The 144,179-nt window shown below is 39.1% G+C and overlaps 1 long non-coding RNA gene across 2 annotated transcripts; it reads left to right on the forward strand.

The window, feature by feature from the left end:
• Positions 1-8,716: 8,716 nt before the first annotated feature.
• Positions 8,717-101,052, forward strand: LOC127023028 (uncharacterized). 2 transcript variants are annotated; one of them, XR_007767390.1, is made up of 3 exons: positions 8,717-8,760; positions 96,922-97,053; positions 100,631-101,052. It is a non-coding gene; the product is annotated as an uncharacterized LOC127023028 (long non-coding RNA). The 2 variants fall into 2 exon arrangements; XR_007767391.1 differs by having other exon boundaries at positions 96,922-97,042.
• Positions 101,053-144,179: the final 43,127 nt, after the last annotated feature.

Here is a 144,179-nt window from a genome sequence, read left to right on the forward strand (position 1 = left end):
CAAAATGTTTTGCTGCAGTGCCAGTGAGATCTGTTGAAGTTTTTGCTGGCAGCCTCAGGGATCTCCAGCCACAGGACTGTTGCTGGAGACTCTCTGGGAGGCAACAGTCCAAGTTGCACCAAGTCTTCATTCTGAAGAATGCAGTTTTCAGCTCAAATAGAGGCCAGCAATCACTAATTTAGATTCAGAAGAAGTGTAACCTGGGATTTCCATTCATATAAAACCTTCAGGACTTTACAGCATATGTTCAAGTAGTCTTGTTACATGGCCGCACATAATGTAGTAATGAAAATCTGAATTTTTAAAAGCTGTACTTTCAAGGTTCATTTCAAAGCTATAGTGAAGTATGTTCAAATAGAGCTGGATGAACAGTGCATTTTTCAGTTTGTCTGAATTGAAAAATTGTATTAAAATAAATTGGCTTGTGTTAATCCAAAATAGAAAAGATTTTGGTTTATTGGTGAAGTATAAATCCCACAGATTTAATTTTGAGTCAACCTGAAATATTTATTTTATACAATTAGCATTTTTTATTCTTGCTTTATATTAACCTTTTCTTAGCCTCTTCTTATAATCCCTCCATCCTCTGTCACATAATCCCATTTAAAAAAATGCATTATTGAAACCTAATGCTGAAAAATTGCATTCTAAAAATTGTTAAAATGAAATATTTTAACTATTTCCTAAATAAAACATTTAATTCTGAAAATGTCAGAATACCGTTTTCCCTTCTCAGTGTTTCACTTACTAACAAAATACATAAATAACTTCTGTTGCCCTGTTACTAAATTGTTTTTGTTCTTTTATTCTAAAGAAATGCCCAGGTCTAATTATAACTATTGTGAAGAAATATTCTGAAATGCTAAACTATATTCTCCCGATAGATTCTTCAGAGTCTATTTCTCCTGAAGTTTATTGCACAAAATGTTTTTTTCTTAAGTGCTGCTTATTATAACTCTACAAATTAAATACAAGGTGAAGCAGAAGTGAACCACTGAATGAAAAATTATTTTCATTGCCAGATTAGTCTCTAATACCAAATCAATAAAATAAAAGGAAATGCCTTTTCATACATAAAACAATTAATCTGCGGACTTCTTACTACTTTCATAGTAAACCAAGCTGTTTCCCTATAGGGAGAGGAATACTTCTGTGAATAATAAGAACATGCAAAGTTATCGGGGGGGAAGTAACAAATTGAGGATCTTGAAAAGGAAACCCATCAGCTCCTAAGACAGCTAGTGAGGAATTCCCATATGACAGATCATTTCATATTTTTCCCTTTCAGGATTTTTTTCAATACTCCTCTCAACTGGGTGGTAGATGGAAGGACATGATTACACGAATTGGGTGCCGCTGGCATAAATTCCAGACAGGATGTCAATGTCAAAGTTGCATCCTTTGTTTCCATTCTTTACCTGATAAGGCCCAACCAAGAGCTCAGGAAGTCAACGGGAGCTGACTGACCTTTATTAGTCTAGTTTTGAGTTATCACAGAACTCGATAGCCTATTGCAATTGCTTACAAAAGCTTCTCTTGATGATGTGTAAATTAGTTGAATTTATTTAAAATAGTACTAGAACATGTGTTATAGAAAATGAATGTGCATAATCTATCTTACATCTGAGGACAAGAGTGCCATGAGGTACTGACCTTGAAAATATCTCTTGCTCATCAAGAACCTTTCATTTAATCTCACCTGCAAGCAAAATACAACTGCAAAGTAATAAAAATCGTTCCCATGTCAATCATCATACGAGGTTAGACCTAAAAGACAGCGATATTCACTTGTACCTATGGACTAGCAGAAGCCATCAGGCAAGTTATTTAATAAGAAATCCATGATTTCTTGTTTTGCAGAGAAGTCATAAAGTTTGGCTCTTTTAGACTTCCTTGGAGAATATTAAGCTATTGTACTAGAGTGCCTTACTCCATCAAACTCTTCTGCACTTATTTTTATAGCTGTTTGCCTTTATTTTTTGTGTAATGCACCTTTAAACTCTGAAAGGCTCTGCTGTCTGCAGAGATGCATGGGTGTTTCAGTTCAGCGTAGACTGGGGCAGAGACATCCACCTGGAGGCAATGCTTTCAGGAAAATCTCATTTTTGTTCCATCTTTTTTTCTCTTGTTGTTCACGTCAAAGTCATTCAAACTGAAAATAGCTGTTGATCTTTGATTCTGTAGAAATCTAGCACAGAGAAATCAGCAGAGACTTTTTCACATTTTACTGAATTGTTTCCTTCCAACACTACGATATTCAGGAGTAGTATTCTGTATATAATAAATTTGATGGCATTAGCTAAATTTATCCCATCATAATGGAATTCATTATTGAGCCATTGTGTTTTCTTTATGATAGTTAGTGGTGATTAATACCTGGATTTTCTTCTCCATTCTACCTAAGAATCAATTGTGACATTGGTTTAATGGATTAGTGTGTATTTATCAGACACATGCCAATAAAGCAATCAGTTCGCTACCAAGTACTATCAATCTCTACTGTAATTGCCAAGCCCAGTAAGTAGCTGCAGTGGTGATAACAGCATTGTGAGCTAATTCTTTTTCATATCACAAGCCATTCAGCAAAACTGCCTCTTTATTATTCTTTCTCCATGTGTTGAGCCTATTGACTGTTAATCTGGATTAACAATGCTGAGTGGTGACAATAAATGCTAATAATTTTCGCTTTTTAACACTCCATTAGATGACAACGATTGCCTGAGCACCTTCCCCCTTCACAATACAATGCTGAAGTTACTATTGCTCTGCTCCTTTTACAAATTACATTCTCTAGGGCAAAAAGAAAATTATTTGTATATAGGTAGTTTGTGCTACTAGCTAAGGAATGTTGAAATCATAGAAAAGAAGAGAGTTTTTAAAGAGCGTGGTTGCTGGGTTTATTTCTAAATAGGCTGTTCCATATGTAAGCATCTCTTCTAAGAAACTGGAAGGAGAGGGAGACAAATGGGAAAACCAAACAAAACACAAATATATATAAAATTCAGATTTATTTATTTGGAATACCAAAACAGTACACAGGGAAGTAGTAGGTAATTCAAAGGCATTTAGAGGAGGAAATTCAAATTTTGTAAGCCCTGACCTGGAGAGCAAATCAAAACCAAGAACAAGAAGAAGATGGAAAAACAACCTTCTGAACATATACAGGGGGCCAAATTTAGAAACAATGAGATGTCTTCTTATGTACCAGTAAATAAAGACAATATGTTTTGATTGTGTTCATTTGGCATAGGCTAGATGAAAAGTTCAAATGCTGGCTAAGGAGAGAGCATAAAAATGTATTTTTATGAATCAGAAATGCAGAAACCTTATTATAATTCATAACTCCATGCTGGTTTTATTGTTTTCAAATCACACACCAGTGCTTGTGCAACAGAATTCTCAGTTTAATATATAATGAGTATGCTATTCAGTAGCATATTTTATTAGGCATTAGAAAGAGTTATGGAGCCATCCATATGATGTGCATTACAGAACCTGTCAAGAAATCAAGGATGATTTTTGCTCCTCTACTAAACAAAATATACTTTAAGTAATTACTATTAACTGATATTACTTACCAGGAGGCCTATTTTTATATAATAGAACAAAATGGAAAAGAAAAGGAGGGGAAAAAAAAGTAAACACAGAGTTGGATTTCATAGAAAAAGGTTTAGTTTTATTTATTTTGACTAACATGCAGTTTTAGATTTGATCTTATGTAGAGAAATCAAAAGATGGAGCTTTAATGTTATTTAACACTTAGTTTTTGTGGAAGAAAACTAAATGTCCTCTAAATGTTTTTGAATGACTTCTATGGTTAGAAAAAATTCTTGTAGTTTAAAGTAGTAAAGTTGGGCAGAACAAAAAAGTAACAGACTGGTAAAATTTTTTTTGCGTTTTTTTAAGGACTGAGATAATAGGACTACAGAGCTCTGAATTTAAATGCTGGTTCCAGTTGAAAACTTTCTGAATGTCCTTGGATAAATCAGCTGATAAATCATAAAGGCCTACCCCCCTTCCCCCCCCCCCCCCCCCCCCCCCCCATGTGATTTCCTTGTTTGGTTGCTTTTATTAGTATTGACTACTTACTTGATCTTTGTGCAGCACCTAGCACAGCAAGAGTTGCTTTAAATTTTAGTGGATGACAATTGGAGCCTCTATGCCCTGCTATAGTAATAAAAACTACTTGTTAAATTTTGCAAACGTTTGGCATAACCCTCGTTCAGTGTAAATAGGAGAAACCACTGAAGCTTCTGCGCGTTACAATTTAGTTGCCTGCTGTATTTTTTCATTACATTTGAAACACTGTGCACCAGAACCCACTCGCTTCTCAAACACAGTTTTAATGTCTATTTTCTTACCCTAGAAAGAAAAAGCATCTTCAAAATGAAATGAGTCACAGTGAGAAAGGAAACCAAGATAATTTAAAAAAAATTTTTAATACTTTCTCAGCTTATTCTATACTGAGTTACAGTACTTCAACCAAAACACAGCTTTCCCATTGTTCTTGCTGGCATATGAGAAAGAGAGTACATTCTGTGGTACTATGTCTCCTACCATACCCACAATTTCAGGGAGTGCCATCCTTTCATACATGGTGCAACCAATCATTTTCAGAAAGCATGTTAAAAGGTGCTCACCGGCATTTCCATGGGGCATTACCTTTCTAGAAACAGTACGTATTTAGCCGAGGATTCAATATGATGTTCTATGTGATACTAGTTAAATCAGAATTTCTGTTCTGCAAGGTTTTGAAGACTCCTGCAAAGGACCTGTGTATATCTGAACTGTAAGGGCATGCAAGAGTTCAAATAAAGGGTTCAAATTTAGAATACAGCCAAGAAACACTCTATTTAGCTTCTTTATATAAAATAAAACAGTATCTTCATAACTTTAAAAAAATCAATCTCATCCTGCAAGTTTTCCACTGATAGAATAGATATTAGGGAAGTGGATTTGTGTATTGAAAACAAATGGAACTTAACCCACATTATTCTTCCTCAAGCAAAAAAACCCTTCAACAAAGTAGTCTGCTCCATGTAGTGTAAACTAGTGAGCAAGTTCTTTAACTACCAAAGTGCTTTATTTTATCACTTCCATCATATCCACAAAGAGAGTCATAATTAACGTACAAGTTCTTTAAAGCTATAAGCACCAATTCTTTTAATTGGTTAAATGTTAGAAACTTACATTATGTAAATGCAAGGAGAGTTTACTGAAATTTGTTCTAGTGATAATCCATCTGTCTTGGATAAAGGCCAATGTACAAGCAATTGTGCCACTTTCAAAGAGCAGTAGAAGAAAGATTTCTTTTCCTTGTTCCACATGACTCAACATGATCTCTGTATACTTTTATATTCCTAGCAACAGTCACAATAGATTTTCTGAATAGGATGCCAGATAGTCTTTAACATGAACAGCTTACATTCACGTTGCTATACCATACTTTAGCAAGAATGTTTATCACTGCTTGGAAATGGCACTATAAAAATAAATATGCTTTATTCTTTTAAAACATGCATAGTATCAACTCTTTGTAGCAGCTAACAATTTTCAAGCAGAGAAAGCTCTACGCAGTTACTCTAAAAACAGCATGACAGAAATATGTATTTTCCACCAGCATTCAAATGTTAAAGTAGCCAAGATAGAAAGACAAATCACTTACTGCTGCCCTGCAGCAAGAGAATAGACTTAAGTTTTTTTTAATTGCTCTGCTCGCTGCTTACATCTAATGTGTTTTAAAATGGCATGATAATATCTTAAATTAGATGGGTACATGCACAATTTCATTTCATTGGAAACATACATGCAATACACTTTCTCAGTCCTTTATATATATTTCTATAGCACACTTTAAGTATTAGGAAGCTACAATGATAATTTCATTTATTCTGCTTTAGAAGACAAATAAATGTTGCTGTGTGCGGAGCCTGGCTTTTGTATGGCATTTGTATTGCATTTTATATGAGCTGTGTCCTAAGAGATACTGTAAAGCGCTCAACAGTTGTACGGAGCCTTCCTGGCCAGAGAGCCTCACTGACAGCACTGGGATTCTCAACACCTACTCTTTCAGTGTTAGCTCAGGCCTCTGAATCTGCAAACCGCAGTCGTGTAAAATATCTTGAGTTTCGTGAACAACTCCTTACAGTTCTAAATAGCAAGCACCACATGAATTAAGTTTAATCTTGTAAGAGCTGAAGAATCCAGTGTTTCCATGCAGGAAAGAAGCACTTTAACCCAAAGCATGGTTGGCTTTGGGGGCTGGAGGAGCAGTGCAGTGGTTCACACAGTCATATCATATATGTGTTTCCATTCCAGGTGGCAGAGTGATTGAGAATGAGTAAAATCACACATTGGAGTGTCCCAGTTTGTTATTAGAAACACTGAAAGTGCAGAAGATTGTTTTCTAAATTGTTTCTGAGATGTTATTACCTTTCTCCTTTTCGAGTGAATCTTGCAGCAGCCAAATGCTCTGTGCTGTTAAAATGCTTCAGATGCTGCCTGTAGTTTATTGTTCCCTTGAAGCAATTTATTTCATTATAATGTACTCATGAAAGAACATTAGTGTTTAATTATCAGGAGAACTGTTCTTAGCAAGGCTCAGACTGAAGCATGAAGTCCTTGACTGTTAGTTGATGCTCATCTACAAACTGATGGTTGACAGAGCAAATGTCATGCAGGTTAGTTCAATGATCTCATGCAAATAATATCTGTTGTGAACTTTATAATTTTTCTATTAAAAATCTTTTTGAGAATAAATCTTGCCAATTCGACATACTCTGACTAAGAGAGTGAAAACTCACATGGAAGTAGCTTCGCACCACTGCAAGGAAAAGCGCAACGTGGTAATACCCCTGTGCAGCAGTGAGGTGGTACCAACAGTGTGCGAAGGAGGGATAGAGGTGATCGCAGAACTGGTTTTGCCCTCTGCACTGGGAGGGGAATTCCATTCTAGTTCACAATGTCGGTTACTAATGCTGATTCCCTAGGTATAAGCAACAGATTCAAAGTAATAAGCATAATGATAGACCTGAGGTAGTAGAAGGAAACCTTGATGGGATCGCTGGTCTTTCTGCTCTAATGCTGTAGCTTAATACCGCTTCAGTTAAGGAATTATTTTATTTATTTACCCTTAGTCATTCAGAGGCAGTATCTCCATTTTTGCAGTCCGTATATTCTGGCTCCAAGTTTTGACCTGAATAGCAAGGATTCCTCTGCAACGGCTGTACTCAGGAGTGTAAATCACACATTGGTATTTGGTTATATAGCACTTTGGATGCAAAGGTCTGGCAAAGCATAACAGAATGACTCAGCAGTAAGACAGGGAAATAATCAAAAGCGTGGCAGAAGGTATCAGGCTTGCTCAAAGAGGTGAGGCAGCAAATCGTTTGGGGAGAAGCACTAGGGAAGGAAAATTACAGAATGTGATTGAATATGAGTATGCACACCTACTGCAGATGGGCTTCCTCCAAAGCCCAGCAAGGTCCACTGGAGTCTTTCTATTTCTGGCCTATTTCTTGTCCATAAATCAATATAAACAGTTTGTTCAAAAATCAGAGAGCCATGATAATAAAAAAGTGATAAATGTCATCACAAGCAAGTACTGAGTAATGCAAGATGATTTTTATTCATTGCTTCCATATATAGTACCTGAATATGCATGGTATTCTCTGGATACACTGGGATCAATACTACAGTGCATAATCTCCTTAAACTTGAAAAATAGCAAAGCACTCTGTTTTCCTGTCACTATGATTTCTGCATTTCAGTTTTAATCTTGCCCTATGTTCTCCCTCTTCCCTCCTCTGCTAATAAAATACTATGCCCCGTATGCAGCACTGTGATGGTAGAGACAAATCTTCATTGAATTTAAAATGCTCCTGGGTTTCATAATCACTGGAAAAAAGCAAAACACCTAATTTCTTTTTACAAAATCTAATTCTGTGAAAAATCCTGCCTTTATCAGCAACATCAAAGCTGAAGTTTATTCTTCAGGACCTCAGAACTTGGCCTTTAATCATAGATTGGCTAAATACCATGCACAGTGCAAAACAAAATGAACCTCAAGTGTCAGTACGTCATTTGCAATCCCAGCTGATTAATCATTTCATTGTTCTTATAAATGAATGTTAATTGCCATGTGTGTATCTACATGCCGAATGTATTAAAACGTTAGGTGGGAATTTTTCATCTTCACTGGCTGAAGGTACCCCAAGGGCAGGACAATGTCACTTAGCAACTCTGAGTGCTGTTACCGTCTCATGGGGCAGCACACCCGCCAGCGTGCCAGCGGTGTGCCTCACGTGCCAGCCTGCCCCACGCGCCAGCAGTACGCTGCACTTGCGAGCGTGCCCTGCGCGAGCTGTGCACCCCACGTATGAGCATGCCCCACATGTGAGCAGTGTACCCCGCATGTGAGCGTGCCCCATGTGCAAGCCATGCAGCTCATGCAAACGTGCCTTGCATGCAAGCACACTCCATGTGAGTGCAGCCCATGTGCAAGTGTGCCCCACATTTTAGCAGTGCACCCCACATGCAAGCAAGCCCCACACGTGAGCTGTGCACCTGTACAGGGCTGACTGGGCTCCAGGGCATCGCAGGCAGTGCAGCCCTGCCCACACAGAGCTAACGAGAGGCTTGTTATTGGCCCCACATGTGCTGGGGAGGGATGCTGGAACATGCTAGAACATTCCCTCATCACCTGCTGCAGTAGGAGGGCTCCTGCTCTGCTTGTGCTGTGCTCCTGTTGTGCCTCCAAAGGTAAGGGAAGGCTTAAACAACACAACCTTGCATAGATCCCTCAAAATATGTATTGTTGATAGAAATTATTCTTGTCCTTGTTCTCCTTGTGCTTTGTAGTTGCTTTTGGTCTCCTCAGTGGTACTTTTTGCGTCATGCTGGGCTAATGGGAGAGCCCTGCCTCGCACAGCTTGCTCTGGCGTGCTGCTTTGTGCCAATGTGGTGCTTTTGGAGGATTGCATACGGCCTGTTTCTCTTCGAATATCTGTGTATAGTTGCACAGTTATGGTGGTGGTTGTTCTGCGTGTCAGGAAGAAGTAACAGCGTTTTCCCACAGCAGCTCAGCTGAGCAGCAGGTTTTGTGAAGAAAGCTGTTGTTGTGTTTCAGGTTGGTTTTGTTTCTTTCAGAGGAGGTGAAAAAAGGAGCTTAGCACATAAGTGTCTTTGCAACCGTAGCTATAGTGCTTGCTATACCATGAATGCTATAATATGTATTGATTTGTTTGCTTTCCACAGTGAAGTGTTTAATGTTGCTGCTTGAAAGATGATTTTTTAAAAGTATGGTGTTATACTGAGTTGGTTCTGACATCAAAAAATCAAGAGAAAATGAGCAGGGGAGAGAGCGAGGATATCAAAATGATTAATTGCTGCATTAGCATTCAGGCACTGAGTGTATTTTGCTTTACGGATTGCTTGTTTCTAAGCGTATGATTGTGGCTTCTGGATTGTATTAAAAATGTGTGTCTTAAGCATTGATGCTTAATTTTGGAGGGATTACATTCCTGTAGAATGAAGGAAGGAGGGGGAAGAGAAGGGAAGAGGGAGAAAAAAGTTCCACAATTAAATACCAGCCCCAAACAATGCAGAATGTGGAGCCTAAGACAAGCTTGATCCGCCAGCATTTGTGAAACCAAACTACTACCTCAAAACCATTTTTTAAGTTATTTAGAAATGCATGAAAATTGTTGCTGCCATGTCTGACATATGAAAAGTGGGTAAAAAAAGTTATCGCTATGCAGTCTCCTGGACTTTTGATGGGGTTTGTGGTGATCTGTATCTGTTTACTTGATCTGAGTTGAGATTGGTTATTAGGTCAATTCCCTGATGATATTGTAGAGTTTGGAGCATTGTTCAGGAATCTTTAATTTAGTGATATATCTTTTGTTGTTATTGTTTTTAAAAATACCATTATGAATTGCTCCATTGTGATCAGGACTTCAGTGTTAATATCAAACACAGATACTGTCTCTGTTTTGGCGTGGTAGCTAAACCTACATCTAATTTTATATATAAAGCTAGTTCCACTGTGACTACTCGTATGTTTAAAAGTAGCCACATGCTTATGCATTTTTTTATATAAGGACCACAAAAATCTACAAGTGTTCCCAGGTGGATTTTGATGGTGTTGCAACAGCACGGAAATAATCAGGTGTCAGACCATTGAGCTGACCAAGTCTTGAGAAGGGCTAACTACAAAAACAAACCCATGGCTATAGCTTGGCTGCGTGTTGACAAATCCCAAGTAATTTGTGATTTCGTTCCCAGGCCATCCAAGTGTATTTTTAATGACCCTTTCAGGAGCTATGTTCCAAAGAACTTTGCATGAGAGATGTACTGCCTTCAGTGGCATCCCAGTCCTAAAGGATGCATCAGGAAATTCTGAGATTCAATGCAGTTAAAGCCAGAAATGACCACTGGAATCAGCAGGCCTGACTGAAGCCTCTCTCAATGCATGTTTTCAGATTAGGCATGGATTTTGGCAACAGCGTTGGTGAATTCACTATTGCAGTTGAGAACAAAAGACTGTTAAGCAGCATGCCAGAGATGTAGCTCAAGGTCTGTTTGTTAAAAGGCAAGTTGTTTTTTATACATTCTCATCTTGTAGAACCGGCCATGCATGATTGTAATGAGTGATGGCCTGATTAAATCAAAAGCAGACGTGGAAGAAACACTATTAATCTGTAAGCATATGTGATGCTAACAGCCATCAAAACGTAATGTTGCAATTATCCTAGGTGGACAAGAATAATTCTCTCTAATTAAATTCTGAGGATATATATTTGGATGCATGCTTTGGATCCTCTATGTTCTGTGTCATTTCTGTACTGCTAGAAAGAAAGGTACCAGAATTATTCCCAGTTAGCCTGACCGCATGCCTCTTGATTCCAAATTCATTTTAGCACAGCCTGCCTGGGGACAGGCTTTGTAAATACAATGTGCTATCAAAACAGATCATGTGTTCTCGAACATGTCAGTGGCATCAGTCTCTCCTTTTTTTTTTTTTCCTGTGGCAAAAAAAAGCTGTAATTTTGTATCAGATTATACAGCTTCACAATCATATTTTTAGAAACATCAAAGCAATAGTAAAGAATGTGTAATATACTGTAGCAAGTTGATTTAGATAAAAGTCTCACTGTATGCATAAGTTGCATAAGTTGCAGCCCCAAAGACTCCCTCTGGCAATTCTCAGAAGGTGGAGAGAGAAATACAATTTTGTTCTCTTCATTTCTGTCTTTTTTTTTTTTCTTTCCCTCCATACCCAACCTAGAAAATCTACAGACTGCTTGTCATTCTTATTTTGATGAACAAATGCAGCAATTCTGTATGAATCCTGCCACCATACTCCAAAAGTAATTCTGGGCAGAAGTGTCACCTGCTGCACCTTGTGGCCTTATCCTGGGGTCACCGAGGGCCATACTGTAGACTTAGGACCTGGTTTTGAGAAGTGTAGCACCCTGAGGAGTTACGCTGACAGTTTCGGTTGCTCATTATTTTGCTCCTTTTTACCCAATACTGTGACCTTTCAAGGAAGCTCTCTGGATCCCTTCATTCGAAGGTCTGCTCCAAACACAGTGTGGGTATGGACTGCACCAAGTCTTGCTCCGTTCCTACCCTGGATGGTCTCCTGACACTAACCCACCAGTTCAAGTCTTGGGTGAAGCAAGTTCCTACACAAATAATGTTGCAGGGCAGAGGGAGGCGTGGGGAAGTGGGGCTGGATGCCTCAGAACTGATAAAAAGCAATGGAGAATGCTCAGGTCAGGGGTGCATGGAGTCCCAGCCTCTGGGACACGGCAGTGCTTCCCATATAAAATGCACTGTCTCAAATCTTCCTGAGCAATGACCACTCGCTCCTCCTGTGGGTAGCTTCTTGAAGTTGCTCAACACTGTTAGTTTTGCTCCTGTTGTGACTGATGTGAAAATGGTGGCTGAAATCTACCCTGATGCAAAATGCCAACAAAACACACTTAATCTGTATGGGTCTGATCTTCTGCAGGTGCAAATAAAGTTCTAACAACAGTCAGAAGATACTTAATTTGCCTTCAAAGGCTTCCTGTATAATTGAGGCCCAGGCACACACACAATATTTTGAAAGCTTTCCCCAGTCACATCTCCTTTTCAGTGTCCAGATAGTCTAATTTGCTGCTGGGATGATTTGGAGTTTGAATGAAAAGCTTGCAATTGCATTAGCCTTTATCACTTTTGAAAATTAAAAACAAAACTAAAATGGTGGCTAATAAGGATATTTGATGATTTGTGGTGACTTTGATATAATAATTGACTTCTAATATATGGCTTCAAAGCAGTCTGATGAGATTCACCCTCATGACTTCTGTATCTATTCTGTTCCTATCTTGAATGTCTATTACAAAGAAATTGAGAGGTTTCTTTTTACTAAAATTCCTTTTATCATTTGAAGATTCTTGAAAAGTGTAATAGGAGAAAGAAATTACCAGGAACACACCTGCTTAATTCAAAAATTAATTGAGGCTAATTTAGATGACATTAGATCATGATGACTTTCATTAATAAATAAAACTATTATCAAAAGGAACAAGCATTTTTTCTTAACTTTGAGTATACCTGTTCAGTTCCCATAATTTAAGTAATCAAACAGTTTCTCGCTTCCCAATGATCACCAAGGGTGCAATTCATTGTGGTGGAATAGACCTGCTCACAGCTCAAATATTCAAAATAGTAGGAGATATCTGGTGCATAAAGCTTTGTCCTAGATCTCTGCATGAGTGTGAATATTTTAACTGTTCACATTACAGCTGCAGCTTTTGCCCCAGATGTATATTCTGAAAAATATTCAGGCAAATATTGCTCCTGATGGCTTAGAAGTGTAGTTATGTTGTAGAGCTATTATAGGAACTAAGGCAGACTCCCCTATAGAGAATTACTGATGAATTGGCTTGGGATGCTATGTAATTTCTCATTTGCTGTAAAATCAATAGTATTAGCCATCTGCCACCATTTCCGTTTGTATGATGGTAGTTCCTAGAAGTTCCTCTTGAGCTTGATTGTCCAATTGTATTTGGTGCTGTGCAAAGTGCAGAGTAAAAGAAAAGCCTCATTCTAAGTTGTGGTCTTACAGGTGAAAGCGTGGAAAGGGGCAGATGAAACTTCACCTAGAATTGCACGAATCATTGGTAGAACTGTTACCTGAACCTGCCTGGGTGTTGAACCTGAACATGTATGCCTATGAGAGGAAAGGTCTTTCTTCTAACTTCCATAAAAGCAGGATAGGACTCAGGCAGGTCAAGGGTATGGCAGCAATTTTGGTGGGAAATGCTAAACAATGATACTTTGCCTGGATGTTTTCGTTATTTTAACTGTCTTGGAGATTGCTGTATCTTGATTGCCATTCCTTCAAGCCCTGTGTGTAGTGACGTTAATTGCTGAAGGAGTTGCAACATTGGCAGGCAGGTGATAATTTTGAGTGTTGTGTCCCATAGAAGGAGGAGTTCAAGACAATGCCATGCATGCAGATAAGCTTGTCCAAATGATCTCCTTTGCCAATCAACCTGCGAACCCCGATACAGAATTGATACGTTTTCTGAGTGGGCCTATAATGTGCACTAATGCTAATCGGAGGCGGTTTCTACAGCCCTGCTCTCCCCCTCCACCCAGGCTGTATCTGACAACAGCCTCTGCCCCGCTGCTGTTATTGTTATGCCAGATGATAACAGTTCAGAGAAGAACCAGCTGGAGGTGGCGTTATTTTTAGATATTCTAAATACTTCAGAATCTTACATAACTGGATTTGAGCAATAGTTGATGCCAGACAATCTCACATAATCAGTTTCAGAGCTCTATCAGTTCTCTCCTTATATTCACAGAACGGTTTGCGCCCCAGAGAGGGGGTTAGGCAACAAGCATCACATCTAGAGCTGCAAAAACTGCAAGAAAAAAGCAATGGGTTGAAGACTCCTGCATAGTGAGCACATACATAAGAAAGTCAAAATCTTTGGATAATTTCCAAATGGGAAGAACTGCACTGGTAAATATACTCAGGTTGAAGTCCTAAGGTTCAGTATTGAACATTTTCTAACAAGCATCTGCTGAATCAGTTGATACCTTCTTCTGCGATGCTTTAGACAAACTGTCCTGGTAGAGTTCCAGGCCTTGTGTTACGAAACAGGAAGACTGCTTTTCCACTGTAGAAATGAATACTAGGAAACCCACTCACAGTCTTGGTGTCTGGTTGTGTTTGGCATGACTTTCATTTGTACAATGGCTTATTTATGGCACTTTGCTTAGTTCAAGGTCTTTGTAAATGTTTCTGTGTTTAAACAAATAAATAAGTTGTGCTCTATCCATGTGGGGTACATGAGATCCAGCCTGAGGACTGCTGGTAAATTCTTACATTGCTCAGTTATTCTCAGTGTTTACCGAAGTCCACTGCTGTTTGTTCCTCTCTATTCAGTTGTATGGTGTATCATCTACTCAAACATTTTGTGCTCTCTGGAGGAATTGTAGAAATGGCCAGGAAAGATAAAAGCAGAAGGTCAAACAACAAACTGCACTGTGCAATTAACCTGGCTGCTGTTCCTAAATCACAAATGGAGGCTATTTTCCAAAAAAGGGATCAATATACAGTTTGTTATTGTTACACATGAAGGAAAAATAAATGCTGTCTTGAGCTTCTTTTCATGCTGAATTGCTTATCACTCCTTAGCAGCTTGGTATAGTATAGAAGGCAAACAAGCCTTCAAAGGTCCCCCTTTCGGAGACCGTGGCTGGAGCATTCAAATGATGTTGGTTCAATTCCAAGTTCAGATGATGTTGACTTTTAAACCTCAGGAACACAGGTGTTAGGCTATGGGAAAAGCATTACTCCAACCCAAATGCCGAGGAAGGTTGAGCATGACTGAGACCAGTCTCACATCTGTGCAGGTGAGTATCCAACCCCTGCATGCTGCATTCACAGTATGACTAGTAAGCCTGATGTGCAGACAAGACAGATTTCAGCTTCCTTGCCCATATATTGCCTCCTAGAGGGAATCGGAGACTCAGGTGTTATACCAACTTTGCAGTGTCTTTGAAGAGAGAGGACAGTTTGTATCTGTAGTACAGGAAAATGTTGCACGTTTTCCTAACAGTCTTCAGGTGAAATAACAGAAGTTGCAGGTATTGATGAAATATGTAGCTGTTTAACATATCAGAAGTAATTCAGGGGCAGTTCTGTTCTAATCTTTTAGCACCCTGTGAAGCTGCCTTTCTGGATAAATTCTTGTCTCTGAAGACCCACTGCTCATAGGCTTTACGTGATACAGTGATGGAGATAGTTACCCTTGAGAAACTGTAGAACATCAGAGTAGGCAGGGGACTACTTGAAATTCTCCTGCCAGAAGTAGATTTAGTGCATTAAAGTAGTACATAAGCAGAAAAGAAATGGGAAAAAAAAAATATAATTCCAGTTCTATTCTGAAATGAGAGGCATCTGATGTCACGAAGGAAATACTAGCTTTTTTAAAAAATCTGTTTGCCTTGTTTTTATCAGGGAAGGCCGTTTTTCTTTTTGCAGCATCTATTTTTAAACAGTTGAATTAATTTTAATTCATGTCTGATAACCCTTTTTGCACAGAGACCTGTCTGAAAGAGTCATTGATTTCCCAGCTCGCAGCATGTTCACCAGCCGCAGTATGAGTGCTTCATCTTTTAATCTCCAATATGAAAGGAACAACAGAGGTCACTGTGGACTTGTGTTGTTGAAAGTGATTACTGGCAGAGCTGAGATAGCTTGCAACAAGGCCAGCCTGCTCTTCATTTAAGTTTATATATATTTATTTCTCTCTGCTTCCCCCCCACCTGGGACCCACATGTTCATGAGTCCAGGGAGAGCTAATTAAAATGACTTGTTCCTTTTAAATAAGTCTGCTAGCAGCTTGGTACAAAGCCAAAGCAGGTATAATTTTAATATACCTGCTTTAAAAATGATGGTATTGTCCTTTCCTTTCTCTCGAGCAAAATGTCTCCTGTTTCTGTTCCTCCTTACCCCTACCTTTAATTACTGTTTATTAGAGACATTGAACTCGCTGCCTTGGAGACCTGAGAAACAAGAAAAGTGCAGGATCTGTTGGAGAGCCTGCTATAGCAAATGTCATGCTTTTTCTACCTCTGGTATTTTACAGTAGATCCCATGATAAGAAACAGTCCATGTCTGAAAGAGCTTCCAATAACAGGCAGGAGACACAGACATAAAGAAGAAAAATTATACTGCAAATTATTTCCACACCATTTAACCATTCAAATCTGCTGTTTTGAAAGCGAATGCCTTCCTTTTTTGGACTTTCACATTCACTTGTACTTTCAAAGATCCTGAAGCAAATGGACTAAATGAAAGAAAATAAATATTCTTTCCCTGTAATGGAAAATACATAGAGGCAGCAGTTTCTAAGTCTGCTTGTAACCACAAAGATTATTGTGTTCCAGTGTATTCCAGAGCTAGCAGTGAAATAATAGACAATACACTGAATCTTTAAGGTGAAGATGAATACATAGCTTTATCATTAGAATAATGATAGGCATACCAAGCTGAACCTTGTGCTAGTAAATTTTATAGAAGATTTACCTTCCTGAGTCTCTCTTTCAGTAGCTTTTACTGCAACCAAGACAAAGCAAAACCAACTTTACTATATGAATATATTTTTAACTTAGCCTTTCAACCAACCTGTCCCCTAATAATGAATGGAATATTACACTGACTGTGTGGAGCAGTCTCAAGTGCATACACGACTTTTTTGAAGAGTGTAACAGGTATCTAGAAATTCTGTATAATTATTTTAACAACAAGCTGAAGGGGAAATTTCTTATTCTGCTTTTTCTGACGGAGGGTTAAGGGGTTTTTTACATCAAAAAGGATTTCTTTGTGTGCAAACTGAACTGCAAGGTATTTTTCCTTCTTGAGGTGCAGGGTAATATTCAAATGCTAGCTCAGTTTTAGTCTATGTTATTGTCTTTTGAGATGTGATATGGGTCTGATAATTAACTTTTTTATTTAAAAAACCAAAGTCTTTTAAATATTACCTATTTAAAAATTCCATGGTAATTCTTAGAAACTAAGTGCCTAAATAGGACTTACAGGTGTTCTTGAGAATGTAAAACAAGGATTTGCTTTCTATACATCAAGGTAGCAAAGTGTGACAAAGATTAGACACTTCGGGTCAGCTCTGTAATGGTAGTTAGGTACCTGGTGGGTTTCCCACCCTAGCAATACAAATTTGCAAGAGCTGAAGATTTGGCCATCAGTGTTTTACCAGCTCTGTGATTGCTGTAGGATTTTTGGCTTCCTTTATACTTACTTCTAATCATCCAGTCGCAGGGGGGGCCACTTGGTCTGATAGCTGCAAACATAACCAAACATTGTGCTTTACATGTATGTTTCAGGCAAATGTTTAAACTGGCATTTGCAAAACTTGGCTGGCTGCCGCTAGCAATGAGAGATAAATATCACTTATCAGATTATATTACACATTCGATAAATGCTAAAGTCATCCCTTTCTGCTGCTCCAATACAGTAAAGAACTGGGATGAATCTGAAACCAATAAACTTATTCTGTTTCTTTACATAATATAATATATTGCTGTCTTACCCACAGTTACAGTGCTTACTCATGGACTTGATGTTTCCATTACAATAGAACCATAACAAACATTGTAACTGTCCATTGTGGTGGCAGATACTACTCCTCTTTTTTTCCTTCTCCATTCAATTACATGGGAAATTGTAGCTAGACCTAGTATTAAAAATGCCTTCACACATTAACTTAACACATTGCAGCTTCACTAATAGGATACATTGGAAGCTAATTCTAACTTTTAAAATAGTAAACTCTATTAAATCATAAATATGGCATCTTTGAATGATACATATTGTATATAAATTATATAGCAATACTCTGTTGGACTTCAGCTATTTCTTTGCTCTTCTTGTTTTCACTATGCTTCCTGACATTTTTTACAGCAGTTTGTTTTGCAGTGGCTACAATAAATAGCTCGTCCACCTTCTACTGGATGTGAAGAACCAGGTTCTTTGGTTTAAAATGGGACGGTCATTAATGGTTATGTGTGAGATGTCATTCCTATGGGTCATCATGCTGACTTCACCAAATCTACTCACAGCTGGTTGGTAAATACGGATGGCTCCAATTCTGTGCAGAAGAGGAGCACAAGATCTCATTTCTCACTACTCAGAATAGGGCTTAAATGCTGCAAAGGAATCCTTTGCCCAGGGTGAACTTCATCCTAACACTAGGATGACAACAACCTAGTCTTAACTAGCTAGCTTTTTTTCACTCCTAATTCTGTGATTCAAATCCAGGGAAGTGAGTGAGGTACAATTGATTGCTCAGTGAAACACCCAATTAGAGTAGATTATCTGAAATAAAAGAATGGCAAACAAGAATTTATTTTTCTTTGTCGTTAGAGAAGGTTGATAACAGAATCACTGTAGAGCCAAAGAGGAAATCATCAACAGAGAAGAGAATTTTTTTTATTTTAAAACATGCATTATTTTTCTTGTTAGCGGCTTGTTTTTTGGGGAGGTTGTTGGGTATTTTTGTTTGTTTGTTTGGGGTTTTTTGGCTGCTCATTCTATGTACGTGGCTTTGGCCTTCCTTTGCCTGCTGATGTCCCTCATCTTTACATCTTTATAGTCTTTGCTAGTCATTTACATAAGCAATGACAGTAGTCAATCATTTCTCTTCCATTGACTGCTCAAGCGAGATGAATATTGCTCCCCACTGAAACAAAGTATAAATGCAAACTCTGCCATCAGTGCTGAGCTTAGACATTGAAGTTCATTATTTTAAGCATTTTCTTCTGCAAAATAACACTGACAGATTTATTTTGCTTGCTGTGCCATGAATGGGTTTATGCTTGTTTGTTGAGATTGGTCTTACCATGCTGGCAAAGGGCAATGATGGGCCACTCATCAAAATCCTGTGTCTCCTAGCACTCATTAGTGTTCTGGGATGATTTCTCCCCCTGCCTTTTCTCCTGTGAATTAAACTGTCAAATTGTTGAGCCAACAGTTCATGACCAGTCTAAAAATACTGAAGAAAATAAGTTCTACATGGTTTATAAACAGAGCTATGGGTCATCTTGGATGACAGCAGTAGGCATTAGATTATGGGGTTTTTTACTGCTACCTCTTTCTCCTGAGTATTCGGAAGGGGTCTGCTTTTGCTTAAGCTCCTCGTCCTCCCAGGCTGCCTTCTGTTGCTCTCCCCACATACTGCCGAGCTGTTATTTGTAAAAGACAGCTGACATCTGTGCGGGTGGGACGAGTGGTCTGCCATACAGACCCTCACCAGCACTCGTGTGCCAGCCTGTAAGAGGACCCATTGCAGCAGCTATAGACAGTCCTTTTTAACTGTAGAATAATGTCTGCTGGGGATGTGTGAGCATTAGGCTAGTAATGTTGTTTCCAGTAATAAACAGAAAGCAAAGTCCTATTCACTTGCTCCTGAGAGCCCCACCATCTGTCATCATGTATAGATTTTCAGACTCACTGGTTTGCTAATTAATCATATTGGGTGCGAGGGTAACTTGCATTTGGCATTTCTGCAGGGAAATAAGGTAGAAGAGAAAAGTCACTCCAGCATCCCTGCCCTGATGAGCTTCGTTACAAGGGACAGCTCATCAGAGACGGCGAGTTCCTCATGGCTGCTATGTCCCCTATCAAGCGAGCAGGTGGCGAGTGGGAAGGCAAGGACAGGCTGTGTATGAAGTTTCTACTCTGCCTGCCCCAAAAACATGAGTCGGTGGTTATGACAGGGAAAATGATCTGTGCCAGATAACGGGCTGGTGGAGATAACATCTCTCAGTATAACTTTGTGCTGATCTTCCAAAGATTTTGCTGTAGCTCCACAGATACACCATGTCTGGGCTGAAAGACATGCTTAAAGAACTGAATACCTGACACAATGTCATTGGTAAATGACATTGCAGTAAATGCAGAGGGAGAAGCTCTGTATTCCCAATATGTGTTGTATATGGTACAACGAGCACACGCTGAAGAATGAAAAGCACATATTGCAGAATATAAAATGTCTCTGGCTGCACATAAACTGTATTTCAAGTGTTCTGTGAAACTGGCCTATTTTTATGAATCTCAGATATATTGACAGACAATATATAGGCAAAATGTGATTGCAGCAGTTCTAAAAATCATTTTAATGGTGTAAAGTAGCAATATTTTTCACCAGTTATAAAATTATATTGGCTTCCTATAATTCATTTAATGGCAATTATACTAAAAATACTTCCACTTGAAGTAAGTATCTGTAAGAGCTTCAGAGGAGTGGGAATGTTTGCCAGATATTTGCTTACACAAGCTACACCTTCACAATGTAATCAAAGAAGCTGTTTTGCTATTAGTTCTGCTTGAATTTATAGCGTCCAAGCTACTGGCAAGATGTGGATGAATAATGCCAGTGTCAAGGCACTGTGAAGGCTCAGAAGGAACCTAAAATTCCTTATATTTCAAATTATTCTCCAAAGCTTTCAAAATTAGATTCAATTGAATGAATTCTTGGAAAGAGAAAGTAATAGCTTGTCTCCATTTGTAACTGGGCCAGGCATAAACTACAAGCTTTACTGCTGCTTCCTACACTGCTCAGGAATTCAAAAATATATCTGAATGTTGAGCAGCTGAAGAGGTTTTGCCAGTACTGAAACTGCGTTATCTCTGCCTTGAATCATTTTTAATGTTTGACTCTGCAGAGATTCAGACGAGGAATCAAAGGGCTGGATTCCTCAGTCTGCTAAATTGAACCGGCTGTTGAATTGGCTGTTTCCCTGTAAATGGAATATATTTGGCCAGAAATGCCTTTGTAAGCTTCACGTTTCTGTTAGTTGCGGTGCTTGTCATTGCTTTTCTATAACTCCTCCTCTCCCAAGTCCCACCAAATCTGGGCTGCCCAGAGCTGAGCAGGAAGGATGCACGAGGAAGCAGATGGGAGGGGGAGACCATGGAAAATGTTCAGGATGGGAGGCTCAACCACACCTCCTTATCAGCTGGTATCTGGTTGTGTCGCTTGAATCTGTCTGCCCAAAGCTTCGGTGCAGGCCAGGAGAACCAGAAGTGAGGTGGGAACAGCCTTCTTCAGCTCTGAAACTTGTGCTTTACCTGGTGTTTAGTCTCGTGTAGTGGAGAACAAAGTCAAACTTCTGCTGCTCTGTTGTGGACAGGCTGGCTGTGCTGGTGAAATACGTGGTGCTGGGCGCTCAGTGGGTATTGCAGCTTGGAGCTGCTGGTGCCTGCGGAACTGTTGAAGGAGGGCACTTAGCTGTAGGGGTGTAAACTCATAGTACCAATGTCTAATGTACAAACAGGTGGCAGTCAATCCAGGAACTTTGCTTTAAAGTTTTGTTCTGTTACTGCCTTTGCCTGTGTGATTTGTTGCGTGAGCTCTGGCAGTGGTTAAACCATTTCATGCTACCATAATCTGTCCCTTTTTGAACTTTATCCTCTCTTGCTCTTGCAGGTCTCTTCTTTGTCCTGGGTTAGAGAAGTAAAAAGTGGTTTTCACTTAGCATGATGAGTCACTCCATTGTAATATCAAAATCTGGGCATTTATTTGGAATTGGAGCAAAATCATTTATAAAACCCTGCAGAAACTATCTTGACTCAGATGATAAAAAGACATCATTATAATTATTAGAAAAAAGTACCTTCTATTTTAATACTTTCCCAGCCTGTTCAACTAAAGAATAGAAATACAGCTGTAAGAAAAATTATTTAAAAGAATTCTAACACTATTTAAAGGGCAATTTCATATCAGTCTGGATTAACAAGGCTGCCTCGTTTATACCTACCACATGAAATTCTCTGACTATAACTATTTAATTAATTGCACTAAATCATAGAAAAGTGTTTCTGACTTTCTAGGAAGCCATAGCTAAAATATCTGACACCAAACTTTCTCACTTCACTCATTCTACTTAGCATTAGTTCCCAATTTAGAGCAGTAGAGAAATGTTCTTTGCAGTTTAAAAAAAAAAAAAAAAAGCTTCCTAAAATAAGCAAAGTTAAAATTAATAACTTGTGGTAATCTTTGTGTTTCTTTTTCTCAGGGGTCTCTAACTCTGTGTCAGGCTACTTTCATGCAGTGCAATGCAGCCCTCTGTAGAGCTGTCAAAGCAGAAAGCAGCCACTCTGACTCAATCGGCCGTGTCATGTTAGCTCAGACTGAGCACCTTGCTCCGCAGCTTCTGCGGCTCAAGCTAGCGCATCTGTATGGCACCATGGTGTGCTGTGTAGACACTGCACGGCTCATTCAGAGCTAGCCCTGAGTATCTCCACGCCATACTGTCTCTGCTGTTTAGAGATGCAAACTCATGGCCAAGTGCCTACAGGCAAATGCATTGCCAACTGCCAACCTGGGTGTTGGAGCAGATATATAGGTAGCTTGCACGTGTGGTTCTGAAGCTGTTTTCAGAAGAAAACTCCAGCCCAATTCTGCATCAGCCTCTGAATCCATCTTGATTCAGAGCCTTCTGGCGAATAGATCTGTGGAATGATTAATCACATTAGAGGACAGTGCTCCATCCTCTGCTCGCCTTGCTTACAAAATTTTTGTCGCTCTAAGTTTGCTTTCCCTTGAGGGCGGTTCAGCTTCTAGTTGCCAGCTACCATCCACTTGTGTAGCAAAACATAGCTTCAACCCTTCCACTCTCATGGCTCTCCTAGAACTATTACGAGAATGCTAGAATTGCTCCTTAATTCACTTTCCAAGGTTGAAGCTACCCCCATTTTCTCATGCAGGAATGATGCGGCCGGTTTTTGGCAGCCGCAGTAACAATGCTCATAGTTACATTTTGTGTTAATGATACTGGGTAACATTGTGGTAGACCAATAAACGAGTCCTTCAAAAGACAAAAGGACACTTTCAGACTCTTCATCTTGTTTCTCTTTGCTGTGATTCCCTACCATATAACATAATTAATTACTAATAGATGGTCATATTTGTCTGGAAAGTATATGGGGAATCATATAGGTTGGAAAACACCAACGGTAAACCTAACACTGGCAAGTCCTTAATTCACTGTGAAATCCCTAATAATAGGCTTGGTCATAAATATTAGTTGCTGGTTTTACAATAAAGGCTGTTGCAGGCCCTTTAATTTCATAGATTGTGTCAGCATTCGGAAGAAATCCCAGTTTACCAAATAATATAAATAGAGGGCAGGATTTGGCATTCTGTGTAAAGCTTTCTGTATTGGTTCTGCATCATAAATGATTTGTGTGGCTCCTGTAACCTAGGAATATGCTACCATAAGGGAAACTCTTGGCAGCACAGAGCTAATATTTGCTATTCTATGACTTGAAAGCATAAGGGGCATGCTGAAGGGGCATGCTGAAGGTGCACGTCTGTACTGCCTCTGCTGGCTGCCAGAACAGCCTCAGGGACTTGTTCCTAACTTCTGTTGAGGCTGATCACCAAACATGAAAAGGTGGAAAGATAATGAAAGTCTGCTGCTACAGCAGTTACCAGGGACAAAGAATTGAGTTCTGAATTTCTGGTTGTGCTTGATAAGACAGAATAAAAAATCTGACTTGGTTTGGAGGGTGACTTGAAAACTTATTTTATCCTAAATGCAGTGGGTTAAGTAAGTTGGGCTCCTTGTCCAGAGTGTTTGTCAAACTGTGTTTAAACTTGGTTTAGACAGTGTTCCTTTGTCGGTAGACAGTTGTATTCTTCATATCTAACCTTGTGATGTCACCCAAACTTTGATCTTGATTGAAACTTCCTTAATTCCTCCACAGTGATTTCTGAAGATGCTTGTCTATACCTCATAAAACCATGTGGTTTATATTGTAAAAACATAAATTTTTTTCTTGTGGACTAACTTTCACTGTGGAATAAATTCTCTTCCAGCCACTAGTACTATTGGGTTGCACTGATAGTGGGATTCTTTTATTGTGGGGTTGTTGAAATTATTTTATAGATCACCTATTATTGCTTTCAATAGCAGACAGCTTTAGCTAGTGTGGTGGAACTAGAATTTTTCCCCTTGATGTCTGCACTTTCTAGCCTTTTGTTCAGTGTGTAATAGATGGAAAGTAATAGAGAAGCATGCATCGACCATCAGAATATTACAGTCAGCTATGGCTTCAAACGTATAGTTCACAGAATAAACAAGAATGTCAGCTAATTTAATATCTGCCAATTTCCCCTGAATTCTATGGGGTAGTTTCTTAGGAATGATATAATGCCTACAGTAAGGTCTCTTATCATTACTGAACTTGGTGTATGGGAGTACAGGGCTATTAACAAAAGGGAATAAAGGCAAGGCTCTTACCCTGCCAAACAAGTTGTGTTACTGAGTTGAATTAGAGTCAGTTCAGCTATATCTAGCCATGCTAGCTCACTTGTCTCGTTCCAAATGCAGCATACGTGCTGGGAGTTTGCTACTGGGGATGAAATGTGATGCTGGGAGAGATTCTTTAAAGCAGGAGGGAGAAAGACCTATTAGGAGTTAATGCAGGTGAGGAAGTGAGGTGGTTAGAGCTGTGCGCAAGTGCCAATAGCAAAGCCACATGGCATATATTTTGTGATGTCTGGATTTAAATTAAGGAACAATGGTATTCAATATGATGTGTTTATTGAAATAAATTTGCTAGCATAATTATGTATGATGTTGATAAAAAGCAGCTCTTGCCAACCAACAGCTTAGGTGTAAGTGGGCAGAGCTACTCGTTCCAAAGAAGGTGGGTCGTCTTTGGCTGTGCAGATCACTATGCCTTTCAGATGCTTCCAACGTCACAGACTTTTAGGAATCCTGCACCTGGAGCAAGGACCATGAGAGGCTGCTGGGGAATCTACATTTATCCAGCTGTCTAATTCTGTCAGTGAAATAATTTTTTCTCATAAAGGTTTATGGTGTTTGGCAGATCTCTACTCAAAGTGGAAGCTGTATGGCATGGGAGCTACAAAATAGATGAATATACAAAAGGAGACAAAAGAGATGAGAACTGCTTTTAATTTTCTCATGCCGAAGTAAATTACCAACTGACTCAAATGCTGTTTTGATCTACTTTAGTCTCGTGTAATGCTGTATGAGATGGGTGAGCTTTTTGAATGGAAATTCTTTAGTAAAGACAACATAGAGACACAAATGCCACTGCTGTTGGAAAGGCAAAGGACTGGAACTTGAGTAGACCAAAATTCTTAAATTTGGGTTTTATTCTTAAATTGGGGTTTTAAAGAGAGCTAAGATCTGTCATGAGATAACTTATTTTCCATCTCTTTCACCCCATCCTCAGAATTATGTCTCTTGGATTTGTAAATTTTGGAATTTTGTTGTTGGAAAAAAATTGTTTTACGTATGTCAGCACATTCTATAAGCTCTAATGTGCCAGAAAGCAGCAAGTGCTGTACATATACAGGAGGGATGAGAGAAACTGGGAGACCTCAGGCATGGCTGCATGTGGGGGAAGTGGGGTTGCTCTTGACGGCAGCAGCCTGTTGGGTTCTTACTTGGCTCTACCCCTAGTACTCACCTAAAATGTTCATGTACCTTGTTTCAAAGCAGTTTCTGATCATGTTACAAATTTCCCACCGTGTCTGTTGTAGCTTCTGTAGCTGGCCTGGATGTAGTTTCTGAGATATTTCAAGACTGCACTACTTGCAGGAAATAGTGTGGGAACTGTTTCCCAGGGAGAAGTTAAACACTGCTTTTTCTAAGGCAAAATGTGTCTACTTACAGTACAGAAGTACTCACTGGATGGGACTTCGTTCAGCTTCTGCAGCTGTGGCTGAAACTCATCTGCTGCCCAGCACCTTGAGGTTTATAAGCCAGCCACAATGGCAGACATACAGCAACCATATGTGGACTATCAGGCATGTCATTGGCTAGATATGTTACGTCTTAAAGCCAGAATACTTGATTAATATAAAATACTGAAAGGAGAATACCTGGAGCTGGCTCAGAGTTATTTAGTGTTGCAGGCAAAGCATGTTTTTGGTGCTCCAAGGACAAGAAGAAAATAATCTGCAGAGGCAAACTGTCAGATTTTTGGGTCCTCCCCATTCCATGCTTGTCCACCTCCCATCTGCTCTCCATCTTTTCCCTGTAGCAAATGCAGTCTCTACCTCTGTAGAGGGACTGAGCAAAGACGACAGCCTTGCTAGGGTCCTTTTGCATCACAGGAATCGGCAGGAGATGGGTACTTGCTGCTTACAAATACCTTGCAAATCGTTCAATCCCACTGCACTTCAGTGCCAACATACTACTTCACTGCACCTACTTGTTGCACTAGCAAGAGAGGATGGGGAGGCAGAGGTAGGCTGGGTGCACAGTAAAGGGACACGGTAAAATGCCTGCATCTTAGAGACAGGCCTCCCCTTTTGCATCACCATCAGAACAGCATTGAAAAGACAACTGGGAAATAAGCACAGTTCCTCAAATACCCAAAGTTACACGGACTTATACCACTGCTTTTTCTGTAAGGATGAGCTTTACTTGTTCAGAGAGGAACAGATGACTTGATCCACTCTAGAAGTAGCCTGCTTAAAAGATAGATAAATGTTTTGCTTGGTTTTTTTATACTCCAGTGGGTTACCAGATGAGATGTCAGATGATTTTCACGATTGTCGTGGTTTAACCCCAGTCAGCAACTCAGCACCACACAGCCGCTTCCCCCTCCCCCCTCCCAGTGGGGTGAGGAGGAGTAAAGGGAAAAAAAAAAAAAAAGTAAAACTCATGGGCTGAGATAAGAACAGTTGAAAAACTAAAGTAAAATATAATACTAACAATAGTAATAATGAAATATAATAATAATAATATTAATGAAAAGGAATATAACAAAAAAAAGGAAGGGGGGGAAGGAAAAAAAAGTGTGATGCACAATGCAGTTGCTCACCACCCACTGACCGATGCCAGAGCCGCGATCCGCGCCTCCCGGCCAACTCCCCCCTGTTTATATACTGGGCATGACGTTCCATGGTATGGAATACGCCTTTGGCTAGTTCAGGTCAGCTGCCCCGGCTCTGCTCCCTCCCAGCTTCTTGCACACCTGCTTGCTGGCAGAGCATGGGAAACTGGAAAGTCCTTGGCTTAAGATAAGCGCTACTTAGCAACAACTAAAACATCAGCGTGTTATCAACATTATTCTCACACTAAATCCAAAACCCAGCACTGTACCAGCTGCTAAGAAGAGAGTTAACTCTGTCCCGGCCGAAACCAGGACAATGGTACAACACCGTACAAAACAATGAAATTTCAATATTTAACATTGCCTGCAATAAAAGTATGTTTGGTTCCTGTCCTTTTCTGAATGTCTTGCTGACTTTGATGTGATTATGTACTCTGTGCATTTCAGTGCTCAGATATAATTTGTTCCATTAATCTGTCATGAATTTCAACTGATGAGTGTGTATGTCGATTCTTGAGCCAGCCCTAGAGAACCTGTGAAAACCAATAAGAGATTTGCATTGTAAACTATATTCTTATAATTGTCAGCTTCTTAGTAGTCCCGTCAAGATCATGCAAGTTAAGCCTTGCAAGGTTGGAATGACAGAGATCAGCGAAGAGAGATCGGTCACATTGATATAACAAACCAAATGAGATTGTTTGATACAAACAATAGTTTTGTTAGGGTTCTCATTTTTAAAAAATGTTATCTGCTACATCTCCAGTGGTTTTCTGAAGAAAACCCCTTTTTTTGTCCTTCATCCTATACAAAGTACTTCATCCTTTAAAAAAAAAAATCTCTTTTTTTCAGTGGAGCTTTGGTTCCATAAGGCTAGTTTGTATCAAGAAAGCAGAGCTCTGTATGAGTCCGAAGATGAACTGCCCTATGCTGTTTCAGGTTTATATGTGATATTTTAAAAGTGAACTGCTGCTGGAAATAATGAGTGGATTGTTGTTATTATTAACCCTTTTATAAGAAGCAAAAATATCTAAGTTTCTCCAGCAACAAAAAGCCTGATTCTGACCTTATGCAAACTTAACATCAGCATAAACTCAGTGGATTTCTGTTTTGTACATCAGGAATAACTTCAATGTTAGGTAAAGTCCACAGCATTGCATTCTGGATAGCAATTTCCCCCTGTGTAAAATGTGAATGAACCAGAATAACACTTTAATGTCTCTCCAAATTCCCTTTGTTGAAATCACTATAGCAGACAGAAATATCCTAGGAGAAAATCAAGCTTAATAAAATTGTGCTTGTGTAAATATCGTGCAAGTGTGGAAATAATTAAGTTTAAAGCTAAATAATTTTCCTTTTGTGCCTGTTTGGCTATTACGCAGATTCTTTTTTTTATTGTTAGTAACGAATACGTTTTGCTGGAAAGGAAAGTATTATAGAGCGCTCAGCCTGACTGTGACAAGCCACACAAGCAACCTATTTACCTACTGACAGGAAGACATAATTTTCTATTGTGAATATCCATTAAGGATAGAAAAAACATTACCCAAAGTAGGTGCCTGACCATTGAAATCATGCAGACTAAAGCACTCTGGATGAAGACGTATATACCAAAAGAATTTGACTGTCTTCTTTCTGAAAAGAAAATGAATGGTATTAGACAGACACCCAATATCTTCAGTGCACCCAACTTCTGTTGCTGCTTTCAACTGATTGAAGAGGAACTGGTTGAGAAACACTGTTCATGTTGGGGATTGATGGGGTTTTTTTTGTTTGGGGTTTGGTTTTTGGTGTGTGGGTCTTTTTGTGGTTTGGTTTTTTGGGTTTGGTGGTGGTGTGTTTGATGCAGGACAGCGGTATCCTTGAGACTATTTTCTACCACCTTGAACTTTTAATAGTTGCTCTCTCTAAATGATGCTTGACTACTGTAGCAGCCAACTGGGATGTAGAGATGTCTCAGCTATGAATCCTTGCTGCTAGGTCTGTCCCTCTCCTTCCATGAGAGGGAAAGGATACTTGTGTGTTACCCCCGGGGAATCTTCAGTGAGCTGGTTAAGTCAACTTTTCAGCTGCTATTTAAGGTGCAAAGCTGACCCATGCTTTCTAACAAAGACTGCAACAGCTCAACATGTGGCACTCTGAAATCAAGTCATAAGCTAAACAAATTGACAGACGTTTTTATCTGCTCCATTGACTGGTAGTGGGAGGCAATTCCCTTTCTAAAGAGCTTTTGGTTAGATCACAGAAAGGTAAATATCACTCTGCCTATTCCAGAGGTTTGGGACTAAAGTGCAAAGAAATTCATTTATTTGTCCAAGGGTTTACAAAGAAGGTTGTTACAGAGGTGGGAATTAAACCTATTGTCTTCCGCATCTGTCCAAAATGCCAACTATGCAAGCATTTTCCAATTTATATATATTTTTTTTAACATCATAACAGTTATTACTCTCCTGAATGCTGGCTGCATTGTCACAAGTCCCCAAGTTGGAACTCTCTGACATTGTCTGTTATCCAGCATCTCTCCTACTTTTTTCTCTGGCAAGTTATCTACTTTTTACCAGACAGGTCGAGAGCCATTCTGAAATTGTCACATCCCATATTCAGTCAAGAGGCTGGTATTTTTCTTTTTCTTTCCAGGAGAGAGGGAGAGCACATCTGGCATTTTCTTGTCCAGACAAACTTACAATTACTTCATGTGTCTACCTTTAAAAATCAGTTACTCTCATTCCTCTCTCATCTCTGAAAGCTTAATGTATCTTTGAGCCAGTGAGAATCTTAAGGAGCCTCCTGTGATGAAAGTGGGGATAAGTAAATTCTGTGCTAACCTCACCTTTTGTGACCTCACTTTTTTGACTCTGAGTAACGGAACTTCATTTTCACTGCTAGTATAGCTTCAGGGCTACTTTTCCAGAGCTGCTTACACATTTCCTTCCAGTCCAGTGCATGCCTCTTTTAATTATCATCCTGTGTAGCAGTAACACTGAGCACAAAAATAGCTTCTCTAAGCCTTGGCACAATATTGCCATGAAATATGGGAGGTTTTGTGATGGCAGCTGTTGTATTGGGTTAATGATGCACACTGTAAGCCATATCTCCACTGGTCAGTTTGGTTTCACAGTTGGTCATTAAGCAAATGATAGCAAAACTTTATTGATCGCCTTTACAAATGGCATCAGGAGAGCTCTCTTAGGGAGTATTTGTGAACCGTACTACATGTGCCCAAGAAATCTTCCTATCCACCTCCATTGGATCTTACATGGACTATCCAGACTGGGGGTGCTTTGGGATACAGTATGATTCAATGGTTACTTGAGGGAAAAAAGGCATCTCACATGGGTTCTCTAGACTTTGACTGCAGACCTGCAGGACCCAAAGCATCCTGTGAACCCATTTGTTTCCTCAAAGTGGGTAGCCAGGGACTGAAGGAGCAGTGAACGTAGCTTATGAGTGAATAAAATATAGCTAGAGAGAGGGTATGATAATCTGCTGCTAGCATAGACATGGAGTAATTAATGAACCAGAGGGAAAACAGGAAGAAAACCGTACTTCACGGAAGTCTGTAAGTCACAATGGCTGTGTAATCAACTGCACCAGGAGAGACAGCTCCAGGGGACCCTTGGTAGGAGGGCAGCCAGAACCCTTGCATTCTCTTTCTCCTGGAGAGCCTGAACTAGCCCAGAGTTCAGAGTGTCCAAGTAGTTGTCTTTGTCCTGTACCAGGTGATGTTGGGTTGGGTTTTTAAAAAAAAAAAAAAAAAAAAGCCTCTCTGTTTGTCTGCCTGACATTAAAAATTCTAAGGCAAATGGAGCAGTCAGAGGCTGCACAGAGTGCTGGTGCCTGCCCCAACAGCAGGTATACTCCAAAAGGTCCTCTAAGAACCAGTGCACTCAGATATACTATGAGTCCTTTGAGAAACCAGCTGCTGTTGTACCACTCTGAGAGTGCTCTCACTGGCAGGAATGGCAGCAGGCAGCTATTTTGTCCTTGGCGCTAATTCCCCCACATTGCTTTCCGTAGTATTGTAGACCCAGCGCCCCTTGGTGTGGATTGGTCTTGGGCTATGTCACACCCTGCACCTCTCCCTACAGACCTTCCTTTCTTTATATCCTCAGACAAAGGCAGTTATACCAATGCTGCAGCTATGTTGAGTACCCTAGAGTAATAGCAAATGCTTTAATTAGTCAGGTGGAATCAGGCCATCTTCTAAAAGATTTGTTGAAAAATAAGTGACAGCATAATTTGACCCTGCATTCCAATATAAAATAAATATCAATTCTGTAGAATAGTATCTAGTTTTCAGTGGGAGACAGGTATTTAACATGGGGAAATGGGAAACTTTTTCATGCTCTGAGGAATTAGTTTAACAGGAAACAATCTCAGTCTGGCTCTGACCTCTCTGAGGTAGCTTATAGCCCCTCTTGCTGCCTACGGCTAAACCACTTTTAGGATGCTCCAGGCAGCTCACAACACTTATACTTCATCTTACTGTCACTGCCTGAAATATTTAAACTCTGTCTCAAATACTGGCATGCTGTTTAACTCCTGTTTGGTAACTACCCAAGAATTCCTACTGAAAAAAGAGCACTCAGAATCTGAGTGTTTGGTTTCAAAGCTCAGTAATATTGTGCAAAGGTTTCCTTGCTGCAATGCAGTTACCAGCATGTAACACAGTGATGTTTGATTCAAGGATCAATGCCTACCAATAGCTATTAGATAAAACATTTTATTGAATAAGACATGATGACTCAAAAATATCAGTAGACACTACCTGATGAAAAAAGACTGGATGCTGCTGTGGCCAATCTAGGTTCACAATAGCAGGAGCTTTCACCTCCGCCTTCTCTTCATCTGTCTAAAGACAAGGGAGATAATAACTTTGCACTCACAAGCCATGATACTGGTAAGTGCCAGCTATGTTTCTGGTGTCCCAAGAGGACTGGAGCAAAGAAGGACCATGGCCCCTCTTTTGGACTGATGACTTGCTATATATTATCCAGGCACAAGATGTCTCTGTGGGCTCTCCAGAAATTCTAGATTTAAAAAAAAAGACAAATCTGTAGCTCAAGCTGTGTGGGAAGCCTGTCAGCTTGTGTTTATGGTTTTGTTTGTTTTCTTTAACAAATGCTTCCTGTGTTAAACAGGCTGATACATTGTATTTTATAACATCCTGCTGCCCCAGTCCGTGGCAAAGGAGAGACATCCATGAAGTGAGTGTAGTAAAGGACCTGCATGTGGTATAGATTGTGATGGCAGACAGCTTAGGAAGGAGGTCCTCAGAGTTTAGGTAGCATGGTTAGATACTAAAGCAATTCATCCTCTAATTTCTATATTGAGAAAGACATTCAAATTGCTTAATACTAAGTGTTTAGGACATCAATAAATATGGTGCTCCTTGTAGTTGAGTTAATACAACTGAAGAAAACTCAAGGTTTGAAATTTCCTAGAGTCTGAATGCTTGATTTGGGACCAGAAATGTTTACTGAAGAATTAGTTCTGGTATTTAATATTCTTTAGAAATGTATTTGTTTTAAATAATAAATCAGTAGGACTTCTTTTTAACCTTAAAAAAATTGCTACAAGTATGTGTTATACCAAAGCATTTAGTAATTTCCAAGAAAAGATTGTAAAAGAGTAACTTGTGAACTGGTGTTTCACCTCTTTGATCTCAGATAAATATCTTTGCTTTCTAGGCTTGATGATGACCCCTTTGGTCTTCCTGGTTATTAAAACTCTTGTTAACTAAAGCTGTGTTCAGTCATGCTCAATGGAGCAAGTCATAGTTTCACACTGGGCACAGAGTGGCTTGATAAGTCACTGACTCTTATTTAGACTAACTTCCACCTCAAAGTCTCTGGCTTGCCAAAAATGTAACAGACACATGGATGCTAACACCCACATCTTTTCAGCACAAATGGAGGAAGCCCATCAAATCTTGCTAAAGTAATACCATTACATCATGCACAACGAAAGTCAGTATCTCTGCAAGGCTCTCCCTTAACTCCTTGAGATAAAGTTACATTTGATTGAAAAATATGGATTTCTAGTTGCTTGAAAATTCACCAAAGTTGGAGAAAATGCATCTTCATGTGAAGCTTATTCAGACTGATTGCAGGTTCTCTTGCAAGATGATTGTTTTTAGAGCATAGCAGTAAATTTTTATACAGTAGGCAAACTATAGCAATGATTATGTGGAGTAATTGTGTTAGACTGTGCTGGAAAAATAATCTCCTTATGAACAATGCATGTGATTACTAAAAGATGAACATTTTTAATTCAGTTGTCCATTGCCATCCTGATACTGCTTACTTAGCCTTGCTTTACAGGCAATACATTTTTATTTTTGTAATCATAGTGTTAGTAAATCTGCAAACAGTGGTTGGACTCCTACTTCCATACTGGAACTGGGACAGTTCTCTTTAAAATGACTTTCTCAAGTGGAATCTGTAGATGTACAATATCATACTGATACAAATTGCTCCCTCTGGGGCTGAAGAAAGTAAATAAGATACAGGAAAAATGACCTCATGGCATTAAATACTTAATCTTTTATCTTTGCTCAGGATTTGACTTAATACTGTTGAAATTAAGAGATTCTCTCTCATTGACTTCATTGGATCTCATGTCTCTAATCTTGTTTTGCAACCTTCTTGTTAATAGTGTTGATAACATTTCCATTCGAGGCATTGTGTGGTAGGACTTGAAGCCAATCAGCAAAAAACCTGTGATGAAGTAACCCTAAAAATCTAACTTGTTATAAATTGCAAATATATTGTTAGAACTGTATAGGGAGCGCAAATTTTTCTTCCCCACCCCCAAAAAAGTTGTTAGTTAGACTTTTGACATGTAGTTTGAGTAGATAGGTGAAAATAGGGGATACATTTGTTAAAGAACTGGCCCTAGATGTTCTCAAGGCATCAGCAGCAAAGCAGACATACAGAGGAGCAGGAATGTCTCCCTTTCCTACTTAGACTAGTTGAAACTAATGGGGGGGTGTGTGTGCGTGGAATCTGAACAAATTAATTTGGGAAATCAGCTGAAAAAATCCCAAATTTGTGAGGAGAGAGCAGCTAATGTGGTAGAAGTATCAACTGGTGTTTAACCAGGGATTTCTGTCAATCCGAGAGGTCCTGGTAATCGGGAAAAATACCCGCAGGAAAGCTTAAATGACAGTGGCCAACCTTCTCCCTTCTGCAGATGTCCCAGAGACTTATTACAACATCTGTTAGGCTCTTGTAGTGTTGTATAATAGGTTAGGAACTGATTTACTTGCTTGTAAATTAAGAAATGCAGTGTTTTACTATTAATCAATAGAGTTTAGAGTAATAAACCTTTCAGAGTCAAACATTCACGTTCTATTTCCTGATTTAATGAGACAGAGGAAGTTTCTTATTTGAACTTTCTATAGAAAGAGAAGGCTTTGTACAACACTTACCATGCATTCTGTTACAGACCCGTTCTTGAATTTGTATAAATTTCTAAGGTTTTACAGCAGACATATATTTCCTTTGTGATGGTTTAGAGAGTTAGGAACAGAGGATGAATGCAGGTATAACACACTGTAGAAGTTCAAGAGAGTACGTATGTCATGGGCTTAAGGATGACTACATCTTATTTTTGGGCATTGTAGCCCAAAGTGTGTGCTTATGTTGTTCGGGAATATCATGTGTGAAATGTCTGTGTTCTATACAAAATGCTTTTATAGATAAGTAAAACAAGATTTCAGCAGTCTGAATGGTGTTAATCATGTTGGTTACTTAGTGGATAACTTTTTGGATGAAACAAAGTTTGAACTATCAGATTGAATGTAGATTTTTCATTAAGTATGTTTCCCTTTGCAGTTTATGCCCTAGTGAGAAATGTAGCAAAGCTACATTTTTCCTAATTTCAAATAAAATCTAAGAATTTTATAAACATTCTAAGGGCTGTTGAATTGAAAGTATCATTGGGACTAAAATAATCAAAGCCAGAAAATGGTGAGGTTTTTACCACACTTGTATTTAAAGTTTGAGTTATGAAAGGAAAATCAATGGGTTGTAGTCAGACTTTAAAAATTAACCATTGATTAAAACTCTTGGTTTTGGGTTGCTGATGTGCTTGTGACTATCTGTGAATGAATCCTAATTAATGCCTGTAACATGCTCATAACATCTGTATGCCTTGGAACGCAGTACCTAAAGAGACCTTCTTGCTAAATCTAGTTCCTACTGTCTCTGGAAACTTTTTATTAACCTTAATAATAATACACTGATCATTCACTAAACCTTTATAAATGGCAGCTTAACTGAAAGTGTGCTGCAGTTCTGTGCAGCTTCAGGGTCTTTTGAAAACTCCACTAGGCTTCTGCAGCACAATTACCTTCTGCCTTTCTGCAAAGCCTTTATTTTCCTTTGGTCGAGTAATACTGATGATTAATTCTGTGTGGCACTAATAGACAGGACAAGTGTTTTATCACTCAAAATAAATTAGCATGGAAGTAAATACCAGCTGTAATGTGTCCTGACATTCTTGTAAATCACACACGACTACAATGATGTTTCCTCCTATGGCTTACCCCTTAAAGTACTTCTCATTTTGACAGGATAGAGTCAGAGGAAGGGAATTAGCTGGGCTCCCAAGGTTCTTTTCAGTGATGTAAGGTCTGTTCCAGCCCTTATCTACAACAATTACAACAATGTTTGTGAGAAATTCAGAATCTTTAGCAAAAAGACTCATCAAGACTGTGCCACAAAAGTATCTGTGAAACAGGCAAAGTGCAAAATTAGGTTGAAAAGTAAAATTGATCAAGACAAAGTATTCTTCATTAAATGTCAACACCAGTAAACTTCTAAAAATACACACACATGCACGCAGAATTAGTCAATCAAGTCATGACTTTCACAAGGAAGCTAACCCACTGATAGTCTGATGCATGAACAGAGCTGAAAGTGTATTTTCATTTATGCTGTTAACATGTTATTTGATATATGTAGTCCATAGGTTGATCCCCATATAGAATAATTGTTTAGTTATTAAAACGCTATAAATTCAAAACAGGAGAATTACTTTGGTCATACCTGATTATTGTTCTATTTATTGTTGGTGAAAGCTTACCCTGACATTTTGCTATGCAGAATTCCTGGGGCTTCTTTTATCCTTTCCTCCTGGCATTCTTTGGGATCAGCTCTGTGCTATTTGGAAATTAGGTGGTTTAACTTCTGGTTTAGCATTCTACAATCTGCAAAGAACAATGGCTTTTTAAGTCATCATTAACAAAAACGTCTCTGAACTGGAAAGTGAAAAAGCTGCAGGAAAATAAAGATGACAACTGTCTCACCCCACCACCCCCTTCACATCTTTTGTTTCTGTTTTTGTTGCCTAAGGGCATTTGTGCAGAAGTGTAGTGTCCCCAGCGCTTCAAGGGCAAATCTGAACGCTGAACTTTTGTTGTTGTAGTAATGTTCATTTGCTCTGAATGCCTTTATTACACTGAACTCAAGGCTGATGTTTATTTCTTTTTAATAACAAATTTAATAATTACACAGAATCAAAATATATTTCTGTTTTAGGCAAAATAAAATACCATCTTTCTCTTCCTTCTCCCGCCCCCCCCCCCCCCCCCCCAGAAAAGCACCTGATAAAAACAATAAAACCACAGAGTTTGCACAATATTCTGATTCTGGAAGAGCTGTATGACACTCCCTTGTGAAAATTTCAGGCTTTTTTGTCAGATTTAAGTGGCTAAATTCAGTGCTGATTAAAATAAAAAAAAATATCCTCCATCTGATATTTGATTGATATTTCACAAATGCAGCCCTCTATAGGATATCTGCTTTCCTTATTACAGCCCAGTGAATGAGGTTTTTTGCAAGAAATTCTCAAGATTGCAGGTTTATTTAGTCTTGAATTCGAACAAAATAGATTTTATGAATATATATAATATGAAATTATGAAATAACTGTGTTGAACTATTTCAGCTCAGCTACTTTAAAGAATGTTTAAAAAGTATTCAAGAATCATCAAAATAGCAAAATACTGTAAAATATACATTACTGTAAAATGTTTGCATTTCATTGGGCCTATTTTTAACCTTTGTGAGTGATACAAAATATATTGGAGAGCTTTCATCTAAATTACTGACTTATTTCTGCACCAGTGTGGCGCTGGGCTGTTTGTAAATGCCATGTCTCATGCTAGAAGGAGAAGTGGAGCCTGCAGAAGCTAAGTTATGTTGTACAAGGCAGGGATTGGAATGGGTTCCTGAATCTACCTGAACCATCCTTTCTAGAGCTGATCTCGTTAGGAATGAAACAAATTTAAGCCTGTACATCTTCACCTCTTCCCTTTTAAATCTCCAAGGAAGTTCAGGTTGGAAGCAAGACTTTCCTGCTGAAACCTTTGTCAATCAGTGCAAATGACTCGTAGTGAACTAAATCACAAGGAAGCACTTGGAGCTACCTGTCTGGGATTTGATTTAGCATTGTCGTTAATTTGCTGTGTATTTCTGGTGTTCCAAAGTATCCTGGTTTTACATCTTCCCGTGGCAAGTATTCAGTTCAGTGAACCTGATGCTCAGGGAGGACAGCTGTTTCCTAAGCCTTAGATGTCTCTCTGTGGCTGGTTACGGATATTCATTCATAGCGAGTTTTTCCACATACCATCATAATTTCACGATATAGCAAGACGAATCTCATAAAACATTTTCAAGAGGTTTGTTTTTTGTCTCTTTGTGGCTGAAGATCAGAGGTAGTCCCTGACTGTATAACGGAAAGATTAGCTTATTTCATCTATGCTATGTCATCGTAGTGCTTTCAGTTTATAGAAAGATAAAACAAGAAATCCCAACAAGATTATTTTATACAACATGTAGGTCAGGGATAGAGGAGGACCTTTAAGGTAAATATGAAACCAGATGATGTGTAAATGTTCTAGTTTCCCTTAAGTATTGTATTGAAAATATATTTTAAGTTATAATTTTTTTTTTATTTAAAACTTGTACTTTAGTTCCCAAGGCAACACAAACCAGGAATGATAATTTAGAGGTTCTTCAAAGTATCCTTTCAAATGAAAGGGATGAGCAGTTGTAGATTTCTGATTTATGGTTGGGAGACTTGTTAATGAAAGCTGTCAGTTACAGAGTCTGTATTGTAACACAAACCCAATCCTTAAGCTTTTCCGTTAATACACACTGCACCATAATTTTAAGGCTCTTTATTACTAGTCTTCGTAGGCTCTGCCACACATCACTAATCTCTGCTGCCTGAAAGATGCTGGGAATAGCAAGTGTCTATACATCAGAGTAATTTTAAGTTTTGCTCTCGTAATGAATGGAAATTGAATCAATCTCTTCTGGGACTTGCTCCAAGATTAGACATTAAAGCAGGATTTTTACACACACACACCCCCTACACACACTCCTGCAGTAAGCATAACTTCAGTTAATATTCCTAACAGCTACGTTTTCTCCTCAAAAACTAGCTCATTAGCTTGTAAAATATACAGTATTCAGGTGCTTGATGGCAAATAAAGCCTTTAAAAAATTATGTTTAACTGCTAGGGATTTTAGGAGCCTGACAGGAAACAGCTATTTCACATACAGCTTTTTTGAGGCACTCTGGAGCAAGTTCAGAATTCTAATTCTGGAGTTAAAAAGTTTCAAGGTTGCTGCTAGGATGAGACAGGAGGAGAACGTGCTGCTTGGAGGACCAAAGTCCTCTACTGCAAGTCAGAAAATGCCATGAGCTGTGACTGCCTCTAGACCGAGACATAATTATATCCTCGTCAGGATGGAGAACTTTCAAGGATTTTTTTAAGGAGTGAAGAAAGCCAGAAAGGAAAAGGAGAAGGATTACAAAAAGTTTAACCCTCAGTTACTTTAGCAGCTTAGGAAGGTATTCTCTATGCAGTTTAATTTGCTGAGTGTTGAGGAAAGGTAAAAACTTAAAAGGGTTAAAAAGCAAAAACGAAAGCTTGTACTCCTTTGTGGGATGAGGGTGAAATATGAGCAGTGGGAATATAGCATCTTCTGAAGGTTTTAAGGGTTAAAGGGAAATAACCATTTCCATAAATAGTTTTTTTGTGGAATCCCTATATAAAAACAGATATTGATTACTATTTCATGCTTCAATTCTTTTTGCTATTCTGACAAACACACTCAGAAGTCTTTTAGCCCTAATTCATAGCTCAGGCTCTATCATGTCTTGTCCTTTTGCCAGAGAACAGAGCCATTACTAACTCAGTGATGTAGTCATTCTGTGTGCACTGTAGCCTTCCATGGTTGCTTTCAGCTCCCTTTGGTTGAGAGGATCCCAGCGTTGTTCTGAACATGGAAAAGAAACCATTCTGTAAAATCAGGACCTTTGCAGATGTCAATGTCCTGGGATGCCCCGTCTCTAGACATCAAACTCCAGCTTTTATGCAATGCCTCCTTAACAAACTTGATCTCAAACTGGTTCTTTCAGCAAGGCAGTGGGACAAGGCGGTGGACTACAAAAAAGGCATGACAAAGAGTGTGGAAGGACTTTAAATATAAAGATTAAGATGGTAAATCTGGCACACTCCAAAACCTGGAAATCCCCTGTCTAAGAGAAGAGCTCGTTGTTAACTGCCTCACAGATGAGCATGAAGGCTTTTGCTGCAGGGCCCTTAGCTACGGCCTGTCTTCTGTTCCCACAAATACCACCACTTACTGCATGTCCATATTTTCATGTTGGTCAGGAGGTAAATCATCCGCTTGCTCAGACTGACACCAGCCAAGCAAATAACTCATTTTTTTTTTTTTTTTTTAGTAAAATGTTCTTAATGTCACATGGTTAAAGTTCAATCTGTCATACACATAGGTGTGCCAATGCAAAATGGCTACCCTGCTCTTAAAGTCCAGTACCACGTGCTGGAGTTATAATCAGGCTTCTCTCCTCCCCACACCAACCCTAATGTAGTCCCTGTTTCCTACTGAGGTAAATACCTTTCAGGATTTGAAGTGAACCTTGCAAAAATTAAAATAAATATATAAGATAAAATAAATGTTTATGAATACTGCACACATTGGCAGCGAGGCATCTCGCATCTCCCCACTTCGCAATTATGATACCCTGTGAGTCATTGCTGGAAGTTTTAATCCCAGCAGATCCAAAGAACTTGCTGTATTCCTTTGCACCTTATTGCTTGCAAGGGCAGGGCTCCCTTCATCAAGACTTTTACAGCAAATATTATAGCCTAATAAAAAGGTGAAAGAGCTCTGGTCCATTATTTATCCCTGACCGATATTTATTAGCAAAAAACAATTTATGCTGGGATTCCTTTCCGGGTCTGTGATTGCAGTAGCTGGGGCAAGTGGTAATTAAAAAGCTGCAATGTGTCCTCTCACCTCAAAATTGGGCTTTAAAATGATGACAAGATAACGAATGGTGAAGTCTAATATCCATATTAATTTCTCTGGGTGTTCACATGTGTGGCTGTGTGTTGTGTAGGTGGCTGGAAAGTTCAGGATATTTGACAGCTAAGACACATTGCTGCTGGCAGAGCCCATCTGTCTGATTAGCCTCGGTTATGTGATGCGAGTGTTCGTTTGCACACCAGCCCAAAGCATTGGGCTTGACTGTTCACATAAATCTCAACCAGATTTCCTAATGAGCTGTTGCCACGTGCACATCTAGAGCTAATTTTGGTCAAGGAACGTGTTAAAGCAGTACATTAATTTTAAGAGTTGGCAGAGCCCTCTGAGTTAGATATTCCTCAAGTTTTACATATAGGTAAACTGAGGCACAGGCTCAAGTTGTCCAAAGTAAATTGTTAAAGCAGACTTGGCCTTTGAAATAAGGAATGCTGGTTCAAGTTCATTAGCTAACCTCCATTTCCCACTGAAAGCAAGAGCTGAAAAACTGCTTTTGAAAGACTTTGAAGAGTCAGAATATATTATATCACCTGGCCTAGGTCTGCCCAGCTTGTGCTGTTCCCCTGACAGAGAACAGAGTGTCTTGGACTCCTGGCAGCCCGTGACTGCCCCACTGTTGCATAGGATCCCTGGTACGGCAGTTTAGGCTCGTATTGGAAGTTATAGCCACAGCATCTACGTTACAGCAGAGATAAAGCTGGCTCAGCCGGTGGGAAGGGGATGGAAATTACGTTTGCACGTATGTTTCCTGAATTTTGTACAAAATCACTTTGCGGGATAGGTAGAAGGCACACTCTGAAACAAGCTTTCTCCTGGTTATTTGGGTACGTTACGTGTATCTCAACTCAATGAGGAGACCAGCATCAGCAAGATGTTCTTCCCAAAAGAGTGGTTTAACTCCATGTCTCCTTCCTGCCTCACTGTGGCCTTTTGGGATCAGAGCTAATGAAAGGCAGAGAGGCCATGCAGGTTTCACTCACCAAGGAGAGACTTAGCCTAAGGTGAGACAAGAACGTTTCTTACCTACAGACTAACTTGTAACTAATTGAAAATGATCTAATCCTTTTGATTGCACCTTAAGGGAGTTAGTACAGGCTATTAATAAAACCAAGTGGGAAATTTTTTTTTGTCATGTGGAAAATTCTCACATTTCATTATTTTTCTTACCCTCAATCAGGAATAGAAGTAATGAATCCAAATCCTGATTCCTCCCTCTCTCTGGATTTTTGTCTTTAATAAATTAAGTAAAATAATAGATAGTCAGTTGAAATAATTTTGTTTAAATTCCACACTTTCTTTTCTGCAAATAACCCTACATACTGAATTTTTTAATTTAAAGCGTATCAACTGGGAGATTCTAACAAATGCAGATGTTCTTCAAATTGATGAATTCAATGAAATTGACTCTTTACTATGAACACTTTTGATTTCCACTACTTGGTACTTTGCAATATAGAATTCCTATGCAGCTTGTGTTGCTGTTGTGTATGTTAATCATGCAGCAGTCCTTGCCAGTGGTAGCACAGTTGAAAAGAGCTTTAGAATGTCCGCATCTTTCTTGGAGAAGAGGGGAAACTACTTTAGTTTTGCAGGACTACATGCGATCGGTAGCACATGCAAAGGAAAACAAGTACAGCTTAATGAACTTTTTTGAAAAGCTCTGCCACTGAAATTCGATCGTATTGATTGTACCGGACAGAGCTGCTGTTCTGTTTCCCTGAACAGTTGGGTTTCCAGGTCAGTGTCTACTGAGAGGAAAAAAGTCTCTCTGCTGTATTGCCAACATGACTTTCTGCTATCTAGAACCTCGGTGTTTCTCGAAAGCCTCTGATCCAAGTCTTATCCCCGCTTTGCTTTAGCAATTTAAGAATGCTGTTTCATTGGATTGCATGGCTGGAAGCCATAATGGTTTTGACTGGGAAACAAGCCCTTGGCTGTTATGGGCTTAGGTAACCATACATCCACTACATTCAACTAGCTGTCCAACCCCAAGATATCTGCAGAGTGATATAGGAATATTGTGCAGATGAGGCAAGAGTCTGGTGAATAATTGCAAAGAAAAGCTGCACATGTGAAAATTTGGAGAGGGTCTGTGAGGGTCATTTTGTCCTATGAATCAGTTTTTAAACCTCCAAACAGTTTTCAGTTTCTTTTCTGCAGACCCTAATTCTATGACCTACAGTTGCAAAATACTTAATAACTCCCCCTCCTATCCTCTCCGTTTAGCAGCCTATTTTTAAAAAAAATTAAGAAAAGTCAATTCTAATGAAAAATGTACTTGCGCAATGACAAGGACTGCTGGTTTATGTTAATTCAACTGATCAGGCCATTAATGTCTCTACCCCTCAATTTGATATAGTTACTTTACTATGAGACAACATAATTTCTGTGCTCAGAACACATTAGAATTTAATTAGTACTGGCATAGAACAGTAGCACCTTGAGTAAAAGAAATACTAAATTGCTTCATTTCTGACATAGAAAATCAATGCATTCTCTATTCAAACTTCAATTTTGTTTCATTATACTTCTAAATAGATTTACAGGAGTCTATTTAGGATTTTAATATAGCTAGCACATTAAAAATTAAAATACAACCAGGACTGGGTCATTTACCCAGGTATCAAAGAAAATGCATCATCATGATTATGGAGTCTATTCATCCATTAAGTTCATGCACTTCTCACTCTTTTTGGTAGAAGTGATGCTTACAGACTGACACAAAATAGTTCACCACCATCCCCAGCTGCAAAAAGTTTCCTCTTTTCTGAGTAAAGTGAGAATGATTTGGATTCCCAGCTGCTAAGGTTTAAATGAGGACTGGGAGGTGGAAAGGAGCAATGGTTACCTACCCGCTCATCTCCACAAGTCCCAGTTATAGCAGGCTTAAAATTGTTGCTCCCCAGCCTGAGCCCCGAGCGTCAGAGAAAAACTGATGTGCCCTGTCTGGTCCTGTCCTAATTTTCTAAGGCCCAAAGCTAGTCAATGTGAACTGAAAGTTTTTAGTGCAAGATCACTGTTTGCCCATAAGAAAATCCAGGGTGTAATAAGACTTTTTTGAGGTTTGAATAGTCTGGTTTCAGAGATTAAGTTTAATGAACCCAATTAATCTGCAGCCCTAACTTGCCTACTTGGATATAGCAGGTCGGTTACACCTGCCCAAGTGAGCGATTCGGTGACATTATTCTCTCCCTGAAAATCAAATCCCTTCAGCAGAATGGAGCCCTCTCCTCTCGCTACATGAATCTCAATTATATCCAAATCTAGCCTGAAGCTAATATATCAACAAAGACAACTCTATTAGTTGGTGTTGCTTTAAAACTCACCCATTTTACAAGGTCACTGTCTGTTCCCCTTCCTCTTTCCAGGAGCCATGCACAAGTTATTTAACTGCCTCATCAACAACCTGGTTATTATTTTGTATTTTCTGAATACTTTTCTCAGTCTGTGCTGGTTTCTGATGTACTTCCACCCGCAGTTAAAGGACATTCCACTGCTATATATTTTAACCAAGTCTCGCTGGAGTGCAGTTGTTTTCCAGTGTTCAGGTATCAAATTGATTCCTGTTCCTGCCCACAGGTAAGCTTACAGCATTGGAGAGAAATACATATGAATACTAGAAATTTGAATATTCAAGGATACCCTTCCAATCTCTAATGACCTTATGTGCTATTTTCAAAAAATGTGCATCATTTTCCCTTTTGGTTTATTTTATGAGGTGGCAACTTATCAAGAGAGCAAAGGGAAATATGCATCCATAAAAACAGTCTTTCGATAAATATGTTAGTCTGCAACAAGGATTGGTTAGTAAAAAAGCTGTTAGCTTTCTGAAATCTCCAGAGCTTGTTACACAATTTTTGGAACTGAAAAAGCCTTAATATGCTTCTTTTGGCTGTCAGTCAGCAGACAAGCAGATCCCAAGGAAAAAAGCCCACATATAATGTAGTCGCCTTGACGTGGACCACAAAATACAATGCCAGCTCATGCTCATTATGCCAATTGCTTCATAAGGAGGCAAGAAGCGACTGTTAAAACTATCAGACAGCTTTGTGGCAACATGCCTTTTTTACCTTTGTATTTGAAACTCAGAGCAATTAAGGGATAGCTCTTTGAAACAGTAATGAGAATGTTTGTAAGAGCTTGGGTAGAAAGTGGGTGGAATTTGGGATTTTGACATACTTACTCCCAGATTAGTGCAGAAACTTTCTGAGGAAACAGATTTGTCAGCAACTCCTCAGTTGCGGCAGATGTTCGCTTTGAAACATTTCAGGTTTGATGAAATTCTTGCAGATCAGAGGTAGGGTATTCTAACAGTTTGTGTTTATGGCAGGCTGCAGAAACCTCCCACAGGGACCAAACCACAATGTTCGTTTGTTATTGTGTTGCATGTGTTTGTCGTGCTTACAAAGCGCATCGTTTTGAGTGTTGCCCAAGTGATTGCAGAGATGGGGATTCTAGCCTGTAAACGCCTCCTTGGACTGTAACAGTGCATCTTAGCTGGACAGCGATTCCCTTGGAAAAGGAATTGTACCTTAAGGCTTTTCCAATAATCTAAATATTTCTATTCCTTGAATTACAGTGCTTAATCCTGCAAGTGTAACACTCAGTAGAACTGTAAGTTGTAGGAATATACTTCTTCCAGTTCAGGGAACAGCCATGCTTTTAGTTCATGTCTGTATAAAAGATTAATTTACAGTTACAGACCGTTAAGTGATGTTTTTGGAAAGTTTTTCTGTGTTTTAATCTAATTGAAAATACAGTATTAAGTACTTTTTGTTCATCATTACAGACTTTCCTTTAGGGCCTATGGATCTTTGTAGGACAAGAACAGGATTTAGTTTTAAGTAACAGACTGAGACATGATGAAAGCAAGAAGCAGAGGCTGAGACCTTAATTAAAACAGAGTTACATTTCAGAGAGTTATTGAAGAAGAGGGAGGTGCTAGGGGCTAGAGAGTAGCTATAAATGTTTTTCAAAGCCCATTTGTACAGTGAAACAGCCGGTACAACAGCCCTATTACTCACCTTTGCCATGTTAGTATTTGTGAAAAGCAAACTTCAAACAGGCTCAGAGCTAGGAGCTCCCTGTCCAAGGGTGATGGGCACATCAAGGAGTTAGGGATGAAGGAATGGATGCTAGCAGCTGGAAGCACAGAAGCTCCTCTGAAGTTTGCTAATGCTTTTTGACCTTGCTAGAATTCGTTTCACTTCATGATCCTCTTGAATTCAGTGTAAGGTCTGGCAGCTTCTCTGCTCAGCCATCGCTGTGAGGAGCTTTTCATTTATTGTAGCTCCCTGTTAGAATTCACTTGCACTTGGTGCCCATGCCAGCTCCACTATGACATCCTGCGACATGATGAGAAAGCAGCCTGGTTCCTTAGAGATGAAGCAAATGCAAAGTTAAACCAAGCCAGTCAGAACTGAAGAAAAGCTCAGGTTGATCTGGTTTACAAAAAACTCTGAAGACCTCGGGTATTTTTTGTTCTTTCTGATCTATATATATGTGTTGTATCAGGGTATATTTCCTGCTATAAGGATCAGAATTAGATCCTTCCAATCTAATTTATAATAAACTATGTTGTTAAAATCTATAAATCATTTTAAATCTTTCATTGGCAAGTAAATGTTGTGGCAGACAGTATCTGGGAATTGTGACAGCAATGTTACATGTCCTGTGGACACATCTCCCTACCATGCTTTCATTCTTCCAGAGGTATCTGTGTTATCATCTTCTAGGAAACAGTCTAAAATCATCGTAGACAGGCCCACCATGTGCTGTGGATGTGTCTTCTAGTTGCAGGCTCCTGGTAGAGTGGGATTAGAAATAACTTGTTACCCCATGCTAGTAAGATCCTTGCTATCCAAAAATCAGAAGACACACTAAGATCTTCGGGCCTCGTATGTTTATTCATTCTGAATGATGGCTTCGCTCAAAACTCAGATATTCTCCTTAAAGCATCAAGCATCGACATGCCGTGCGATTAAGGAGAGAGGTGTTGGTTTCTTACTTTGGGGAGTTCTCTGCTGAGCTATCGCCAGTTTTCCCTGCAGTTCTCTTGAGAGTATCTGAATTAAATATGATAAGAATTGATGAACTGTACTGAAAAACCCCTCAAGGCTATCAGATATTCATTTACAGGAGCAGAGGGAATCATTGTCCATACTCTAATTGTGTTTTATCACATAAATGATGCTTTAGAGACAGCTTTGTGTATGCCATCTCATTTCAAAGTTGGTTTGGGTTGTTTTTTCTCATTAGATCACATCATTTTTGGAAACTGCTAAGAATTTATTTTTGTCACAGTCCTTTGGAGTCTTTTTTCCTACAAATCTGCTACTAGTCCCTAATAGGGGACTAATTTATATATATGATGTGTGTGTGTGCATATATTTATAATGTATATAAAAAGGAGGCATATATAGGGTTAAATTTCCCACATAAGTTACTGACTCTCTCATTTAGATTTTTACATAGCTTGTTCTCAAGGAGGTGGTGGTGGTTTTGGGTTTTTTGTTTGTTTGTTTTCCTTGTTATTTATGAAGGCTTTGGAATATATTTTCACACTTTCTGATTCAGAATACCCAGAATTTGGTTGTTGATCGAAGGAAATCTCTTCAGGTTAATAATTGTCCACCCAATACATACAAAGATTTAATAAATAAGAATAGAAGACAGTAAAGCCTCTGACTTCCTGGCAAGATTAGGAGAACAAGCCACTTAAGGCTTAAAGCTTGTTGCTGACAGCCTCTTGCTTTATCACAGATTTAAGTGTACCAGCTGGTCAGGCAGTAACATATTTCTACAAAAGGAAGGTGCTTTTGCATGGTGGCATTCTCATGTATACAAAAACCTGACTGCCACTGAACACTGGTCCCGTACCGTGGTGGAATAATGCATTGCCACAAGGACGTGGATCTGAAGCCAATACCTGTAGCAGGTGGTTTTAACTAATAGGCCTGATAGGAAATTCACCTATGAAATTCTCTGAATCTGCAGTCAAGCCGAAAAATTATTCTCTTCATGTGACTAGCTCATGAAACATGTTTTACTGTTAGTAAAAATCATGTATCCTGCAAATCTGTTGGGACGGGTTGTGCAGAAACCTTTTTTCTATGCATGTAACTTTAGTAGTTTCTTAAATAAATGCTTTATGTTTAAGATGCCTAGTAATTCCTGCTGCCTTGGTGAAAGCTATTAATAAAGCAGTTACAGGGCTGAGTCATTCAGTATGCTAAATGTTAGTATACTCTCACTCTAGACTAATAGAGGCACTATAGTTATTTAAGCATCTGAATTCAACAATAGTTAAAAATTCTATCCTGAAGTCCTCAGAATAATTTGATTTGGAGTAAATGAATTTCTTTCTAGACTTAGTCAAAGCAATTACATTCAACTAGATGCCGTATTACAGCATAACATTTATCATCATTTAAGCACTGCAAAGTACTAAGGAACTCAAACTTATCTTTATTTCCATGCTGGCAGTTTGGTGGTCAGGCTGACTTTGCATTCCCTAGTCTGTTCATTGGTAGGAAGAAATGTGAAGTTCAAGCAGAATTTAAAGTGCTAACTCAAATGGGAGCAAAGAATAGGTATGCCTAAGTTGATATGGTTTTTTGTTTACAAATCAAGTTTATATCACGTACCTCTTTTTTTCACAAGGATGCTCCTGATTGTAATAGAACATGAGTTAAAACAAAGCTTTTTTTCCTGTTCTTCTCTACTTACAACTTTTCTGTATGCTTCACCTTCCAGTAGGATGTGATTCTCATTTTTTGGTTATGTTCAGTCTAATTTGAATTATTAAATTGGGCATTGCCTGTGCACACTTCTGTTGCTGTATGAAACTGTATTAAGACAGCTGCTCAGACTTCGCAAATGCGTGGCTGTGCATCCCCTTACATCCAGGGTGGTCAATTTTGACTTCTGGTGTTTGCAGGCTGGGCTAATGACCCAGGTAAGAGTTTGCATTCTAAGATACAATAATCTAGCCGGTCTACTAAGGTCACATATAAGAAAAGTTATTTGCTGTGAAGATTACATGAAGGTCCAAAGTGACGATCTCCCTAACACTAACGGGCATGTGCGCTTTTGTAATCTATTTTCTGTTGTAAGGTATTTGCAGACGTTGTATCAAAGGAACTTTTCAAAGGCTCTATGGGAAACAGTGCCTCACTTCAGAGATGTATTTTTGTGACTAGTTCTGACCCGTTTCCAGAATACAACTCCATAATGTTTTAAAACTTGAAACAACTGGAAGTACATGTGGGATGTGGCATTCGTTTGAAACAAAACAAAATATTTGAACCTCAGTTTGAAATAGGAGGATGTCTGTTGTGAAACATCCAAACCTTCTGTCCTCTCTATTGTACCCAAAGTCGCACTAAACTTCAATTAAAGAAATAATGGGCACACTGTCATCATACAATTAAAACAAAGAGAAAACTGTTTAATATTTCTTCTCATTTTAACCAATGAAAGCTAATGGTGATTTATGCCTTTTCCCCCTTACAATAGGTATAGTAGAGATTTATTATAACTTGTAGTTTTTATTTTCCAACTCTAATTGCAGAACACGGTTGCTCCAAATTACTGGCTGTTGTATTTTAGGTCAAACTGTGGGGGTTTTTTCCCAGTTAATCCAATAAGGAGAAAGAAAAAGCATTTCATGCCACAACTAATATTTGCTTGTTAACATGCCATTAGTATAAAGCTTTCAATTTTTTGTTCAGTAGATAATGCAAAATGAAGCAGAAGCAAATTCAACTTCCAGTCAAAGCAGATTATGCAAACTCTTCTATAGAATTTGAGTTGTCTAATGAAAGACTCCACAGGCCACCTAAGATTTTAATTATTTTGCAATAAATGCAGGACACTGGAAATCTGTGCTTCATAGATCCACAATTAATTTTACAATTGTAGTTAGACTGCATTGGAATATGTTACCAGGATGATAGATAAAAAAAAGTTGCTACTGTGTTAACTTTCTGGTGTATTTCACCCACTCAGAACCAAACATTACCCGACACATTATCTTCCCCTCTTAGTACCAACCTTCAGATACAAATCTGGAGGAGGTGAACATCTCTGTGTGATTTCCCAGGCCACCTCTTTTATTACAGTCTTGCTATTAAGCTTCTTTAAAATTCTGATTTCTTCATCTCCATGCACCTTGGATATGCATTAGCTTTTTCAGCATTACTCCTGTTGCATTGATGTCAAAGGATACAAAAGCTTCATTTGGTTTGCCCTTTTCGTTCATTTTCTCATGTGAGTTAAGTAAAAAATGTTAAGACTCTTCATTAGTTACTTTTTAAAGAAAGGTGTTTTAAGGGATTAACATGCAGAACAACATATGCTTTATTGTGCATCCTTATGCTAACAGAGAACATAGTTATTAGTTATTTTAACCACTTTTTCCCTCCTTGAGATTACTGCTGCAGTGTAAGAGCTCAAGCATAGGACTGTATTGTCAAGACACAGAGCTGCCTAACACAGAAGTTGTAGCAAAAACTCTTTTACCCACATGGCTGTTTAGATTCAGTCAATGAGAAAGTCCTCTTCTCCATCCCAAATCCTTATGACGGGGATGGAAGGAAAGGACACGCTGTGGCTGCATGTGAAATATTTGGAAGAGCGACTTGAACATTCACGCAGAGGAATGCTTCGGACTAGGGACTGGTGGTAGTGAAGTTGGAACAGGGCTGGACAGGACATGGATTTCAGCCTGCATCAGGATTTTAAAGGGTCTGAAACCTTACATGTCATGTTCTGGAGATCTCTTTGGAACTATTACTTTCCTGTGCAAGCTGAATAATGAGTACCCATTCAGTCATGGATCAACCTCTAACCGCATATGAGTGCTGGCCACCAGACTGCAGAAGGCAACTTCCCTTGACATTTGAAAGCGTTCACGTCATGGTCTCTGGATTTGGTATATCTTTTCTAATCACATCAGACATTAGCATAAAACTGATGCAAGTGTTGCACAGAATTGCCTTTGTGTTACTAAAACAAGCCCCTCTACTGACAACCTATCACAATAACCTACATGTCCGCTCTTGAGGAATGGCAGATCTTCCTTCTACTTTCACAGACACTCTGAGATGTACAGACTTACCGGCTATAGTAGAAAAATAAAATTAAGAAAAGACACACCTCTCATCTGAATAAGCATCTTCACAATCCAGCAAGGCAGTCCCTTGCTGGGAATTATGTAGGAGTACTTGTTTCATTTAGTTGTTCATCTGCTTAAGGAATGTGAGAGAAAAATATAATTTGATCTTTAGAGTCGCTGCAACTATAGCTTCATTAACTTCAGTGGAGTCATAATTATGTTTCAAGTAGGAATAGGCTTTGCTTATGAGGACATTTGTGGTAACTGGCTGGTTTTAGTTTTTCAGGGTTTACCATGTTTGAGATTCTTCCTGACCTACACCAGTAAGAACGTGGAAGGATTAAGACCTGGTTCCTCAACACCTCGTAGCAACATTTTCTTACTTAGAGGCTCTTAGCCTCTTCTGAAGAATAAAGTCTTTGAATCAGCTTCCAAAAGCTGTTGCAAACCCACAGGTTTCTTATACATCATACTCTGCCCTTCCTTTTTTTTTATTTATTGCATAGTTTTATCAAAAGAAAGTCCTTTTACCTTCATAATATAAAAGAGAGTGCCTCCATCTACCTCCCTTGGAAGCAGAATGAAGCCTGAGACCTGGTGAAGGCAACGAAGTTAAGAATTCACCCTAATTTTTAGAGGCGTTGACCGCTCTTAGATCTCATTTCTTTTGAAAGTGGTTTGTGAGGCATCAGTGTAGGATCTAGGTCAAAGACAATCAGAAACTCCAGTGATTTTAGGACAGCAGAGAATGTACTCTGAACTATTGAAAATGCTCTTTCAAACCAGTGTTCTTAAATATGTGAACAAGACTTTTCTCATTCCTAAAGAGAGGTGAAACACTGAAAGATTAAACAGGAGATTTATAACAGTGAACTCTTGTTCCTTTTGTCCTGCAGAAGGTTGCAGATCCCATGGTATGCGAGTGCTTTGGTTTGATTCAAGTATCTAAGCATGCACATCTTCTGTTCACTTCAGCTGCAGTGTGGGTCCTCTGGCCAGGGAGGGTGGGATGGCTTCTATCTCTCAGCCATCAAATTACCTCCAGTGGAAGGTTTTCTGCATCCAGCAGTTTTCTGCTGGCATCTGGATGCCGAGCCGATGCCAGGCTGCGGTGTATGTAGCCCTATAAGTAAAATTCAGCACTCACAATGATGGCAAGATTAAGTCTGGCAAAACTCCAGTTGCATATTGTAAATGGTCTCTCTGTGATGGTGGTTTCCTAGCCGGCTGGATCTGGTTTCTCCCTGTTAGATTCTGTGGTTGTAGATTTATTCACATTACTGTTTCTTGTTAAAGACAATGCCCTGAGGGTATTAAGGTCTTGTATGACTGCAGAGCTAAAATATAAAGCTCCAGATTCCACTCTCCATTGTATCTAATTAAGGAATCTCATTAACCCTCTCTGTGGATAGATTGAGAGGATGTCTCCTTTCTGCAGGCTGCTAATAGGTTTTCTGGTAGAAGAGCACACTTATCTGACCCCTGGTATTAGGCGCTGTGTTAAGCATACTCTGCCAGCTCATGGCGGTGACATTTCCTTTTTTTGTCCGTTCTTTCTGAGAAACTTCTGTGAACTAAACCTAGTTCTTTAGGGTTGATTTTTCTCTTTTCTCACCCTACTTCTGGAGTATTGCCAGTTCAAAAGCTGGGAAACTAGTTGCCTAATCTCATGGAAGTTTCTGGGATTCAAAGGACCAAGGATCTGCTGGGTGGTGGTGGTGATGGGGAGATAAAATTCGGGGTCAGTTCCCTCCGTTGACTATGCAGAGATAACTGGACAAACAAAGTCAGCACAATGCTGGTCATAATTTTTCCTGCATGTCATCTCTGCACCATGGAAATTTTTTTAAGGGCATACGTAACAGGATGGTCTGTACTACACCGATGACTCTTCTGTGTTGAGAAAGTTAGCCACTGTTTCATTTGTCAGGAACAATGATCTGATACTTTCTTACATTCAGCTCTGCTGTCTGGGGGCTGCTGAAGAAAATCTGGACAGCGGTAAGATGATAAAGGACGTGCTGCTGAGCACGATGCAGGAATGTTGCCCAGCTTCTGCGGAGAGCTAGCTCCAGCCCAGCAGGGTTGATTGGTTCCCACTCAGCACTAGCCTGCTAGCTTAATCTGACTTCAGCAGTCCCACTGGGGTGTCTTCCCCCAGGGTCCCCAGTGCTGAGGCACAGCGGTGGGCGCAGGGGCAGGCACTCTTTGTTCGGCAGCGTGCCTGTGCCGAAAAACCTTACCAGAGCACCAGGTGCTGGGAGCAGGTGCAGAGGCGGTGGCTGCGTGTGGATTCCCCTTTGGTCTGGCATGGTGGAAGCCAAAAGCCCAGCTGGGCTCGTGCTTACTGTGTGGCGTAGGAGGAGTAGCTGTATGGCTTTGCTGCAGGAACCAGAGTTGGTCACCAGGGATAGGGAGGTGCTTCATCAGGCGCTGCGTGGCTGAGACTGCTGAGTCTCCTGATTCGAGTGAATATTTGGATGTGGGTAAGGAGGCATAGTAGTAGGACGGTTGTCAGATGGACTTCGAAGTAGGCAGATGAGGATGGGCAGATTACCAGAAAGAAAGAGGAGCCACAAACACCCCACATAGTTAAAATACCTGGTCTGTACTGGAATCAGAGCACGGAAACTTCAAAAGATAACCCTGAATTTCTGTTTCCTAAATGGATATATCTGTGGCTGAATTCTTACCCTAAGCTGCTATGAGGATTCGCGCATTAAGAAGGACTTACTGTTTGCCTGGCCTTTCCCTTAGCAGATGGGGAACAGATTCTATTGAAGTGGGCTTTAAATTAATGAAACTGAAAGCAAAAGGGGGTGAAGAAACAAAGTTGCACTCATTTAGCACAAAACCAAGAAGCTGAGCAAACTTAAATAGTGGAAGGGCATGAGAAGAAATTATTTAATTTCCTGCTCTCCACTGGAGAACAGGAGTTGAAATATTTACAAATGGGCTGTTTGAACTAGCCAGTGTTATTGAAACCTGCTGACAAGATTCACGTTTTTGGAATGTTATAAAAATGCTTGTGTTCCGCTAGGCAGAGCAGACTGAACAAAACAGCAGGCAAGAGTGGCTGCCAGTTGGTAGCAAATCTGGAGCACTTGCTGAATCATATTTATATAACAAAGCATGAGACAGGGTTGTCTGCTACAGACCACCGTAATACCCGTGTTAGTGTTTGAAGAAGTCCCCTGCAGTCAATATTTCTAGTTCGAATCCCTGCCCACACTGGCCTTCCTGTTTACTCTTCCCTGGGTCCTCATACTTACCAGCCCTTTCATCTTTCACACTAATGGCCATAGGTAACTCTGTTGGATTGATTCATGCGCATTACACCTGAAGGAGAATATGCTATGAAGTGGAAGGACTGTTTTCCAATCAATAATGATAAGCAAGAATCAATCATGTACCATAACCTGCATATATCACAGAAAGGGACGTATATTGAGCAATGCTCATGGCCTGAACAATATGCTGGCTTATTAATTTTCATGAGTTTTTTCCAAAGACGCATTAACTTGGACGACACAAGGTCGCTATACAGAGAGCTGGACAGGCACTGCAAATTATTTTGCACAAATTTAAAATAATTCTCTTAGGCCCTGCTCATCCTTCTGTATTGTTAATCTCCACAAAATCCTGAGTGGTCAGGTTTACTCCTTCCAGTAGCTTTGCATGTGTTGTTCACAGCAGCTTGCAGAACTAGTCCTCAAAGCAATGTTTGAATCTTTTTGCATAACCGTAAATGCCAGCAATGATACTGGAGAAACAATAGCACATGAATTACACAATTAACGAAGGCGCCTGGGAATATAAAAATACCTGAGGGACCCTTTCATTGACTTGAATAAGGGAGGAAAAAAGTCACCTTAGCTATCAGAGTCAAGCACTAAGTGATTATATTTAAGTGAAATATCAAGACTGGTATTCAGATAAAACTGTTCCCCTGTGGCCTTTAAATCTATGGCCTTTAAATAAATTTCTTGCATCCATTGAGCTATTGTGAGACACATAACCTGTGCAAAGTCCTCTTAAACGATCAGGAAATACCAGTGTAATTTTTCCTAATGATCCTGCCTATTTACCATGCAAAGGACAAGTACGGCATGACAGGGAGGATACCAGGGTAGCCGCATGGCTTCTGGACCAGAGCTGGCTTGCAGAATGGTCTCTTACCAGAGGTTTCGATCTGTTTGTACCTCCCCATTTTTTCCCTGGTAGAATAAGGTAAAGCTAGAATTGGGCTTGTTAAATAGCTTTTCTGTACTTAGATTCTCCTTCTATTGCATAGAACTTACTTTTATTGTAGGAAATACTGTATATTGGAAAAAAATAGCAACAAAGAAGATACACCTTTAACAAGAAAATCTCTGCAAATCCAGACCATTGTCTGCCTCTGTAACATGGTAGACACAGAAGACAGATGCCGGGTCAGCTTTTACTCTAACCAAACAAAATACTCAAACATAATGGTTTTTGTCTCTAAACCATCCATATGCATTTGTAAACTGGGCTAATGGGTTATGTGTATTATTTCACTGGCTAACATAATACATACCTCATACTTATTTGATAGTACCACTGAACTTAAAAAATTCTTAAAGATGAGAGTGGTTTTGCAAGAATCCTGGGAAACCCAGGCTTACTTGACTAGTGTATTAAACCTAAAGCAGCCTAATTACCTAATTTACAAATATTTCAAACCTCATGTATTGGTGCACTACAAGGTTAATTGCTCTTCTTACTCAATTAGTAGGAACCTTATGTTCTTTATTATATAAAAGCAAGCCATTATCACTTTCTGCATTTTTATATCCAAGGTTCAATAATGACAAAACTGTTATCTCAACCCTGCAAAACCTTAATTGGTTTCTATCTGAATACCTGTTTCTTCACAAAACCCCAAATCTCAGTATCTTGTCCATGTATATTTGCTCTGTGATTCCAAAATGCTGTTCTTAAGTAGGCTTTATGTAAGTTTTCTAGGTGTCCTGCTTTGGTTCTTTTTTGTAAGCTTTCGTATTTCTACAAATTCATCCTCTCTACAGTTGCCAGCTTAGCTGGCTGTTTAAAGGTAATTTATACCCAGTAGATCAGAGATGGAGCTTCTGAAAGATGCTTTTCTAGCATCTGTCAGACTCTACCTTTTTCCGGAATTGAGGTGTTTCATGGAATACCTATTTTATTTTTTTAGTTTATTTTGTTGTGATTACTCAAATGTGTTGACCAGATCAAAGGGAATGTTTTAGATATATTGGAACATAGCATTGTAAATCTTTGTTTTGAAATGACCTTTCAATGGAAAAGCATTCTATATTGGGGAAAGAAAAAAAAAAGTCAAAATCCACATAAAACATTTTGACTTAACTGAAACAATTTTGGGGAAACTTCTCTCTTCAAAAAATTTTAAAATTATTCTCGTGCTTCTCTTTGGAACAAGTCTACAGAACAAACTTGGAAATTAAAATTTTCCATGGAAATAAAAATTCCATTTCCTTCTCAGATTTAGTCAAAACCAGTAAGTTGGTAGGTTTCAACCTTTGGTCTGCAGGTCACGGTGGGGTGTATGGATTACTTCTGAAGGGTCTGTGTGAGACAACTAATAAAAACTGGGCCATTATTGGCAGACTGAAATTCATTGTAGCAGTATCTGTTCCTCAGCTGCAAAACTCTCAGAGGTTTGCAAATTGAAAACATAGTAGTTTTCAACCTCCCAAGGCAACAATTCCTGATGATATGTTCCTGTACACATTAGTAGATGCTGGAACAAATAATTTGTAAGTAAACGGTGGTTGCTGTTGAAAGTCTTTGATGTTGCACACTTATTACTATCAGTGTCTGCTTTTTGTCATTGTTTAGTGTTCAGAGGATTTATGTCATTTCAAATCATCCTGCGGTAGCTGATAATGTTTTTAAGTAGGTTAACTTGTCTAAATAATGAAATACTTGCGGGTCCTTTGACCATCAGTTGAACACAGATGGGCTGTCTGTGATGAAAGAGGGAATCAATAGGATATTCCAGCCTCAATAAGTCAGTGAGTCAGATTTCATCTTCCTTATGCTACAGCTCTCTGATCTTTACCACTTCTGAAATAACGTTATGCTCAGTTCATATCCTAAAGAAAAGAAACATATTTTCCCAGTCCACCTTCTTAGCAAAGGTCATCCTGTTGTGCTCTCTTAATGCCCTCCAAGTGTTAATGGGTTAGAGACATTACTAAAATAGCTGTCACTTTATGTATTAGTTCCATGCACATTATATATTCATCATTATTTGAGTTTGCTGTTAGGGGATAGGAAGGCAAGTACAGAATTGTCAAATCCAAATTCATTATGATTCTCAGAGATTTAAAAAAAAAGTCATCTTCATACAGCGGAACAGCTGTGAGGGGATGGGATCTGGCCAGGAGACCTCACCTGGCAGCCGGATCAGAGTGGAACAAAATGTGTGTGGGTTTTGGTTTGTCTCACGATAAATATTCAGGGCGACTGTTCCTCTGCTGGGAACGGCTCTGTGAAGTTCCCACACAGGTAGCAAGTCCCCCAGCGTTGCGGCATTCCTGCTGCATGGGTTTCCCATCTATTCTGCCAGGGGAGCTAGGTGCAAACTGTGCTATGCTAAAGAAAAGGCAGAGCTCTGATCTTCTGCCAAGCTAACAGAATGGGTTGCAGACTCTGAACAGCAAATTCTCCATCGCTGTATTTTTCCACACTCCACTGAGAATCCGTAGACACTTTTCACTCTCTTGTATTTAAATAGGAGCCCTGATCCTCTTCAGACAGCTTTAGGAAAAAAGCGTTTAGTTCTGTAGCTTCGGATCAACTCTTGTTAGCGTGTATACTGGGCAGTCTCCTTGATTTTATTATTCTGTTTAAAAAGAGGACCTCTGACTCTGCCTGCAGTGAATGTGCTTATGCCTTCTAATTTTCACTGTTATTTTATCTGAGCAACTTATCCCTTCAGTCAGCCTGCACTCCCCTTGAAACAACAGAGAAAGGCTCCAGAAAGGTTTGATTCCCTGCCATTCCCACAACTGAAGACATATTTTTAGGGACTTTTCCCTACTATTGTAGGGTCAAAGACAAGTGATGTAAATTGGAACTGATTGGAAGCAACTAGAATCTCCGTCAGGACTAGGAGTGGCCTTAAGAATCAAGTAAATAAACCTTCCTAAACCCAGAGAAGCTCCCAAACTGGAGAGAATGAAACCCTGCATCTTCACCTTTGCCTTTTCTATATAGCAGGGTATGTCATGCTAAAAAAAGAAATACAGTCATCAGAACAGTAAGTATCCTTCCAAAGCATTTTCTTTCATACAGGATTCTCAAAGCATTTCTCAGGCCAGAGCCACCACCCAGCAGCAAGCACCATGACGTGATTTCTGTGTCTGTTTCAAGAGTTTTTAGACTAGACAAATGCTGCATTTAGCAGATGTATCTCCAGGATTCAATCATTATTTGCATGCTTAATCCATAGTAATCAACAAATGCAATCCAATAGCACGGCTCCTGACAGTTTGTACCAACCATCTGTATGGAGCAAAGGACAACATCCACGCTCTCCCCAGTGCTTTCTTTCAGGCTGTGATTTGCCCCTAAGAAGCCATTTGTGATCAGTAAGGTGGATATTGAGAGGAGTTCAGTCACCACTTTGGTATGCTAAGGCAACTAACAGTGCAAAACTAGCTTATAATGCAAGCCACAGCCTTTTATAATTGCTCTGAGAACTTTCATATATCACCAAGAGAGCATTGGTCTTGTTCCTAACTCAGTGCATACCTCTAAGACCTTGTCGTCATTGCAGGGGCTGTCCGGAGGCAGGGTGCACTCTGAGGCACACCGACGTGCCGGTGCTGTGTGCGCTGGCTGTGCCTGGTGGCTCTTCTTTTAGCCCCTCAGAGTATTTGTGTTCCTGCGTGTAACTTGGCTGTCCCAATATTTTTCTGAGGTAATTTCAAATGCAGTTGAGTCTCTACAATACAGATTGCAAGCAAATTCTCTTTCATGTCTGTTATATGGAGGCTTGCTATTATCCTGTAGCATTTTCTTTATATATTTCATGTGCTATTTCTAAAGGGCTGTCAAATGACTGTCAATTATTTATTCATATCAGGTGGAGCAGATGTAGAAGAAGTGCCATATCCAAAGTTAAAGAGCACTACCTCAAAACTTTGTAAGAAAGAAATAACTCAAATTTTAATAACCTTACCTTTTACTCATGTGGGTTTTTTTTCCATTTCTAAGCTTTTTTGCTTGGGTTGATTACCATACACATTGCTGTAGGTGATTTTGTTTGAAGGTAGTTGAGTGAAAAATAAAGATTAATCTTGACTGAATTTTTAATCATGTTTGCAAATGAATTGCAGCAACCAAATACCAGCTGGTGTGGAAATGCATTTATTAAGAAAATACGGAATCAAAACTGAGCCACTTGGTAACTTTACCAGCTTAGCAAGCTCCTTATGACTCGTTCCATAAAATTATTCATTTGGTAAATGATGAGACTGTCTTTAAGTAACCAGCACTGGGGAAACTTTACGTATAGCAGTGTGTGACGATGCATGGGGAAAAGAACAGGGGATGGTAGAGTGGGCAACACTACTGGGAGACTGAGGAGGCTGCATTCAAGCCTTTGTTCTTTCATAGGTTTTCTGTGGTAGCAAATTCCTCATTTCTATGCTGCAGCTTATTTTTATGTAAAATGGAGGGGGGGGCACTGATAGATGTCATGTGATGCTTGGATAATGTCCTGATGGAGGACCCAGAGCTGATGTAAAAATGTATTTGAAAGGACTGAATGAAGTAGCACGTAGACAGCTGGGCTGATGCATGTGGCATGAAGATCTGCTTTGTGGCAGTCCTTCAAATCCCTCGCTATAAATTGACATACCCAGTGTTCCCAAAGGTCCAGGGGGACAGATTTGTCTCCTACCTGTCATTCCTCCTAGGAGCAGCTGCCAGCTGCCTCATTCCCTCTCTTGTTGCGCTGTTTCTAACACTATTCTTTGGGTACATTAAGTGCTATTGATTCACCTCAACCGTTACTGCCTGCCCAGTTTCACTCCTGTTAATCCTTTTTTAGTACAAAGGCCCCACGCACCCCCCTGGATCGTAGCGGGGGGGCTGAACATTTGGCAGAAGCACGGTCTGAAGGATTTTCATTTTAACTTTCGGTGATGTTAATCAGTCATTTTGTAGAGAAGAGCTAATGGCTTTAAGAATTCTTAAGGATAGTTTTGGTCAGATGCTACTCCTATTGAAATTAGTATGATGGTGATTAGTGATTCAAAGGAAGCTCAGTATTTTTATTAACAAATCCTGCTTCTAAATTTTGAGTCATTGTAGTCTGCTCAAATTAGCATATACCATCAACCTGCAGCTTTCAACTCTGTTTTCTCAAACACTGGTATCTTGGGTAAAATGTCTGAGTCCATTCTTTGGTTGTCTTCAAGCCAAATCCAACTGACTGAAGCTGGCAGATCTGAATCTCATTTTCATTGCTCCATCCGTGCTTAGAAGGTTATAAATTGTTTGAGTTGGGAAAAAATCTTCCTATAGCAGTTTATCTTTGCCTGAACCACACGGGACTGGCCACTATCAGATCAGAGTGAGAAACCATTTAAGCCAGTCTGTGATGACAAGTCCCATATTCTGTCTCTCCATACTTCTATGGGGCACGTAGTTTGGGATTGGGTCATTTCAGGGTTTTGTTTTGTTTTTCACCTTCCCCTCCGCTCGCCAGCCTGAAGGAAACATTTTGGGGATCTTTTCTGTTTTCATTTTAAAATCACCTCATAACCTTGCAGTGTTCATCACTTTCCCTGTATTATTGTTGTAGACAGTGTTAAGATCCTAGCTGATTGAGTTTATTGATTTCTGAGTGATCTCTTGAGTGTTATTTCACATTCATGTTCTGTCAGCATTGTGTAGACAGCCTGTGTTAGAGAATTTTGTATTTATTATACATGAAACTACTCCTCTGCAGACTTCCAATTTCAAGGCATTGAATGGATGTAGGAACACAAGGGACAATATGCACAGTCTCTCTACAAACCACTTTTTATCTGAAGATTTCAGAAATTGAAAAAAACATATAGAAGTAAGAAAATTTGGAAGAGTATGTTCAGGGCAAATTTATTTCTTATTTTCTACAGAAACTAAGTCATCTCTAAGAGCACAGCCACATGCTGGCTTGGGCGATCATGGGAGGAAGAAAAATAAAACATGCTGTCCTGAATTCTTTGTGTAGGCCACTTTTTTCCATAAAAACCTTTCATGATTTGTTACACGTAAAAAATTGTTTTTATATTCTCTAGACCAGTATTTTCTAATTAACGCTGGTGTTTGAACTCTTGTTTCTGAACTACGTACTAACTCTAGAAACCTACTGCAAACCTTGACCTGCTTTGTTCCTCTCGAAGCTCAGCAATAACATTTTATGAAGACACATTCAAAAGTGTCATTGCGATACTCAAGGCTAGCCATCTTCCTTATGGCCTAGAGCAATGCTACAGCTTACTGGGATGCCTTTCCCTTTCCACTTGTGTCTGAGCTATTTTAGGCAACAGCCAGTTAATCGTTTTCTCTAGCAAAACCCTTCAAAGGGCTTGCCCTGAGCTGTAATGTTACACTCTCTCTAAAAGGATGCTCTTACAGTGCAGTGACCAAAATGTCTTATAAAAACAACTCAGAAATACGTTACGCACGTTGCTGCTACTTGTCTACAGACCTTGACATTGTCAAGTCAATGCATGCCAGACAATCCTCTGTCTATCGGCGTGATGCACATTAAACTTTCCCCATTGGGTCATTTCATAAAGTAAGTTTTAAGAAATGCCAGAAAATCGCAAAGCTGTTTGAAATCAACGGAATACAACAATCTTAAAAAAAAAAAAAAAAAAGACAGTTTTAATTCTTAACATCATGCATAATTTGCAAGTTCTTCAGCGGGACTTTTGGGGACATAAGATAGGTTTATATCAGTCAGCAATTGCCCATCCTGGACTGCTTAGAGGGCTTATGCCATTCATTTTCCTGTTGCTTGGTTGATGCTAATGGTCACCAGGAGCAATGTTTTATAGGGAGAGGAATAGGGAGTTGTGTTAGACCTCTGGCAAAATGTTTTTCAAGGGAGAAACTGATTATCCACTTTGAATGAGCAGAGAGCAATCACAGAAATCTATTAAAGTAAATTTCTCATGTATCAAGTATTCTTAATTTTTTCCCTTATCAGGTATTTTTTCCTGCTTATCCTAGACTGTGAACTTCAGTCTCTCACATGATGTAAACAGTAGCTAACCAACCAAGAGCTACATCTATCTTATCTGCCATTAGCTTTCAACTTTCCTATCTGCTATCAAACTGGGCTGTGGATCCTGGAAATACCTGTTTCTCTTAGTCTTTCAGTCCAATCTCAGACTGGTTTTCTTTTGTTCTTATACAATGACATTTTTCTTGTATTCTTCTATGAAATATCATATCTTTCTGCTGTGACTTTTTTTTTCTTGCTATGGCTGTGTTGCAATTAGTGATGAGTCAACTTTAAAAAGTTGGCTCAGGTTCCCCAGAGTTCAGAGATTTATCTGTCTTTAGTGCAAACCACAGCCCCATGACACTACCCACAGGGGAATATGACCATCCACTTACACAACCATAGTTTTCATATGTATCTGTTTTGCTTCTAATATTATTCCCTCATTTTATAGTATTCTGATTGCTTAACTCAATTTAATTTTCATTGATGGTTGTTGAAACTTAGTATATTGTATTAGTTCCTAATAATATTTGGTAACATTCTTTTTTTAAAAGTAATGACTGGAAATCTTAATTGTAATACAATTGCATAATGCTAAAGTACGAAGCTGGGCCAATTTACTGGGATTTGAGGCAGCCTAGCCATTTCTGCTCTTTTAACTGATTTCTTTTTCTAGTTACTGAATGAAGGTTAAAATAACATTTCAAGATGATAGAGGCGAATCACCTACAAAAACACAATGGAAGGTGATTGTAAGTGTGTGGTATGATAAAAGACCCAGGGTGTTGCTATTGCATGACAAGCTATTATAATAGACGTGAGTGAGGTCAAAGACAGAAAAACCAATGATTAAGATGTATTGCCACAGAAACAGGAAATCTTTTGGAAGACATGCAATCTTGAACTAAATGCCAATAAATGTAACAAAAAGTAGACAAGATACATGTTAGAGAGATGAACGAGGGGGATTCATGGACCCAGGAGGTATGTGGAGAGTGTTCAGGAACAGAATATTCTTGTGACAGTATGGTAGACCTTTATCCAGCAGCGTAACAGGCAGTAATATTGGTCAAAACAGATACTGCAACTAGAAAGAAACGTTGTTTTCTCCTCTATCAGGAGAACAGAAAATACCAGCCTCAGCTCTGTCAAAATCAAAACAGCTAACACTTACTACTATCCACACTTTTTCTTCTGTCATGAAGGGCACTTGTGCCATTTCCTCATGCCTTCTTTGACTGGTTTTGCTATGGCATAAATGTTGCTTGACGGATCTGAGGTAGTCGAGTGCAAGGAGAGCCGAGCGACTAATGATATCTATGGCTGAGTTGCTGAGGATAATCTTTGTTTTCTTTTTCTTTCACAGCGTGATGTATGCAGTGGCATGGCTCTAAGCAAAGGCAGAAAATTGTGCAAATTCCTAGTAAACTGAAAAATAGATCATTCAACTTAATATTTAGAGTGACAGTTCAGGTAAATGGTAATGAGCTTAGTATCAAATGAACATTAACCTCCCAACTTCACCAAAACTCTGCTTTAAACTGCCTGTGCTTTGCTCTGCTTATATCTGATGCTCGGGAAGAAATGAGAAATTCGGAGTGACTTCCATAAATCTTCCTGAGAGAAAAAAAATTCTTTAAAAAATAAAAAGCCTCTCTGCCAGAAAGTCTCCAATTATAACTTGGTCATGTTTTCATTAAGTCAATGGTGAGAAACCTGCTGTCCACTGCAGTTCTACTGCTGTAGTCAAACAGCCAGAACTCCGTCTTCCGAAGGGGAAGAGTTAACTGTGGAGACAGGCCATTGCGCACAGCCTTTTTGTCCTTGAACTGCCTCTCATGTTTATTCCAAACTCAGCTGAGTCTCAGCTTCATGCATTAAATAATCTTATGGGCCATGCCCAAATTTTTCTGGGCTCTGCATTCATCTTTCTATGCCTTTTGTTGGCACTAAACTAGTTGGAAGCATTTGCTTCTAATAACTAACTAGCATGTAAGATTGAGTACACGTTTGAAATCCAGTGTGTGGAAGGGATGAAGACACAGGTACTGTAAAGCACACTATACTTTTTCTACTTTAGATCCTACTTACCCCCATTGACATCCCTGGAGAACTACAGTAATCTGGATCGAAGATAGTAATAGCACAGTAAGTTCCTTCCTTGTGTCTCTTCTGTCCTGTTTGCTGTCTTTAATATTACACTGAGATTGAAAATTCTTAGGGGTAGGGTTCTGTCATAATAGCACAGTCACTATGACAAGGGAAATATGGCCTTTAGATGCTATTCAATAAAATTCAAATCACAGTAGTAATTATAAATGTCTTTCTCAGGTAACTCGTGAAGTCAACACATAGCATAACATTATAAATGCATCCTCTTTGCTGGGCTTGATTTTGTTAATGAAGTAATGAACAAGAATACAACAGAACATTCAGCTCCAACCTTCTCCCCAAATTCACCTTATGGTTCTTATTCCAGCTGCTACATCCTCTACATCAACTTCTGTAAGATGGGATGATAGCCCATCGGCATCATGCCCTACCTTCCTATCACCTTGGACACAACCGCTGGCCTAAGCTGTTTCAGCGAAACATTGCTAGTTATTGCAAAAAGACAGAATTGCCTAACTGCACTGCCTGTGTGCCTTGAAGTCTGGTGAGCCACCTATAAGAAAAGATATATCAGTTTTTATCATTGGAGCTCAGTAATTCTAAATATCTGTTCTTTGCTTTTACAGTGAAGTCTAGTAGTTGCAGAAGAAATGTTTGCTTTTCAGATCAACTTACAAAACTGGAGAAGGAATTAGAACTTTTTAATAGTTTCATCCCTGTTCAATTCTGGATGGAATTGAACTGACTTAAATGGTTTTAGTGTCTTTGGCCATTAGCGGCTTCTCTAATTTGTAACGTTTTCAATGTATCTGATCTGTAACTGTATCGGAATATAATTCTGATCTGTCAGCGATCAGAATTTAGGGCAAAGGGAGATAATTGTAACTGCAATCAGTAGTCTCTAACTTCCTGTAAAGGGATCTATAGGACAGCCAATGTCGGGACTGCCCCATTTGTAGCCCCGTGCCCCTGTAATGCAGGAGTTCAGCCCTGCCAACAGTGTGCAAGTCCGTGGAGCTATTTGGGATATTATCAGTTCCTATCCAAGGGGGTTTTATGACGTTCCATTGGTTGAGGGAAATGTAGATATGGCAAACAAATTCCTGCACTCTGCTTATAAAAACATTTTATTTTAGATTTTCTATTCTTTCTTTAAAAGTAATATCAACTGGGCATTTCAATTCATTTTAACTGGTATATTTTTGTGTGAACCTGATGAACAGGCAAAAATCTTTTTTCCCTGCATGGCCATAGTTAACAAGGCTTTCTCCTTACAAGTGGCACCTTTCAAGCAGCTGTAATACTGCCGGCTGTATTCTTACTGTGCTCTTATGTAAACAAGACCTAGCATTTAAAACTTGTACTGTTCTTTCGTTCTGGCAGAAGTTGTTTTCGTCACGCTCTTTTCATTATTTTTAAGCCATTGAACTCTCAGTCCTACAAATACTAAAATTGCACAAAGGCCAAGCAAAGCAAGAGCGCTGATTTGCCATTGGCAGTGGGGAGGGCGAGTATTTTCATCGGTACTGGATTCACAGCACAAAGTCAATAACAAAGCAATATTTATAGAACTTGGAGATGATTGTAAACATACTTCAAAAAAATTATCTTCAGCAGCACTGAAAATGTAATAATCAGTGATCACAAGTGCTTGAGTTATTTTTTTTCTATTTTTGTAGCCAGGCATTCTTATAATACTGTTCTTGCTGTTTCCATTCCTATATTAATATAATTTTGTTGCAAACAATAAACATAGCAGGAAACCAAATAATCAGGCATGTTGGTAAAGTGCAGACTCCAACAGTTAGCAGTGTTCAGTACAAGGTTCAGCTTAGCTATGAACCTTTGAAATAACATCTATGATGCATGTTTAGTGCTTCTGCATCTTATACGTGTTTTTTTTAAATGAAAGTGTTCCAATAAAAGATGATCTGTATGGTCTTTTGGGGCACAAATCTGCTACTATTTTTGTTCAGTGCCTATTCACATCCATCACCAGAACTTTAAGGTGGTGCTGTATTGGAATTAATACCTAGTTTAACTCTTGTGCTCTCTGGTAGAGCTAGTTCAGTGGCCAGACAAGAGGAGTCTTGTTACTAAGGCACCACAACTTAACAGAGAAGGCTGAACACAGACTAGTTAGCTGCACACCAGAGCACCCAACACCAAAGAGGAGCTGTTTACGCAACACTCAGAGACCTTCCTGGAATGCATACTAAAAATATGTATAGATATAGCCATATCTGTTTTACCCAGCAGTAGAAACTTCTGCTTTGCAGTGAAGACTGGACTCAGGGAATTAGAGAGGCATGGAGCTGTAGCTGGCTTGAACTAGTCTCCCCTACCTGCACCCCATGAGTCAAGGATTCAGTCAGAAATGAAAAAAAGAAGTGGTAAGATTAGGATTTTTATCTGAAACCTGAGCCTTAGTTAAACTGTGCTGGGGACAGCATTGTTCTGCCCTCCCACAGAGATGCTGTGAGCTCACTGTCTGGTAAAGCTATCTATTGTGGAGGAGAGAGTCAGGTACTAGCAAGTCAAAATAAATGAGAAATCATCTGAACTATGCATGTAGGATGTGGTGCAAGTATATATTTTTCCCCTATCTTCTCAAACAAGTTCAGCTAGTGATGTATTTCAATGAAAAACAGTGAGGCATTTGGAGATACTTCAAACATCCATGTCACAGCTGATGACTTCAAAATATAGGACCAGCTCAGGGGACGCATCCAGAAGTGGCAGCAAGGAATCAAACTGAAAATAGTAAGTTCATTTCAGATAAGATCCAGTTTATGGCAAAGCAGCCAAATATAGGGAGGACATAGTCTTATCATGAGCAGTAAGCCAGCTCACAGTGGAGTTAAAGCCAATATGAAACTCTTAAGGGCAAAAGGCACTGTAGAAGACAAGGGGGACAACTTGCTCCAGTGACGCATCCTGCCCTATTGAGACAGTTGTTAAGGGAGCCTTGTAGCTTCGTGGTGGTCATAGGAGTGTGACAAGATACTGCATCAGCTGAAGAAAATCCTTAGTATAATACCAATACTTCTGCACCAAGCAAATTTTTTTGTAAGAGGAGTATGTCTCATACAGGGTAGAGGTCTGCTTTCAAATGCACCATGAACTCTGCCAGGAGGACAAAGCAATGCCAAAACTGAGAAGAAATTACTAACTATTGGAATTGTATTACAGAAAATACTTTATGTGTTAGCAAAAATACTATAAAGTGTATTGGTTTTTTAAATTGCACATATCTTGAAACCCAGTGTGCAATGAAACAATGCAAAGTCAGTAGCTATCACGGCTGTAACTGCAGTCTGGGAGCCATGCTGAGACGCAGGGAGCAGTAAGATACAGCTATAATAAACATCTGAGGTTGGACTACACAACTGGGATAAGAGATTGATAGCAGACTTTTATATTAGAAGAATCACAGGAGCAGCAAGTGCTACCTGTACAGAAAACGGTTAATCAGAGTCTACACCTTCCTTGTCTGAAACACAGATTGCATCCGGAAGCTTGTAAGATCAGTTCACAGTAAGATGATTGTAAGGTGTTCATGACAACTCAAGATTGAGATCTGCATGGCAATTTCCTACAGGTTCTTCTTACAGACAGAGGCTAAGAGAGAGGTAAGGACTAATATGAGACTTTTTTTGAGATGTTATTGAATATGACAGGTTTAAGTATACAGACGGGAAATCTCTATTATGGTACTTCTCTTCATAATTGGTTTTGTACAATCAGAAGTCCTCAAAACTCTATCACATGAACAGACTTTGGTTTACAGTCCTTACAGTTGGGACAGGATTTAATAGAGAGAGAGTTCTGGTCTTAACTTTGGTGCCTCTCTGGCTTACCCACATGTCACAGCTGGTCGGAAGCATGAAAAGAGAGACTTTTCCTGAATCCCAGGTTGGGACCTGAGCCACCAGGCAACACTGCAGATACTGTGATATTTTCTGCTATTGTCATGATGCTTTATGGTGTCATTTTCCTACAGGATAAGCTAATTGCATAATTTCGTATTCAGACTTGAAGTTATCAAATGCCCATACTGCTTTGTCACATGCAGATTTCTAAACAACACTGCCCATGCTGAGAGCTCTCTTCAAAATGGAACCTTCCTCATTTATCAAATCCTTATTCCTTAATACAGTTTGTTAAATTAGATTATCTATCACTATTTCACACGTACTCTCGGTCTACATGTTCTTTAATCCAGGTCATGAGGAATGGTAAATTCTTCTATGTTCAGGTTCATTTTGTTCCTGTTTTGTTATATAATTTATGAATTATAGTAGTTCAGACACATCTTCCATGCCATAGCCTCAAAATGTGTTTGATGAGCTACTCGGCACCTGCAAAACCCGCCTTATCAGTTGTTGTCAGCACCGTTCTCATTTGCCGTTTGTCTTATTTCCTTAGCTCTGACCTTGAAGGCTGTTCACAACTGTTGATTTGCATAGGAGGTAAAGCAGTCCTGCCCGTGGAAATACAGCCACAGCCACCAAGAGAGCAAAAATATGCTATTGTGTTTTGGCTGGATTTGTTTCTTCAAGATATACTGTCTTTCTGTAGAAGACCTGATACAATGCAGTTGTCTATATATAGATTCCTTTATAAGTAGGATCGGTATGCATAGAATCAATTTAGTAATAAATATAATTCACCTAGAAGAGAGAAATAGCTTAATTTAGCCCAATATTTTGACTCTGTCAGTGGCTGATTGTCGATGCTGAGGGGTGAGAGATGTATAAGATCATCACAATAGCTAACAATTGCTATTTAGCTTGGGTATCACTTTGTTCTCATTAGAGTTCATGAAGCAATTTCATGTATTTTGTTTTAACATGCACATCAGTATGGGGTCTTGGTCACCGATTCTGCACACACATATGTGTGTGTTTAAGCATGGGAATAATCCTGCTGAAATGAGTGAGTCTAGTCAAAGCCTGAAGGCAAGCAAGGAGTATTGCAAGGTCATGGCTTTAGTCAAGGTGTCCAAATAATGGCCAGAGGGCTGGATTCAGCTTGTAAGGCAGTTTTTCTTGGCCTCTAGAAATGTTAGCTGGCTGGATGGAAGGCAAACAACACAGGATTTTGCGCTGCGTGCAAAAGCAGATAATACCTGGGAGGTTATTAAGTGCTGTATTTTACCTCCTGGATGCGGTTGTCTTGGTCTGACCCTCCCAAGGTAGCTGGGGCTAAGGGGGTGTTTGAGCGAGAGGGTTTAACTGGCCTGGCCAGTCAAATATGAGCCTTGAAAATAACCGCACCTGCATGTTCTTCAGCAATTTGGGACTATTTGATTTTGTCTCAGTGCTTGACAAAATAGCACATTCTTCCTCCGGTGGATCAGTCAGCTTTACATAGGATTGTTGTCCCTTAAAAATGAATTTTCCAGACTGTTCCTCAGTACCATGCTGCTGCTTGTTTTTTTCCTCTCATTTTAAACTTGTGTAACTCAAAGTAGAATTTGGTCCTATATATAAATCTTGTGCTTGACAAAATAACAAAGAAGCATTAACAAAAGGCAGTAGTAATTGCAGCATATCCACACTAATTGGTGGGTAGATTTACAATATACTGTATGCAGCTAAGCTATGTCGGAGCTACAGAATTTCTTCTTGACATTACCTGTCTATTACATGCAAATAAAACTCCACCACCACAAGAATGCTCATGCAGGAAAATCAGACATGGGGAAGACTGAAATGCTTACAACATGATGGCTAGTCCTTCCTCCTTTTCTCAGTCTTTTCACCTCCATCTCTGTCCCCTCAGCCAGTGAGTCCTTGTTTCCTCTCTTCGTAACACCCGTTATCTTCCATCTCCAGACCCATTCTCAGTTGTTGGACTCCCTGTTGGGGTTGCACATGGGGTGTGCTCAGGGGAGTCGAGAGCTGCTGCCCTCCTGCTGGCAAGTGATTTTCTTTGCAGCCACCTTGGAAGAAAGAGGTGAAGGCTGAGAAACTGAGCTGGCTTAATCAAAACCCAAGAAATGAAAACTGGGAAACAGCAAGTGCAGGAGATACATTAGTGACAGGGTCTCCAGTGCTTTTGCTTATTGCATGGGGAGGTACTCAAATATGAAAAAGAATAAGAAAATATTTTTTTAAATGTGATTTCACTTACCATAGTGGAAGGAGATGGCTGGCTGTAGTCTCTGCTCTTTACTGATTGTGTGTCTGGGCTAAATTTGTCCAGCCATTGCAGACAAAACCTATAGAAACTTGAAAGGGCTGAACAACAGAGAGAAATGATACAGATCCGTAGATCATCCCAAAAACCTGCACCCAAACCCTACAAAGCAGGTCACATTCAGATAATAAGCCTGCTGGTTTCACTGAGGTGCGCTGAAAGCACAGCCACCCTTTCTGCTCTGCCTCGTGAGCAGGATTAGATCTTGGGTTAAATCTTGGGTTGCCTTCAGTTTTGCTGGTTCAGCAACTTCATTAAAGCCTGCCGTTAAAAGATGCGAGAACCATTTTGATAGTCAATAGTGGCTCAGTTAGAGAGGATGGCAGCAAAGCTTTGGGTAGCTTTTCTTTATTTATAAGGCAAAATCCTCTACTAGCATAAAGCTCTGTAACTCCAATGATATCCAAGAAGAAATTGATTTATACAGAGTAGGATCCAGTCTCATATCTTTTAGAGTTTGACTGACACCTATATTAATACATTTGAATCATCTTTCCTTTGCTGTTTTAGAGGGAAACGCCTGAATAACAAAACAAAGGCAAACTGTGAAAGGCAACAGATGAAAGAATAAAGCATTAGTAAGTAAAAAAAACCCTAAGTGATTTGTTAAAAAAAGCAGTAACTATTGTGAACAGATTAGTACTTTGTGGAGATCATTCCTATTTGGCAGTAAAGGTCAGAGTGGTATCACATGGCAGTTCTCCAACCTGGGTGTTCAGGTTAAAAAGATGTTTTATGAGAAGTCCTCCTCTGTTATCAGACTCTTAAAGAAGGCTGCTGCTTCAGAGTGCTTTGCTCCTTTGCTATTACATGGCAATTTTCCAAAGGCAGGCAATAGCCTGGTGCTTAATCTACTGCAGTTTCTGCCATTTATGCAGAAGCCAAATGTTCAGTATTGTTTGGGGGAGAACATCAATAACATCAAAGTGGTTTAATGAAAATCAACACCTGCAAGGCTCAGCCTAAGCGTGGAGATTATCTCCCCCCCCCCCCCCCCCTTAAAATAATATATCTGCTTAGATACTTATCTGTCTTACTATGTTTAACTTTTTCTCTGGGGTTCCAGAAACTTACTATGTGTGTACTTTCCCATAATGAAGAAAGATATCAGAGTGCATTGTTTGTTTGAGGTGCACAGATAGGATTGTATCTGTCCCTCTGGCCTTGCTTGCTTAATGAAACATACTCTGTAGTATGTCCTACAGCCATTTCTCTCTGTCCCTCAGTGTTTTCATCCAATGCACAACCTGGCCAGAGATGCAAAAGCCTGACTGCAGTTATGGTTCAACATTTCAGAAAGGGCTGGGCTTTTGAGACACCCTCACATACACACCTTGCAGTCCACCCCTTGATCTAGGAATTGCTGGCCAAGATAAAGGTTTTACTGCTTTGAATAGTGCTGTATGAATCATAAATTGGAAATGTATTTGGGCTGTCTGTGTTTTCCAGTGCTGTTACCCAGACAAACTCTCAGTGACTTTATTGACCACTTTTCTCAGCAAGCGTTGTTGAGGACTTGGACCTGTTGACTTCAGGACGTGGAGTCCTCAGGAGCTACCATATTCTGTTGCCATATTATGGTAAAAAAAATATTAGCCAACATACATAACTGTTTCTCACATTCTTTAGCAAAAAGTCCTTTCCCAGCTTTGGCAGGCCATGCTGAAGGAAGCCTCCATCAGCTTTTAGAAGACTTAGTCCCAGTGAAAGGACTTGGTACCTCGGTTTTCAGGTTTAGAACAAAATTTGGCTAAGACTTTGGCTACTTAAAGTTTTGGTCCCTGACTTAGCACACTGTTTCTAGTCAATCAAGTAGTGACATATTTGAACCCCTTTTGGTTTTTATGGAACTCCATGGCTTTTCTGACTTCAGCGTTTAACATTTGATAAAGCAGCTCACAGAAGTCAAAGATAAGCTGCCTTTTGACTTCAGGGAGCCATGTATCGGATCTTCATTTGTCTGGCTGTTTATGAGGAGGAAACTCTTAATTTCTGAGCACAGGAAAATTTTTTGAAATAAACAAGTGGGAGAAGAAAACCAAATCTTTTTAAAATATTTAGATCTGGACTATAAGTCCTTGAAATAAAATACAGTTTGTATTTTAACATTTGGAGTAACATTTTGTGTTGAGGTGAGAAATTTTGACTTCACTAATGCTGACATTCTCATTATGCCTCCCTGTATTTTATCTTAATCACTTGGTGTATCATAATGCTGATTAATTTGTCTCCTCAAGGATCTCTTTTATAATAAAGTTCTGTCTGTTTTTTTCAAAGAAACAAAAATTAATTAATTGCATTAATAACATTTTTTAGGTTGCTGTACTTTATCTTCACACTCAGACTTTGCCATCAAGTCTGCTGCATAATGCGCTGCCGTGATTTTAAGATGATAATAATCCATGTATTTTGTAAGTGGGCTTCCCTATTCTACTTGTGTTTATAGTGCACATTTAGGTTTTGCAGTTCATGATCAAATTCACAATCAAACTGAGTTCTCAGTGTGATTCATCTAAATGTGTTGCTTTGATGGGCTGAAGCAAGGTATAGTACAGAAGAAATGCATTATGCTTTATGCTTCTTATGTAGCAGGTTAACACATGATGGACAAAATCCTGAGCTGATATACCAGCTAAATCAGAATTACCTAGGGACAGTGGTGGAAATACTTATTCCGACGGATTACTCTCTTCATACAAGTAGTCTTATACAGAGCTGCTTGTAGCTGGGTGAACATAAATTCACAGGAATAGAGTACTCCGTGTGGGATCAGACCATAGAACTCCAGATTTACACTGAGTCTAAGTGTTTGACAGTTGTAAGTTATTTTGTGTGCAATCGGGATGTACACCTGCCTGTCTCAAAATTCTATGAAATAGTTCAAAGCAAGCAAATCTTAATTCAGTTGTCACTTCCCATAAAATAAGCCAAGCTAATGCCCTAGGCCTGTCAGCATCACAGAAGGAGAAAAGAAAAATATTTTGCCATAATTGAAGTTTCCTTCAATAGCAGTCATTCGGAAGTGGATATAGCTTTGTGAGCATTAGAGTATAATGCTACCCATTGGGTGTCAGCCTCGGACAATTAGTAAGCAAAAGCTATCACCAGAAGGCAAAAAAGAAAAGGGATTAAAAAGAATTAAATGAGGCAAAAGAAATTCAATAATTTCCATTTGTAAGGAAAGGACATAATAAGACAGTGATGCACTGCAGATTTATCTCTGGAGTAAAATCAGTCTTTATAAACATACAATGCCTTCCTTTACTATCCTGCGGTATCCTTCGCTCTACAGATCTCAATCACACAATTCAGGGGTAAACTTGTGACATCAGGCTGTAGAAAGAGTGGCATTCACATTGATACTAAGCAGAGGTAATTTATCTTCATACAATTGGTTAGTGGCCCTTAAGAATTTTCTATTAGTGACAAATCTTGTGTATAAAAAGATGAAATTGTGCATACAGTAATGGCCAACCAGTTATCTCTTTCCAAAGAGAACAGCAGCTACTGACTGTAATATCATGGGAAGGCATCAGCAGTTCCTATAGGCAGCCAGTTTAAAAAATAAACCCAAATCCACAAAATGATAGGTAAATAAAACCAGTATTAATTCAACAACTGTTCACTTGATCAGTCAAGCAAAAAGGCTTCTGCTCTGGAGATTTAAATGTACCTCTGGGTGTTTGAGTATTCCACTCTCACGCTGCAATCACAAGCAGCAAAGCCAACAGAAAGGAACATTCTCTTGCAGTCTAATATGATACAATTCCTTATCTCTTAGCTGTGCTGCTTGAGATCATGGCATGAAGAATTGTGGACCGATGGATATAGAAACAATCCATTAAAACAGCAGGACTGCCTTCGTCAGAATGTTGTCTTGAGATCTTTTATCAAGGTATAGCATAGTTCTGCGTCTAGAGAGAGCGGCTGATGGATAATGTTAACCCGCAGAAAGAAAAAATCAAGCAGGAAAAAAAAGATTAGGAATAAACATTTTGCAGTGGACCACATCCTGCTTCCAGACAGACCAGTTGCTGCTCGCTGCAGCATTCCTGAATATCGGTAATGGTGCTTAGCTCTCCGAAGCCAAGTGCTTGGAGTCCAAACTTTTTAAAGCCATGTCTTTTTTGCTTGTTTTGTTTTTTCTTAGCGGATGGAATAAATTAGTGAAAACGCCTGGAAATCTGATTCAAGCAGCAGCATTGGCATTTGATCCAAATACATTATGGGGACTAGATGTTTGGTTGTTGGGGAGGATTTTTTACATTTCCACAGGACATGCTGCTAAATAGCCTGGGCACAAGAACAAAGCAGCTGCAAAATAAATGAGGCAGAGATAAAGCTAAAACCTGGCCTTACTGGGAAAGAAGTGCAAAGAGATCTTGCCAAGACCAGAGACAAAGAAAGGAGGACTGGAACCTGGAAAAAGAGACTTGGAAAGAATAATTTGTTTGGGATACAATGAAGAGGCAAGGATTACTGTAGAGAGACACGTAGATCTGGGGAAAGGAGAGACAGAAGCAAACGTACCATAACAGAACCCAATTTAGCATGTCGATTCAAATGTGGAAGATGCTGAAAAGAAAAGAGGTTAGAGAGAGTTTTCAAATCCTGTGTTTTAACACCTTAAAGATGTGTTCAGTGGAAGCTGAATTGCTAAAAATCATGTAAGTCATAACTATCTGTCATTAGTTTCATGCTTGTAATACACAGATTATGTGTAGAAAGGAAAAAAAAAAAAACAACCCAATAATTAAGCATTTGTGCAGATCATGTGGATTAATAACAGGAAAAGAAGTTTTACTCCAGAGCTCCTAGTAGCTTTTTTCCCATTGACAGCACAGGACTGTCTGTACTTAGCATTAACTACTAGCTCCCTCTAGTATGCTGCACCGGAGAAAACTCTGATAATGTAAGTTTAATTACTTCTTTCTTTAAGCCACAGTTTTCAAAGAGATTTTTGAAAGCTAGATGTTGAACTAAACAAAAAGGAATTTGAAATCCTTTTTTTTAGGTTTCAAGTTGGAAAAGAACACCCAAAAGAGATTATTTTAAGAGTAAAGAATAATTACAGCTGTTTTAGTGTGTAAGGTATGATGCCATATACAGTGTGAAAACAAATTCAGACACTGTACACATCATAAAATCATCAGGGCATATAAAAATGTCTTAGTAACCAGCAGCCAGGGAACCACAGAAATCTGAAACTATGGCAACTCAGGGTAGGAAGAAGCATTCATTGCAGAAAGAGAGTGAGAGATTAAAAACAATAGCCCCTAAATCTCTATATCAGCTTGGGTCCTCATTTTCTCAGCAGCTTAAACCTTTTCAGCTTCCCAAGTAGAATTCTGTTTCTGCAGCTTTCAGAACAACTGTCCGTGTAGTTATTTGGAGGAAAACTTCGTAGTTTCCAACAATACAGTTGCCTGGGAGGGCAACTTTGCCAGTCTGTTTTTGTATGCGCTAATTTGTGAAATGAAGAGAGAAAGAATAATTTGCTGAAAGCGTAAGAAGTGCAGAGAAAGAAATGGGAAAATATCAACTTCTCCCCTTTCAGGATGTTTTCCAGCCCTTGCTGTTTCAGGAGGATTATGGTTTGCAACCTGTGGGGCCAGTTTGCACCACTGAGATCGGCTTTGTCATGTTGCAGAGTTCAGCCGCTGTAGTGCAGCAAATAGGGGTCAGCAGAGGAATGCGATGTGGTCTGAAAATTTAAAACCAGTCAGAAACTTTACATGGCTGATTGGGGTTTTTTTGTTTCGTTTTGTTTTGTTTTTTCTTCTCTGAATCCATTTCAGCTGTCTGTGTTCTAGTTTAATCCAGCTCCTGGAGAGAATCATAACTAGGTGGGTTTCTTCTGTTTTACAGGAATATAAAGTAACGTAGATTTTTGGCTTCATGTCTCTCTGAAGGGCACATGAATGTATATTACAGACTCAGCTGAGAGGATCTTCTGTAGATTCTGATATATGAGTATGTATCTAAATGAGAGACTGCTATACTTACATTAGTTTAGCCAGTGGACCAACATCCTTTTCTGGGTCAGTAAGAACATTGTATTTTTATTTTTCTTTTAATCATGTTTTTGCACAGTTAACACTCCTCTTTCATGATATATTTTCTTCAAATTGTTCATCTTCTTTCTATAGCCATTCTGTACTTAGTGAATGCAAACTGCAGCTTATTTCAGAGGACAGATAATTTCAGATATTCCATGTTGCAGGATTCAAAGCCCCATGTGCATTTGCTCAGATGCCTTGCACCAGCACTAATTGCATTTGCACATACCACTTCATAGTAGGTAGTAAACAGTATACCCATGGCCTGAAAGTAAAGACACATATGGATGTCTGATCATATTTTTGGAAAGTATGTTCTTATTTGACCTAAATTGTAAGAGCATTTTGGTGTTCCTTTTTATGTGTGGATATGTTTCAGCAGTGAGTGGCATTTCTATACCTTCTATACCTATCCAGAAAACTAAATTCTAACCTTACTGAAGTCACTGGTCCATGATGTCTCCCAAATTGTATTTAAACATCACATTGCAGCAGCAACAATGTACTCAAACTCAGAAAGAAGCCGCTAGGAGCTCTGCATGAAGAATATTTGGTTGATGTGGTCCTTTGTTTGAAACCCTTCTTAAAATTCTGCAGATGAAGAAGCTCTGTCTACATATCATCCTAAGCAAGGAGAATTGCCAAAAAAAATCCTGATGGTATAGCTTATTTATCTTCTTGTTTGAAACGCTAGGGGAATTTATGTATGGCTTAGAAAGGTGCATTCATGATCTATAGCACTTATCTGTCAGATTTTCAGATGTGTTCAAATATTCCTTCTACTTTCCCGATAAGTTAGAGGAACGTTAATGGAGTTTTGCTAATTTTTAAGTATGACAGTTACATGAACTGTTTTGTCTATAAATTTTAAGTATGTGGGTTTAGAGTAACTTACGCTCTTCTAAAGAGCTTGTATTTAGCAGTTTCACTGTGCTTGCGTCATAGCATAAGATCCAGTATCCTGGGTGCTGTTTGGACGTGTATAACTGCCATTCCTGAGCAATATGCTCCCAGCCATGGTCACCTCTGCGTTGCTTTCCGGTGGGGAACTGAGAGGGAGGGCACGGAGCTGATAGCTCCTCTTGCAGAGGTCAGGCTCAGAAGTGCAAGCCTGCAGGGAAGGAAAACATGCTCTACAAAACAGCGTTGTATTTTGGTGGGTGCTCTCAAAACCCACTGCAATTACTGGGGGCATTGAGCAGCATGTAACAGAAATGACTGTGCTGGGGGCTCACTGGAGGCAGGCAATCAAGGCTCAGACAGTATCACCTAAGGGTGAAATGAACCATAAAAGAGTGAATATCACTGAACTCAAAAGACATGTTATAAGCTTACTGTGAAAGGTGGGCAACCAGCTGAAAAGGCATAAATCCAAGTGATGAATGTATTTGTATGTTGGAGGAAAGCAAGCAGAAGACTGGCAGAAAGACAGTAATGACTGTATTGGATCAGAGTGAGCATCTACTTTGTATGATCCATATTCATTGACAGTCTGCACACAAAAATAGCTAGGCACAGTGAGTCACAGATTTCTGATGTTATGCTGGAGTATTTCTCTGGGCAGAACTCAGTTGTGTAATATATGCTTCAAGAGCCCACCTATGCTTTCTTTAAAAAGTGATCTGCTCTGATAATTGTGTTCAAAGACAATTGTGTTGAATCAAGTGGCATTCTCTGACAATGCAGGGTTAATTCCCACCTATATATGAGTATGTGAAAAGTCAAAAGCTCATAAAACTTTAATAAATTAGAGAAAGTTGAAAAGAACAAGACATACTCTGTTGTGGTTTTACTTTTATTTTTAGATTATCTCCTTGAATATAGAAAAGACTCTATTTTGAATGAATGATGGTCCTGTGAATAGGATTTTGGGGACTTGATTATGAAAAACACTGCTTTACTCTGCAGAAAGAGAGCAGCTTCCAAGGTACCTTGTTTTCCTGGACACTTACACTCCAGGCAGTGGTGTGAGACCATCTTATTATTTCATATAGGTTAAAAACAAACTTCTGATGTTAACAACTTTCAGTCCTCTCCCTCAATTGCTGCTGTACCGCCCTGAAGCAGGAAAGCTCTGTAGTCTGTTAATAAGTCTCCCTTACCAAGGAAAGTAATGCTTTTATTTTTAGACTGTCAAAAATTGGCTGCTTTGTGCAGGTTGTCTAATGAAGGTGGAGTACAATCCCTGATCACCTCAATTCAGAGGTGTTTATATAGAGTTTAACCAGCAATAATTCAAAGACCTGCTGATATAATTAGAAAAGTGCTGGCTGAGCGTAGGTGTGCGCTGCAGTTTTCAAAGATACCTAGAGCCCTCATAATCTCAGCCTACTTGGATGAAGAAAAAAGCTTTTGATGGAAGGCGCATTCACAAAATGTACAATATAGGAGGTCTCAAGAAACTGGGTATTTTTTCACCTAAGCCTTCTACAAATCTTGTCTCTTTTGGAATATGCAGATTAAAGGAAGTCTTTATTACTAAGTACCAGCCAGGCACAATTCTCAGCGATGGAACAGACTGGCTTCATGGAAGTCAAAATACAGTCCTCAGAAATCCCAGATTGAGATACAGCAACAATCTCTGAGATTGCTTTTTTCTCCCTATCAAAATAAGTAATAGTATTGAATCAGGTAAAAACGAAAGCTTTCTAAAACACCGCAAGCTTTGGAAATCCTTTCTTTAAGCCTTTTTAAACCCCACTGCATATCTTGCATTGATTTTCCCACATATATTTATATTCAGTTTTCATTTCATTTTGCTTTCACTGAAGTCAGCAAATCCCTTAATTACCTTGCTGCTTATAACTGTCCACAACTGTCTGTCTTGACTTGAATGAGGCTGCAGGTTTACTGCAAGGAGGGAAATCTAAGAAGCACAATGGAGTAGCAAAGGACAGGTTTGGCTGTGCAGTGTCACCTTTGAAGTTGAACATATAAATTCACTTAGGTGTGGTTGAATAAGAAAACTTTAAGAGTATCTAATGTTGCAAATTACACTGTGCATGCTGTCTTTACTTGCAAGCTTCTTCTGTGAAAGGAATTGCCAGAAAAATTGCCTCGTCCTTAGCCACTTGCATTTGGGGTTCTGCATTAAATAGATTTTTCATGCCATCTTCTGAATGCCACTATGACACATTGAACCACAGCTTCCCTAGTGAAAATCAGAGAGAGGAGCCACTAGTCGTGGTTTTAGTTTTGGTGCACTCTGGTTTAGATTTGAACTAAAGCAGAAGGAGATATATTGTATTTCGTTAATATTACCAGTTTTGTGAACTAGCACATCTTTCTTGGGAGGGTAATTCTTAAACGCTTCCTTTATACTGAGTGCGAAAGGAAAGGGGAAGAATCAGCTTTGCTAATACACAGAGCAGGGAGCCCCAAATAAGAGTTCCCCAGAGCCCACAGGCAAAGGGGTCCCCTAAATATTTTCTCCTATTCAAGTAAGCAAAAGTTTTATCTTTCAGTGCAAGGGATTTAAAGACAGAGGTTTCATTAAGTTTAACAGGAATTTGACTTTTATATAAACAATGCAACTTTGCAGGTTTCAGCCCTCAAACACTGGGGTAGTCGCGTCAGGTTTTAGTGGCTAGAATCAGCAATTACAATGGCCAGCTCTTTACTGATGGCTGAGGCACTCACTCCTTCATCCCCAGTGGTAAGCTTCGAATATTTCACGTCCTGAATTTTGCCTCCAGGAATGAGTGAGATATCCACAGGAATGCAAGCAATCACCATGGAGCCAAAACTGCAGAGTTATTTAGATTCCTAAGGATGCAAGCAAGATAACTAAGCATCTCTGCTGTTGGTTACGTTACATATGTGTGTGTGTGTGTAGCAGGACACAGCTACAGAGCACTTCGGAGTTTGGTCCAAGGGAGGGCAAAGACCAGCCAGCAGGTAACTCTACCCGTAAAATACCAGATAGTTCCCAAGGGCACATGAAACTTCTGCTCTTCCGTTTGTCCTGGGTTTCTTACCGTTACTGATTCAGCAGGCTCTGGCATGCCCGCTTGCACTGTAGGCTAACCTGCAAGGAAGTTTGGTGAGTGAAAGCCACTTTTCAGCAGTAGATGCCCACTAAAATTAATGGGGAAGTATACTTTATTAGCCTGGCACAAATAATATATATGCATCTAAATCTTTGTAAGTACATACTTACAATGCAGCCTTACACATAATACAGATTTTTTACAACAAAGTTAACATAAAAATTGTATCATATGTCCCCGAACAGTAGCTGGGTTATTATGGAATAGCTTTTGAAATGAAAAAGGTCAGAGAAATAGCCAGCTGCTTCCTCATCCTGCCTGTGCTTTCACTCTGGGCTAAATTATTATTTCACTAATTAATAATCTGCATGCAGATTAAAATGATTACTCTACAATATATATTGCATGACAATAAAACAGTGACAGCAAATTATGCTTCAGTGTGCATAACAGCTTAACTCTCTAAACAGAAGATGTTTTCTAACACTCAATTCATGTCCTTCTGCTGATGATTAAACCCTCACTGATTTTGTTTTTATTAGTCCTCAGTCATTATTGTTCTTTTATCACTATGGGGTCTTTAGAATTAGCCACAATGGCTCAGAAGCATGGTTGCTGCTGCATTCCCTTATTAAATCAGGTTACCTCTCTAGTTGTCAGGGACTAAAATCAAACCCCTTTGTTATAATGTTCCACAACCCTTTAAATATTGATTATTACGACTATGTAGAGCTGCTGAAAATTTATTTTTGTCTAGACTAGTTCAGAATGGGAAAAACTTCCATGACAACAGTGACAATGCAGTTGCTGTTTTCTCCTTGGAAAGAACAGCCTGGCTTATTCTCCTTGCAGCCCTGGTGTCCCAGGGGCTCCTGCCTGCCCTCTGGAGCCTATGCAAGGTAAAACTCTGCTACCTGCTAACTGCCTGAGATGAAAAAGCTGAAACTCTAATTTTTAATGGTTTCGAGTTTTGCTTGGTTTGCATTGGATTGCAAAAACGGTGGTTCTTTAGCAGTCTTGAAAAAGAGTAATTTAGGGAGGTTTTTAAGGGCTCCCCCGTGACTGCTGGAAGTGTAACTGCCATCAGTGCAGTTTCTTTTCCATGTTGCAGGTGAATGATGCCTGACTCAGTACTAGGGAAAGGCAAACTGGACTAGTAGTTAATTCCTCAAGATCATACAGTAAGTCAGTGGCAGAGATGACAAACGAAACACAGTGAAATGCTCGCATTGCATGTGATAAGGTTGCTTAATTGCCTAACTAGTCATTGTCTTCCCTGAATGTGACAAGAAATAGATTTTCTGATATTTCTTTCCTATACTTGGGCTTAATTATCTAAATAAAACCTGGCTTGCCTGTTCTCACCATTAACTAAGAAGAATACAGGTCAAGCAATGTAACCAAATCTGTCAATTCGATCCTTCTGCAGAGTGTGGGTTCATTTATATTTAGGAGTGCCTGAGAAAAAATCTGAAATCATTGAAAGCTAAAATCATTGTGGTCAGTTAAGGAACTCTCCCCATTTGGCATGTCCTTGCTACTTTATCTTACTTCTCAGACACTCCGTAAGTCTTTGTTTCAAAGCTGTTTAGCATTGTTGAGTGAACAAGTTAGGTAAAAGGAAGACATTTATATTAATACCTCCCTCCTACATTTCTGATGGGAGCCTTAAGAGGAGCATCGGCATGTCAAAGCTTCACCTGTACTCTGCACTGTGTGCCTTTCCCACTGAAGGATTCACTGGAGGAAGTAACAGAAAGCCGAAGGACTGTAAAGTCTTTGTAAAGGAGGTCCAGGGTGTAACACCAGGGAAGTACGACAACTGCTGACTTCTGCTTCTCAGGGTTCTAGCCAGGACTGCTCTTCTATTACAGGATTTGTCATATATCCAATTAAAAGTCTCTCTGCAGAGTGCTCAGCCATGAATGCAAGAACATATTTTCCTTTCAAAATTCCCTTTCTGCTTCAACAACACTTATAATCCAATTTTCACCAGCAGAGATGAATCATGTCCCTCACCAACACGTTTACAGTGGATGGAGAAGAGCAATCACACATATTGATTTCCTTTCCTTCCTCTCTGTTCATGTTTTTTTCTGAGAGTGCTATAAGTAACTCAGCTTCTGTTTCTCTTTCCTGCTGCTAGTTCCAGCATCAGGTAAATAATAAATACCTTCAGGAGAGTTTGTAGGAAGAAGGCCCAAGTAGCCATTGTGTGCTAGGTATTAACGGCAACTCGTATGCTCCCTTTGTTGCAAGCCAGAGACAGGCAATGGCAGAAGACAGGGAGAAGCCTCTGTTCCTTTCTTTTCCCCTCAGTTCCTCTCCTGTGGGGAGTAATATGGCTATGAAATAACTTGCTTCCCATAGCAGGGAAGCGTGTGTCCAGGAAGAAGGCAGCTCTTTAAGTCCCATCCCCTTCCCTGGGGGGCTTTGGAGACAATGCAGATGTTTACTGCCCTTCACTCACAAATATCAAACATGAATAAATGGACGAGGCTGGCTTGGAAGGACAGACTGTAAGATGGCTGTCTCTGGATTCAAAGCTGGAAATACCATTATTCCAACTGATTTACATGGTGGATGAATTTGACCTGCTGACTTACACACTGTGATGTTTCTGCAAAAATGATTTTCAGAGAATACAGCCCTTGCAGACAAGATGCAATAGACCTATTACTGTCACAACTCAAAAATAATAGATGTCTCTTAAAGAATAGAGTTTGCACATAACTTGGTTACTGGTTTTGAATATGTATTTATTCTGTTTTGTGCATCAACAATAAAAAAAGTTCGTTCAAAGTTGTCAGTAAGTCTTTTGTTTAAAAGGAAACGTGAATAGCTATCATCTCACGTAATGCACGCGTCTGATGTGTCCTACTTTCACTGTTTGTTTAGCTGTTCCAAAATCAGCTTTGTTTCATGCTAGGAGGATCCCCAGCACTTCTGTTTCTCTCGTGCTCCTCTCTGTTTTTGGTGAAGCCAAGGGGACACTGTTCTCTAACAAGGAGGAAAAAGTTAAGCAGGACAAAGTCCCTTGGGAATCGGAGGCAGAAAAGGCTGGGTGCCTGGGTGTGCGGGTGGGGACGGGCTGCCCACAGGGCTGGGCAGGCTGGGGAGCTGCATGCTCGGGTAGCTCAGATGGCCCTGCCTGCATCGGTCTGCGTCCTGAAACTGCAGAGCTGGTCTGTCCTGTGCTGGGTGAAAGATGAGAAACCTTTCCAGAAGGGCTGTGTTGCCTGTACACCTACTTGTTACTGCGCTTTGTGGACTCACCAGCCCAAGTCAGGGCTAAATTGGGCCACCCTGCACTTTGTCTTATTTTGCCACTTTGACATGCCCTCAGTTTACAAGTGTCATGACTCTTCTACAAAATACAGAAGATTTACTTCTCTTCTACTCTTTCTGTGTCAGTATATATTGGAGGTATATCTCCCTAGTCTCCAATATATAAAACACTGAGAGATGGGGATTTCAAGAGTGCAATTCAGAGCGCTTAAATTAGCTCCTGCTCTGAATTGCCCTCTGAAGGTGCCTGTCTCTTTCTATTGATTACAGAATGCTTACAGAGACCAGTCTTCTGTGCCTAAAATTAGCCTTTGTGAAGACCCTTCTGTGTATTTCTCATTGCAACCTTTACTGGAATGGTAGCATATAATAATTTCTTTGATTATTACATTCTCTACTGTGCTTTGCTTGATCATATTGAAACCCTATACAAACATGAATTATTTGAGTCTTTCAGTGCCCATTTGGTGTAAATAAGGATTATTAAGCCTATATTAGGACATGGCAGAACTCTTTGTTGCTGGCTTTAATATACGCAGAGAATCAGAGCAGTGTTAGAAATCCAACCAACGCAATAAAACAGACTTCTGACAAGTCAAAGTAAATGAAAAGAAGTCGCCTCGTAGGAAGGTAGCAACCAACTTAATAATTAAGAAAATCTTCAACTGAGTCATCCCTCTATGTCCTCTCATTTCTCACTGCTATAGTTCTTTTTCTGGTAAACAGTTTCCTCCAGCCTAGACAGGACTTACAGATTTTGCTAGACTTTTTTGAGCAGTGCAGGCTGGGAACACTTTTCTATATGTGGCTGTTTATTATGATTCTGCAAAACAACTACAGCAAAAGCAACTTAGGACTCAAATGAAAAATTAGAATTAACTATTAGTCTCTCATTCGTTGTTATTTGCAAGGCATTAGACCCTTATCATGCTGCATTCATTATGCAATACAGAAAGACTATTCAGCACTAGCTGGGTGCTTGGAGTCCTCTGTGTCTCCCGCTTCTTGTGAGAGTGTGACATTCACTTTCCTTCCCATCCTCAGGTGACAGGTATGCAGAGCCATCAGCCAACTGCCAGAAAAGCGTCAGGCGGTTTCATATTAACTATTTTTAATAAAAAATGTTAGGAAAAAAACATTTTTCTGACTTCACATTTCAGAGCCGTTTGAAGTTGTTTTGATATACCCTAGTGTCAGAAGCTTCTTTTCAACGTGGATGATGGGGACTGAGAATGGGCAGTGGAAAATGACAGAGGAAGAAACAGATGATACAGTTTGTTACTGTTTTTTGTTTTTCAACTGACAGAGCCAGTTATGAAAGGGGTATAAATGATTACAGTCAGAGAAAAGAAGTCTGCAAATGGTAATTTGTTTTTTAAGGGCACAGGCAATATAATTTGGATCACAAGTGGGAGAAATTACTTAGGAGCTGTGAAAACAAACCAGAATAACATTTACATTACCTCCTTTATTTTCCCTTCTTTTTTTTTTTCATCTTTTCTCTGAATTATTCCTCACTTGCTTTTCCCCTCCAGACATTACAGGGTTTTGATTTTCCTCTCACTACTTTCTTTAAATGGCCTAATGGTTAAAAAGTCTGCAGAATATTTCCATCAAAACCCTTTGATTTCATTAATGGAAAAGCTATACCTTAAATTAAATATTTCAGTAGCCTGAAAATTAAAAAAATGACCTGCATGACTTGCCAGTTGAACATTGCCAAGTGGGAATAATGGGGGCTATTTCATAGCTCAAAACTTGCCTCAGACTTGGACAAATTTACAGTTTCAGGTAAAAGAAAGATGAGCGCATGTGTTCAGCATTGGTTGACCTCAGAATCAAGTAACACAGCCAATCAGTTTTTCTGTGGGAATTTGCAAAACATATGTCTGTCTTTTGGTTTTCTTCATGTTTCTTCTGTATTTCTTCATGTCCACTATTTAAGTAAAAAAAGTGATAGGATAGTGTTTAACTTTCAGCACCGTGTGGTAAATTGAAATTCTTCCAGTTCTGATTTTTACAATAGAAAAATGATTTTTTTTTTGGTGGAAAAACGTGTGTTTTCCTGGAAAATTTGAATGTTTTACAAGAAGATTAAGGTGCAGTGGTGATAAGGCAGTGTCTGAAAGCAAACAGAGATTATTGGTTACTTTTAATTTCTTGAAAATGGTGGTTTTCAGTGGCCATAACCTGGTGAAAAACAATTGCCCTATGAAACATCAACATTTTCTGAAAGGAAAAAAAGAAAACTATCAGAGACACTGTGGTCAATACTGTTATTAGAATGGTCTAATATGTAAGGGATGGGATAGGACAGATCTGTCCTTCATTGTGAACAAACATTATGAAAAAACATTATGAAGTATAAGTAATTAAGGATTGCTAATCCTTTCAGTGGCTATTTAATTATAGTGACCTATACTCTGTACTCAGGTGTGGTTCTTTAAATAATCATTCAAGTATTAACTCAGGCAAATAGCTATTATCGCAACTATCCTTAGTATAGCACTGTGCTAGATTGTATGTACTGTAGAAGAAAAGAGCAAGTGTTAGTGTCTGAGAAATTATAGTCATGTCACCAGGAATGACAGCTTCACTCAAAACAACATTGAAATCTGTAATTTTTGTTTAATTCACAGCACTGTAGATTTTTATGGATGTTTTTAAGTTGCTTAAATCATTGATATGACTTTTATAATGATGTCTACATTGATTGTTTCTCCTAATTCGTCATGCTTCGCTTCTGCTGAATCCCTTTAACTTGTCTAACTGATGCTCTCTTTATATTACAGCTTGTGCAATACCAGAACACAGCACACTGTCAACCACTCTGCTTAATTTTAGAAAAGGAAGCAAATAATCACACTGAGGAATAGCGTGGCTCTGACTTGATTACTGCTGTAATCAATGTGAGGTATTACTTTGACTTTAGTGTCTGTTGGAGCAACTGCTATTTATTTCTTTTTATTTTCTTGAACAGAGAAAAGAGAACAGCTTTTAACATATGTCTCTCTCTCGTCTGAGCTACCACACAGTTCCAACTCCAATATATACACAGAGGAGACATATGGTTAAAAAAAAAGTTCTTTTTCTTCTAAGAAATCCAAAAAGAAAACTCTCTTTTTAAAAAGAGAGATTATACTTTTACCATATGTCTTCTTGTATGTATGTTGAGAGTAAGGCTGAAAGACACTTTATACCAGATGTGTTAAACTCACTTTTCTTCAAAAAAAAAAAAAAAAAAAAAAAAGCCAAACCCAAAGCACACTTCTAGGTATAATTTTAACCTACATATCTTCTGGACATGTGTGTGCCACTGTTGTTATCATAGTTTATGAAGCTTTGAATGCTGACAGTGCATTGCAGTAGGAGGATAGATGTTGGTACAGGTTCATTATGAGGAAACAGAAGTGTGTTCTGTTGACCTTCTGTGAGTTTTTTTGCTAGCTTTGAGAAGACTGTTACAGAAAGAGAACCATGTAACCTTTGCCAACATTAAACAAAGTAAAAGGTCTTAGTGTAACTGAAAATCAGGGAGGGTGTTGCAATCTACTTTTGACCACAAAAGTCTCAGGGAGGTGGCAGGTATTCAGAAAGGCAATTCATGAATACTGTGCAATTCTAAACAATGATACTGATGGCTGCAGTGTTATTCACAGCAGATGTAACTTGATCTTGGAAAATGAATTACTGTCAACCCAGCATTACACTCTATTTCGTGCATGATTAGGACCTCATTGGAAATAATACTAATCATTTTTATATCTTGCTTAGAAAGCTAAAAAATATCATGACATAGTTTTAGAGCATCCCGGTCTAGCTACATGCAAGAAGGAATATTTAATAGAAAACTATTATCAGCAAAGTAATCCATTCATAAATGATCTGTCAGGTTTTGATGAATTTCTGGTGATGATCAAGTCACATTTTCTGCATTTACAGTTGCTTGTATTCGGTTTAGGCTTTTAGTATTGAATATGTTTTTTTTCTTTCTGGAATGGAGGAAACACTGGGGAGTATTTTGCTGGATGTCTAAACACTGACAAATGCAACCATTTAATACACAGTGGGATCCCTGGCAAGGCTTTGATCCCAATATATCAAGAATCAAGAGACAGTGGACCAAATCTATCTCTAGTACAAACTTCATTGGATTCCCACTGAGTTACACTAAGGATGAATTTGATGCACAGTTCTTGACAAGTCTGAGTTATCTGTGTTTATGGTTTGAAGGGATGATAAACAGTAATTCCATGTGCAAATCACAGACAGTAACTTTAAGAGCTTGACAGCCACTGCAAAATAGTTGCTGTGCTGCAGTCACTCAGCTGAACTGAATATGTTAAAACAATGTTATTGCAAGACATGACAAAACGTAATGGTAAATCCTGTCTGACAAAGAGGATGAGTGGTTTTATTAAGGCTCAAGACTGGATGTGAGGAGTTCTCATTTCCCTTTCTGGCACTAGCATATGTCATGAGATACTCTGAAATGGCTGCTCTGTACATAGGCGGGTAGGTAGTTAACGCGCCAGTAGATGGTGCTCAAAAATAAGCAGCATTACACATGGAGTTTCTGAAGCCCTGGCACCGCTGTGCGCTGCAAATGGCTTCCCGTGTTTCCCTCTTACCATGGACTCCATAGGGGAGCTGGAGGGCAGTTGATCTCCAGTAGGTACTAGTCTCGCATCTCAGCAGCTTGGGTTCAGGTCTTCTCTACAGCCTTTCTGTATGGCCCTGGGCACGTTGCTTATGCCTAGATTCATCTCGTGTAGCTGAGATGCCTGAACCGCGAGTACCTTGCTAAGTAGCGAAAGGAAAGAGAAAGGCAATTCTACTGCAGGCCAAGTACTTGGCTGCAGGACTCTCAACCATCCCAAGGAAGAGCCTGCTCTATTTCGCTGACCATAAGGAGCGTTTAGGCTCCCAACTTGACACTCAGCTTCGAGCTGCAGTTAAGTATGCCTCTACCCTTTTAGTTGCACATCAGTTCTGCATCTGTAAAATGAGACTGACATCCTTACTGCACAGGGCCGTTGCAAAGATAAGTTGATGAAAGACTATGAGGTGCACCAGTAATACATTCTCCATGTTGGCTTGGGCAAGATTTTCATGGTTCTGTGAATTGCCGTGCAAGCAATAACACAGTATCTAAAAGGAGATTCATTTATAGCCTTAAGCTGCATTGAGCTCCTGGAGTGGGAGATATGACAGAAGAAAAATACATATTTCATTAGCAGTAAAATTTCTGCCTGCTACCGAAATTTGTAAATGGTAAAGTAGTCCCTTTGTCACAGAAAGCTCCTGTTAATAGAAGCTCTTTTCAGTAGTGGGGTCTTTATTAAATTGGAATTTGGAACCATTTAGAACCAAGAATGTGATTTGTGTTATGCACCAATGTTTACTATTAAGCATGCAGTTTATAGAGCTAATGGACACAGTCACATAACTTCTCTTGTATCAGTAACTTCAAGGCAGTAGAGTTGCAAGAGCTCAGCAACTCATGACATACTTCAGACAGACCAGACCATTAGCACACAAGGGAGCTACACATTCATTACAGCTGAAAACACATCCTATTACCCTTTCTTTGGCATTTCTTCCCCAATGCTCTCCAGCCCCAGTCATGCATAAAGCATACTGTGGTACTGACAGCTCTTAGACATGCTAACACCAGATTTTTTACTAATTCCCAGCCACAGACATAGAAGATGTCAGTCAGTAAGAGCTTGAAACATGGTTTGAATGAAAAGCTTGCATTCCCAGCTATGATTGGGTACTAATGAGTAGCAGAGTAAGATTTGTAACCAATAAAATGGTTGCTTACGTGATTAATGTAGTGTTTAGCCGTCGGTTCCTTTATTTTTCTAGTCATTCCAGCACTTGACATGTCATATAATGGAATATTAGTATGTCCAACTTAGAGAAAATCTTTCAGAGCAAGTATGTGTTCTTCAGCTTAGATAGCAGGTGTTTGATCAAAAATATTCTCTCAACCATTGACAGCTGTATATTTTCAGAAAGCAGACTTGCTCTTATTTTTTGTAAGTTTAAGATAAAGCTGACAAAGAGAATTCTGTATTAAGAGTACAGAAAAAGAGCGATTCATGTTACAAAAAAACTTCTAGCAGATATTGTAATCCAATTTAAGTTTAAATTTAAAAAATAATCTGTCATCATCAGCACAGTGTGGTGCTTATTTCTAATAACAAAATAGTCAGAAAATATATTCTAGAATAATACATATGTGTTTAGTGTCCCATCAACTCTCATACATCTTCAATGATAGCTTGTAATGAGCACCAATCGATATAGTCTGAATATGGATATTTGCTTAGATTAAATATACTGTTGAAAAACAAAACATATGTTTGGAAGCATGGAGAGCTTGGATAACTCATAACCAGGGGATACTAAATTAAATCAAGAAAGACTGCAAGTAGAAGCTGTTATAAGTAAATGACATTTAATAGTCATTCTTATCAATTCGGAATCAGAGGCTAGATATGCTGCATAAATTTTTTGCTCCACTTGTTCTAGTTAAAACATTGGTTTGAGCGAATATTCTACAGCCTGCAAATGCACAGAGCTGCAGCTGAACTCCATCATACAGCAGTCACAGTCAAACATCCATTCTTTGTATTGTTGTGCCACTCCTTGTATCCATTTCTCATCAGATTAATGGCCCTTCAAAAGTGGAGAACCACTGTTTCAAGAAGAAACCACAAGTCCTTTCTCCAGCAGCCACAGCTCTATCTGGGTGCAGGGAGCCTGGGCTCTCCCACAGTGAGGGCGTCCCTGGTCTTAGCCTGGCATTGAGAAAAAAGGAAGAGGAAGGGGTGGAGGAGGAGAATGTCTCTCTCCTGGAGACACCTGGATGCTACAGTTCCTGAAGGAGGGCATAGCAGTGGCAGTTCGGGAGCTGCTTGTGATTTCCATTGCTGTTTCAGACTAACCAGATCTCCAGCACGTTGCTGGATTCCACTAGGCTTTGAGGTGTTTGGGTTTTTAACTCACACCCTTGGCATCTGATGTCAAGATTTCCTGAATTAATATCTTAATTAATTTTGCTGCTAGCAGGAGCTCTGCTCACTAGCTCTAGATGTTTTCAGCAACTTTCCTACAACATACATTTCTGATAACGTTTCAGGTGTAGGAAAAATGAGTACATAGATGACAGAGCATAATGTATGGTAGGAAAAACTGTTTACTGTGATCGTATCTAGCCACTGAGACAGAGAGCTGCTTAACTTTAGAGTGCGCTTTGCAAAGACTCAGCAGGCCATAGAAGTTATGGGATTCTGTTCATAATTAAGGAACTGCTAGCAGCAATTATGACATCTCTGCTTATTTTTTTCATTTTTTTAATATAGTATTAAGAATTTTTACCACAGCCCACTTTCCGAGATGTTCTTGCTTGCCTCTATGACCTAACAACACACCAGCACACATTGTCATGTGTGTGCACAACTGTTTGATGACTTGAAGGAGGAAGAGAGGATGTAGATGCTAAGAAGATGGATTTAGAGATGGAGGTTAGGACCTCTGCTAAGCTCCTCAATTCACTGAGGTTTGCAGAGGCCATAGCTGGAGGTATTTTTTCAGTGGCAGCACCAATTTCCATAATGGCTGATCCCTGCGGCTCATTTCAAAACACACTGCAGCAAATCTCCGTTTCTTCTGGCAGGCTGTTTGTCAGCTGCTGCTGTTCCTAATCCAGTTCACTGTGCAGAAGCCCTGGTGTTAGTCCAGCGGAGAGTGCCATGCCAAGGTGGGATGGCCTGGCTGGGAGGAACCATCAAAATGAAGGGGTCCAGAGCTCCTCATGCCACCTCCTCCAGTCACCCCAGCCGGTGACAGTGCTGCCTTCATATTGCTTCAGCCCTTTTACAGAGGTACCAGAGAAAGGGTGATGTCGCCATTGGATTCTGGTTCTAACTGAGCCAGGTCTGCTCCTTTTGATCCTATTGCTCCACCTTTCTGACTGCTATTATGAACAGAAGGAAGGCAGCTCTGAGAGTTAATTAATAAACTTTGTTCTGATACTGGTTTATTGATAGAGCACCCTATAATTTTTCTTTCACTTTATAATGACACTTGGTCAGATTATTACAAGGCCTCTGATGATTTAGAATTGGAAGTGAAACCTATGGAAGATGTTTCTTTTTTACAGTTAAAAAAATTAAATAACTTTTAAAATTTGTCTTTATCAAAAACAATTACCTCTATTTTGGGCAACTTTGTAGAAATTGGAAGCAGAGAAGTAACACAATTATTAAAAAGAGAAATTTAGTTGTTAATGAGAAATGTAAGTCAATTAACCTTTCCTTCCAATTATTGCATATTTGTAACCTCCTGCTTGCTGAGGTAAGCACAGCTTCTCACTTTTGACTCTTGGTGGAGCTGGCATTGGTTTGATTGCAGCTACAGAGCTCAATCAGGAGCTGCAATTAATATCCCCCAGTGTGATTACAGCATCTTTTTTGCTTGGACATTTGACAGATTTCTAATGTTTTCCAAGTTTCTTGTGGATAGGGAGAAAGGAGAAGCCTTATAATTTTCACTTCTCGAAATAACTGCACAACATACAGTGGCTTTGGTTGCAAAATTAGTTTGGGTTTCTACAGAACTTTATCTTTCAAAATCTAACTTCAGATAAACTCCAAGCACAACTTGTAAAAACCTACTAATCGAGACTAAAGAAAATTACAAATAGCTTGTAGCACTTTAAATGAATCTAGATTCTTGAAAGGTTCATGAGCTTGGGGAACTCAGCACAGAATATAATATGTAGTTTTCACTTGGCTCTCCTGTCACTGTCTGGGTAAAGTTATTAGCTAGACAGCAGGGCAGGTACCCATCTATGCAAACAGGAATTCAAGTCAACGTATTGTTGACATGTTTGCTTTTGTCGGGCTTCATACTTTTAAGGTTCGTCTGAGAGCATAAGATCATAGTAATTAAGGCTGTAAAGCACCTCATGAGATCTGCTGTTTGCCTGCCCATGCTGAGGTAGGATCAAATGTATCCTTAGCTTTCCCAAAAGATACTTCTTTCACCTGTTTTAAAACTTCCAGAGACGTTTCTTCTTCTTGCATCTTGCATAAAACTCCATTTAATTTACCCCAGAATGAGATTTGCCTTTTTTGGCAACAGTGACATGTTGTTGATTCATATGCAGTTTGCGGTAAAACAGCTTCTCTTTTGCGGTATTTTTGCCTAGCCAGTAATTCCCTATTTTGTACTTGTGCATTTGATTTCTCCCTACTAAATGTAGTATTTTGCACTTGTCTATTGAGTTTCATCCTATTGAGCTTGGTGAATTTCTCTAGCTATCCAGACCATTTTGAATTCTGATCTTCTCCCGTGAAGTGGTGCAGATGCCCCAATCTCTGTACCATCCCTGCATCTTATAAGGTACCCTGATTTGTCATCAAAGAAATTAACCAAGTTGTTCTGTGAGGAGTCAAGCTAATGAAGCCTGGTTTCCTGTGGACTTTGGTTCCATATCCAACTCATCACAATACCCCCAGGTAAATACAGGCAAAGACTTAACTACTGGGACAAAACACAGTGTAACTACTTGTCATACACATCAAATGCCTTCTGCCTAGCTGTGTCCTTGGAAGTGAGTTAAGACTCTGAAAGCGAAATACCTGTAAGAGACGCGCAGTTTATATTCTTATATGCTGTTCATTGTTTAAATTTCTCAAGTTTGTGCTTCTTTAGACTATACTGCAAAACTTTGAAGGTCATTTTAATTGCACTCTTATTTATAAATTGCTTTCTTGGCCACACAGTGCCACTCACAGTAGATTAAACCTGAGACTCTATCTCTGCCTTTGTTTTATGGAAAAGATTGATAAGTGATTTACTCTCTGTGGAATGGTTTACAAATGAGCTCTTAGATAAGTGATCGGGAAAAGATTTTTTCATATGGAATTATTTTCCACAGAGAACAAATGGGTTGTTTTTCTAAATACTAATGTAAGTATGCATGGACCAGATTCTCAGCTGGAGTAAATTAACAGAGTCAATATTGATTTACACCAGCTGCAAATATTTTTCCTGTAATATTTTTCCTTGTACTGTAATTTTCTCTAATGCAAACCCTAATTTCTTCTCCCTGAACTCGAATTCTGAACTCCTGTAATTCCTGCATCTGTTTATTTACTTTCTGGTTTGTATTCTTTTAGCTGGGTTTATTAACATACTATAATTTTCTCCCCTGTTCAACAGTATGTGCACTGCATGTTTAAGCTCTCATTTATAGTCCATGTTTGCTTTCTGTGATACTGTTTTGTTGAAAATCAATAAAAAGGCAATTTAGGGAAAAAATGTGATTCTCTCTGAAGTCTAGTTAAAGAAACTGCCAATAATTAACAAGGGAGACCAATCCTGCTGCCTGGAATCTCTCAGATTTCTTACTGACTTCAGTAGGATTTAGCGGGATAGACTCCAGACTATTAATCCGTTGTCATAGCTGGGAGCTGGGCCTATGTAAGAAAATTGCGCTTAGCTCTGTGCAAATCAGTTCAGCTTCAGTAAAAAGAAAATGCTCCTAGCCTTCTCTCCAGATATGAAATGTAAGAATATGATTTGTAATTCCAACTCCTAACAGAAAGACGTTCTTAAATATCCATTTAAAAGGCCTCAGATTTTTTGGTGCTTACTTGACGAATCTCCACCTCTAGTACCTACTGAAGACTGGACAGCTTTAAGGTAGTTACCCAAAGTCAGAACAAACTTTGGCATCGGGGTGTGCAAAAGTCAGGCTCTACACTACCCATCAACAACACTGTTGATTTGAAAGCTTAAACCAGTAGATTGGCGGACATGAAAATTACATGTGAGGAAACTTGCTTTAAATTTGACTCAAAATGTGCACAACAGTACACAGCTGCTTTCCCCCCCTCCCCCAGAAGCTGAAAATAAGGTATTAAATAAATGTCTTGTCTGTTTCAATAAGTAAATGCTATTGTGTGATGAACAAAACTGTACCTGCAGTTCTGTCTATCCCACACACTAATCAGTGCACAGATAAATGCATTTTAATAATTTATTATCATTTAACTTCAGTGGAGCTCTATTATGCTTTTCATTCTTGCTGTAAATATGTAAAATGCTGTTAATCAACCTTTGTTAGTGAATATTTGATTAATAGCTAGCAGATGTACTTGCCCCTGTGTATACTATGTTAAATGCAATGTACCAGCACATAATTCATTATTTTAATAACACACTGGGCTAATAAATCAAAGGAACTCTTGAGAATGCACCAGCCAGAATTACCAAAGGAATGGCTGTGCATTGTTTTAAAAGTAATAAATTTGTGCATTGTTTTAAGTATGGTATGGACTTGATAATGAGCTACCTATGAGTCCTAATATCACATTACTGTGGAAATGACTGAGGACTGGTAAACAGCAGGTGATTTCCCCCTAGCCCCGCTTCTGTTAGACAGAGAACAAAAATCAATCCCAGACCCAAAGACCTTACAAATCCAAAGAGACAGGATGAATAAAGGGTGAGGAAAAGGAACAGCGGGTACTGATGAGCATGCAATACAATGTCTGCAAATACCGTTTTCACTGTGTGATGTGTGTAGTTGTGTAATTTCAGTCTTACCAGTGGGTTCAAGTTAGGAAGGTGATAGCTACCTGAAGAAACAAGAGAAGAGGAAGGAAGCTGCAGTAAATAGCCACAAGGCAAAGAGGAGAGAATATTAAGTCAAAACTGGTGTAGGGAGCAGCCAGATGACACCATCAGTGTCCATCAGTGCTTGTGTAAACTGCTGCACGCTGCATTGAAATGTATCAGTGATGCTCAATTTGAGCAACCTGATATTTTCTTTAATGGGCAATCACTTACCATCCAAAGTTTTATGTTCAAAATCTTTACTCAGTGTTAATCATTGACATTCTGTGGTGACAGCTGCATTACTGAAAGAGCCCTTTTGGGTGACACATGTCATTCAGTTCCTGAAATTCAATGCAAAGAACTCTCCAAGTGGAATAGCTCCGATGGGGAGGTAAATATCTTGATCCAGGGTTAGTTCCAAATATGGAGCCAAAGTAGAGAAAAATGAGGTAATTTGCACAAATTCTGAGACTAATCCAAGAACTGAGCTTTAATTCCTTGAGTCCCACAGGAGCATCCCCTCCTTCCTCAACATTGCCAATTTCTAATGGAAAATATATCTTATTTATAATAATATGGTAGTTGCGGATATATTTAATGGCAAGTGCTATAAAGTATATATAGCATAATGCACGCATCCGCCAACACAGTTGCACACGAGATTTACTATTCTCTGATGTATTTCACAGACTGCTTATTGTTGGTGACCTTGGCAATGTGTTTGATTCAATATAGGATTATCAGATTTGATAGACCCTGTATTTAATTCTGTAACTTGGTTGAAAGCTACACTGCTTTGCATTGATTTCCATGTGCAATTAATACGTTTTGTCAGTGACAAATGCGTGCAGAGATAATATACTCTACTCATTTCAATCTCTCCTGTGTACATTTTAAATCAAAATAGCACCTGGTGGCCGAGACCTCCTGCGAAGTGGTGGATTTAATGTGGAAAAGTAGCATTAAGAATTGCTTCCATAATACTATAATAATTTGCAGTAGTGAAATAAATAATTCCCTAGAAATCCGAGTAACTCAAAAGCTTAGATGCCTTCAAATCATCACCATCTTTAAATGGCTTTCTTGTACTGTGTCTTGCTCATACTCACAGTGCAATTGAAGAACACAGGAAACAATCCCCTGAAAGGTGTAATGTCTTCACTCCGATACCCCTTCAAGACATGACCCTTGTACAACTAATAGGTAACAGCAGGGTATATGGTCATATTGATACCTTGGATGGAGCTGGCTCTGAAATGGGATTTGAGCTCCTTGAGGAAGTGTCATCTATTACTCTGAGTTTGTTCCAAATAAAAAAAAAAAAGTGCCAAAATTTCTCTGAAGTCTCAGAGATCTTCTTATAATTAACTTTGCTGAAATATTTAATTTTGGTCTTTCTGACATATTTCAGTTGTATCTTTTCGACAGGTATCATTCAGCATATAATCTAAAAGTCATAGCTACCTGAAACATTTATTTCATACTTTTAAGACAAACAAATGTTTCAACCTTATTCAACTACTTTTTATCTACAGTTTTCAAGAGATTGATATCTGTTTGTGAAGCACTTCAATTCTGTCAAATCTGCGTTTTCAGACATAAAACTCTTCCATTTAGAAGTGCAGTCAGCTCTAATCTGCAGTGTCTGTGAAGCTGCAAACTTTTTCATCTGCCCAATATAGAAATGGACCATGACTGATAAGAGTGTTTCAGTACTACTCCTGTCAAACTTCACAGAATTGAGACTATTAGAATGTAGACCAAAATCCTGTCCCTTTGTTTTTTCAAAAACATCCAAATAAAAAAGTTGCTTTGTAGCATTGCCTTTGATATTCTATAGAACTCCCTTTAGAACTGCAGTTCACAGTGGACCTTTAATTTCTGTTAGATAAGAAAAATAAAACTAGTGTTGAAACCTAGACCACAAATAAATAAAAAAAAACCAACTCTGCCTTTTTTTTATCTGTTTATATTCTTACAGAGCTGCTGTTAGTACAATTGCATGTGACTGCCTCTGAAACAGTAATGGATGATGTCTTCATAGTGCAACAGTGTGACTGGAAATGTTATTCGCAGTTTGCTGACAGATATTCAGAAAAAAGGTAGAAAAATGGTGAGGCTTGTCTAAAGTTATGTGAGATATATGAAAAATAGATTTCTGGTCTAAATAAGCTAGAATCCCTCTATATTCAGTAGAGAGAAGGGGACTTCCAGGGGATGATTTATCCTACCTACAAGAGGTATCATTCATCTTGTGGAGCTAGCCTAGACAACTCACACAAACACCCAGCTTTCAGAGTGTGATGTGGGAATCCAAGTGATCTGCACAATCAAAACAAGGTCTCCAGAATTGTAGTCCAGTGATAAAGCTATAATTCCTATATTATCCTCCTGCATTCCAGTACACACCTATAGCAAGTAATCGTAGTCACCACTTCTCTGAGAATATCGTATTGTATAACCCTAGGAGCGGAGTAACTAAATTATTTGGAGGTATTTACCAAATCAGGGGTATATATATTCCATCTGCTCTTCCAAGCCCTCTGTTTCCACCTAAAAGAGCTACACACCTCTGCCAAGCATTCTCATTCATTTTGCATTTGGAGATGTTTTATTGGCTGCATTTTCCCTTGCTTTTTGAATCTTTCTTCATTAGCAGCCTCTAGCATCTGACAGGTAATTTGCCTGCCTACAGCTTCCTCTATTAACCCTACCTTTAGACTGAGTGCATAGAAGGAAATGGATGTTGTGCCATTTAATGGAGTATCTGTCCCTCATCTGTTTTCAGTCTGTCATGTGTCCTTCCCACCTCTTTCCTATGCCAGTACTGGGAGGAGGGGGAGCTGCTTACACCGGTGCGGATGTTTCTATTGCATATTGCACAGATGTTTGTCCTAAACCAGTGTATGCTGCTTGTTATTCAAAAAGATTACTCCTGCAGATGTTCCTATCGCTATGCCCTCCTGTCTTTTCCTCTGTCCCTCTCTCGTACATGAACAGATTGCAGTGATTTTTTCCTTTTTTCCCCTCCAGAGAACTAAATCCCAAGCCAGCCTTCTAGATTGTCTTTACTTATTCCTAAGCAGCAGTTCATTCAGGCATATGGCTTTCTTTCCTTCCTCACCATTTGGACAGATGTTTTCTCTTGACTAAGTACATTCTTAATCCACAAGAGGAATAAGAAAACTCGCATGATTTGTTAAGAAAAAAGAAAAAGTCCATTTTTTCTGATGCAGACTGCTTTTCAGTTGCATGTTCCTTTAACGCCATGATTTCATATCAAGACCAGTTAATATAACAAGACCAGAAAGTTTATTCTGATTACGTTTGAATCCCAGTGTGGTAGGTGCTGTGCAAGCATGCAACAAGAAAGATTCCCCTCTGCCTGAAATAGCTTCTACACATGAAAGGACGGCATGCAAGTGCAACAACCAGAAGAGAGGATTCAAGGTGGAGATGAGACTTCTGTGCTCCACATATTAAGCAGTTGTCAAAGCGCCCCCATTGCCTAATTATAATGATTGGTTTATAGGTGAATGTTGAAGAGAGAAGAAGTTATTCATAATAAATGTCTGATTAACAGCGGGCAGAAAATGCTGAAGGTATATTTAAACAACCGTACTAAAACCTTTGAAATTATTTCTGGGCCATTTTAAGGTCAGCATTAGGAATAGTTTTTCAAGAATTCAGATTCCGGTATATTTCTCTGTTATTGTGGAAAGAGGAATGTTAATATATTCCCTGCGTGTGTGAAAATACACTTTCTTGCAGTTATGTGATTTTTATTTGCTCTTAGTTTCTTCTTGTAATAGGCTCTTTCTCAAACAGGAGGTACCATGAAAAGATGCATGCTTGTGCACGCACACGATGCCCACAAGCAAACACTGGAAAGTTTCACAAGCTAGTAGCAAGCTGAGAGCTGAGTGTCCATGCACATGTGCAAAAGCTTTTTATTTGGTGTTGTCTGTTACAGACTTATAAATGAATGAGTCTGTCTCTAAACCCTTCGTTCTTCACTACTCACTATAGCTTTTCCTAAATTAATTATTACAACCAAGATTTTAATATGATACCCTTGTCTTTCTCACCGTAAGCATCCCACACACATTCACACCTCCCACTGTGACAGCTGAAGGAGGAAGAATGAGCACAGCCCCAGTGTAAGCAGAATCAAAGAAATTTATTCAAGGATTATACAGTTTTTGACGCAAGAAACTTTTCTTGTGACAATGGGCTGTTGGCTAACATTCAAGGTGATCTTCCCTGAGCCTCATTAAGCTGTCTTCAGTAGTTAGGTTTAAAATGGGAGGCTGGTGGCTTCCTAGCTGTCTGAAAGAAGAAAGGATGAGATTCATCTCTGCTTGCAGTTCTTTTATGGCTGAGTAAAGTGCCCTGACTGATATTCAGAGTGACTGAATACAGAGTGAAGAATGCTGGCTCCAGTGAAGTCTACACAAGAGATATAAACTCTGCTGAATTAACTCTTCAAATATTTTGAAACCCTGCTGTATTAATAGGCTTATTTTTCAGCATGACCCTGAACAGACCCAAAAGATTATCGGTGTATTTGAGGCACACAGTAAAAGGGATGGAAAGCTAAACTTTTTCTGGGTACTAGAATCGATGGGGCTGCTGCTGTGACCTTCAGATCCTGCTAGGAATAAGAGCTTTAGACTATGATGAGATCTTATTTTATGGGTGGGCAGGAGTGAAAGCTTGTGTAAGGAGAACTTAGGTGGTCTGCGGGATTCACAGCATTTGGGCTGTCTGAAGGATGAACCCTCAGAACTGTGATTTTTTCTGTCTTTGTTTCTGAAAAGCATCTAGAAGAGACAGAATCAAGAAGGGCAACATTAGCCAACATTGCCAAATCCCAAGCATTGCCAGATTTTCTTCACCTCTTTAAATAACTGAGACAATGGAGCTGAAGGAAATGCATGTCCCAAGATGTTAAAAGCCTCCTTCTTTTCAGACATTACATGTACAGTGTCTGTTTCAGAGAGAGGATTCCAAGAACAGGGGGGAAGAATGAATACACAGGGAGAATAGGGAGGCAACGTGCTGGCCCTGGGCCTAAAAAGAAACAGCACAGGGAAGTTCACAGAATAAACCCCACAGACGGATAGAAATTAGTATCCCTTTATTTGGTGTTGCCTTTCTGCTTGGGGAAGAGGGTTTTTTTTCAGATATTCCTAATATATTTTCATTCTCAAACTTGACAGTGCCCTTCCTGGAGCCAGAGTGTAAGGGTGTGGGGCTGGAGCTTTGGGCCAAGAGAGGTTCTTTCAGCTTTTTTTTTTAATATCTCAAGTCAGATTGGCTGTTTAAGCTGCCTGTGTTTTCTGGAATTCACCTCCTCTGTTTTCACTGTTCATGGCATGTATTGAAAGCAGCAAGAACTGCAAATATTAATTAAATAACCTGGTGCAGGTACCTGTCTAGGGTAGCCCCACTGAAGTCAGCTGAATACGCTGCACTTGCATAGTGGATACGTGATGGATTCAGAAGCACAGAAATTCTTCCCAAAAGAATTATTCTTATCCTTCAAATGTTATTTATTTGGATCGGAATGGGTCTTTTCAGCTATAGTGATATTCTTCAAACTGCGGCATTGTGATACAATATTGCTCTTTTATTAAGCCATAATACTAGTAGATTGTTTTAAGTCTTATGCTGTGAATCTCTTGCAGATGAAATGCTGCAACAGGAATATCTGTACAATAAGGAGATTGGAGGATGCTTTTCTGCACAATTTTATCATTCCAATGGTCTGGAGGATCTGGACAATTGAAAACCAACAAGTAAATAAAGCCCTATCTATAAGATACCCAAGTGCTGGATAAGTATTGAGTGGTGAGGAGGAATGTTGAAACGATCATGTGAGGCTAAACGGTGCTGTATGGACTGAGTGACTGAAACAACATTCTAATCAAATCTGACAGCTCTATTGCATTATAATTATAGACTGCCAGAGGCGCTTTTTAGACTATCAGTACTTTTGGGATAGTTTGCATCTAAATTAAAATTGAACCTCAGAGCAGTTTAATGGGGATATGTTTCCAAGGAGTTTCAAAAATGTGAAAGACACTAACTGATTAGCATTGTGCACTGTACCAGCTGGTTGCTACTGTAAAAAAATAAAATAAAAAGTAGCAGCCATGCTGATAATCAGAAAGTGGTATCTTGAATCCTATTAATTTTCTTTTGAATTATTTATGGTTTTTTTTTGTTCCAGTCATGCTCTTCCTTTCAAATGTTTATTTAGTTTCTCTGTAAAGGAAAAAAATTTGGGAGGAAGAGAGAGAAATCTGGAAAATCTCCAAGGGTTAGCTCACTAGCAATCTGTTTAGATGTCCTCTTCTCAACCGAGCCCTGCTCTGCTAAATATTTATGGCAATGTTTAACAAATAAATCTCACCCACCTCCCCATTTACAGTAAAGCAGAAGATTGAACTGCTTTAAGGGAGGATTACCTCTTTTTTATCATAGGGGGAAAGAAATTCCATGAATATATGTTAATTTCTGAAAAAGATAAAGCACAGAGCTGCAACTGCAAACATCTGTCTGTCCACATTACAGATGTTCTGCCTGAAGCTTCTTTTCTGATCCCATCTCTAGACAACAACAACAAAAAGCAGTTCATAACTCCACAGTGTTTTCTCTTTCTTGTCATATTGTATAACCACTAATTGGAAGCAACAGACAGATTCTCAGGACTCGATCCTGTCTTCAGATGCATGCATGCATCGCTTGACACGTTGTGCAGCCAGCCAGTGTCTCAACCAGCAACGGAATCGAAATGCCTTGCAAGGCAGGCTGTGTGCAGGAAGGAGGGAATAGGGCCCTGATCTACTAGAGCATTTAGGTATCTAAATCCAGTTCAGGTGACTCCACTGATTTCAAATAAAGGTTAGATTTTCTAAATATCTATGTGTTTGTATGCCAGTTTCTCATCAGCTCCTGTGCTTTGATGTGAAGCATTCTGTAACAAAGATCTCTTTTGGCTTAGTTGTTTTTGCTATGCTTCTTCACCTTTGTTCGATTCACCCAGCCTCAAATCCTTTAAGGGATGTCCTGGTGAGACAGAGCACAGTGTGTCAGACCAACACTCTCTGTTCAGCAATGGCTAAGTCTGGGTTCTTCAGAAGAGTGTGATCAAATCACTGAGATACATAGATTATATTTTTCCGATACATTCATTCCTGGCCAAAAACAGTGACTAGATGGAGCACTTATAGGAGGATTTATAGGCCTTTAAAATTTTATTGAGTTTGATGACTGTAGGAGAAAGAAATACCAGTTGTATAATTCAGGAACGTACAGTTTGGCTTCTGTATTTCCAATACTGTCGACTGGTGTCTGTAAGCCCTATCAAGATTTTTCTCAGGATACTGAATCTATGTGAATGCCTCCACAGTTATCTACCTGCCTATAGTGTGCCGATCTGTATAAACGTGGTGTATGCAGAATCTATGGAAACAGCTTGTGCTGAGGAATTTGAAGCTGACTCACCATTAGACCAATTTTTAACAGATAACTTTTAGCAAAAATATCTAACCTTTTCTGTTCTGATGCATTGATTTCCACCCTGCCAACTAGTGTGTTGGGAATACCTCTTAGAAAAAGGCAATGTTTCTGTCATAGTTTCATTATAATTACTTTATTGCTGTGGCTGACTTTGGATGTTTGTGTTTATTCATGATAATTTATTCATGACTTCATTTGCAGATAGTGCATGTAGTTAATAGCATATGGGAACTCTTTCCAAAAATTCGAATCTGTCAAATGAAAGCATACGTCAGGACTGCATCATCCCTATTTTCTAAGTCAGAGCCTTCATTCTCACAGAATTAGTTTGCAGAGTTCTCAGGGAAAGAGAGATGGACAGAAACCAATGCATCTTTCATGATGCATTTTCTGAGAAAATATTTACTGTTATACAACAAAATATTGAAAATTCATCAGGTATCCCTCAACCATGATGCACTTCATTTTCATCAAAGCCAAATGGATATGCAGAAGTATGCAAGCAACATAGGCCTAATTTGTCCACCCCATCACTGTAGTTGCACACATGGCCAGGTATTGCATGTACACATCTAAGTTCATTTAAATAACTATGAGCAAAAATTGGGCTCCTTCAGCTGCAGAACTGTAAAGGCTGGATAGCGAGAGCTTAGCACCACAAACTCAGATTTCAGTGGCAGCTTTGTCAGCTTTAATTGCAAGTTAGGATGCTGAGCACTTACACTTGGAAAGATTGAAGATGCATGTTTAGCTTTCCTAATGCTGACTGGATCCCTAGACAAGGGATCCTAGACAGGCCCTGATGAATAGCAGGTGATGAGAGCACACGGTAGCATCACTGTCCACAGGCCATTCATAAACCAGCCTTTGTACATTGCTCATTAGATCTCACTTTGGAGCCCAGTTGCTCCTCATTCGCGAGCTGCTTCATAGCAGCCAGCCTCACAGACAGACAGAAGCTGTTCCTTGCCCGAATCTGCTAGCTTTTCCTCTCAGCTGACACAGATACTGTGACCCAGTAGCACAGCAGGATTTTATTTTTCATAATTCCAGCAGTGTTTTTCACTGTTAGAATTACCACCACAAATCATTGCTGCGGCAGCTCTTTTCACCAAGAATTGACAAGTTATTAAAGAAAAACACTTGAAGACATTTAAACGGAAAGCTGGCGTTCCCATTTACCCCTTGACAACATATCAGCCACACTCAGAGACAGGGTGAGGCAATTTTTACAGATCCTCTCTGCTTTACTGAACTCCCTCTCCCTCCTCCACCCACTTTTCCCTCTCTCGCTTACCACATAGAAATTCAGAACATTTCCCCAAAAATAGAGTTCAGATCTGAAGCCTGGATATGTGTGTGCTGGTAGCTTGTAATTCTTGACATACTTCTGGTGGCTTCAAAGAGTATCTGCCAACTGCTGGCCTGGAAGCAGCGAGACCGGCTCGTAGCTGCAGGATCTGAAGAAGCACCAGCCCGTGGAGTCTCCTGCCTAGTGAAAGCCATTCAGTTCAAGGCACACCAGAGCTCTGAAATGGGGATTTAACATAAGTCTGTCCAGCTGGGACCATATCTTGTACCTTCTTCCCACTCCGATAGTTCACTTTGTACTGATTCACCCGCACTTCTCCCCACCAGGACTCAGCTTTGGAAATAAGCCCTGACTGACTGAAGGACAATAGAGAGCCTGCACACAAATTTCCATGTGCCAGCATTATTTCTACTGTGGCACATCCCCTTTTCATGTCTGCTTTTCACATCTGCTTTTTCCTCTTTCCTTTCTGCTTAACCAGTTCAAGAGGCAGCCAACATACAAAGCCATGGTTAGAAAGATGTGTCCCTGTCTTTTTGCTCAGCATACTCCTGGGTGCAGTGGAGATACATGGAATGGTCATAGATCCCTTCCCTTTAGGCGAACCCTCTGTTTCACTGTGTAAGACATACCTCATGTAAATGTTTTAGCTAATAGCAGCTTTTAAGAGAAGAACTAGTTGGCACCAGTTCCTTCAACTGATTAACACTGTATATACACAAATATTATGCTTTTGATTTCTGTAGCAATGTTATATAATGTTTACACAGCACTTTATTCAAGCAGAGGTCTGTATGTACATGTAAAATGTTACTGTAAACATGCTTACTCTTAAAAGGAAACACAGAAAAATCTTTACTACCTCTCTGAATACAGAGAAAAGTGAAGGATGAATCAAACTCCCTATTGTTAATTAACTATTTGTAACTGGATTACTTGCCTTTTAGGGGAACGTTTCTTCTAACTGAACCTGGATAACTGACTTTCAGACAGCCAACATAGGATAAAATATATCAGAGTAGTGTAACTCTGTATTTCTGTTGGCATCGTCTTAGATTGAGTCCTCGGGAACATATGGAGTGCACTGAGTGAGAATAGATTCAGTGATGCTCTTCATGTCTGCTGGCTGGGAAGTAATTGTAGCAGAAAAAGAAGAAATCACCAACTTGTACTGGCATATTCTTCTGCCTGCTTAGATTTATAAATGTAAGTATCCATGGCCAGCAAAGACTTGGCAATAAGTGAATGCCGATTTCAGGCAGCTATTCCTAAATGAGATGTGGTGGTGACAACATACTCTTGTGTCATTTGGCTACAAATAGTTGCTATGAATCTATTTCAAAACAATGAAATAGCTCTTGTCCCCAGAAGTTTTCTGGCCTGCTATGGCACATAATAAAACAATTTAAGATGGTTTGGTGATTATTGTAACCAACTCAGACTTAAATGCTCTCAGCTGAGTTCCTGGTTTGCCACAGACTTTCAGTCTGATCTAGGATAAATCGTTTAATCTCACTGTGCCAGACAGAAGAGTTGTGAGGATGCATCGGTAAGTCTGTAGGAGGTGCACAGATACTGTGGCCATGGATGGTGTATAAAATAGCACAACAGTTACAACTTGGAACTGGCATATACTCCACCAGGTGGAATCTCTCAATCAGAGGAGAACATATTTACCCACACCATGGGAAGAACTGCTAGTTAAGGGTGAAAGCTGTGGAAAGGTGTGCTTACAAAATCATTATAGAAAATTAAGGAAACAATTTTCTTGTACGATTGCAAGTTCATACCACAATCATAACACAAAAACCATGTATCTGCATTTTGGGTGTTGTGGTGGGTTGGCCTTGGCTGGCTGCCAGATGCCCACGCAGCCACTCTCCCACTCCCCCTCCTCAACAGGACAGAGGAGGAAGATGAAAAATCATGTGGCTCAACATAAAGACAGGTAAACCACTTAAAAATCATGGGGAACAGGGAGTTGTGCTCAGTCCATAACAGCTCCTCTCTGCCACTCCTTCTTCCTCACACCCTTCCTCTCCTCCCCTGTGGTCTCTCCATCATGGCTGCAGGGGACTCCCTGCCCTGGCGCCTGCAGCACCTCCTCCTCCTCCTCCCCCTGCTCTGACCTGGGTGCTCGCAGGGCTGTTTCTCACACTTTTTTCCTCACTGCGTGCAGCGTTTTGCCCTTTCTTCAATGTGCTTTCCCAGAGGCGCCATCAGCCTCGCTGAGGGGCTCAGCTGTGCCCTGCAGTGGGGCCGTTGGAACTGGCTGGATCCGGCTGTGTCCGGTGTGGGGCAGCCCTGGCTTCTCCTCACAGAGGCCCCTGCACCCCCTCCAGCTGCCAGTGCCTGGGCGGGCACCCAGTGCAGTTGCACATTGAGTAGGAGCTGGCAGCGATATCTGCTCTCCATGCCTTGGCTGGTGAGGTACGAGCAATAAATCAATACTTCTTCATTTTGCTCAATAGGCGTTTCATGTACGTATGTTTCTTTGGGAGCAGTAAATAGATTTTTTTCTCTATAGAAGCTGTAGGGGATAAAGGAGCTCTGTTGATCAGGACTAAGAGTCCCTGAATGATTGATTTTAAAGTGCTTTGTCCTCAGAGGTTCTGCTGATCTTAATACTAAATGTACTAAATGCTAATAGGTAGTAATGCACTGTCTTAAGGAATAAGGTACTATCAACTTCAAATCTCAGAAGAAAACACAAGCAATTCCAGATGCTTTGGAAAAATAGTGCTGCAGCATCGGCCTAGGGAAAATTGAGTTGGTGAAAGGTCTAGGATTTATATGCTGGAAGAAGTCACGATTCAGACTTTCAGTCTTAGTTCCACCAAGATGAATTTATTAAGAAAATATAGGTGATCGATAAAAGAAGTTGTTTATAGGGGCAGTTTTTTGGTGATAAAATCAGGGCTAGGTCTCAAGTCTGCTGTCCCTCTCTGTAGTTCTCTGAGCCTCATCCAAATACAGTGACACGCTCTGTGTAGTGAGGCTGCACTTGCAAATTTTCTATAATAAGGCTGTGTAGAGTGGCTCATCTCAAATACAGCTAAGAACCAAAGCTTGCAAGTCAGTTTTCTTGCAACAGTCGAACATTCCCATTTGAGAATGCAACTGTCACGGTGACCTTAGCACCATTTTGGAGAGCACTGTGTTTTGGAGAACAAGTTCAGAATAATGATAGAGACAGTAGGAGTTCAGAGTGGCCCGTGCATATATTCAGGGTAATTGATGGATACCCATGGGACCATTAGGCATTTCAGGTTCAGCTTATCTCTTAACTTACCATGAGACACTTTTCCAGTTGAACACACGTTGGGTCTGAAATGCAGAAGAAAGAAATGAGCAATAGGAAGAGGGAGCAGAGCCTTTCTTTTGAGTATGGAAATTATTCTTCAAATGTCTTTGTTGACAGCTGGCATGGCACAAAATAAACATAGGTCTATTTGCAAGTAAGCAAGAATTAGCATAAACAGCAGCTGCTGTATTACCAAAAAACATGTAACAATAAAGAATTTTTTTCTGCCTTCAGAAACAAAGGTAGGTAAAAAGCCTGCATGAAATAATGAGTTAGTTAACCACCTGTTAAAGTTCTGAGCACCAGCAAAATGAAAGAGCTATTTGTTGATGATGTAAGCATTTTTCTGAATCAGGCTTTCTAATTAAAACTGAACTTATCCTTATGATTAAAAAAATGCAACGCAGTATCAAAAATGTCCTCTTGCTCACCCCTCCTCTCTCCCAAATCAGGGGATTTCCTACACTTGCCTTTTCAGTTGCTTTCTTGCTGCATCCAGATAATTGTTTCAAATTTTTCTGAGGTTGCTTGGATGTGATTTCTTGCTCCCTCTTCTCCAGCTACTTAGCATATAAAGTCAAGTCAGGCCATCAGGACATATAATTGTATTTATGGTCAGATCACATTCAGCAGGATAAGTTTATGGTCTTTTGTCTCTATTTCTTTCTCTGGTAAAAGCTAGTTAGTAGCATACTCAACAGCATTGTCATATTTTAATAAAAACTAATGATCCAACACAGTGAAATGCAGAAACAAGAGAAGAAGCAATTTTAAGTGCATAATTTTAGATTGATGATGCTTGAATTTATAGCTTAATCTGTTTCCCGTGGAAGGTGGCTTACCTGTTCAATTAACTTTCCAGTGTAAGTCGTGCTTCCATCTATCTGCAAGTTCTGTAGATTAGTTTATGTAGATTTTCTTTGTACTTTAGCATTGTGGTCCACATCTGGTTTTCATTTGTTTGGAACTGCAGCTATTTGTCTCTAAATTTTTCTGCCAATAGGATATTTTTAAAAATGAAAACACACTAAATAATAGCCCTGTTTAGAATTTACATAGAACTTATATCTTCAAAAAGTCAGTTTAACATAAGGCTCAGTACACATCTTGAAATCAGTGTGAGTCTTTCCACAGTAAGTTTTGGATCAGAATGGTTCAGAGTCAGATCCTGATACTGTTGCTTACCAGATTATTCACTTTGTTTCATAAGTCAGTAAAATTAGTTGAGTAAAATATTACTTGTACTCAGTAAAGGCATCAGAATCTTAATAAACAGACATCCGATCCCTGGGGCGGCGGGGGGGGTGGGAGGTGGAGGGCGTGCACACTGCTAGGTCCGATGATGTGCTTACGGCCATGTAAAAAGTCAGTGTCAATACCAGGATAGGACCTTATTTGAGGTCTCATGTTCTTTTCATTCAGATGTACTTTACTTTCTCGCTATTTGTAAGTTTAAAAATGTGTTGTGTTTTGTTTCATTTTGTTTGTATCAGTAGACACTTGCTTTTATTGGTAAAAGATTTTTGACAAACTATTAATATTTTGTATGGAAAGAATTATGTGGCCTATATGGAATGCTTTTGAAACAACACACGTTTTTCATTTGATCACAGTTTCAAAGTATTTCTTCTGTTTCCACTGTCAGCTTCTGTTTTCAAGGTAACCATATTTCAAAAGTGTGGTATCATTTTGGTAGGTGAAATACTTCGGAAGCTTTTGAAATAAAAAACATACACAAATTTTCAACAGTACGTTTCTTTAACAAGCGGAGAGAATCAGATCTCATAGTTTGCATACAGATTGGGCCAAATTTTCTTCAATACCAGTTATTAAAAATACGTTTCTGTTTGGCTGTGGGTTCTTCTGAAGAAGAGAAAAAACCCTGCTATTCACATTATAGATGGAGACATCAGCATCACAACCACAGAGATCATAATAATTTTATTGCAATACCATTCACGAGGGTGAGGGTTTTCCGTGGAGTATTATTTTTTAATTTTTTTTTCTTTCTGAAAACACTTGATCCATCATATCTATCTGCTGGTTATCTTTATATCTGCAAAAGTGTCTGGGCATATGAGTCTGCATATATGCAGAAAGAGACATAGAATCCTTATTTTCTGGCTACATAATAAACTGAAATGTGTGAAGTCTTTACACTCCCAAAGCAGACCTCATTGTGGTAAAATGCTATCTATTTTATTTTGGGTGAGAACATTATTATCTCTCTCTACTTACACTGATTTGGACTGTGATTCTTCCACCTCCTTCAAACAGCGCCTCAGCCCATGAAGAGCTGTGTATCATCTTCATGGAGCTACTCTTGGAATAAGGTAATTTGCATAGGAGCAAGAGTATCATCATTTGATCTCCTTTACTTAACAGCAGCAACAGTAGTTGAACACGATCTGATCAAATCGCAAGTCAAAATGGGGAACTTCTGCCTTTTCTGTTTCTATTTTATATCAGGCAGACATCAATCTGATACCAGATTTAAGTTCAGACTGGAAATAGAAGAGTTAAGATCTTGCCAGATCAGGCTTTTCTTACTATACAGAACAGGTAAAATTTCTAGGTAGGAAAATATGTCAAGGTGTGGGATGAGGAGAAAGAGAATTAGGTAAAACCTGAAGTCACTGAAGATACTCAAGTTTTTCTTTTGATTTTAGTAAGTCTAGCATGTTACATTTGGACTTAATTCTTTAGTGGATGCCCTGAAAGATCTGATGTGATTCAGTGTGGACAGTGCAGACATCTGTTTCCTGCCTCTGTCATGTGCATAATTCTTTCTTCCCTCATAAGCCTGGTGGGACAATAATCACTTTGGTGATTTGTTGGGGTCAGAAATTACACTGATGGTTTGCCACATAAGCAGATACAACACAGTATGAATACCAATGTGATCTGTGTCTGGACACTGATTTTCTCTCCAGAGTGAATCTTCTAATTCACTTCTGCTCTCTGAGTTGCAGCTTTGGATGTTGTTCTGCTAGGTCTTTTCTTTGGCCTCTCTTTTCTTTTTTGCCCACCTTCTCCCCCACATTTGCAATGCTGTATAGCAAACAGTAAAAACCTTGTGCTCTTGGATCTTGGGCAACTGAGCTCCTCTGCCCCACCCATTTACCTGTCCTTCACTGCTGCACTAAAAGAGGAAAATCAAATATTTTTTCTTACATCAATTTACTTGCAATTTAAGCTCCTCTACAAATCTCAATTTATGCAAAAATTTCACAGACTATCATGTCTAAGAAATGTCATTTCTCCTGGACAATTTCTTCTTTTTGTTCAGGCAAATTCTGGCTCTCACTGCTCACTCAGATGCTGAAGTTGTAAGTTGACAATATTGCTGGGCTGGTGCAGCACCATCTCTCACTAGACACTATAAAGGTGTATTTTGAAGAGAAAATCATAGCTGACCAAAACCAAGGTGTTTTCTTACTGTTGGAGAGGAAATGTGTGGGGAGTACAAGTTTTTTTAACACATATATTAAGAGGTGGATGAATGACAGGCTCACGAAGGCAGACATACACACAAGAGACAGCTCTTATTTTCATGACTGTTGCAAGATGACATGGAATTTCTACAGAGAGAGTTACACCATCTTGCTTTACTGGGAACCAGTTCTTTTCAAAGTTTCCTCTTCAATCTAAGTACTATAAGTCTGGAATGGGGTTTTTTTTGGACTATACAATAGAGGCCTCTGGTATAAAAGAAGTAATTGCTATGCTTGTCATTTGTATCTGATTTTTTTAAACTATTTTTAACAGTCTTATTTTATCCAGGAGTACTGGATTTGTATATTTGGATCTGTTCATGACTTTGGATATGACTCTGTGTATGACTTTGGATAAGTTTCTTAACAGCTTTGTGCCTCAGTTTACTTTTCAATAACAAACAATGTTATTTATTGCCATTCTTGGGCATTTGCTGAACTGCCATTAGGAAGTGCCCATATAGAGCCCACTGCAGGTTTTAGAAGGTCTTAAGTCCTTCCAGCTGAGTGGAGATTTATTCCTTACTGCCACCAGAGGTAAGGGAAGTCTCCCCTCCTACTGCATCTCAAGGACCTTCAGTTTCTTATTACCACAGGAAAAATCCACAGCAAAACACAGAACTGAACCCCAGTGTCTTGAATCCTAGCGCATTAACCAGACCATAGCCTCTCCCTTCTCCAGTTTTGTTTATTTTTGCAGCTGTGCTCTGAAGTTTATTTCATTTTCATTGAGTTGTTCATTTGAGCACATCTTCATGCTGTGATCTTCCCCGTGCCATCACTTCCTTACCCCTTAAGAACTCAAGAAGGACAGGAACTGGCAAAGACACAGCAGTGCAGACACAGGTCAGTTACTTTGCTCACATTTTGGCTTTTCTTGCTCTTTTGTGCTTTCCCTTCCACTCTGCCAATCATTCAGTCAACGTTTTTATTCTGCTGTCTAGTCTTCCTTCAGTGAATAACTTCACTATCTGCTGGGGTCCTAATAATTCACTGCTTTTTTATTTTAATGAAAAAGCCCTATTCTTTTGATATCAGGCCTCCCAGAGCTGGGAGCATGCAAACCCCTTCTCATCTGCTTGTTCTCTGAAACCCATATTCCGCAGGGATTCTGCGATCTATTATTCTTCCCCCTCTGCCTCTGGTGCCGCAGCCAGTCTTGAAAGGAGGCCACTTGAAAAGAGAGAGCAGCAGCAATATGGCTTATGAATTCCTGGCACATTGCTTTACCCTGAAGGATATATTAAACAATAAGCGTTTTTTAAACAAAGACCTCCAGTAACCTCACCACAGGCACTGACTCTGCTGATATATTATTAATTTTAGGCACTAGCTTCAAATTATCTGACTGAAATACCACTTGTCTGCTCTTAATACTTGGTCATCATGAAGATATTACCTCTTTCAGAAATACTACCTTCCTTTCTTATCTGAGTGTTGAAAGAGTATAAACTTGGGTTTCTCTAAGTGACAGTAGCCCAATATTCAGCATAGGAAACAAACCCTGTCATTAAAGCCCACAGTAACAATCACGAGAAGAATAAATACTATCCAAAATTAAAAATGGTTAAATATGAAGAGTCACATTTCTGGTAAACAATAAACATATTTCCCTTTTCACACTAAACATGTAGATAAGCTACTTTGCCTTAAACTTTCCTCAGACTCTTACACAGAACTGCTGTGTCTGTTTAGACTCTGATTTATATTTATTTTCCAAAGGCAGTAAACATTCATCATTTGTCTCCTAGGGATTGTGCCAGGCATTTACAGTAGGAGGAGTGGTTTTGGATAGTAACTGTAAGATGCTGTATAAAATTATCAGGTGGGATTTTAAAAACATTTTACTTTGTCCAAACCATGCTCCCACAATACATGAGGGTTTTTTTTGTAATTTGAATATTCCCAGTTCCTGTGTTCAAGAGTCAAGACCCCTTCTAGCCGTCGTCATCAGGAATGGGTCTGGACTCCTAATTCTGTCCCCAAGGTTAGGTGGCCCCATGCACTTTGTGGGCAGGGAAGCCGTGGCTGAGCTGTGGGGGAGAAGGACAGTTGCAACTTCAGCTGTGTTATAACCAAGGCTGGGGTGGCTGAGATGGGGGATGAAGGGCTGGAGGTCCCTGGGAGTTGCAGAGTCCCTCCAGTCACTGAGTGAGAAGTAAAAGGTGCTTAACACAGTAAGCCTCATTTAAAGGTGTTTTTCATGGCTGTGGATGGTGGCTGGCCTTTTTGTTGTTGTTTGAATTGAGAGGCAGAAATTGCTCAGCAGCTTGTGCTTTGCAGGATCTAGGGAGGAAGAACTGCTTGCAAATTTCCTTCAGAGACCAAACTGCTCAGCAATTTGAGGGGAAACCCAGGCAACAACTCAGGAGGAAGTAAGGCACTATGCACTCTTTAAAAGACCATACGACTAGGGTTGAAACCTTTCTTTTTTAACTTGTACTTGGTAGCTGGCGTGGGGAGGAGAGAATGGGGAGTGGTATGTGGGAATACCAGGGTGAAGTCCCATAGGAAAGGCCACAAGATGATTTTCTCCCTCAGATATATTTTGTAACACTTCTAGCTTACAAATAAGCTCCAGACTTGCGGTCTTTGTTCCATGGTGGGGGGAGGAGGGATGGGAGGGCTTGCAATTAAGCACTAATTATGATATATGGCATAATACAGCTTTGTAAATTGAAATAACCCCATAGCCGCAATAGTTTGATCAGCTGAGTTTATAATCAATGTTAATAATCCCTTCCATAAACAGCCAAGCAAGGCTGAATTTCACTGAGGTAGCCTCTGCACATGACTTGGGAGGGAAGGCTGGTCTGTCTCTTGTATCGGGGTGTAATTTTTTATGCTTTTTCCTGAGTGTGACCATGCTAAACTACTGCCTTTCCAAAAGGTCTTCTGGATCATAGCATTGATATTACTTTAAGACATAAAATACTCATTGTTGTTAAAATACAAATTACAAATATACTTCTAGCATGATGAATGGGACTCAAGAAAACAGGCTGTATTTCAGGGCAATTTTAGTTGTTCTGGATTTTGGGAAGACAGACCAGGGCCGTTTCCTGAGTCTATGTATTCATCAGTGTTAACTACAAAAAGTTCCTACAGCTGTGCCACTGGAGCCACACCGCAAGATTATAATCCTATCTGTGATATTGTTGTGTCTTTATTTTGCCCATTATGTGGAAGGTAAATTATTTCCTTCCTTTGATGTGTTGATAAATATATCATTTGCAGAACATCCAACAGGTTTCTGAATTTCCTCTCTGTTAGGGGGAATCAGAGACTTCCTTCGTGCTGTAGAGCTCCTGCTAGCTGAAGGTTCCCTGTTCCTCTGCAGCCTTGAATTGCAACTTATCGTATTGTGAGAAGAGGAATGTCATCATTCCTCCATGCTCATGGGGGAATAGGCACGGTCTGATCTTTTAATGGGTGTATGCTGCAGTTACCAAAAGGATGTGTATACCTATCTGCACACAGAATTAAGGAAGAGTTGTGCAACTCACATTCATAGTGCAGAATATAGAACCAAACTTTCCCAGAGGTCTGTTGTGTCCCAGGTCTGTCTTAGTCTTAGATGTTGCTGCTTCACTGCAGTCATTAAACTCCTATCTTTGCCTGCTAAATAGGCTCTGAAGTTTCACATTTACAGTGTGGTAATTATCTTAATCATATTATAGTATAGAAGAAACTTCAGTGAGGAAAATAAAACCATACTGTTCTTGTTGGGCAAACTTTATTTCCTTTAATGTTCTGTGTTTGTGTCGTATTGCCTGGACCTCTCCCACTAATAAGCTTTTAATGACTGTTCCCACTGATATCATAGCAGCAGATTCTTTGCATGCTGTCTTTGTTTCCTGGAATAAAATCAATTAAGCTCCTTGTCTCTCTGACCCCATCTTGTATTAAGGCTTAGCACAACAATTAGGAGCACATTATGGTGTTCATTCTTTTATAATTCTGGTTCTACAGACCTTGCAGCAAGTCAGGTGTCAGTGCAAAGATTAACTTTGATGCAACACAATGTAGTATGCGTATTAAAAGTCTTCAGTGATCTAATTACTATACTTATATGGCTCACTTTTGCAAAAGTGATTTAATGAGCCTATGACACTTTTCACCAGCCTTCTTGAATTTTTTTTTTGTGAGTATTCCAATGGACAAAGTTATAAATTTGTGGCAGGCAATTTTGAAGATTTTCACAGACTTAAAAAACGGAGCTGTTGGAAAGATGCTTCTAGAATGCATTTGTTTCCAAATTAACTTAAAGAAAGTTGAGCATTTCAAACGGAAGTTTTTCAAATACAAGTTTTTGCAGAAAGCTAGGGTTTTTTTCTGTCAAAACTGCTTCAACTTATTTTTTACCAGCTTTAGAGAAAATGTTCTTCAGTTACTATAGCTAATGGCATGATCACTTCACGGCTGTAGAGAAAATCAGCACTCCCCTTTGCATTCTTTTTTAAAATTCCCTTTAACTTTAAGCAGGTTATGGGGCCTAACTGATCAGCTCCTGCAATCTTTTGCTGCTAATTGGCTAGATGTCAGGTGATAAAGGGAATAATATCAGTTCCCATCATTTGACTGGAGATACTTTGTACTAGACATTTCCTTTTCTCATCAAATGCAGCACATGTGGTTCTTCTGTAGTAAGTCCTGTGAGCAAGCAGGAGAAGAAAAAGGGTAGAGGAGCATCTGAATTTAGTTTGTTCACTTGCGATACAGAAAAGTAGTCCTGTCCTACAACTATCAAGATTTAATTAAAAAATGAAAAGAACGGAAACAAATTGAATTGCAAACTTGGTCATGTTATCAATTCTGCCTTGGCAGTTTCTAGAATATTGAATAACTTGCTGTACTTGCTGTGATAGCCTCTGTTGAAAACTTTGGTGACATTTCACTTTGAAAAAGGAATTCATTGTTCCCCCCCAAATGTGATGTTCTGAAAGTCAAATTTCCCTTTCATGTCTGTAAGCAAAATTTTCAAAGAATTTTTTTTTTAATAATTGGACAGAGCTATTCATAGGACTTAATTTTCTTCAGAAAACTCTGTCGTTGTTTATGACTGGAATATGGCTGTAAAAATGAACAACAAAATCTCTGGATTACAGGCATGTCTTGCTTCACTTACTGTGAGAAAACTGAAGGCTAGGTTTAAGTTTTTTCAGTTTGCCATGGTGAAGGGCAGCACTTTTCTCAAACCATATAGGGACCATGCCCAGGACAAAATCATGAATCAGAGTCAACTTTTCCCACCTTTGCCTCTACCATCACTGCCTTCCCTACCTGCACCAGTCTGACACATCTTATTGATCCTGCTGTGCCTCCTAGAACAGGTAGGTCATTACCATGAGAAATGGATGGCAACAGGACACCAGTCATTCACCAGTCCATCACTTCCCAGCCCCTGTTTTCAAACACAAGGAGACCAGTGACCCAACTCCTAGCCCCAGTATAGGCAGCAATGGCAGAAGAATGGGGACATATCTGATAATCGTGGGTAAAGGACTGTAAAATACTGCATAAATACAGGACTGTGTTCCTCTTCCAGACTGAAACATGAAAATGTTGTCTTTCAAAGGAAAAAAATCAACTACGCAAATGTCATCTGAGACTGACAGCTGTGCTTCTGCACACCAAGCAGTGGTTCTTTTCCAGTTTGGACTATGGAGTGTTTACCACACAGCCTGGTCTTAAAATATTTGTGAAACAGAGAGTGACAACAGACCTACAAAGTGTCTGAATCTCTAGTATTTGTAGAAAAGTTGTTTGGTTGTACTCAAGAGCAAGCAGAGATGGACATGAAGTCTCTTATCTGAATCCTGAACAGCTCTCAGGAGACTGTGAAAATAAGGGAACTATGGAAATAATTTGATCAAATCTTTCCTCAGTCAGTATTTTGCTGGATTGGTGGTCTTCTGCTCAGAACCTATATGAAAGGAGCTAAAAAAGTACATAGGTGACAGGAACACACTTTACTGCAATATCACTGACACTGAAATTTTGGCTAAATGTTATATTGACTGGCCTAGTCACTGGCTATCTGGGATGCAGTTTATAAAAGTACAGAGCTTTTCTATTTGGGTAGGCGACATTTCTTTAAGTAGAGAAAGAAACACTTTTGTTGAAAGTGATTTTTGGGAAGAGGGAAGAGTTTTCTGACGGGCTTCCTCTTTCATATGCTTTCGTAGCTCACTATCAGAGAAGATGCAGCCTGGTCCCAGATTGGGTACTTGAGTAGAGAGCTGCCTGCCTTCTCAAACAGCTTGCACAGAGTCAAGTTCGCATTATTTCTAGACAGGTACCTGAAAAGCCTTCTTGCTTAGGCTCTGACACAAACTTTAATTATGAGATGGAACAAAGAAACAACCCAGTGTTTTAAAGAGGAATTGAGTTGTGATTATTCTATTGATGCTAGAACTTGCTTTGATACAATAACATCCCACATTACAGCTACTAAAATTCTTACAGGGCCTTACAGTCTCCTAAGCAACTGTACTCTGCTAACAGGAAGAGATTATCTGCTCTAGAGAGGTGCAGAAAGAGCCTTTGTCTCTGCTGGTGGCTACAGTAGCTGAAAAGAGCGTAAAGAAAATTAATATGTGTATTTTAATAGTATTTAATATAGAGGATCTAGTGATGGTAAATGCCTGAAAATTGAAAACAAGGAAAGAGAATAATTTTGTGGCTGCAACAAAAGTGTTATTTTAACACTTGTTGACTTGAGCATACAGCTGGAAAAGAATAGTTTGTGACTTCCAACATCAAGGATATCTCAACAGTTCATGGTGTTCAAGAACTGATGGAGCAATGTTCAGAAGATCCTGCTATACCAGTACAGACGAGTTGATGGAATGACCTGTAATTCTTTTTGCATCACCCGTGATATTCAAATCCTGCTTATCCTTCCATAGGTGATGACACCATTAACATAAATGGAACTTTCTTGGCAAATTCCACCTAGTATAAGCCTTTTCTTCTTTTACTCTGTATGTTTCTGCCTTCCCACCCCCACTCACATCACAAGGCCAGCAAAGAAATTAGATCACTTGTTATCCCATGGCAATTCACAACTTTTACACAAGGCTTCTCTATACAGTGTAAATGTTTTTGTTTTCCTTAATTAACCTTAAATGGTTATCTTTGAAGTCCCTTGAAATGAAGTGACAACCGTAACTGTGCTATTCTGAATTTTGATCATTATGTTTCTCTAAAAATAAAAGCTCAATATGAGATTCATTTACAATTGTGCACTTCGGGAACCTCTGATTACTGCCTATGGTATTCAAGACTATTAAAGTATTCGTGGTGAATATCCCTCTTTCTAGCTCCTTGCACTGAGGGAGAATTTCAGCTCCTTGAGGACTGGAAAGCAGTAAGTGTGCTTATTCTGGTGCCATGGCACAGACCTGGGTTACTTAGGAGGGTGGTGTGTCTTAAGTGGTGAGACAGATCCAAAATCAAGAAGTTCCTTTATGAGGCATTTCAGGTTGTAAACTCTTCCTTCTCCTGAGAAAGAAACAATTTGGTCATCAGAGCAACTCTAGCAGCAGGGAGGGAGCTGGTTTTGTGAAGATACTTTTGCTGATGCAGGAGCTTTTACCTATGCTGTAATTTCTAGACTTGGCCTCACTATGAACCCCAACATCACAGTGTCAAAAGAAATTTGATTTCCTGCAGGATTTTTTACCAGTCTCTTTGGAGCTCTCTGGTTACAAGGTTTTCTGCAAAGCCACTGAATGTGTTGTCCATTCCATGAAAATGCCAATGTATATTTGTGCCTTGAAGCACTTGCCTTCTAAGTTGGTCTTCTCTCTCATTCAGTAGCAATATGAAGCCAGAAGGATCAGTACCACTTTTATATACACTAGCTGCAAATGGAAGCTAGGGCAATAAATAAATGTTTGTTGTCTTGTTTTCAGTAAGATTAAAACCATTTCGATATACTAAAATAGCAGCTATTATATGATTGTGGCTGAAAAAAGGCTAGAATACATGTTGGGAGGAGATACAAAGAATTGGTCCAGAGGAAAGGAAAACCATCCAGAGGAAAACTAGGCATTCAGAGGGGAACTATGCGTTGTAACGCTTTGTGCATCTGTCAGACATTGAAATGAATTCAAGTTCACACTATACTGGATTCTTATTTGGCGGAAGTTTTTTTGGCTTCAGTTAAGTTAATACACAGTGTTTAGTATTTGGCCCTGTATAACTTGAGCTCTCTTAATAGAGCTTAAAAACTTAAGGAAGTTGAAGGTGTTGCCATTTTCACATATGGAACCATAACAGAGATGGAAAAATAATTATTTATTAAAGTCCCTTTTCCCTCCCTTATTTAGGCACTAGAGAGAGTTAGAAAAACGATTAAAATACAATAAAGTTCAAGCAGAAAAATAAACTAAAGAGCTGAAACATAATTATCTCTTCCTGCAAATGATGCACAAGCAGCATGTAAAGCTACCAAATAAATGATACGAGTCATTTGATAGTGTATTAGGATACTGAGGAAATTTAGATACAGGACCAAATTACACCCTGATGAAATGCCACTGACATTAATGAAGTTGAACTCAAAAAGAATTTGTCATGTGTAGCAGTCATAATATTCTGTAGGTTTTAGCCTGTAATTTTTAACCTGCCTTAACTAAATATTAGCAACATGTATACTTTGTACTTCAAGACTAACAAATCTGATTTTTGAAAAGCCATTGGTTAAAATGGCTTTTCACGCACACATACACGCATGCATAAGCAAACAAAACCATAGTTCTCGTCTAATTACTACTGATGTTGGCTAACCTTGTTGTTGCTGTTGGTAGGAGAATAATTGTGTTTGAGGCTTCTATCATTTCTCTGGAAATATTTTTTCTTTCCACTGACTGCTCACCTTTTCAGCCTAAATATTTATTGGTTTCAGTATTGTGGTGTTTTATTTCTATTTGTTTTTAATTTCCTTGTGCAGTGTTTCAAATGGTACCACAAGCTATGAATGGATTGGTGTTAAATTATGTAGAGGTGCCACATTGCTCTTGAATGCATGTTTTTGATGAGGTTATTAAAACTGACAATACAAATTACCATAGCAACAAACCCCATAAATTCACAGCCTATTCCAACCTCTGGAGTATGAAAATATTTTAGAGCACTCAAACACTTTGCAGCATATGACAGCTCTTGTGGCTTGGCTTGCAGTTCTTCACTGTGTCCTAAAATATATCAGTATTCATTGGTCCTCGATCTCTCAAACAGGCAAGAAGTCGTGACTTTGTTCCTTTTTTTTTTTTTTTTGACGTAAAGTATTTGATCCAGCTAAGTTCCTTGCTGATGACTTCCTCTGTGACCTTCAGGTGATAATTTCAGTATGGTACTTACACAAATAAAGAAAGAAACAAATTTCTGACCAGGATTGTCTCTGATGGTGACAGTGGAGTGGGGCTGTGATAGTAGAGTGGGGCTGTAGTTTTGGTTACCATCTAAGGGCTAATAAAATAACTTTTCATTTTTGTCCTCGTGTTTTAAGAACTCTGGTTTTGGAGTAGGCTCTGTTGTGCAAGATGCTGTAAAAATGCTGTAAATCCTTATTTTATAAAAAGGTGTTAGTTAGCAGGTCTCAATACAGTGTTGGAGTCCAGCAATTTTTGCTTTACAGTAATGGAAAAGTTGAAGGTAGAACTAGGATTAGAAGAACTGCTTCCATTTTCCCCAACGTATTTCATCGCAGTTATTTTGCTACTAATCAGCATTCGGTGATTGTAGCTAATTCCATTGGCACCTATTCTTTATGTGCTGTAATGTGAAGAGTGAAGTAAAAAAGCTACCTTTTCTCTCCATGTTCAGATTGACCTTGATATATATTTAAAATTATTGTGCAATTCAGAATGGTTTGGTTGGGCAAGATAATGTACGTATCTGTAGGAGGCAGCCTGAGAAAAGAACACAAGTTCCTAGGTTTTTGATACCTTTCTGGTTATTGATGCAAGTAATTTCACTGAAGTCAATAGTATAGTCATAGAAGTAAGAAGAAGTGATTTGAATAAATTCTTGTAAGAACAGGAAAGCAGTGGGCGCTATTTCATGCCTTTGTGTTTTATAGGTCAGTTTTGTATTCCAAGGTTTATGGGGACATTAGATGGTGACCATATGGCCTATTAAGGTAACCCTACTGTTTCTATCTAATGTTTCTGTTGTGAAATCACACTGCATCTGGTAAATTTAATCTGGAAATATGTCCCTATTTTCCCAAGACCTCTCTTTCTGTACTGATGTTTAATACTACAGCCTATATAATCTGCTTGGCAACATGATTCTTTCATTAAACCACTGTATACTAACACTGCAAGTGTTTGAATACTCAGATATACTATTCAGGTTTCCTACCTTTTACAAATGAACACTCTGTCCCTTTACCAAACAAGGACATTAAAACTATCAGCAGGTAATGAGTTTTGCCCCAAGTTTGTTCACTGGCTAAAATGTACAATATGAATATCCTTTACGGTTTGAGTTAGTGAAATATATACTGCAAACAGTAATGTATTATGATTCTACCGGTTCAGTCATAAACAAGCAAATAAGAATCAGGATTCAACAGCAAAGTACATTATTTAGAACCTGCATAATCTGTTTTTATCCCTGAATCTAAATATAGATCACATAATCAGATTTATTTTATGGAAAGAAAGTGTTAATTTTAAACAATTTATACCATTTTAAAAATTTAAGTAGTTTTAAACTGTTTATTGTTTTATTAATAGACTGTAATTCAATTTTGGAACAAATAGCATGCCTAATCTGCAGAAGCTATAACATGGAAGATTCTGTTTTACAGCTCATTTGCTTTATTCCTGTGTCTAAATATCAGCAAATAACAGAGTAAGTCTCCACTTGTTGAAGACTGAAGGAAAAACCTCCTGAGACAAAGGATCTACATGTAGTTAGAACTAGTGATGTGTTTTACAATTATAATAGTTAAAAAACTTTCAAATTCCTATTTTCTCAACACTTCTGCCTTTCAGTGCAAAATTGGTACAATTTTACTAAGTAAATAATGTCATTCTTATCATAGCTAGAGTTCGACCATGAGATACTCTGTTTAATCATCAGTAAAGGATCAACCTCGCTCTATTTTTTATTTCCTCTGCAAGTGAGAAAGCAATGGCATGTTCCATTCCCTTTGCTGGCACTAGCTTGCAGGAACCAGCAAGAACCTAACCTCTTCTGCAATACCACGGGAGAAAGAGTGCGTTTTAAGCCAAAATTCCAGTTATCTTACTAGGAACATTAAAAAAAGAGTTCTGTTTGTGCCAGACTTGTCATAAACAGTTGTGACAATGCATGAATTGCTCTGTTATTTCTTCTCCTGTATCAAAGAACTGAAGTATTACCCTATCAAAGCAACCAAAATTCTGCACTAAGGGTTTCCAAAGAACTGAGATGAACTCTGCAGTGGTTGTAAAGAATTGAAGGCAGGAAATATAAAGCCATAACAAGGATTTTTTTTCTTTTAAAAAGGGTCTGGGAGAAACTTGAGAAACTGCAGACCAGCAAGTCTGACTCTTGTCCTGGGCAAAATGGTAGAAAACTAATAAACGGAATTGATAGAGACCTAGATAAATATACTGGGGAAGAGACAACATTGTTTTTGTAGAAGGAAGTCGTATTTCACAAATCCATTAGAGTTCTGTGATGGAATCAATAAATATGAGGAGAAGGGTGATCTGGTTTGTGCTGCATTAGATGGATTTCCAAAAAACTTTCAAATAAGATTCATCATCAAAACTTTTGAAAGTAACTGATCTGTCATGGGCTAAGAGGAAGGCTCTTTCTGTGGACCAGCTGCTTTAAGAAGTAGGAAACAAAGGATAAATGTCCAGTTTTCGTAACGGAGAGAGGTTATCAGTGAATCCTCACAACAATGTGTTGCAAATTGGACTAGAAGTGGTTGAACAGCAAGTTGAAAAATTTTTTCTGACCTAAATAGCTCCCCAAGGAGGACAGTATTCTGAAGTAAGGAGCATAATAGTGGAATGATTTAATTTGTTAACAGAGTAATTATCCAGAGTTGTGACTACTTGAGACGGTTATATTGGAAAGCCACAGAGAAATGGATAACACCAAAGGAGCTGTCAGCTGTTTCAGTCAAGGCCTAAAACCATGGACCACTGCAGCATGGTAACTCAGATTCTTTACCAGCTCTGTGGGTTGTTTTTTTCTTTCTTTCTTTCTTTCTTTTTTTAAATCGCTATTCCTGTTTTAGTGTCATTATCCCTACTTTGAGCAGGATTGGAGCAGGTAACCTCCTTAGATTCCTTCCATCCTAAATTATGCTATGATTCTGTGGTTAAGGAAGCCGTACAGAGGGAAGTAGGGCTTGACAGGGGTGCATCACTGCTGCCAAAGCTGGCCTTATGACACCAGTCTTTCATCAGTTCTTAAGAATTAAGTGCTTTTTCTGATTCAACCTTAAAGAATATATATATCTCTCCATTTTTCCTCAACTGAGTGGTCCTATTGAAGCCTGTCAACGTCTAGAACAACTAAGTGGACTGAAGATTGGAAAAGCTTTCAAAGGGAAGAAATTGGTGTTCAACCCCTGAAGTTATTTCTATATCATGTGTGGATACCGAAAAGTGCTGCTGGTCCCTCCAGTCTCATTTTCATGCTGGTGCAAGGAATGAAATGATCATAAATTCTGAATCAGGTTCATAGAACCATCTCTGAATTTAACCCCGATCCAGACAGTAAAGGTGACTCTCTAAGGGAGTTTTCTCTTTGTTTTAATTTGGATAGGAATACTCAGAAAACGTTTATCCAAGGGCCTGTGTTGTGGGAAAAGGTGGCAGCTGACTAAAGGGATCATCAGAGCGAGGCCTGATGGTGGAAACAGAGCTTAAAAAGAATACGATGGGACTAGATCTGCAAGGAGAATAATTTCAGAGAATTATTTGACATCACAAAGCACTTTATTTTCTTTCCCCCGCAGTAAACTTGAATGATCTTAATGACAGAAAATGAGATCCAGCAGGTGTAAACTACAGCAGTTCAATATTCATGAGTGAAAGTAGAAGCAGGAACTGAATTTAAGTACAGGGTCAGTACGGGGTAAGATTCTTCAGGGCACTGAAGCAAAATAGCTGTCAGACTGCAGTGAAGACAGTGGTGAAAGGACAGCTTGAAAGAAAATGGTAATGGTCAAAGACAGCTTATAGGTAAAACTATGAGGAAGAGACAGTTTGAAAAACGCTCTTGAAATGTGGCTGAACCATTTCCAGAGATACAAAATTTTGTGCCAGAGACTTCAACAGAAACACTGGAGCAGAATTCAGATGAGATATGAAGACATGGAGGGGCTGACTTCTGACCTTCAGCACATTTCCTGAGATACTTGTCCACTATTGATAAACCCGCAACCTTTCTTGCAAGTAAGTGTGCCAAAACAGTTAAATTAATAAAAATTCTGAAGGGTGGTTCTTCTCCCTGATTTTCTTCTAGGGAATGTCACTAGGAGAGGAAAGCGATCCAGTGCTAAACCAGTGAGATCAAACATTCAAAGTAAGAAAAATAAGCTGGAGAATTCAAGCTGAGAACTGGCTTTGTGGCATGATTTGAAGAAACACTTGATTTCCTGATAGCAGAACAGGACTGATTCCACTGAAGTCTCAAATAATATTTTTGTGTGTTAGGACAATTTGATGATGCCTTCTAACAAGTAGCTGTTCCAAATATTGTCTGCAAAAGTCAGGATGTCAGACGTTGCCAAAGACTTAATACCTTTAAAATAGCAAAGTGGCCTAGCAATGCTTTGTAAAACTACTGCTCAGTAGAGTAAATCCAGAAGGGGTTCTTGCTCCAAACATATTATGGCAGTATGCGTTTCTGTGCCATTACGTATCTGAAGAGCGTGGGTTGAAAAAATTAATTAAAAAAATCTTCATCAAGTTGACTGAGGATCTAAGCTGGGTGTGTGTCAAGGAAATAAACACAACTGCTTTCAGTTATAAGATGCATCACCATCCAGTAATATCTAGATTTAAATAAAACATGGCATAGATGCCCTTTACAGCACAGCTTTTTATTTTTTATGGATTGTGAATCCAGCCCTTCATATCCTGTAGCTGCTGTCAAATGTGTTCATCTAGTTCTCTTATTGGTATCCAGCACTACACCCTGTCTCATCCTCGCCAAAATTATTGTATAAGGAATACAGAATATTCCAGCCCCTTCATGTTTAACTTGAAAAGGAATCATTAGTGCATCTCTGGATACGTCTGTGATTCAAATCTTTTCTCCCTTTTTGGGTGTATCTGACACAAGCAGCACAGCTAAAGTTTTGAAATGCTGAAGTTAGTTATCTTCCAAGCCAGGCAAGCTAGGAGGAGGCACTTCTCTCTGCTCTTGGAACTGATCTGGATGGAGTTCCCGATGACCTTCAGAAAGTTTTAGGGATCAAGACTTTTTCATTTTATCTACAAATGCGCAGACTTCTAACCTTCGCTTTCCAGAAACTTTCAGCTAACAGCCCTCAATATACTACAGTGCTGGGAAACTTGGCTGCACAGACAAAAATCTCAGTCTAGACTTTTTTTACGCATGTCTGCCAGGCTTCATAAAAAAAGGTGTAATTTTTAGAAAATCCCTTGCAGACTGCTCAAACTAAGCCCCCCAAATCAACAGGTATTTCAGAAATTTAGGCCTTTGGATAACATATTTGGGTTTTGATTATTTGCTGGTTGGGGGGGGGGGTTAATATGTTTTTATGTAACAAGATATTCAGAAACAGGGAGAAGGTCTCCCAACTTCCTTCTTCAGCTAAACAATTTATGAACAGAGAAAATGGTATCAGAGCTATTCACTGATCTCCTGCTTTACATTCTATCAGTTTTTGTATTCTCAGCAAGATAAATCTGGATTTTTGATACTAGTTATAAAGATGTGCTTGAAGGTATCTTCGTCTTCCAAGTAAAGTAACTTGCTTAAACCTTGAAATCACTTAGGCTGTTTCATTACCGTCTTGGCTATTTGTCTGTTTGGGTTTTTTTAAATAGTTGTGTGTAGTTGTTTTTTTTTTTTTATTAGAGCAATAGTATCTTAATCTAGCTGAAAGTATTGCCTAATGTTCCTAGTTGTTTTTCTGCAGAAGGATTTGAGAGGCTTGCAGGGAAGTCTTTTTGTTCAAAGCACGCCTTCAAAAGCAGCAGTAAACATTGCATCATACCACTGCTACTTTACTGAGACATTGTCTGCATATAGGGAAGAAGAAGCAAAGACAAAGAACAGCTATACATGTTTTTTTTCATTCTTTTTAACAAATTGAAATAATGGAACTTGGAATTTCCGGTAGCTAATTTGAAACCATTTGTTTGCGTGATGACTAGTTTGCTGAACTACTTCTGGGAATGCAGGTCTGCTGGTAAGATTCATAATTTGGATATATTTTCAAACAGCCTCATGTTCCCTGGAATCAGGGAAAGTAGTTCTGGCTTAACGTGGAGTGACTTGCAGAACCTGTGAGACCCCCATTAGCCATGCTTTCTGATTTTTTTTTTCCATGCAGGGAAATCCCTTTAAATTATTCAATGCATGCCATTCTCTGACTTTGTTTTTACCATTTACAGTTCAAATGTGGTGATGATGATGGTGGAACAGAAACATGTGAACAGAAGTAGCATGTTTAATTACCTGTCTTGTCTGGGGATGAACACCAGACCTGGGCTGAAATGAAAATCCAGATTGCGTGTGGTTTTAAAAATGTAATGTGGCACAAGTAGAGTTTGGATAGTAGCTTGAATGGTACAGTGTATGGTAGCAAGCTAAATGATTGCAAAAGGTCTAGGTCACTCCCTAAGACACTGCTATCTCAAGATTGTATGCCTGAAAGTAGGGCTAGAAGCTGCTACTATTCCAGCCCTGGGAAGACTGGATGATGGAAAAGCCAATTGATGAAAAAAGTAGCTTTAATTATGCACCAGTATCCAGAAAACTAGTGAGAGCTACAGAAATGGCTACTAACTATTCAACTTATTCCAATAAAAATTGTCTTAAACAGTAATGGTCAGTAAAAAACAGGCAGACAGTACAGCAAGAAAAATCTGAGGCCTCTAATCAGTAAGTATTCGTTAAAGATCCTTAGAAGGTATAATACGGAAAGGTATGCCATGGAGGTATTGTTAGAAAAATGATTTTTACTTAAATTTCTCAAACTGCCCTGGGGGACTAATATATGCCTTCCCCCAAAAAAGTGTTGTACAGAGCTGGATTCTAGTTTCAGTTCAATGGGTATGCCAGAATGTTACCTTCTCAAAAGTCTTTGAATGCCAGCTTAATAAGGGAGGTGGAGAATCTTCCATTCCTGCAGTTGCAATTTGAAACTATTTTGCCATTTTTGCAATTGTAAATACTGATGTTAGGCACATTCCAGGCCTATATGTACATCAGAGCCTTCATAAGAAACCGGAGTTCCTCTCCAAAGGCATGAGGAACTCTATTTGCAAGGATTGGAATGAATCAAGGGTCTTTGAAAGTGTCATTGGGTTCAGTTTAAAGCAGTCTTTTTCATCTAGTAACCTTATGTAGTGTGCATCCACAGAGGAAAGGAGTCGAATTCATTCACTAAATGTTAATACACTAAAGAAATGAGAAAAATTGACCCTACCCTTGAAAGATCATTACAGAAAGTTAAATCACACTTTGTATGACATCTGGACGTGCTAGAAATGAAGCTGTCATCAAGTGACTTAAACCAAGAAAGTACTAGAAGACTTTCTGGCTCTCCTAAGATTTCAAATATTACTTGAGAATATTGCCTTTCTGTTATTGACTCTGTTCTAGACTGGGTAGTGTTCATATATCCCAGCCAAGTACCCTGGTGCCCAAAGCCCTAAATGCATAAGGATATTCCCTCTGTTTCTGAATTAATTTTGCAATAGACATAAGTGTTTGGCATCCAGCTCATGGACATGATTTAATGAGCTCTGTGTAACCTACCAATAAGCAAATGTAGTTAGATCAGTTCTTTTGCTTCCCCACTCAAATGTTATGGAACGCTGGGGAAAGAAGTGGAGCATTTATGACAAAATTTTCAATCTGTTTACATTTTTGGATGAATGTTAGTTAGATGCAGAAGCCTGGAAACATTGGGTATTATCTTGCATTTATAAAGTATATACTGTTCCAAAGGATTCCCAAGCATGTTATAAAATTAAATGGGATTTTCAAGAGAAAGTTTTAGATAAGAATAAAACCTGCTGGGGAGGGAACAAATCAGATGAAGAAAATCTACTGCCCCATTCTTCAAAACATTTGCAGAGGGTAGTTGGATTATTTTTCCCTACACTGATAAAGATATTTGCCACTCTCATTTTGCAGTTTCCATCAGAAGACTTTAAAACACTTCTAGGAGGTGAGTGTCATTGCCCTATTCTTGTAGAAAAGGAAACTGAGGCAGAAGGAGATAGAGTGACTTTTACCAAGGTCACACTGGAAATCACTGTAGAGGCAGAAGGGATATCCTGATTTTCCCAGGCCCAGATCAGACTTTCATCTCCTGTGGGTCTGGCCTTTAAGTAATGGAGGCCAGATTTAAATTGATATAAATCTCTGTATTTGCCCAGGAATTAATGGAGATAGGGTGCTTTAAAGCACCTGAGCGTCTGACCACAAGTTATGATATTTGTTTCTCTATGGAACTAATCACATTTGTTTTGCCTTCAGAGCAAAAAGTAGTTAACTGGGAAGAGTGCAGCTATGGCTGGTCTTCACTACTGTCCCTTCAGAAGGGATTCCCACATTGAATTGGACACTGCAAGATAGATCAGTTACTCAGAGCTTCTTTTTTTACTGAATTCATATATTTTATAAAGTTCAAACCAGTCACAATGTGAACTTGGAACCAATATCACTTTTCTTTAGTGCTGTCATCTCTGTGAAATGTCCATCACGCCCTGGCCAAAGCTATACAACGTGCAGAGAAATTTTCAAATACATACCTATGTATGTATATTTGTACTTCTTTTTAAGATTTTGCTCTTTTTGAAGAGAGTTTTCCCCTATAGATATGAAAACCTGTGTAATAAAATGGAAGGTAAATGTGCTAGTTGAACTAAAATGTTTTGTATTCTCTGTTACCTTATTAATCGTGGTTGGCTGGATGTTTTCTATAGAATCAGCAGATTTCATTTACAGTAGAGGTTTGTTAAATACATAATCATGCACTGCACAGAAATAAGAAAACTTATAACTAGGACTAAAAATTACTCCTGACCAAGGAATAAAGACTGAAAAGATATAACTTCTTCCTCTTGCTAATCTATTAAATACCATCTATTAAATAATGCCAGTAGAGGATACGATCTAAATGAATTTTCATGTAAGAGTTGTATTTGAGTCTTGCGGGTAGTTGCCACATTTAGGGTGCTGTGCGGGGACAAGGTATCAGACAGTGGCCACTTCTGGCCTCTCTATTCCCCAACACAGGGCAAAAGTGACCCAGAAGATTGGCACCATCCTGGTAGATCACAGGGGAAGAGATAATTACTGAGAAACGAGCCATAGATCGTTCTTTCATTAGATGGCATAAAAATATGAGCCAAGCTGCATATATCCTTACACAACTCTTGTAATGTGTGATTCCCATTTTCTCCGTGAAAATTGGAAAGGAGGAAAGATGAAATGATTTGCCCAAGTTTACGCAGAGTATCTGAGTTTAAGCAAGGAGTTTCACCTAGATCTCTTCATTCCTGATGCATACCATATCCAATTTCCTACCTTATAGGACTTCAAACTTTAATTTGATAGGACCACAGGTACTATATGTAATTATATTTACAGGTAATCAAAAGATAATGCAGGGTATTACATACTGTAGTACTTCCTCTAAATAGATCTTACTCCCTTTGCACAGCTCAGGCTGAAAGCTGTGTGTTTGTCAGACACCTTCTCTCCCTGCCTTTCCCCACTGATCAGACATACTGCTCCAGTGAGGAACTCACTGTTTTGTCCATTTTGGAGTGGAGCAGCTGAACTCATCATGTTGTGTATCAGCGGAGAAAGGTACTGCAATAGTATCAGTGTAAGGAAGTGGTGTCCTTCTCTATGAGTGGAAGCTTTTAGAAATTTAGACTATGGTACAGGAAACAAAAGAGATTGTTTCCATAGCTACTTACATTTCATCATGAAATTGCTCCTGGGAAATACTGAAAATCAGGGTGTTTGTCCTCCCTGTAACCCTAGAATCCTGTACATATACTGTACTTCTAGGACTAAGCATAAAAAAATGAGATGCTTTTGTTTACAAATCTCAAGTTTTCTGGGAATACATCAAGAGAGCCTGACTGAAAGCAAAACAAGAAGGATGCAAATGGTTGAGCAGTTTTTCTTGAAAATTAAATTATTTTTCAGCAGCTCAGCATTCGTTTTAAGTAATTCTTTTTCATGAGAATGATTTTCACCTGAACCGTGGCCAGTGGGATCTCAGAGGCACCTGCATCTACAGTGACAGGAAAATAAGTTATTCTTGTGGCAAAACATAAAATATGTGCTGAAGTCCAAGACATTATAACGATCTAAATATGAAATGTATTATGCAGTGTTTAAATAGATCAGTATCACTAGGGACTTAGCACTTTGGGGAAAGATTTGACCCCCTTTTTTCTTGAAGAAGAGTCTTCTCTTACTGGCATGATGCTCCCCTTGAGAATGCTTAGACCTTTTGAGCGACTTGAATATGCTTAGAGATAAAATAATAACCGATTACACACAGTGCATTTTTATTAACACTGCGGTAATGCAGGTCACCTTCAAAAATAGATTCCTTTTAGAAAACAAGAATGGCAGTCAAGCTATGATTGTAGGCAAATAATTATCTTAAATGCTTACTGTCTATTTTGTTTTTATAAAATAACATATTAGAATAAGTCTTCTTTTAATGACATGGAAGGGAGGTTGGAGGTTTTCAGATAAGAGGAAAATGTTGGCATGCAATTTTCAACCAGGATTTGTGAATTACTCGTAGTTCTATATAATCCTTGATCTCCTTTGTAAAGTACTAGGGCTAATACTGTTAGCCCTATTTTACAGATAATGAGGAAGTAGCATGGGAACTTAATAACTTGCCCAGGAAGTTCAGTCAAATTAATTGATAACATACAATATCAAACCAGAAGTGGATTCAGCCCCCACAAATTCAAGCAGGCAGGTTTCCAAAGCCCCATTTAATTCTGATGAGAAACCATATCTATGTGTACAATTGCTGCAAAATGGATTTATGGTTAGAGTGTATTCCACTTCCATTTCTGTCTTCCTGTACTTGCGGTGAACACAAATTCATGGATGTGTTTGTCTTCTTGCTGCTTTTGTTGTTGTTGGTTGTATTTTGTAATAACGTTTGTATCTCAAAGAAAAACAGCTGCAGCCAAGTGGGTAATACACAAATATTTGGGGAAATTCTAGGACAGCAGTACAGAAATGCATGCTTTTACCATTCCCTATAACATTGTTATCCTGTTGCACAGCTTCTTGGCATGACTGTTTCAGAAATGACTGTGGAACCAATTAATAATAAATTATTGGTATTGGCAGCTGCTGTGCAATTTTTCCCAGCTGTTACTCACACTTAGACATGCCACATTTCTTGAATTCTGTTCTAATTTACATAAATGGCAGAATTCATCATAAGGACAAACAAGATCTTTTTCTACACCCCTTCAGGTAGAATACAGGAAAGTGCACTCCCAGGCTCCCTTATTTAAATGAAAAGCTGATGCTCTCCTGTCTACTCTAACGTTTTAGTATGTTTCCTCATACCCCAGGAGAGCTCTGGCCACCTTCTTACATGTCTTACCCCAATGGGAGATTACTGACATAAAGAAGTTGAAACACCAGAAAAGAGCTGTGTGTTAAATCTTATTTGGAGAGCGTAAAAACATTTAAATAGCCTTTGTCTGAGTTGGGGAAATGGCACCTGACACAGTAACTGCGATCTTTCTTGCCTTTGATTTAGAGTCTACTCACACTCTTTGTGGACTTCAGCTCAACTCGCTTGCTCTCGTGAGTTTCCAAAGAAACTATACAGGGCTCTTGCTTTCACCCACTGCTGTCAGTAGAAGGCAGTAAGAGGCTCAGAGTTGACAATCCATGTGATCATGCAGTTAATTAAATTAGCAACTTAGCTGTGTTATTAAAGAAGAGCTGCAAAAACTCAAGTCACCAGTTTGGAAGGAAATTTCTGGGTGCAGATCTGAAATTCGCAGTAGAACTGAAAAATGAGCTTCAACAGTATTTTAACTAGCCTTCAGCTGTAGGTCAGTCCTAGTCACAAATGAAAACTTAGAGCTATTTCTCATAACAGAAAACCTGCCAAGCTCAGAGATAAGTTAACTTACATTTAAGAGACTGAAGACAAGACCAAGGGAAATCTAAAAGCACTAACGAGAAAGTGCAAACCTTCTTAATTGTGCGTTTAGCTTTTCCTTCATTTACTGAGCATTGTTATTCCGTCTGCAGGGTGTGAGCAAAACTTAAGTTTAAAATCCTGTGGTAACCCTCTATGAAGATACTTGCAAAATCAGTCTAAGTATTTGAAATTTTTGCAGCCAAACCTGAGGTTTAGTTTTCCTGAGAGGTAATCGAGTCTCATAGTTCAAGCAGGGATTGCTAGAAGAGCTATTCTCAATTGCTCTTGCTCTGCCTGAAAAAGCCCCTTATCTTTTTACTAAGGTTTTGTGTGTAGTCACAGTGTTGAGTCCTCATTACAAATGCTGTCAATATTGTGTTAGTGTTTTAGGCTCATCTTTAAAAGCCCAGCCTTAACAAAACACCCTAGTGGATAGCTTGCTGCAGATTTAATAACGATTTTTCATTGTTGGATGATTTCTTCTAATTATCTTTCTTTTGAAGTGTTAAAGTCAGCAATAATGTTTCTTGTGAAGTTTCAAAAACATGGGATACTGCAAGAGCATCCCCCTCACCTTACTGTCTTCTGGTTCTTAGACTGCTGTTAAATGCTTTCTTCAGCTGTCGCTGTGCAGTTACACTGTATATGTGTCAGCTGTGTTTCTAGCAGTCTCCTAACAGGAATTGAAGACCTGGGATATGGAAAGCATGTTGAGAAGGAACAAGAGTAAGTGTTGCAGTGAGTTTTGAAGTCATGGCCATAGCAACCTTCCAGGACACCTCTGGACAAAGGTATGCAGGGATTGCTGGTGAGTGGGCCAGGTCTGGTTCGCTTTGCAAACACAAAGCCAGTCTCTGAGAATTCCATTGGCTGATGTGTTTCCAGATCCTGCTCTGTGTTACTTTCTCCTATTCCTAGCATTTTCAGATTGCGTTTGTCCTCTTAAATAGTTCTTTACATTAGCATTAAGTTCTCCCCAGGAAAGGGATGGAGAGAAGGGGTAGCCGCACACGCCTCCAGGCAGAATCTTCAATTGCTGTAGATAAATGACCAGCAAGGACTGGGAGAGAATGATGAGCAATGAGAAAAGCTCCCCCTCTACTGGGGCAAGCCTTCTGTCTGCTGCTCCTTGGGGGAAAGGGCGAAGAAGCAGGGATCCTACAACCTTTGGTTTCCAGATGAAGAGTTGAGGTCTCATGGTACCACCGTGTCGGTGTGAAGGTGACCTACAGGGGTCGCCCATACATAGAGGCTTCAGGATGTATTAACCTAACCTGCATTGTATCCTCAGACTCTTGGCTCAGTGCTAGCGGACAGCTGATTACTCATTCAATAGCACAGACACTGATTTTATTAAAAAAAAAATTTTTTTTTAATCCTGTCACTTTTAAAACTATCCAAATCTGACAGAATAATGAAGACCAGATGAAAGGGCTGCTGGAGCCAGTCAGGCTTCCAGGATGCAACAGATCTTCTTTTGACTTAGTGCCATTTTGATACTCTGTGCTGGTAATTGCAAGAAGCATTTGAGTTACAATTTTGCTAGTCTTCTAGTTCCAAGAGTTTTTCCCACTGATTGAATCTGGCTTTTCTCCTTCAGAACAGAACTATTTGTTTCCACTTGTATGTACAGACATTCGAGCCTCCATCTCCAAGATTTGAGTACCAGGTTTGCTCTCCATTGGGGTTTATTTGGTGTTCTTATTCCCTGGAAAGTGGCTGGATCATTTCTTCAAGGGTTAGGTCTAACAGATGAAAGCATGCTTTCTTCTGCAGGAGTCATGCTCAGGACTTGCTCCCCATCGATAAAAAACCTTCAGTAACCCATCTTCTTACTTAAAATACACCTCCTTGCCAATTGCCTGTTGTTTCTGTTCCCATGGCAAGGGATTCCTTTTGCCCCACTGTGTTTTCCTTTTGCTTTTAGCTAGACTTATCTCTGCTGAAAGTGTCTTTTTAAATCTAGGATGCTACATTCTGCTCTCAACAGGGGCCCATCCTGCTGAGCCTTGTAGGTTCATGCCTATAAATCTGAACTTTCTGGCTAGGATCTCTAAGCTTGTTGCCACCGGGACTTGGCTTTCTTTTCACCTGACCTTTATGGCTCTGACTGTTCCTTTGAGATTGTGCCTCTTCCCCATGCTCAAAATAAAGTACTTTTAATCTCCATGTGGTGTTATTTAAACCTCCAGTCCCAAACTGATTTCTTTCTTAACCTTGTGGTCAGGTCTTCCCCCTTAAGCTAGCTTTGTTTGGAAGGGATCAGTTTCTGTTTTCCTGATCAAAACTGATCCTGACTCTTTCTCCAGTCCTGCTCATCCAAGTCACTGTAATCCCATAAGAAGCAGCCCACAGACAATTATGCAACCAGATGTTGTTTTCTGAGATGCTAATAAAATAACTCCATCAAAGCTATAGTCAAGTCTCTGCTCATGTACTAGTGCTGTTAAGTTGGTAAAGCAGCTGCGAGATTCAGAAGAGAGGGACTGTGAAATCTGCTCTCAATATCCCTTCTTTTTCCAAAGTTCTTTGTTTATGTTGACTCATGCAGAAGGTACATACTTGAAAACCTTTTGTCAAGTATGATTTCAATTTGTGTGTTAAAGGTAACTTGGCTATTTCTGTTTGCAAGATGTCTGTCTAGCCATGGGCAAAGCCACGTGAGGGTCAAACGCTTCCGTATGTTTCTCTGTAACACTGACTGACTCTTATAGCTGTAGGATGAATGCCATAAATTATGGCAGTTAAGAGCTGTGGTGCTCTGGAGATAGTTAATCACCAGTGGAAGAAACAAAATAAAACCCATGCTATCAAGGAAACATACTAAGACCACCAATTTCTATAGGAGATGTTTATGAGAGCATACTACTCCTTGGCCTGCTGCAAGCCATTTAAAGAAAGTTCTGTTACTGCTTACCAGTGTAAGGACTTCCTTCTGCAAATGCACCCATGCACCACGTGCCCCAGATTTGCACGGACCCGTGGAGGCCAAGGGTCTCCAGCAGGACTAAGGGTTTGCTCACAGGAATGCAGTAAAGAGGCTTTACATCTGAAATGCTGGTCTGCTTCTAAATCTGATAGGATTGTTATCTTTCAGAAAGGTGGGGATTTTCTTGTCTTGTTTAGAAGCTTTCTCTCTGGTTATTTTTGTCTTTCTTTTTTTTCCTTTTCCTTTTTATGATATTTCAAATGAAATATATATTTTTAAGTAGTTTCCATGTTGCAGTTTTCTAATCTGAGGGATCTGGGAGGGTGGACTTAGTGGATCTTTTCCAGTAAAAGCCTTTCTGACAAGCCATGGGTACTGCATTTATATCTTTTAATGTTTCTATTACATTGCTGTTTACACCTCCCCACCTCAGTAAAAAAGCAGAGCTCCAAAATGTAGGATACTGTACCTAAAGCTAGTAGGTCTTGGTTTATGTTCCAAGGAGATTGCTTTCTACATCAAAGCAAAGAAATGTGGTTAGAATGGACCTCTGGGGATTTTTAGTCCAACCTTCTGCTCAAAGCAGGATACCTTCATATATGAGGGAAGTGGCAGAGCTGAGAGCAGAACCGAAGGGCGTTCATCCTGTCCAGTTCTAGAACCTCTCGGTTGCCTAAACTGGGAGACTAGTCTCCCCTCTTAGTTAATGAGGTGCTACCCTGCACAGACTAATCCAAAGTGCTTATGTTAGTCTTCTTCCATGAACAGATCTCTGAAGAGCCTTGAGTCTCTGAAGTCTAGGGAGGCTTAGATTTAGTTGTATAATGTTAAACAAGATGAATATCTTCTCTTCCCTGCTCAAGTTTTCTGAATCTTAAGATAATATCAGGGAAAACTCAGTAGCTTTATCCTCTAGCACCTTTACACAAAATACAAATGCTCAACCCTCATCTTAAACTGCCAGACTGTTATAAAACTAAAATAAAGCTGAACATTAGCAAGTGTGCTCCTTCTCACACAAAAAATCTCAATTTTGCTCAAGATGAAAGTCGTTATTATTTTAAGATAACATACAGCATTAGCGCCTGTTGAACTACAATATTTATAAACCGTAAGTCTGCTGACAGTTGGCAGCAGTAGTGGATTTTGATTAAGTAGGCAAGCACACTGGAAAAATGAAAAATTCTGTTGAGCCTCTGTATTTATCTCTTCTCCAGACAGAAGGGTGGGCGAGCGGCTGCCTCCACAGATGAGTGTAATGCAGCTCCTTGGCCAACATGTGTTTCAAACAGATTAAAGAAGCCCAAGGTGTATTTTTTGCTTTTTAGGGAAAACTATAAAAAGTGGGAAGATGAGAAAGGAAATATTAACAACCTAATCACAACCAGCCACCTACAGACTTCAGTTTTTATTTTTTCAGAGGGGAAGTGTCCAGTCTCCATTTGTGTTTAACTGTGTATGCCAGTTTGTAAAAATCCAAAAAGATGTTGTGAAAACTCAGCTTTGTTACTCATCAGATACCCCACCAGTATTTGATATAAAATTGGCCGGGAATTTTCTGCCGATGTGGTTCTTGCTTGAGTGTCATTTCTTTGTAAGGGAAAACAGAGAAGTTATGGAAAGTTTAAGACATTCCATTAAAATCATTGGGGATCTATGAATTTATCAAATGAACACAAGTAAGAATCTATGAGAAAACCTGCTGAGCTTCTACTTGCCCCGTAGATGGCTTAGAATATCAAAACCCATGTCTCCAGGACACTTCACCTCATCCTTCATCCCTTTAATGGTCAAAACCATGGGATGGTCCTCAGGGGCTTGACCTCCAATTCCCATCTGATTGGAGGGGAAATTGGAAATTGTTCCGTTATTTTATAAAATTGTTTCTTTGTTCCCTGAAGATAAAATTGAGAAGGGAAAATAATAAAATTTACACATGGTAAGGTTACCAAAGGAAGATTTTGAGGAATAAATAAGTAAATTCAAGTGCCATGGGTTATGTGAAAACCATGTTCTCATCTGACAAGTAAAAGATCTACTTGAAAATGTTCAGATTTGGGAGGTTTTTCATCCTTTAACTAGATCCTGAACCTGTAGTATGGAGATATGGTCTTAAGTCTTACGAGTGGCATTGCAAGAGCAACATGGAGTCTGAATTTTATTGCTAAAATGACCTAAATAGTGTACATTACTAGATGGAGATGTTTTCAAAGGCATAGATGTTCTCAATATTGTGAGCTTGTGAACAGAGCATGAGCTGTGTGGGAAGCTTGCAGAGATTTTAATCAGTGAAACAAAATTTCTGGAGAGGATTCAATCTACTCTTCACTTTTGGGACCTTGAAGTTTCCAAAGCCTGTCTTAACAGTAATTGACGTAGCCAAATACAGCAGCAATATTTAAGGATGATCTTACCAACCCTGAAAAACAACCGTTGTGATTTAAGTTTTAATACAGCTTTTTAATGCAGTCTCCTTGCTAACTAAATGTTCCATCTGGCTTGGCTGGTGTTTATCCAAGTTTTCTGATTTCTTGACCTGTCTGTGCAGATGTGGATTGTGTACTTAATTCATGTTTATTTTATTATGCAACAGCAGTGACGGGGAGCAATGCTAGTTTGATAGCCCTGAAAAAGGAGGTCAGCGTTTGTAGAAACTGGTAGAACAAATTTCAAGTCTATTCTTACTATCATTCCAATCCCGAAACAATCAATTACAAATTGCTCAACAGAGTTGTAGAGATGATGCTAGCAATCTGGTTCAAAGCCAGGGACTCAGAAATGGAAGCTATTCTATTGAACTGATATAGTGACTATCACCCTGCCAGATGTTTGTAAGCATGTTTAAAATAGTAGAGACTATTATCTAGGCATCCAGTCTTTCATATACAAGACATACGTGATTTAAGGATTTCACAAAGTAGCATGATTTGCCCATTTACATGTGGAAAACTCAAACACCAGACAGCAGCAACTAGCCCAAGGTAACTCTGCAGACCAGCAGCAGAGCTTATAATTGAACTTCTGAACTGCAGTCAGTGCTCTACCCTTTAAGTTACATAAATTGTTACTGATAAATGTCACTAATAGTCTCCCATGTCCTTTAACTCTCATACTACAGCAAATTGTCTGCTTACAGTAACACAGAAAATGTGAATTCCAAATACTCACAATGTGAAAACAGATATAGCGATGAAAGAACAAGGAAGCAGACATCTGTTGATCCACATACCAGTCAACTCAGTTCACGGACACAGCATAACTGGTCTGTGTTTAGGGTACGGAGGGTGGACCATGCACAAGATGCCCTGTGAAAGAAGGCATACGCATTGTTCTAGAATCTACTTTAAAAAAATAAATAAATTGAGAAAATTGAACTTATTGGTGGGGCTGAGAAATGGAAATCAACATAAAGAATGACAGGGGAGAACAGCCATGAGAAGAAAAATAGACCCCAGCTTGTGTTGCTCTCTGACCTGAAATATACAGTCATGAGCTAGTCAGGTGAGAAATCTGCACAATCTTGAGAATAAAACTCAGCTGTCATCTCATAATAAAAGTGACTAGTGCCTCTGGGAATGAAGAACAAGCTATGGCTAAGCAAATTGCAAGGGCTGTTTATCATCACATAGTATTGTACGTGCTTTTCATTTACATGTTACTTTTCCCCCCTCCTTTCAAATTGCACCCATAAGTCATGGGGGAAAAAATCTCAATATTCAGCTCCATTAGACAAACTTATTCTTTGAAATTCAGGGCAAGGAGCATATGGAAATTCCTACAGCAAAGAACAGACACTACACCCAGAATAAAAATCAGCACTGTGCAATATTGAAATGAGTGCCATTATGGGTTATTTTGAATCAGACCATGATATGATTGAAATTCAATTACCTCTTCTGCTTTGAAGGGCCTAGTAGCTTGGAGAACAAAGTTAGACCGTAAGGGTTAAGAGAACAAAGAATCTATGTTGATTGTTGTTCTCAGTAATTCTCTTCTGGCTTGATGCTTATAACCTATTCTGAGAGCCCTGAGGTTATATATGGCAAATATTGTTTATGCCATGGTTGGGCAGCTAGTCCATTCTTCTGGACAAAGACACGGTAAGGGCAATTGATCTCTGCAGTAGCCAGTACCTCTTTGGTAGAATCAGCCTTGTTTGTAACTTGCCCTGAATCTCTGATTTATAGTGAAAACTTACCAAGTAAACCACTTGAGATCTAATTTGCATATTTTTCTTCTTTTTTTAGCTTGCATTTCTACTTGTCTGTGTTCAAAGGCGTTTTTCTTCTTTTGTTATAGTATACACCTTGTCATTAAAATCTGATATGAAATTCTAGGGTGAGTGCATAGTCAAATGGTGTGGACTCAAATAATACTACCATTATAACAAAATGGGTAAGATACTGAGTGCTCAAAATTTCATGGCTGTGGCCTTTTATAGTGCTGGGTGACAGTATGATAAACATTCAAGTCTGTTGGTCACCAGGAATCACTTGTAGTAGCAGTTTATAACACAAATTATTTTGTTAAAATTTTGCTATTAATTTTTTTTTTCCAAACTAAAACATAGTCATTCTCAAGAATGTTTTGAAAAGGGCTAAGTGCGTCCTTTATGCTAATAAGAACTGAGATTTTTAGGTTGTGTAGTTGAGGTTGCAGTTTGTTTTACAGGAGCTTTTGGGGTGGGAGTATTCCTTTCCTAAAATAAATTGTATTTGTTAGCGTAAAAAGTTAGTGATGTTCACCATGGTGCAATGTGTCTAGTTTCAAACCTGAAGAAAGTCTTTCCTGGTGATTTGTGTACAGGTATATGTTTTTTCTTCATGTGCTACAGGTTATGGATGTGGCACTCTGCAGACTGTATGTCGGTACAAAAGTTGATTGACTAGGACAAAAACAGACAAAAAAAATTGATACCATATTTCCAATTCAGAGAAAGTGTATCTTTTTTTTTTTTTCACTTTTGCTCCTATTTGAACAGCTGCTGTATGTTAACAGGCATAGATCCATTTTTATCAAGTATTAGCCGAATTCATTTTTCTAAAGAAAACAAGAGAGACAGCTTATAGTGAATGAAACCTGCATGGATTTGTAAAAGTCGGATAAGCCTTTTAAGTTGTCAACCAGTTTAAAACAAAAGAGTTTGCTTTCTAGAACAAGACTGTAACCTTTAGAATACATCCTCTGAAGGGGGCAGAGCATGACCATTCAGCTCCAGAAGCAGATGAAATTGCAAAGCAGAATTATTGTTTTCCCTCATTGCCATCAGGGTAGAGTGACTTTCTTGCTATTGAAAGAATTTACCCTAGGTCGGTGCTACTCAGCCTTGAGTCTGTGGTTCAGTGGTCGTCTTGAGAGTCTCTAGTGGCCTCTGAGGAGGTGGTTTACAAAACAATTATCAAAAAAATAAAATCAACCATGCCTTTCCCCTCCAAATTTTAAACAATCCCAAGGAAGAAAGCAAAGAATAGGGAAAGCATCCTACATTACACCTTGTTGTTATCTGTTTACAAATAAAAATGATTGTGTGACACAGTAAAGAAGGTTGAGAAGTACCACTTTAGATGGAGAGCTTAGGAGAGAAGAGAAGGGTAGATCGCTCAGTTTTCACTCCTCCTCTTCTTTGCCCTCTGAAAGCATTTTCCTCTTTGAATTACTATAATCCAGGTCATCTCCAAAAGACTGCATAAATCAGCCAAGTTTGTGTATGATCCTCAATGTAACATGCTGCTTCCAAAGCTTAGAAAGTGATGGAGATGTGAGCAGAGACTACTTCTGATATGTTACCTTAGAATTAACCAGCTAATTTGGAAAATGATAAAAATCAGTAGTGCATCAATCTACAGTTAATTGTGTGATCCCATCTGGACACCCTCATGTTCTTCCTGTTGAAGGCTCCTGAGAAAAGATGACCTTCTTGACTGAAGTTCATCTTCAAACAGCCTCATGCAGACATGTGAGATGTCACATTAGCTCTGATTTCTGTCAGATAATCTCTGTGGTCTATTATTTGTGCTTCTTAAATTGCTGATCATCTTCTCACACTGCAGACCCGTCCTGAATGTCCAATAGGACTATGAGGTGAATTCTCAGTCAGTCAAAGCCTTATTTGGGAATTCTGTTTTGTTGTACTTTAACCTCTTGGTGTGCAAGCACCCACTGTGCTGGACGACAGATTTAACAGTGTTTAGTTGAAGGATAGCAGCTAATTCATGTACACCCCTTCTCATTTTCCCACAGTACATTCCACTGGTTTAAGTCATTTACAAAAAGAGGATAGAGGATCTTATATTCACGTAATATAGAGAAGCACTTGCAGCTTTTGACTTTCATTTTGAAAGTTATGCAGTTGTTATTTGGTTGCAGTGCTTACACATCAGCATCTGCTCACATCCTGTTCGTTTCGCACAAACATCTCCACAATTCCTGTAACTGTATGCTTAAGGACTTTGATTCAGGGTTGAAATGAGCAATGCAGATGCTACTCTGCTCTCCTGGAAAATGTAAGAATCTTGAGTCAAAGTGTTGATTTAGAAAAGATTTAAACATTCTCCCAGGTTTGTTTTTTTTATTATGAAGATATACAGCCCTTTTCTTCCATAGGAAATATATCTACCAAGTGGCAGGAAATAACACAAGTAGAAGATATGTCACCTTTCTCTTATACTAATGTAGTGCTTAAAAAAACTTGTCCTTAAAAGAATTACTTGTTCAGGAATTCCACTTTGATGCAACCATAGGAGATCAAACACAGGAATTATCTTCATTGGTACCAATTCATGCATAAGGTTTGTAGAACAGCAGGCCCATGGTACTGATTGCTTCCCCCAAAAGTTTTACACACAAGTATTAACTTGCTGGAGCTTTGATAGAGGGAGCACTTTATAGATGCAGAACCTGTTTCTGTGCATTTTGTGACCCTTTGTCAGCAGACGCAGAGGACATCACTTTAATATCAAAATTTCCATAGCTGATTGGCAGTTCTCTGAATGTCTCTGAGCCATCCTTGGCTACTCAAACTTCAGGGTAGCAGTAGTATTTTCCCATAATTCATTACCTCACATCATAGCTCAACAGACTTGCTTGGTGATGTGGATCCTTCCTGGAATGATGATGATGATGATCTGCATCTCTCAGTTGAACCGTTGTTTCCCATCCTTGCACGCAAATCTTTACACATTTCCACCAGGGTGGAGAAGTCAGAGTATCAATTTCAGTGTGGAAAGAGACGAGATCTTGGTTTTGTAGGCAACAGATCTTAAGCTTAAAGAGAAACCTTAGGCTGAGATTTGTGTTGCTAAGGAGATAACGCATTTGTAGCCAGATTCATTCTTTGCTTGCTCCTTTGTAAATATTTCCTAATTCATCTTTTTAATATGAATTCTATTCCTTTCTTACACACCCTTTCAATGAGCAAATGTGATTATCAGTATTTTTTAAAACTAATAACTTGTAATGATCACAGCACTGTAACAGAAACAAACGGGATTTGAATTCCATTTTAGGCCTCACTCAATATAAAAATAGGCTTTAGGCATATATGCAGTCTTTGCACATGCCCCCACACTAACAGAGATATAATGCAACATTTTGTTAATGGCTCTAAAAGCAACTATAGCAAAATAAAACCCTTTAGGATAGAGAGATGTGTATAATTAGACTTGTAGATCTCAGATTAAGTCATTTATCTTTGACTCCTTATGAGATACATTGTCCTATGCCCCTGCATACAGTCTGTACTCTAGCAATTACACAAAGGCAATTGCTATAAATGCCTTTGCCTTCTCTGGAAATTAGAATTCAAATTTTGTCCTTTCAAACACTCAGCAAAGAATGTCTCTGAAATTAACATTCAATAGGTAACATGGAATTATTGCCACATCCATTTCCTTCAGCTCAAACTAAAAGCCATTCCTAGCATGGTCAGTTCAATCACCATTTCCTCTTGAAAATCTGTAGGCTGCAAGCTGGCTTGCTCCTCTCACTATATTACCAGTGCTTTTTATTTTAAAAGACCGTCATATATCCTGGAACCCAAACTAACTGGAAGGTTGCTATGTTAAAATATACTGTGCTGTGGCTGAAAATTAAGAAAATAATGAACAGTTACTCACTACAAACTCAATAATAATGCCTTACAGATGAAGTGGGATGGAGTAACATGTTTCATTTGGGCTACTAAATTTAGTAGAGGTTAGATAAGATCTTAATAAGACCTTAGTTCAATTTACATGAGAGTGGCTCCTTCTGTCACGTGCAAGTACACAGAGCCACAAAGAATCCTGAGAAAGCAAGACACTGACCTATTTTTTCATTGATCTTGGTAGTGTGTGAATATGTCACAAGTACTTAACCTGATCTTTGACCTCACATTACTATCAGTGCTCAGTTCATTAGCGCTGGCATTGATGAGTTGCTTTCTGGGCCTCAAACTGCTATGAAAAACTTTTTCATATCTGCCTTCTTTGAGCCCCGTATGTAATAGAGCTCCAAGCATGTACAAAGATGCTATCATCTGACTTATGACCTCTTTTACACGTACTTGTACTTCAGAGAAAAGAAGCTGATAAAGATCATCTGTAAATACAGGCCAACCCTCTCTTAAACACAGGCATCAGTGAAAGAAGTACATGAAGGAAAAACACTGAAGCTATCTTACCTGTTAATTTTCTAATTAGAGCAAGGCTGGAACTGCTAGCCTTTTTCTATCTGTTTGTTTCCTTCACTCTTAGGTTTTCTGTGGGGTTTTTTGTTTGTTTTGTTTGCTTTTTTTGGTTTGAGTTCTCTGATGAAATTGAAGCTTGATGAAATTCGAGTTACATCACTCTTCTTGTCCTTGGTCCTTTTCTTTATGGCCTAATGATTCAGTAGGCCTCTTTCATACATGCAAGTATTTTGCCGTAGCAATCAGGATCCATGTCATTATTTTCAGTAACTGAAAAATCCAACTTTCACAGTCTTTACCTGTGATTTACAACATTTCCACTTATTTGTAAGAAATAAAGCTCACAAGTGATCATAAAGAAAGAATTCCAAAGAGGATAATACTGTCTGTTTTCCAGTCTCAGTGTACCTCTTTTGCTTAGCAGATCCCAGTGTCAGGTCCACTTTCTGGAGGAGAACAGTCAGAATGTATTTTAAAAGTTTCTGGTGTCTTTTACTGCTTTTTGTTCTTAGGCTCAGTGAATGCATAAGAACTAGACAGGTACTGTCCTCTTCCAAAAAATCTCAGAGCACAGCGAAGTGGACTAATTATCTTTAGAAAAGCACTTGCTCCCTTTGTAGAAA

Source organism: Gymnogyps californianus, chromosome 16, assembly GCF_018139145.2.
Source record: "Gymnogyps californianus isolate 813 chromosome 16, ASM1813914v2, whole genome shotgun sequence".
NCBI lineage: Eukaryota > Metazoa > Chordata > Aves > Accipitriformes > Cathartidae > Gymnogyps > Gymnogyps californianus.